Source organism: Phoca vitulina, unplaced genomic scaffold, assembly GCF_004348235.1.
Source record: "Phoca vitulina isolate PV1807 unplaced genomic scaffold, GSC_HSeal_1.0 scaffold17, whole genome shotgun sequence".
Taxonomy (NCBI): Eukaryota; Metazoa; Chordata; class Mammalia; order Carnivora; family Phocidae; genus Phoca; species Phoca vitulina.
Genome location: NW_022589720.1, coordinates 28919509 through 29063687, shown reverse-complemented (window position 1 = coordinate 29063687; position 144179 = coordinate 28919509). Strand labels below are relative to the sequence as shown.

The 144179-nt window shown below is 38.0% G+C and overlaps 2 protein-coding genes, 2 non-coding genes and 2 pseudogenes across 5 annotated transcripts in view; 4 read left to right on the top strand and 2 right to left on the bottom strand.

The window, feature by feature from the left end:
- Positions 1 to 57748, bottom strand: part of WDR70 (WD repeat domain 70) — a 353255-nt gene extending 295507 nt beyond the window's left edge. The window contains exons 1-6 of the mRNA XM_032415162.1: positions 57606 to 57748; positions 57443 to 57508; positions 54490 to 54573; positions 46139 to 46259; positions 36273 to 36468; positions 618 to 677 (exon numbers count right to left, since the gene is read on the bottom strand). Of these exons, the coding sequence (XP_032271053.1) occupies positions 618 to 677; positions 36273 to 36468; positions 46139 to 46259; positions 54490 to 54573; positions 57443 to 57508; positions 57606 to 57630 (552 nt within the window). The 5' untranslated portion in view covers positions 57631 to 57748. The remainder of the gene's footprint in view (positions 1 to 617; positions 678 to 36272; positions 36469 to 46138; positions 46260 to 54489; positions 54574 to 57442; positions 57509 to 57605) is intronic.
- Positions 22672 to 22813, top strand: LOC116639291. The gene has a single exon (XR_004300802.1). It is a non-coding gene; the product is annotated as a small nucleolar RNA SNORA67 (small nucleolar RNA).
- An 11225-nt stretch (positions 57749 to 68973) lies between the features above and the next one.
- Positions 68974 to 132756, top strand: NUP155 (nucleoporin 155). Of its 2 annotated transcripts, none has more exons than XM_032415290.1 (35): positions 68974 to 69257; positions 72080 to 72217; positions 74362 to 74458; positions 77121 to 77191; positions 81152 to 81244; positions 82017 to 82183; positions 84075 to 84180; positions 84913 to 84986; positions 85278 to 85369; positions 87156 to 87253; positions 87749 to 87901; positions 88639 to 88739; positions 91213 to 91383; positions 93946 to 94056; positions 95204 to 95298; positions 96039 to 96127; positions 96606 to 96668; positions 97195 to 97342; positions 98880 to 98946; positions 100350 to 100465; positions 106282 to 106379; positions 109980 to 110110; positions 111745 to 111936; positions 112602 to 112740; positions 113458 to 113593; positions 114466 to 114619; positions 114826 to 114930; positions 115996 to 116150; positions 117278 to 117407; positions 118560 to 118673; positions 119424 to 119544; positions 120001 to 120111; positions 123146 to 123282; positions 129538 to 129644; positions 130217 to 132756. In XM_032415290.1, exons 1-35 carry the CDS (start codon positions 69101 to 69103, stop codon positions 130353 to 130355), a joined length of 4176 nt encoding a protein of 1391 aa, XP_032271181.1. In that variant the 5' UTR covers positions 68974 to 69100; the 3' UTR covers positions 130356 to 132756. The 2 variants fall into 2 exon arrangements, with proteins under 2 accessions (XP_032271181.1, XP_032271182.1); XM_032415291.1 differs by having other exon boundaries at positions 68978 to 69257; positions 97237 to 97342; positions 130217 to 132684.
- Positions 101448 to 101575, top strand: LOC116639292. Its single transcript, XR_004300803.1, has one exon. It is a non-coding gene; the product is annotated as a small nucleolar RNA SNORA30/SNORA37 family (small nucleolar RNA).
- Positions 124878 to 125510, bottom strand: LOC116639144 (annotated as a pseudogene).
- A 9887-nt stretch (positions 132757 to 142643) lies between the features above and the next one.
- Positions 142644 to 144017, top strand: LOC116639102 (annotated as a pseudogene).
- The last annotated feature ends 162 nt before the right edge of the window (positions 144018 to 144179 follow it).

The window sequence follows — 144179 nt, the reverse complement described above, 5'->3', positions numbered from 1 at the left end:
AGACACCTAGAAAAAGGCAGTTTCATTGAAAAGAGAAAGCAAGATAATTTTATTCTTTCATTCATGAGGTTTCATTCATTCAACTACTACTTTTTTAATGGCTTTACAATAAAATGATTTCATGTTATAACTCAAAATTTTACATTATTAATCTTTAACATAAATATAGCAATACAAAAATAGAATCTGTAAGTCTAAGCAATAATAATCTTAGAGCAATACAGTAACTATTTTATATTCATTTCTTATCTCAATGTTCGTCTAAAAAACGAACTCAGGCCTTTTGATATAGAAATAAAGCTAAGGGTAATGAGAAATTTTCCCACACCATAAAAAGGAAAACTGTATTTTAGTTTCATTTCTTTTTTCACTTGTAATGTTCCTCTATCAAAGAACAAGGTTTTAAAGCCAACAATAACAATAAGTGTTGCTATTTTAAATGAAACGCAACGGTTATTTTGATTGAATAGAAATGTAATCTTTCTTTTTCTTTAATGCCTATAGCTTCTGTGTTATCAGTTGATTGTGCAATTAGCCTTAATACAAATGTATCATTGGTTTACTTTTCCATGAGAGCCTTGTTACTGAGAGGAAAGAATCAAATTTTTTAAACTTACTGTTTTAGTGCCATGCTTTAGAGTTATTTCATGCGAATCAGGGATCTTTTGGACAGGATTCTGAAAAAAGAAAATTCCATGACATCAATGAGTATCCAACATATGGGGCGGAGGGGGGGCAGGACTACATGCCACATTCACAGGAAATATAATTTTTAAAAATTGCATCACTAGCTTTTTACACAACGCTTAAAAAAAAAACAGGAAATAAAATTTCTGAGAGTATCTTATTTCTGCACTTCTAGATAGACTACAGTTGTTGAGCTGATAATAAATGTACCTCAAATCTCAAAAAAGATAAGACTAAGAAACTCTTTAGGTTGTATGGAACCGTAAGCCCTCTCAGCATCCAAATATTTAAAGTCCTCTTTTCACTGAAAATTGGGCATAACTTAAAGTGCTTAACTACACAAAATAAAATAAAATCTGCACAGGGTAGATATATACCTTTTAACTCTTGAAAGTTTAAAAATCAAAACACTGCTGCTCCAAAATAACACAAATAAGGAACTGAGTCATTCAATGATTCATTGGTTCAATAAGCATTTGTTAAAGTGAGATTATTCCAGATGCTGGGTAGCATCAGACATAGCCTCTACCATTCCCCCTTCCAAGAAGCATGTGGTCGAGGAGGGGGAGATCAATCACTCTAATGCAATATGAGAAATGCTATGATAGACAGGAGGTATGGCCAGGATAATCGAGGAAGAGAAAAGATGGATGCATATATCAGACATAAGGAATCACAGTGATCATCTGAATATGAAGTTTCATTGTTTAGTCAAGTTTCCATTATCCAAGAGCTGGGTAATCATACTAAAATTCTAGGGCCATTACAAATTTACGTGAGGATCATCCTGCAATCTACTTAATTAGATATGTGCAATCTAACAGACTTTGGTCCCTGTCTCCCCTCATTCTTTAACATCCTTGATGAATCAATCACTAGTTTTATTTCATCATAAACTCTTCCCCTGCTATGGCTCTTTCTCCTCTGCACATAAACAATTAAAGTACTTCCCATATTAGACACACACACACACACACACACACAATTTCCGCTATATTTACTGCTATATCATTATCTTTTCCTTTGCAATCAAGCTTCTTTACACAAGTTTTCGCTCAAGTGTCTCTGCTTCCTTTCACCGCTCTACCTCTACCACTCTGGCACGTCCTTTTATTCCTAATGCCCAGCACAGTTCTCGGCACTTAAGAGACTCTCAGTAAATACCTCTTGAATAAACAAACAAGTCACTATAAATGCCCCTGGACACTTTTCAGAACTTAACCTGCACAACTGACCTTTCAACAGCATGGCAACTACTTAACTACTTCCTTCTTCTTGAACCTGTTCTTTCCTGGGAGGAAGCAGGCTCGACAAGAAGCCAGAAAAGCTAGGGTTTTTATTTGTATTTTTTTTATAAGGTTGAACATTCTTTTTAACATTTTCTTTTATTTATTTTTTAAGTAAGCTCTACACCCAATGTTGGTCTTGAACTCACAACCCCAGGATCAAGAGTCGTGTGGTCTAACTGAGCCAGCCAGATGCCCCAAGAAAAACTAGGTTTTTCAATCTAGCCCTGCCACTCAATAACCCTGTCATAACTGCAGGAGAGTTACAACTCTATTTCCTCATTTGTATACAGAGGATAATAGCACCTGCCCTTTAGGTTACTATGAGGCAAGTGGTTTAAGCCTTATAATGCAGCATTCAGCACAAAGTAGGTGCTCAATAAATGACAGCCACCCTTTATTCTAAGGCTCACCTCCTATGTCGCCTATCATATCATCTCAGTCTATTTCCAGGCTTCCCTTCCTCCTTAACTGGCTAATTCCTACTCATCCTTTAAGATTCAATTGAGATATGACCTCTTCCTGGAAGCATTTCTCAACATTTCAAACTCTGGGTTAAATGACCCTTCCATGCATTCTCATGTCTCAGATAAGAGATAACCTCTCCTTATCTCGATCACAGAATTTATCAAAATCCATTGTAATTTTTGACCTGTCTCCCTCCCCACCACTCCATAACCAAATTGCAAGATGGACACTTCTCAAAGATTGTGTATATCTATTATTATCTCTGAATCCCCAATCCATAAAACAGATGGTGTATGGCAGACAAACACAAAAGTGTTTTGGAATTAATTAATGGCCCAATGTCTACCTTGTAGATCACATTAGATTGTACTTTTTAATTTACTTTCAAACATTAATGTTTATGTCCATAAAGGAGAGCAGGTGCTATCCATCAGATCAGCCTGGCAAGTGACAATAAAGGATAACGGAGGTTTTCAAAAAGTGAAAACTTTAACAACCAAATGATTATACCCCAGACCAAAAGTAAATTTAAAGTTGCAAGTACAGGGGTGCCTGGCTGGCTCAGTCGGTAAAGCATGTGACTCTTAATCTTGGGGTCATGAGTTCCAGCCCCATTCTGGGTGTAGAGATTACTTTAAAAAAAAAAAAAAAGTTGCAAGTATAAAGAATTAAAGGCAGTTTTGTTTTAGACTGTCTGCATCTCAGAGATTACTGTAGTCTACTACCACCACAATGCAATGAAGAAGATTAGGAAATGAGAAGACACTGAACAGGAACCCTAACCTCACAGTAACCTAAAAAACTGCTGGACAGTTTACAATTTACTTCAATACAAGACGTTACAGTATGGTTTACTATGCTTTGGAAAAGGGCTGCACATACCTTGATTTCAGAGATACCAATATTTCAACACAAATTCTAAAATAATTTAAAAGTCGAATAAATGAATTCTGGACTACCCCTATATTAAATTATGTAAGCCACTGCTCTCTTTGCAGTTGACAACATTTGTAAGCAATAAAAACTCATGTATAAGTGCTAAGTACTCTTACAAAAAAAACAGGAGAACAGTTCAAATGTTTCACTTAGAGAAGATTCTATTATAGTCAGTGTCTCATTTCATAACTAATTACTTTTTCATCACTCAAAACAGAAACACTGTCACTAAGAGGAAGGATGAAAATTATTTCATTGAATTCAATGCACAATGTGCCTATATGTAGACAATTTCTGGCACTTAAAACTTACAAGAACACAGAACAATTTAGTATTTACATTAGGAGTGAATTAAATGTTTAAATAAATGTTGTTTACATTTAAAATCAAAGTTTTACTGGAATTCATGTAGGGCATAACTCATAAAAAGACCACATAACTGGCACAACTAAATCATCTAAAATAGTAGCAATCCATCTTTTGGTAGCATATCACTTGATGGTGATTGTTCTTTTTCCAGAACTTTTCCTAATGACTTTTTGGGATATGGCTTAAGTGTTAAATTCGCTATAACAGTAAAATATTTTCATGATTTTCACGCCAGGGGACATCACAAGCTACAAGACTTCAATGAAATCATTTATTATAAGAATTCATAACAAAAGCTAGTCTTAATGGAAAAGGAGGAAAGATACCAGCTTTTGTTTTGGTTTGGTCTTAAATGCCAACCAAAGGATTATTTCCCAGGCTCTTTGGTTTGCCCTCATAACAAGGATAGCAAATATATCTGGAATAACATGAGCAGTTCCATCTGACATACACCCTTAAAGTATTTTCAAAAGACTTGCAAATCAGAAATAACCTTTCTGGGATAAAGCTGCCATAAGTTTAAAAAGTTATATATGTATGGTACTATAAGCCCTAATCAAAAGTCTACCCAGTAATAAAGATCTGACACAAAGTGGCTATGAATTGTGTGGAGAGAATGAGGACTACCAACCAGGAACTTGCAAAGGAGTGCTACATTCTCCCAGAAACCATTTTGGAAATAGTTGCCCATGTGGTATCACAGAAAACCAAAATTAGAGTCTATTCTAGTATAACTCTGGAGCTCCAATAGACTGACTTAATAATTATTCATCATCACACATTCTCTTAAAAAAACATTTATTATTTAATTATACACCATACACCAGGGACTACAGTTAAAGATAAAAAGACTAACAACACAGACACTGCTCACAAGCACTGTCAATCCAGTAAAGCAAAACTGACAGGTAAACAAATAGGCAACACTAAAATGTTTCAGATGCTATGACAGAAGAACACACAGGGTTCAGTGCTCAATTCCATTCTGCCTGGGGAAGTAGAGGGTGATCAGAAAAGGCTTTACAGAAGAGATGCTTGAGATGCCTTTGGAAAAATAGAGGTTCCCCAGGTGAATGTGGAAGGCATCTAGGAGAGAATAAAATAAATCCTGACACTGCAAATATTTTTGCCTGGATAGAGTTTAAATTGCTGGGCAGGAAAAGGGAAAGGCAGTGATGAGGCAACTTCTAGAATGGGAGAAAATGTCTGCAAATCATATATCTGATAAGAGGTTAATATCCAAAAATACAAAACTGCTACAATTCAACAACAACAACAAAAAATAACCTGATTCAAAAATTGGCACAGGACCTAAATAGGTATTTCTCCAAAGAAGAAATACAGATGACCAACAAGTACATGAAAAGATACTCAACATTACTAATCATCAGGGAAATGAAAATCAAAACCACACTGAGATACCAATAACAGGATGGCTATTATTAAAAAAAAAATAAGAAAAATGGTGACAAGGATATACAAAAAATGGAACCCTTACACATTGCTGGACAGAAATGGGGCAGCTGCTATGGAAAACAGTGTGGTAGTTCCTCAAAAAATTTAAAATATGATTCAGCAATTCCACTTTTGTGTATATACCCAAAAGAACTGAAAGCAGGCTCTCCAAGAGATGTTTGTACACCCATGTTCATAGCAGCAAGACAACAGCCAAAAGATAGGAGCAACCAAAGTGTGAATAAACAAAATGTGGTGTATATATGCATATATGTGTGCATATATATATATATATATATACGGAATATGTAATGGAATATTAGTCATTCTTTAAAAGGAAGGAAACTGGGCGCCTGGGTGGCTCAGTTGGTTAAGCGACTGCCTTCGGCTCAGGTGATGATCCTGGAGTCCCTGGATCGAGTCCCGCATCAGGCTCCCTGCTCGGCAGGGAGTCTGCTTCTCCCTCTGCCCCTCCCCCCTCTCATGTGCTCTCTCTCATTCTCTCTCTCTCAAATAAATAAATAAAATCTTTAAAAAAAAAAATAAATAAAAATAAAAGGAAGGAAATTCTTACAATAAAACATGGATAAACTTGGGGGGCATTATGCTAAGTGAAACAAGCCATAAAAAGAAAAATACTGTACAATTCCTATGAGGTATCTAGAGTAGTCAAATTCATAGAAAGTAGAATAGTGGTTGCCAGAGTTGGGAGAGAGGGGAAAATGGGGAATTACTGTTTCATGGGTATAGTTTCTGTACAAGATAAAAAAGTTCTGGAGACTGAATATACGACAATGTAACACTATTGACCTGTATTTAAAGATGGTTAAGACTGGGGGGGGAGGGATGGTTGAAACAGGTGATGGGGATTAAAGAGTATACTTATGATGAGCACTGAGTAATGTATAGAATTGTTGAGTCACTATATAGTACATACAATATAGCACTGTATATAATATATACACTAATATACTAATTAGTATATATAGCTAATATAGCACTGTATGTTAACTATACCGGAATTAAAATAAAAAACTTAATAAAATGTAATAATTTTTAAATAAATAAAAATAAAAATGGTTAAGATTATAAATTTTATGTGTATTTTATCAAAGCTAAAAAAGAATTTTCATAAAGTCCACATAAGCAAAAAAAAAAAAAAATTAAAAGATGCATAGTATTAAGCCTGAATACTTCTTAATGTTCTAATAAACTTTAGGTAAGCTTCAAAATAAATCATTTATCAAATGTTTAAAATCTTCCTCCAAAAATGGAAAGTTATAGGTCTAAAATATTGCAGGAAGGAAAGACAATTTCCTATCTAATTCTCACAGCTGGTTCCAATCTTTCAATTAGTAGTATTCCCAAACCACCTCTCAATTACCCTCGGTTTATGCCCTATTGCAAGCTGCAATCTTGGAGAACATTTCTCAGTAACATGACTTAAAAGTATGTTGTTAAATAACTTTTTATACTTGTGTTAAGGCTGAGAAACTCAAAAAGGATAGGTCATTCTTAAATTTTATCAGAAATTATATTATTTTTTAAAATCCGTTACATTATCAATAAACACAAAGATGACAATTTTCTTATCATACAACAATGCAGGTAATAAGCCAACAGGATTTATACCAAAAGATACATTTATTTTCAAAAGCTACCATGAACATACGCCTTATCATTCCCTGACACCCTAAAATTTTGAGTATTTCTGCTCTTATTTGCTACTTCTGAAGACCTGAAATCTAGACAGGACTCTGCAATTAACTCCACTGTAACCTCCATTAAGTCACTCAGTTGTCTAGAACCTTAGCTTTTTCACTTATAAAAATGAAAAAATCAGGGGTGCCTGGGTGGCTCAGTCATTAAGCGTCTGCCTTCAGCTCAGGTCATGATCCCAGGGTCCTGGGATCGAGCCCCGCATCAGGCTCCCCACTCAGCGGGAAGCCTGCTTCTCCCTCTCCCACTCCCCCTGCTTGTGTACCTTCTCTCACTGTATCTCTGTCAAATAAATAAATAAAATCTTAAAAAAAAAAATCAGATGAGGTAATTCATGACATTCTATGATGACATGGTTTACCTTAAACTTACTCACATCTGAAACTATGAACACTCCCCCTATCTCACTAAAAAGTCCTTCTCTGACTGCTATCTTCTTCACTTCTCTCTGCATTGCTCACTACCATGATGTTACCCTTCTTAGGTTGTTTTTCTTTGAAAACTTTCAATGGTTCTCCATTGCTTTTAGTAACAATCAATAACTTTTCACAGCATTCACACATTTTTGTTTTAGAAATTTTCTGCAACATTTGACTACTGTCCCAAGTTAAGTTTAGAAAATTAATGTTTTGAAGAAGTTTCTGGTCAAAGGGTACAAACTTCCAGTTACAAGGAGGTTCTGGGGATCTAATGTACAGCATGATGACTTGAAATCTCCTAAGAGAGTAGATCTTAAGTGTTCTTACCACACACACACAAAAAGAATTGTAGCTATATGAGGCGATGGATGTGTTAATTAACCTGACTGTAGTAATCATTTCACAATTTATACATATATCAAACCACCACATTATACCCTTTAAATATATATAATTTTTGTCAATTACACCTCAATAAAGTTGAAAAATAAATAGAATATTACTAAAAAATAAACAAACTAAAAAAGGACTGGGGTGCCTGGCTGGCTCAGTCAGTAGAGCATGTGACTCTTGATCTAAAGGTCCTGAGTTCCAGCCTCACATTGAGCAAAGAGATTACTTTAAAAAAAAACTTCCTATATAATTATGGGGTGCCTGAGTGGCTCGGGTGTTAAGCGTCTGCCTTCAGCTCAGGGCATGATCCCAGGGTCCTGGGATCAAGCCCCGTATCGGGCTCCCTGCTGGGCGGGAAGTCTGCTTCTCCCTCTCCCACTCCCCCTGCTTATGTTCCCTCTTTCTCTGTGTATCTCTCTGTCAAATAAATAAATAAAATCTTAAAAAAAAAAAAAAAAACTTCCTATATAATTAAAAAGCAGTTTCTTATAAGATACTAATATCTAGGGGCGCCTGGGTGGCTCAGTCGTTAAGCATCTGCCTTTGGCTCCAGTCATGATCCCGGGGTCCTGGGATCGAGCCCTGCATCGGGATCCCTGCTTGGCAGGAAGCCTGCCTCTCTCTCCCACTCCCTCTGCTTGTGTTCCCTGTCTCGCTGTGTCTCTGTCAAATAAATAAAATTCTTTAAAAATAAAAAAAAAAGATACTAATACCTAAAGAGCCTAACAATAGTCTTATTATTTACAATGGTACTTTTCTATATATTACTTATTAATATATATATAGTAAGAGCCCACCCTTACCCACAACATTAACCACTCCAGGCAGGAAAGGAATAAAAAAGGAGTTGGGCTTGCCAGTTGGGCGGTGGTTTGTGGGAGAGTGTTATAACAGAAATAAGAAGGAGCAACCTGGCTTTCTAGAACCCCTACAATGAAACTCCTCCCTCCCACTCCTTCACTCCCACCCTAAAAAGACTTTCTTTTACAACTATAAACAAAGGTCCTGGGTTTTACTATTTGCCCTACTCCTGAAAAAAAGGCCCACCTCCACCATGTCAGTGGCAACAATGTATACATCATTCCCAAATCTTCACAACTTGAATTAATTATCCACTGAAAGCCTCCAGTCCCTAGCCTCCTGTCTACAAAGAGTAAGTATTTATTAAAATGATTCATTTGGGAAACAAAGCACAGAGTTGCTGTGATGACCAAATTAGTTAATGTGACAAAGTACTTTATAATTATAACCCATTATGAGTAAGAAATTATTATGAGCCTATGGCTACAAAGGTTTTTTCTGAAAGTACATATTTTAGAAACTGTTGGGAGACCCGGTATAAAATGCCTTGAGATAAAAAGGTTTCACCAAGTTTCAGTATCTCAGATATGCAGTGCAGAATTACTTCAACATAGGTTATGTACTATACTATGTTGAGTTACGTTCAAGAGTTCCTATCTGTTTTTAAAAAAAATTGAGTTACTGCTTGTGCAATCTGTTTCTATTTAGTTAAAGATGCACGGACTAGGGGCGCCTGGGTGGCTCAGTCGTTAACCGTCTGCCTTCGGCTCGGGTCATGATCCCAAGGTCCTGGGATCGAGCCCCGCATCAGGCTCCCTGCTCCACGGGAAGCCTGCTTCTCCCTCTCCCACTCACCCTGCTTGTGTTCCCTCTCTCGCTCTCTCTGTCAAATAAATAAAAATTAAAAAAAAAAAAAAAAAGATGCATGGACTTTACTAACTTTAACTACAAAAGGTGCCACAGCATGAGTTAAATTAGGTAAAGGATTAATTTATTTGGGAAAACAAAAGAAGCCTGAGCCATAATAAATTTTTATTATATTGACCTGACACTGAGATATCTTTATCCTTTACCTAACAACACTGCGGAATGGATACCATATCTGATTTAATATAACTTTCCATACATGCAAAAGCATGTATATGCTTCACAATTGTCAAAGGGACAGTGAAAATTAGAAACATCTTAAAAACCAATCTATACAGGTTCTCTTGGACAATTCTACAATTCCAGCTCTAGCAATTATACATCCTACTCATCCCACCAAATATGGAACAAACACAGTATTAACACTTCATACTTGCCATAATGTCTAAAGCCACCACCACTATAACCAAGTATTTTAAATCACTCTTGAGCATTTCTTGCTAAAGAACAAACACAGATTGTGGAGAGGATGTGGAGAAAGGGGAGCCCTCGTGCACTGTTGGTAGAAATGAGAACTGGTACAGACATTCTGGGAAATAGTATGGAGGTTCCCCCAAAAAAGTTAAAAATGGAACTACCCTATGATCCAGGAATTGCACTACTAGGTATTTACCCAAAGGATACAAAAATACAGATTCAAAGGGACATATGCACCCCGATGTTTATAGCAGCTTTATCAACAATAACCAAACTATGGAAAGAGCCTAAATGTCCATCAGCTGATGAATGGATAAAGAAGATGTGGTGTACACATACAATGGAATATGACTCAGCCATCAAAAAGAATGAAATCTTGCATTTGCAACAACATGGAGAGAGCTAGAGTATATTATGCTAAGTGAAATAAGTCAGAGAAAGACAAATACCATACGATTTCACTCATGTGGAATTTAAGAAACAAAACAGATGAACCTATGGGAAGGGGGGGAAAAAAGAGAGAGAAAGAGGGAAACAAACCATAAGAGACTCTTAATGAAAGAGAACAAACTGAGGGTTGATGGAGGGAGGTGGGTAGGGGAGACTAAATGGGTGATGGGTATTAAGGAGGGCACTTGTTATGACAAGCACTGAGTGTTGTATGTAAGTGACAAATCACTAGATCTTATTCCTGAAACCAGTACTGCACTGTATGTTAACTAACTAGAATTTAAATAAAAATTTGAAAATAAAAAAAATAAAAAGAAACAACTTAAAAGCAGGAGAAAGAGGAAAAGCAAGTTTACAAAGAAGTGATATTTGGGGCATGTGGCTGGCTCAGTTGGTAGAGTACGCAACTCTTGATCTTGGGGTTGTGAGTTCAAGTCCCACGTGGTATAGAGAGTACTTAAAATCTTAAAAAAAAAAAAAAGGACAAAAGTAGATTGTTCACTTGCCATGTCCCCATTAGTCTGTAAGATCCTTGAGGACAAGTACAATGTCTTAGTTGATCTGTATCTGTAATACCTAATAGTATACTGTAGGTGCTCAAAATATATCTTCTTAACTGAAGATAATAAAGATTACCTACTAATGAAAGCTTGTTTTTAAAAGAAAATAAGTGAAATCTGTGAGGAAAAAATAATAGACAATCATATTTGTACTTACCATAATGTGTTTACATATCCCTCTAAAACATGGGGACATATCTATCAACTATTTATTTTCATATCTACTCTTCAAATTTTTCTGTGTACTTTCAAGATAAAATATTTGAAGCCACAGGCAGATTTAATAAAAGCCGTACCTAATAAACAGTAAGAATCGCAAAATAAGGAAGACACAGGTATTGTCTTCATGAGCTCAGAAGCTATGAAAGGTACACACTTGTAAACAAATGATTGTATCACAATTATGATCATTTTACCGTGGTTGTGAATGCCCTATGTAAATCATACGCAAAAATGATCCCAATATGTATCAAAGACCTAAATGTAAGAACAAAAACTATAAAACTCTTAGAAAAAAACAGGAGTAAATCTTCATGACCTTGAGTTAGGCTTCTTAGCTATGACACCAAAAGCACAAACAACAACAGAAAAAATAAATTGGGTTTCACCAAAATTTAAAGTTATTGTACTTCAAAGTACACCATCAAGAAGGTGACGGACAACTCTAAGAATGAGGGAAAATATTTGGAAATCATATGTCTGATAAGGGACTTATGTCCATAATATATGAAGAACCCTGATAACTCAACGATAGACAAGTAAGTCAATTGAAACAGGAAAAAGATCTAAAGAGACATCCCTCCAAAGAAGATATACAAATGGCCAATAAGTACATGAAACAATGCTCAAAGTCATCTCGTTCTTTAGAGAAATGCAAATCAAAACTACAACAAGATATTACTTCACACTCACTAGGACAGCTGTAATCATAAAGACGAACAATAACACATGTTGGTGAGGATGTGAAAGACTGAATCCTCATAGACTACTGGTGGGATTTTAAATGGTGTAGCCAGTTTGAAACAGTTCCTCAAAATATTGAACACAGTTATCATATAACCCAGTAATTCCACTCCTAGATATGAACTCCCAAAACCAAAAAAATACATCCATACAAAAACTTCTCCACAAATGTTCATAGCAGACATCCATCAACTAATGAATGCATTTTAAAAAAATGTGGCAATACTGGCAATAAAAAGGAATGAGGCACTCATACATGCTACAACATGGATGAACCTTGAAAACGTTACGCTATGTGAAAGAAATCAATGAAAAGAACACTTATTGTATTAGTGCAGTGATATGAAATCTCCAGAACAAGCAAATCCATAGAGACAGAAAGTAGATTAGTGATTGCCAGGAATTAGGGATAGGGTAGTGAGGAGAGAATAGGAAGTGAAAGTTAAAGAGTGCAAGGTTTCTTTGGGGGAGGAGGAAAATGTCATAAAATTAGGTGGTAGTGATAGTTGCACAACTCCATGACTATACTAACACTCACTGAATTGTATACCTGAAAATTGTGAAATTTAGTACATATGAATATCTCAATAAAGCTGTTATAAGATAAAATAATAGAGGAATATAACTAACACAGAAGTAGCATAAAGAAGGAGGTATTCAATTCTATTTTTGTGGCTCAGTGAGGGTTTTTACAAAAAGAAAACGTTCTCCTTTCACAAGGAGAAAAGCTAGATCCTTAAAACTGAAAAGGTTCTTCCCTGATGAAGGAGACAGGTCTGTCTCAATGCACCCCACAAGGGTCAATGCTTACATAGCCTGCCAAGTGAATGGAGTTGTACTAAGTGTTGGCCACCATCCAGAGACAAGGAAGAGCATACTGGAATGCACAAGAGTCAGGCATATTCCAAGACTGTTCCTAGTTTATATGGATGGGGCATGAGGTAAGTGCAGGAGAGAGGCAGGGTGGGTTACAACCAGAGGTAAAGGAGAGCGTAAAGTTAAGCACACAGATTCTGGAGCAGATTCGCTAGATTCAAAAGCTGGCTCCGACGTTTACTACTGGGTGGCCCTGGGAAAGTTACTTAGCATCTCTGAGTATCAGTTTCCTTATCTGTCAACAGAGGATAATAGTACCAGGAGGATTAAAGGAGTTATTTCACCTTCAGTGCTTAGGACATTACTGCACAAAGTATCCACTGTCAGTAATATTATTTGGTTCTAGATTTGAGCATCTGCTTATTTCTTTATCATAAATCAAAAGGAGACTGCAGAGACAGAAAACTGTGGCTTAACAGTGAATTCCTGGTTTGTTGGAGCATCCCTTCTTACGACAGTAAAAAAATCACGGCTGTGCCACTAACTTCCTCATTTATTCAAAAAAGCATTTAATTCCCATTTATACTCTGCAAGGCTCTTGGGATGCAAAAATGAATAAAGACTCCCTGATTCCGATCCAGACCAGTAGTGAAATGGCAACATTACCAACCAACAGCTGCCTGGTAGACTATGTGAATCAACTTGGTGGTCTTGGTCTTATTTCAAATTCACAATTAGCTGCACTTCTAGCACTGAGCACAAATAGTATGAACAAAATGTCTTTCCAAATAAGGATCAAGGTTTATAGAAGAATAAAAGTTAGCTCTGTTGGAGCTGCTTCAATATGTACTTATATGCCATTCTATCAATTTGGTACTTAAAAATAAAAATTTATTCCAATGCAAACTTTACAATCATGGAAACAAGAAAGTACCTAATTCCATGAAAAGACAAATTATATCAATTTTGGTAAATATTCCTGATTTTCTAGAAATTCTTTATAATGGCACTTTTTAAATTGTAAGATTAAAGCACTGAGAAATCTCAAAACTGACACAATTTTACTCATGTAAATAGAAAGAGTGAAAGATCAAGGGACCTGTTTTATTTTCAAATACTGTGTTTATACCTACTAAACTGACAAACTGATGTGCATTTTCTATAATTATCTTCTTTAACATTCAGAGGAGTGCAAAAACTAATTACATAACGCTCATTCTTAAGACTACTTATCATTGGGAAGGCAGAAGAAAAAATAAAATCTATAAATAAAGCAACTAAAAGAAAAATTTTTAAATAATAAACTGAGTGGGATGCCTGGCTGGTTCAGTGGACAGAGTGTGTGACTCTTGATCTCGGGGTTATAAGTTCGAGCCTCATGTTGGGTATAGAGATTACTCAAAAACAATATTGTTAAAAAATAAAATAATAACAAACTGAAATAAAAAATGGGGGGGAAATTACACTGAATTAAGTTTAAAAAAAAAAAAAGGTTTAAGGTGAAAGGAAACATGAGTGAAACAGAGCCAAGAGGTGAGGCATATGTAGGAAGATGTTAGGATCTAGAAAGAAAAACGAAATGAAAACGAAAGATAAAAAAGATAAAAAATTCCACATAGATAAATAACAAGCGAAGGGCTTTGGAAGGCCCAATTACAACAGTAGTTTTTTTTTACAGCCAATTATAACAGTATTAATAGAAATATGATGTGTGAATAATTTAACCCTCTGAACCCAGGATCAAAAATATAAAATGTAGGGGCGCCTGGGTGGCTCAGTTGGTTAGCGACTGCCTTCGGCTCAGGTCATGATCCTGGAGTCCCTGGATCGAGTCCCGCATCGGGCTCCCTGCTTGGCAGGGAGTCTGCTTCTCCCTCTGACCCTCCCCCCTCTCATGTGCTCTCTCTCATTCTCTCTCTCTCAAATAAATAAATAAAATCTTTAAAAAAAATATATATATATAAAATGTGAAGAAAAAAAAAACCCAGCAGTGTTATGAGCAGAGAGAGAATGGGGTGGGAGTGGGAGGGGTCATTTTTCCAACTAAAATTTTTGACATAACATGGCATAAAGACTCTAAAGGACTGACTTTGGCAAGGATTATTAAGAGGACTGTTTTTGCAAAAAATATTCAAGTTTTCTCAAAGGCTCTTAATCCTATGATAGTCAAATCATTTACCACCCTTGTCAATATTCCTTTTTTTACTTAAGAACTGGTGTAACTCAACTAAATCCTCATTTGACAATGGCTTTGGTAGAGCAAAGGACATCCTTAACATCATTCCATAGACTTAATGACAACTTACATCTGCAAGACTTGCAACTTAAGGTACAGTATATACATCATAATGACAGAAATTTACCAGAGTAAATAAACTTACATGTTAAAACAACTTGTAATTAAGGAGACTACAATCGGTCAGATAAAAAGTACCCTCCTGCCTTCCTCATTGCACTTAAATTATGCTTTGTATTATTTGCATAAACTAGTCCATCTTTGGGGGCACCTGGGTGGCTCAGTCAGCTACATGTCCAACTCTTGATTTTGACTTGCATCATGAGCTCAGGGTGGTGAGATCAAGCCCCAAATCGGGCTATGCGGGGAGTCTGCTTGAGATTCTCTCTCCCTCTCCCCTACCCCAACCCTGTGCATGCACACGTGCACTCACTCTCTCTCTAATAAATCTTAAAAAAAAACAGTCCATCTTCATCACTACACACTAACTATTGCAAAGAAAGAAAGAAAGAAAGAAAGAAAGACAGAAAAAGAAAATGGTTCATGCTAGCAGTGTCATTCACATTACAATTACACAAAATATTTGTTGGGGGGGAAAAAAAAGCCATTGCTCAAAGGCAGGACACACACTAGTGATTGCTCCTGGCAGCCACCTGAGAAGATACAAAAGCCTACCTGGCAATGGGAGCTTAAAAAGGACCGAAGCCGGGGTGCGTGGGTGACTCAGTCATTAAGCGTCTGCCTTTGGCTCAGGTCATGATCCCAGGGTCCTGGGATCGAGCCCCGCATCAGGCGCCCTGCTCAGCGGGAAGCCTGCTTCTCCCTCTCCCACTCCCCCTGCTTGTGTTCCCTCTCTCGCTGTCTCTCTCTGTCAAAAAAAATAAATAAAATCTTTAAAAAAAAAAAAAAAGGACCGCAGCCTTTTAACAAAAGAATTGTGGCAGGACTAGCCTGCAAATGTGAGGGTGAGTACTGACTCCTGAGCTTCTAAAGGATAATTGTGACTAAATCAGAAGCTAGCTTTGATTCAGTGAAATGTTTAGGGTCAAGACAGTTACTCCGACCACAGCCAAGGATGGCGATTCATTGAACAAATATTCCTTGAGCATCTACTATGTGCCAGGTACCAGTCAAGCCACTGGGGATACAATAATAAAAGAGACAATATAACTGCCCTCACGGAACTTGTATTACTGTGAGGAGAAAGACAACAAGCCAATAAACAAAAAATGTCAAACAATGATAACTACCATAAAGCAATGTCAGAAAAAGCAGTGCAGTAGAGAGAGTGGAGGTACTTATATAAGGTGGTCAAAGAGGTAACACTTCCACAAAGATCCAAATAAAAGAGGGAGTCATGTCTGAGAGCTATTTGCTGTAGAGGAAAGAGTAAATAGAGAAGCTCTTTGAGGGAAGAAACATAGTTGCTAAGAGAAAAGCAGAAAGGTCACGGTGGGTAGAGAAGAGTGAGCAAGACAGGGAGTGGAAGGGGATGAAGTCAGAAAGATGTGAAGAGGCCAAGTCATGCAGGCCTTAGAGGTCAAGGCAGGGAACTTGGATTTCTTAACATTGTGACAGGAAGAAATTGGAGGGTTTACTGACAGGAAAGTGACAAGGGAAGCAGGGAAGTGATAAGATCTGACATCTGTTTTTAAAAGTTTGGATTATTCTGGTGATCAGAGAAATATAAACTTTCTTATTTGACCTTATAAACTTAAATCTTAAATTATAAAGAGGCTATCCTCAACCTTCCTGCCATTGAGCCTTATCGTATACTTACTGACTTAAAAAGCTTAAAGATACAAAAAAATAAATAAAAACCCTGTAAATATGTTAAAATACTGTCAAATCACAAAAGAATATTTATAATTTTTCTGCATTATTCTTTTTTAAAAAATGATTATTCCAGCATTAATCTCAACCTAAACCTCACTTGTTCCAATTTATAGAAGACATTGTTTATAAGATTCTTTTTTTTTTCCTTCCACTGTAGACAGGAGACAGTTCGAGTAAAATGGATTTTTGCCAAAAGCCAAAATGTCTCTATTGCCCCCTAGTGTCCATCTAAAGAATGAAGGCCTTCACACATTTGCAGCTTGGAAATGGTAAGGAGCACATTCACTGGATTTTGGAATAGAGCTTCTAGCATCCTCTGCTGACAGAATCTTGCAGGTGTAATTAAATTGTTCTGTTTTAAGGAACATTAATTTCCTCTGAAGTTAAGATCATTAAGCTTCCTCACATTGTTTTTTTTTTAAGACTTTTCTTCCCACTCATCTGCAATTAAATTAAAATTGGTCATTAATCAAATATGGTAATGATAAAGCCCTGCAATTCTGAGTGCTTAGTATGTGTCAATCTCTATCTTAAGTGTTTACTTAAATCATTCATTCTCATATCAACTTCTGAGAACTAAAAGAGAACTTTGACCCACTGTTAATTCTTCAACCTTTCCCTATGCATGAAGGAAAGAGACGGACTGATACAGGTGGTTGGCAATGACCAAGGCCAAGGGGATGAGAAACCTCAGACCAAAAGTCAGAGAAGCACAGTGGTGGCCCAAACTTGGACTCTTCACCACAGAACGTGCCAACCAGAGAGTCAGAGAAAGTTCATGGAAAACAGGTGCTCACATCTAGCCTTTAGCTACAGTCATAAAAATTCAACTTTCAGTTTTCTGCAGTAACAGGAAAGAGGATAGCAAGGCTAATGAAAATCCTCAATAATCCCAAAGTCTCAAGAAAAAAAACGAAATCTTGCCATTTGCAACAACGTGGATGGAACTAGAGGGTATTATGCTAAGCGAAATAAGTCAATCAGAGAAAGACATGTATCATATGATCTCACTGATACGAGGAATTTTTAATCTCAGGAAACTGAGGGTTGCTGGAGTGGTGGGGGGTGGGAGGGATGGGGTGGCTGGGTGATAGACATTGGGGAGGGTATGTGCTATGGTGAGCGCTATGAATTGTGTAAGACTGTTGAATCACAGACCTGTACCTCTGAAACAAAGAATACATTATATGTTAAAAAAATAAAATAGTAGGAAGGGAAAAATGAAAGGGGGGAAATCGGAGGGGGAGATGAACCATGAGAGACTACGGACTCTGAGAAACAAACTGAGGGTTCTAGAGGGGAGGGAGGTGGGGGGATGGGTTAGCCTAGTGATGGGTATTAAGGAGGGCACATACTGAATGGAGCACTGGGTGTTATATGCAAACAATGAATCATGGAACACTACATCAAAAACTAATGATGTAATGTATGGTGATTAACATAATAAAATTAAATTAAAAAAAAATAATAATCCCAAAGTCTCCATTTAACTATTAGTTAAAACCTTTTTTACTTTTAAAAAAATCAGAATCAGGCACAATAGATACAATTTAAAAATTATTTTTTACCTCTTTTCTCTGACCCTACCAATTCGAATTTTTGTTCATTAAACTCAAAAATAATAATAAATCTTCAAATACTCAATACTTCTAATTAGTTAACAGTTGGTGTAGTTTGTCAAAGTTGAGTAATGGTTTGCATACTGTTTTCATTTGCATTCTATTTGAAAGAACAATTCCATTACCACTGTAGGTAAGTAAAATGGAATAAAGGAAGAATAAAAAAGCGAGCTTGTCATCAAAAGAATTATGATATACAACATTAACATTTCCATTCCAGTGACCTCAACAGTAGTAACACTAGACCAACTGCTAACCAGCAGCTGAAGTAAACTGAATATAAAAAACAACAAAAATTAATCATAACCAGGTGGTATAGTTTTTACTGTACCTCCTATTATGTTCTCTCATAATTTTCCTTCCAATTATACAGCTACCAAGAACTCATTCTTTAAAAGTTTTGTGACTAGAAGGGGGCACAAAGAACTATTTGGGTGATGGAAATGTCCTACATGTTGTTTTGGATGGTGCCTAAACACAAAATATACAATCATCAACACTCACCAAATGAACCCTTAAGATCTGTGAACATTATCAAATATAAATTATATCTCAATAAAAACAATCACAATTCCTTTTTGTCAGACTGTTTTAAGAAGAGAAAACTAACTTTTTTTGCCTCACTTGACAGGTAGGTTCATAAGTAGTTACAGTCTATACAATTAAATTAACTAATTAATATCATTTGACTCATAGAGCACCTCCTATAGTTATTAAACTATTATATAACTAAATTACAAATTCAGATAAAAAATAATAAAAAATAAATTGTAAACTTAGGAGAAGGCAAATATAATGGTTCTTCCAGAAATAGGTATCTTTATACATTTCTATATTCGTTATTTCCTCTGTTCATTCCTCGATCCCTACTTCCATTTTCCATGTAAAAACTAAGGATTGCTAAGTCACAAAGAGAGAACACTCTCAAATGTCATAAAATGAACTGTTCAATTATAAAAGCTAAATACACTCAATCCACTTGACAAATATTTACTCTGTATGTACTGTATAAAGACACAACACCATAGGTTTTAAGAGTTTTTAAAAATTACTGAACCATTTATATACAAGTCCCTATACTTGAGATCATTACAAATGATTGCAAAGTGGAGGCAGAGGAGTTAAGACAAGCACACATATAATGAATTAACAAGGCAAGTAGTTTGTGTTTGCTGTGGAAGGCAGAAACCAAGCCTGGGAAGTAAAACATGCAGTTGGCATCTGGAGAGGTTGCATGGAAGAAATCTCAGTTGAAATGGTCCCTAAAGCCTGGACAGAATTTTAACAAGCAGGAACTAGAGCACTGGGAAGGAAGCATTAAAGTTTTGACCAGTACCAACTCAACACTCTGTTAGGGAGAATTAATGGGCAAACAGGAACTGGTAGGGTCTGATACATTTAAAAATCAGACCTTCCAGGGGCGCCTGGGTGGCTCAGTCGTTAAGCGTCTGCCTTCGGCTCAGGTCATGATCCCAGGGTTCTGGGATCGAGCCCCGCATTGGGCTCCCTGCGCAGTGGGGAACCTGCTTCTCTCTCTCCCACTCCCCCTGCTTGTGTTCCCTCTCTTGCTGTCTCTCTCTGTGTCAAATAAATAAATAAAATCTTCAAAAAAAAAAAAAATCAGACCTTCCATATATTAGCCTATATGATGAAAAATTAGATATGTCCTTAAGAAATATATCCTGAATTACTGATACAACCAGTGCTAAATGGGAACTGAATTATATGCCAGTTGTAGAAAATAATAAAAGAGAGCGGGAAGGAGGTAAAACTCCTCTTAAAAAATGATAATCATAAGATAAACCATAAGAGACTCTTAATCTCAGGAAACAAACTGAGGGTTGCTGGAGAGGTGGGGGGGTGGGAGGGATGGGGGGGCTGAGTGATGGACATAGGGGAGGATATGTGCTATGGTGAGTGCTGTGAATTGTGTAAAACTGATGAATCACAGACCTGTACCTCTGAAACAAAGAATACATTATATGTTAAAAAAAAAAAAAAAAAAAAAGATAGTAGGAAGGGAAAAATGAAGGGGAGGAAATTGGAGGGGGAGACGAACCATGAGAGACTATGGACTCTCAGAAACAAACTGAGGGTTTTAGAGAGGAGGGGGGTGGAGGGATGGGTTAGCCTGGTGATGGGTATCAAGGAGGGCACGTATTGCATGGAGCACTGGATGTTATACGCAAACAATGAATCATGGAACACTACATCAAAAACTAATGATGTACGCTCGGCATCAGGGAAATCCAAATCAAAACCTCAATGAGATACCACCTCACACCAGTCAGAATGGCTAAAATTAACAAGTCAGGAAATGACAGATGTTGGTGGGGATGCAGAGAAAGGGGAACCCTCCTACACTGTTGGTGGGAATGCAAGCTGGTGCAACCACTCTGGAAAACAGTATGAGGTTCCTCAAAAAGTTGAAAATAGAGCTACCACAGGATCCAGCAATTGCACTACTGGGTATTTACCCCAAAGATACAAATGTAGGGATCCAAAGGGGTACATGCACCCCGATGTTTATAGCAGCAATGTCCACAATAGCCAAACTGTGGAAAGAGCCAAGATGTCCATCGACAGATGAATGGATAAAGAAGATGTGGTATATATATACAATGGAATATTATGCAGCCATCAAAAGGAATGAGATCTTGCCATTTGCAACGACGTGGATGGAACTGGAGGGTGTTATACTGAGCGAAATAAGTCAATCAGAGAAAGACATGTATCATATGACCTCACTGATATGAGGAATTCTTAATCTCAGGAAACAAACTGAGGGTTGCTGGAGCGTCGGGGGGGGGGGTGGGGGGGATGGGGTGGCTGGGTGATAGAGATTGGGGAGGGTATGTGCTATGGTGAGCGCTGTGAATTGTGCAAGACTGTTGAATCACAGACCTGTACTTCTGAAACTAATAATGCAATATATGTTAAGAAAAAAAAAAAAAGAAGATAGCAGGAGGGGAAGAATGAGGGTGGAAATCGGAGGGGGAGACGAACCATGAGAGACAATGGACTCTGAAAAACAAACTGAGGGTTCTAGAGGGGAGGGGGGTGGGAGGATGGGTTAGCCTGGTGATGGGTATTAAAGAGGGCACGTTCTGCATGGAGCACTGCGTGTTATACACAAACAATGAATCATGGAACACTACAACAAAAACTAATGATGTAATGTATGGTGATTAACATAACAATAAAAAATTTAAAAAAACTAATGGTGTAATGATGTATGGTGACTAACATAAAATAAAATTAAAAAACAAAAAACAATGAAAGAAATACCAGAAGGAAAGCAACAGAAGAGGGAAATATATTTAAATATAATCAGAGGGCGCCTGGGTGGCTCAGTTGGTTAAGCGACTGCCTTTGGCTCAGGTCATGATCCTGGAGTCCCGGGATCGAGTCCCGCATCGGGCTCCCTGCTCGGCAGGAAGTCTGCTTCTCCCTCTGACCCTCCCCCCTCTCATGCTCTCTCTCTCATTCTCTCTCTCTCAAATAAATAAATAAAATCTTTAAAAATAAATAAATAAATATAATCAGAAAAATTTATTTTAAAAAAATGATAATCATAAACACAACTGAGGAGGGGAGCCTGGGTGACTCAGTTGGTTAAGCATCTGCCTTCGACTCAGGTTGTGATGCCACGGTCCTGGGATCGAGTCCCGCATCCAGCTCCCTGCTCAGCAGAGTCGGCTTCTCCCTCTCCCTCTGCCCCTCCCCACTCCTTGTGCTTGTGCTCTCTCTCTCTGATAAATAAAACCTTTAAAAACACACATACACAATTGAGGAAAAATTGCTAATTTTGTTTACAGGTATAACTTGCTTCACTGAAGAAGCATATATCCCTAAATTGAAGCATTTCTTTTTTTTTTTTAAGATTTTATTTATTTATTTGAGAAAGAGAGTGTGTGTGAGGGTCAGAGGGAGAAGCAGACTCCCTGCTGAGCAGGGAGCCCACTCCAGGGCTGGATCCCTGGACTCCGGGATCATGACCTGAGCCGAAGGCAGAAGCACAACCGACTGAACAACCCAGGTGCCCTACATTGAAGCATTTAAAATACACTTTCTCGGACACCTGGGCGGCTCAGTCGTTAAGCATCTGCCTTCCGGTCAGGTCATGATCCCAGCGCCCTGGGATCGAGCGCCGCATCGGGCTTCCTGCTCAGCGGGGAGCCTGCTTCTCCCTCTCTCTCTGCCCGCTGCTCCCCTACTTGTGCACTTGCTCTTTCTGTCTGTCAAATAAATAAAATCTTTTTAAAAAATTAAAAAATAAAATGTACTTTCTCTGTTAAGGAAGCCTTCTATAAAATCCAAGATGATTCCCTCTCCAAAGGGCCTGCTCACGCCCCTCTTCAGGAAGTAGCAACTTGGAATAAAATCTGGCATGCCTTACGTTTTTGGAGAAGAGGGGGTGTTTGCTTTCTTTGTGTTCCTTTGGCTGCCTACACAGATACTTCAAATTCTTTTGGATAGACTGTGTCCTTTTCTCATTCACACACTGAAGTTGTCCTCTCTCTTGACCTAAGCCAGAGCACTGATGTGCAACAGGTTTCTTTAGTCATCAACTATGACCTTCCCACCAACAGGGAAAACTATATCCACAGAATCAGTCGTGGTGGCCAATTTGGCTGTAAGCGTGAGGCTATCATGGTGACAGAAGAAGACAAGAAGACTCTTCGAGACATCAAGACCTTCTACAACACCTCCAGTGAGGAGATGCCCCTCAGTGTTGCTGACCTTATCTGAGTGGCTGTCCTCCTACCTAGCCCTACTCAGGGTTTGGGGTGGGGGGGCTAAAGAGGAGCAGGAAGGGGGAGGGAAGGGAGCCAAGGGATGGACATCATGTCATTTTTCTTTTCTCCTTTGAATAAATATCACTTTTTGAAGCAAAAAATAAAAAATAAAAATATATATTTTAAATTATTTTTAAAAATAAAAAAAGGAATCCTGTAAAGTTTTTAAAAGTCCATTTCCTTTTTTTTTTATTTTAAAGATTTTACTTATTTATTTGACAGAGAGAGACACAGCGAGACAGGGAACACAAACAGGGGGAGTGGGAGAGGAGGGAGAAGCAGGCTTCCTGCTGAACAGGGAGCCCGATGTGGGGCTCGATGTGGGGCTCGATCCCAGGACCCTGGGATCATGACCTGAGCCGAAGGCAGACGCTTAATGACTGAGCCACCCAGGCGCCCCTTAAAAAGTCCATTTCTGTAACTCCATTTCCCTTATGAGTATTTCAATGATTCTCTGTATAAATGAACCTGACAAATATCTAGTTGAACTTGACTATATCTTAGGGCTAGCCTTGGGGCTAGTTTTAGGGATTCTTTCTTTAACAAAATGAACCAAAAAGACTGCAACTCATTTCTTAAGAAAAAATAGTACAATAACTAAACTAAAAAAAAAATCAAATGAAATTCATGCATGCTAATATAGTAACCAATCCCAAGAGTTTAAAGATTGCATTAGTACCCACAAATTTTACATCTTCTGTTCCTTTGGAGAACAGTAGCTATAATACATTTACAGTGAACAAAATAAAATCAAGTAAGTCTATATCATACAATAGTAAAGAACTATTCACAATGGCTGAAATTTTTTTCTAAAAAATAATTTGCCATTACTATAACCGAAAGCACCAAACACTGAATATAAATTTATGCTCACTAGAGTTGCTAAATGGCTCCCCCCACTCCATATCATCCATCCTTTCTAATGGAAGCACTGAATTTTAGCTACAATCTTAGCTTCCTAAAGTAAATATTATATTTCCCATGTAAAAGATTAAGTTCAAAATCAGTAGCCTTCTTTATCCCTTCTGCATTCCTGCTCACAAAAATGCAAAAATCATGGTTACAGTTTGAGCGTACATCTTGAAGCCCACATTATTGAGGATGGCAGAACAAAAGGATGGAAGCAAGCTAATCTGTGGTACCCTGGACCCACAAACTAGTTCTGGTCCATAGTTGATTGCATTTATGTGTTTTTTTTCTTTTTTTTAATTATGTTAATCACCATACATTACATCATTAGTTTTTGATGTAGTGATAGAAAGAAAAGACTTCTATCTTGTTTAAGCCATTGTTATTTTCCATTTTGTCAGCAGCAGCCAAAGTACATAATACAGTAGTCCTCCCTTAACACAGTTTTGCTTTCCAGTTTCATTACCCACTGTCAACCAAGTTCAGAAGGTCAATTGTAGCCTAACACACTGTAGCACCAATGCCTATGTCATTCACCTCACTTCACCTCGTCACATAGGCATTTTATCACCTCACATCATCACAAGGTAAGTATTTCGATAGAGACCATATTCACCTCTTATTACAGTATATCGTTATAACTGTTCTATTTTATCATCAGCTGTTGTTCATCTCTTACTGTGCCTAGTTTACAAACTAAACTTTATCACAGATATATACGTATAGGAAAAAACATAGTATACACAGGGTTTGGTATCATCTCTGGTTTCAGGAATCCACTGGGGATTTTGGAATGCATCCCCCACAGATAAGGGGGGACTGCTGTAAGGTACTAACTGATAGATAGGTCGGCCCCTTAAAACGGGCTCACAGCCCAACTCCACGGCTTCCAAGTTAAGAGAGGTAGCATAGTAATGTTAAAAGCATAGAGGGCCTGGGTTTAAATAGCAACTCTATCATTTAATAGCTAGGTAAGTGAGCAAATAAGCAAACTGGGCAAATAATTTAACCTCTGTGGGGGGAAAAAATGAGAAATATTTACTGATTTTTAATGGTTCTTATTTACTTAAATTCTTTTTTGTACTGAAAAGCTTTATACTGTTATTTATATTCAGACATATCTTCCACTAAGCTTACTCCTAATTCGCTGTTGTTGTTCCTGTTGTAAAACAGGTATCTTTTTTTCATTAATCCTTTAAATTGTATACAAAAAAATAAAATAAAATAAAAATAAACTGACTACTATAAATTAATCTGTTATAAATGTTTTGATTAGTTCTTTTTTATTTTAGGTAGAGTCACACTAAATACAATAATCTCACTTCTTCCTAATATGCAATTTTGATTACTTCAATTTGACTTGTTTAATTGGCAAAAATGTCTCGAATAATAATGCAACAGTTACCATCTTTTATGCCAGATTTTAAAGGGAATACCTCTAATGCTCCTTCATTATTTATAATCCTGACTGCTGGCAGGAAGCATGAATGAATTACTTAATAAGCTATTAAAGTTTCCTTTTAGTTTCATTTTTAGATGTTTTTATTAAAAATCACATTAAAAATTTTTTATTCACTTTTTGTTATATATATAAATAGATGACCATGATGACAAATAACAGGCACCATTCTAAGGGTTCCAAATACATTCATTCACTCATTGAATCGTCTACAAAATTCCAGTTGAGTATTTTATTAGCCCCATTTTACAGAGGAGGAAAGAAAGACACAAGAGAGGTTAAGTAACGTGCCCAAAGTCACACAGCTTGAAAGTGAAAGCTCCATGTGGCTCCAAAATCCACTCTCTTAAACACTACTCTATATTGTTTCCCTGTATCTATATGTTACTTCTTTTTACTGCCTGGATTACTATTATAATACTCCAGTTAACAGTGGAAGCTGGGAGACCATCTAAGTGGCTACTGCTGTTGGAGTGATAACTGGATTCACTAAGGTGGTAGTAAAGGAGATGGACAGAAAAGGAGCGATCTGGCTGGAGATAGAGCTAATGAGACTTGTAATGAATTGAGACTTGTAATGAATGGGGCAGGAGGGAAAGAGAGTAACCAATGATGGTGACTAGGTTTTGTGACCTACCCATTAGCAAATATTTAGAACTCTGCTTCCTATGTTTTATGTTAATTTTATTTATGTTCTTGCTTTTCTATTTTCCTTCATTGTTCCTAATTTATGCTTTTGTATAGCATTTCACTTCATTAAATTCTTTTTGGAACAAGGTAAGATAGGAATTTATTCACAGTACTTAAGATTTATTTTATATTTATGTTCAATATTCTGTTTGGAGTTTTTTCTGTATCTGTTCTAATTTTTTTCCTTTCTTCTCTCTTTTTTAGTTTTTTATTTAAATTCAATTTAGTTAAAATAGAGTGTATTATTAGTTTCAGGGGTAGAATTTAGTGATTCATCAGTTGTAGTAACACAAAGTGCCCTCCTTAATGCCCATCACCGTATCTATTCTAATTTTTAAGTTAAGATCTTAATTGACTTATAAGGAAGGAATGTTAACTGAATGTAACCCCATTATTTGTTTCTAATCACAAGCACAACTTATGACCAATATGGAAACTAGAAAAGAATAGAAAAGTATGAGGCAGAAAAAAAAAAACACATTATCTTCATTCCCACAATTCAGACACAAGCAATTAAATACTTTTTTCCATGCATATGTATCATTTAATTTTTGAAATCATACTGTCTAGACAGTTCTACATCGTTCCCTAGTGCTATTGAAAGCTCTTATTAAACACGTTCAATGACTATATATTTTATAACTAAACAACAATTTGTTTGTCCTTCCTCCTGTTACTAGACATGCATTCACATTATTTCTAATTATTCTAATATTTCACATGTCTATTATTTTCAAACATTTTTAGACATGAAAACTTTCTGACAAGAGGAAGCTCTCAGCAAGCCCAACAAAACATAAACCTAAAATTTATTTATATTTTGCCTTTAAAAGCCAGAACAAATTTCACTTTCTGCACAGTCAGCTTATTAGAAATACATGAAGTGCACTTAAGTCAAGAAGTCAGTTTCCTGGTACCACCAGTGATATGGACATGCTCTCAGTTCCCTCAAATGAAAATAGATAGGAGATCCAATGCCCCAACCCACCACTCCCATGGAACACATTCTGAAAATCATTATTATAAATAGTACTGTGATAAATATCTTTGGGCATAAAGCTTTTTCCAAATTTCCTCAGGTTAGAATCCCAGAAGTAATATTACTGAGATTAAAGGAAGTAAGATTTTTAAGGTTCTCAATACTTGGTAATATAGTTTCAGTAATAAAAACAACTGTCAGAGCTACTGGCTCAACTCCTAGACTATTTACCTGTTCATAGTCCTTCACAAACCATGATGGTTATGATTTAATAGGTATAATTCAAGATAAACATAAAAAGATCTAAAACTGGATATGATACAAAAGGCCAGGCGTTTACCATCTCTCTCATGTCAAAAGCAACTAACAGTAACACTTCTAAAGACAATCAACCACCACATATTATGGAAGAAATATTTTTTGCAAAATAATAATCAAAATAAATGTTACTTCTAAGTTATTTGGGAGAAAGAATATTCTTACAAGTCTTTTTTTTTTTTTTTTTTTTTAAGATTTTATTTATTTATTTGACAGAGAGAGAGACACAGCGAGAGAGGGAACACAAACAGGGGGAGTGAGAGAGGGAGAAGCAGGCTCCCAACAGCAGGGAGCCTGATGTGGGGCTCAATCCCAGGACCCCGGGACCATGACCTGAGCCAAAAGCGACACTTAATAACTGAGCCACCCAGGCGCCCCTCTTACAAGTCTTATATGAAAACAGCGGACTCGCTGTCACAGAGAAACAAGGCAGCAACACCATATCCTTCTTTTTGAGAAACATTACTCTGTAAGCAATATCCCATGTCCTTAAATATCCATGATACACGATACAGGTCAAAACTTATAGAGGTACCCTAATATAGTTAAATTATTTAAGTAAGCAGCCACAGCAGATTGGGAAGAGGCAGTGCAACAGGTGAACTGGGAAGAGGCTTACCTGTGGAGCCTTTTGTTACAACATACATTGCAGGTGTTGGGGCAGGATCCACCCCAGTCCTACTGAACCCATCTCCAGATTAACAAAGCGAAGCATACATATTTTTTAATTGTACCAAAGGTGATTCTTACATTCATACTAAGAACCACTGGGTTAAAAAAAAAAAAAAAAAGGTTATTTTAAAAATATTTTTCCATTGAAAGGGGAACGCTCCTACACTGTTGGTGGGAATGCAAGCTGGTGCAGCCACTCTGGAAAACAGTATGAAGGTTCCTCAAAAAGTTGAAAATAGAGGTACCCTACAACCCAGCAATTGCACTACTGGGTATTTACCCCAAAGATACAAATGTAGTGATCCAAAGGGGCACATGCACCCTAATGTTTATAGCAGCAATGTCCACAATAGCCAAACTATAGAAAGAGCCTAGATGTCCATCAACAGATGAATGGATAAAGAAGATGTGGTATGTATATACAATGGAATATTTTTTTTTAAAGATTTTATTTATTTTGACAGAGAGAGACACAGCGAGAGAGGGAACACAAGCAGGGGGAGTGGGAGAGGGAGAAGCAGGCTTCCCAGTGAGCAGAGAGCCCGACATGGGGCTCAATCCCAGGACCCTGGGATCATGACCTGAGCCAAAGGCAGACACTTAACGACTGAGCCACCCAGGCGCCCCTATACAATGGAATATTACGCAGCCATTAAAAAATGAAATCTTGCCATTTGCCACGATGTGGATGGAACTAGAGGGTAGTATGCTAAGCGAAATAAGTCAATCAGAGAAAGACAATTACCATATGATCTCACTGATATGAGGAATTTTTTTTTTAAAGATTTCATTTATTTATTTGACAGAGCGAGAGACAGCGAGAGAAGGAATACAAGCAGGGAGAGTGGGAGAGGGAGAAGCAGGCTTCCCACTGAGCAGGGAGCCCGATGTGGGGGTCGATCCCAGGGTCCTGGGATCACGAACTGAGCCTAAGGCAGATGCTTAACAACTGAACCACCCAGGTGCCCCTGATATGAGGAATTTGAGAAACAAGACAGAGGATCATAGGGGAAGGGATGGAAAAATGAAACAAGATGAAACCAGAGAGGGAGACAAACCATAAGAGACTCTTAATCTCAGGAAACAAACAGGGTTGCTGAGTGGAGGGGGTGGGTGGCTGGGTGATGGACACTGGGGAAGGTATGTGCTATGGTGAGTGCTGTGAATTGTATAAGACTGATGAATCACAGACTTGTACCCCTGAAACAAATAATACATTATATGTTAATGAAAAAAAAAGAAAAAATTTTTTCCATTAATTCAATAATACCTATTGAAATATTTAGCCAGTCAAATATGTGAGCTTGACTGCTTTCCTCCTAAATAGAATGTCTCTCTAAAAGGCCACAGTGCAGGGCGCCTGGGTGGCTCAGTGGGTTAAGCGTCTGCCTTCAGCTCAGGTCATGATCCCAGGGTCCCGGGATCGAGCCCCACATTGGGCTCCCTGCTCAGTGGGGAGTCTGCTTCTCCCTCTGCCTGCCACTCCCCCTGCTTGTGCTCTCTCTCTCTGTCAAATAAATAAATAAAATCTTAAAAATAAAAAAATAAAAGGCCACAGTGCTTACAAGTTTCTGAGCAACAAAATAAATTGTATTCAAGAATCCCCAGATGGAGTCCTGCCTGCTGTGGTAGTTTATTTTCCCTCATTTAGGGATTGAGTACTATTATTTGCAATGTGACTCGTGTTACAAATAGTTTAATCTTAAAGCAGTGAGGAAAAGGGATTGAACAGAAGATCCTAAAGGCAAAGAGACAAGCTAAGTGGCTTCAGCAAAAGTTTAAGTGGAAGAAAATAAAAGCCTGAGGTTGATCTTAGAAGTTGAATTTAGAATAATGTTGGAGCTTAAATGTGGACATGTTTCATGAGTCGTTAGAAAGCTGGGTCTAAAGTTCAAATGAGATGGGGCAATGCTTCCAGCTGCTCTCAGTGAAGAGGAGTCATGAGGACAAGAAGATGTAGGAGACTCCACCCAGACCAAACATGAAATAACATGGCAAGCAAGGATGGATCCTCAGGGATTGCTTATGGTTGGGGAAATGTGAGGAAATATGAAATAGTAAAAGAGACTCTAGCTGAAATGTAAGCACCATCGGAGCAGGGACTTGTTGGCTTTATTCACTGCTGTATCCCCAACACCTGGAAAGTACCTGACTCATAAAAAGTGCTGAATAGGGGCGCCTGGGTGGCTCAGTCGTTAAGCCTCTGCCTTCAGCTCAGGTCATGATCCCAGGGTCCTGGGATCGAGTCCCGCATCGGGTTCCTTGCTCTGCGGAGAGCCTGCTTCTCCTTCTGCCTGCCACTCCCCCTGCTTGTGCTTGCTCTCTGTCTCTCTCTCCCTCTCTCTCACTGACAAATAAAATCTTTAAAGAAAAAAAGTGCTAAATAAATATCTATTGAATAAACAAAGAGAGAGGCAGCAAACTAACAGTATATATAAATGGCAAAGAAAGAGTTTCAAGAAAGAAGAAATCAATGCTGTCCAATATTGCAGAGGTACAGAATGAGAACAGAAAAATGGCCTTTGGATTAGGATATTTTGATTTTGCCAGTGAGGATCTGTGGGAGGACAATTTCAGTAAAATTATAAGGGCAAAAACTGACAAAGATTTCAGGAGAAAATGTGACAAAGCAGAGGTGGCAATACAGATACTGCTTTTGAAACATATGGCGAGAAAGAGGAAATTGGACAGTAGCTTGGAGGGAAAACTGAATTAAAGGAAGATTTTAGTATGTTTGCAAGCTTAAAGCCAAGAGCCGGTAGAAAGGAAAGGGCTGAAAACACAAAAGGAAATAAAGGCACAAAACATCAGTGGTGATGAAACGAAGCATGGGAGAAAAAAGGAGAGGAAATCAAGGAGAGGAGGGACAATTCTGATATATCCCAAACTGTGAAAATATTAACTAGCATTCTGATACATAAAACAATCTCCTATAATTTTGTTTAGCATTACCCCAAACTGATTGCCTGAAAGAACTAAATTCAGTTTCTGAATCAATAAATTACCAGGTCCTAAGTCTAACCAACCATTAAAAACAAGATTCCTTCAAAACCCAGAAATACTTGAATTCAATGTTGACACAGGCCAAACACTGCTATGCAAATAACCTAAAATAAATCATGCTAATTTGTCTGTCTAGATCCCACAACATTCACATTCAAGATGGTAATAGCAGCTTTCCCTTGCCTATGATCCCTAACTCCAGAAGGCTGCCAATATCCCACATATCAAATACAAGCAGTAGAAAAGTTTTCACTCAGAACCTAAAAAAACACCCTAAGGTTGCCACCCATCTACTACTATTAAAGCACAGTCTGAAAACTGAACAACTCCATTCAAGGCCAATATAATTTATCCAAATCTAAGAAGGGCACTGCAAAGCCACATTCACAACATTTCCAAATTTCCAAACTGTCTGCTTCACCCACCATCTCTGCCCTAGCCCTGGAAATGCTGGTTATGATATACATCCAAAAGAGAAACAGAAGGAGGATTGTAATAGACATAAGTTATCTCCCACTCCTGTTTTGTCTCCCTTCCAAAGTTTTAGTTAATCCATTAACAATGCAAATAAACTTTAATTATCAATTAGTGCACACTTTAAAATTAAGGCTATTATTGGAACATTCATCAACAGCCTTGCTTCGCATATTATTTCATCAGCATTTTCTTTTACTATGTTTACAAAAAAAGGCACACCCATAAAAAGACAACAATTTTCTTTCAAAAGACTCAATGCATATAATCTTATTTAAAAAAACACACACACACACAGAAAACAGGGGCTCCTGGTTGGCTCAGTCAGTTAAGCGTCTGACTCTTGATTTTGGCTCAGGTCATGATCTTAGGGTCCTGGGATCGAGCTCCGAGCTCCACATCGGGCTCCCTGCTCAGAGGGGAGCCGGCTTCTCCTTCTCTCTCTGCCCTCCCCCACGCTTATGCTTGCTTGCTCTCTCTCACACACTCTCTCCCTTTCTCTCAAATAAGTAAATAAAATCTTAAAAAAAAAGAACAGGAAACAAAACAAACAAAAAAACCCACACACCCAGAAAACTGTTATTCAGTCTCCTAAAATGCTTGAATTACAGCCATGAAAGGCTAAAGCTTACAAACGAGCTTTGAAGTCCCATACCTAAGCATGCACTTCTCTGCATAGCTGTACTTTGGGTTTACTCACACATCAGTTCTATGTCAAAGGTCTGATCTTCTTTATCAACTTTCTATTCTAGGCAAGTTGATTTTTGCATCATCTGAAATCTAACCTTATAAATTATGCCTTTGTTCCTGCCATTTACTCTTCATACACAGGATGTGGCCTATCCCCACCATGCTCATCAAAATGTAACCCTCTACAAGGCTCATTCAAATTCCATGCCCTCCAGAAAGCCGCTCTTCTGTGTCCTGATCTCTGAATTTGATCTCATCAGCCTCATCTTTCCACTTAACCCTAAAAAGAAAACTCAGCCATGCACTAATCACATGACATTTCACCACCATAACATGTACTTGCATACATCGAGCCTTCACTATAGCAATTTTCTGCCTGCTCACAATACCCTTCTTTTTTTCCATTCTCTGTTCCCCAGCCTCTTGTCAGCCTTGCAAACCTGTATTAATCAGCTCAGGTTACCATAACAAAATACCACAAGCTAGATGGCTAATCATCAGAAATTTATTTTCTCACAGTTCTGGAGGCTAGAAGTCCAAGATCAAGGTAATTTAGTTTCTGTTGAGGGCTTTCTTCTTGCCTTGTACATGCCCACCTTCTTGCTTTGTTATATGCATACCTGGCTCTGTGGTGTTTCTCTTCTTATAAGCACACTAAACCTATAAGACCAGGGTCCACCCTTACAACCTAATGTAACCTTAATTACTTCCAAAGAGTCTCATGTCCAAATGCAGCCACATTGGGGGTTAGGGCTTCAACACATGAATTTAGAGAGTACACAAACATTCACTCACAATATTCTCACATTTCATGATCAACCTACATATAATCTACTCTGTGAACTACCCAAAATAATTAAGTACATCTTTCTCATGTCCATAGCATGTTGTGACCTAGATGTGAGCCTCTTCTTACTTCTGATTTATCCATATGTGCTTGAAAAGAAAATATTAGACAAGGGTTCTATATATGTTCAGTTGAAAAAACATGCATTTGTATTGTTCACTACTATACTCTTACTGTTGTCTTAACAATTTCTGAATCTCCCATTATGATTGTAGATTTATCTATTCCTCATTAATTCTGTCAATTTTTTTTTTTTTTAGATTTATTTATTTGAGAGAATGAGAGAGAGAGAGAGAGTACGTGAGAAGGGAGAGGGTCAGAGGGAGAAGCAGAGTCCCTGCTGAGCAGGGAGCCCGATGCAGGGCTCGATCCCAGGACTCCAGGATCATGACCTGAGCCAAAGGCAGTCGCTTAACCAACTGAGCCACCCAGGTGCCCTAATTCTGTCAATTTTTGCTTTAAATATATTGTGTTAAATTCACAGAGGCTAAGGAATGCCAAATTTTCCTGGAGGATAAATTGTTCCCTTTACCATTAAGTAATGACATTCATTTGGCTAATTAGACTAATGATGACTTAAAGACTATTTTGTCTTAAGTTAGTTTTATAAGATTAATCAGTTATCTCTTGGTTAGTATTTTCCTGCTTTTTTTTTTTTTTTTAAAGATTTTGTTTATTTATTTGAGAGAGAGAATGAGATAGAGAGAGAGAGCATGAGAAGGGGGAGGGTCAGAGGGAGAAGCAGACTCCCTGCTGAGCAGGGAGCCCGATGCGGGACTCGATCCCGGGACTCCAGGATCATGACCTGAGCCGAAGGCAGTGGCTTAACCAACTGAGCCACCCAGGTGCCCCATTTCCTGCTATTTTTTATTCCTCTTTCTCTCAACCTTTCCACGTCATTACATTTTAGGTGTATCACTCGTAAACAGAATATATCTGAATTTTTAAATTTAATCTGAGAATTTTAAGTGGCAAGTTGAGTCCACTTACATCTTTTGTGAACACTGATATATCTGTATTCATGCCTACCACCTTATTTCTTTTTTATCTCTATTTACCAAGATTTACCTCTACTTTCTTTTTCTTCTTTCCTGTCTTTTACTGGAATGATTGAGTCTTCTTCAATGGCACATTAAGAGTATTGCAGTGGAAGTGGCGCACACAGTAAAGGGGTGCATTTTCTGTAAAGAACCTTAAAACACATACATACACACACACATCTCATGTTTCATGTGAAAAAAATTTTTCAAAATTAAAATTAAAAGCTTTCTTTGATCAGGGGTGCCTGGGTAGTTCAGTTGGTTAAGCGTCCGACTCTTGGTTAACGCTCAGGTCATGATCTCAGGGTGATGAGTTCGAGCCCTGCGTTTGGCTCCGCCCTCAGCATGGAGTCCGCTTGAGATTCTTTCTCCCTCCCCCTCTGCACCTCCCCGTTCTCATGCTCTCTCTCTAAAATAACAAATAAAAAATCTTTAAAAAGCTTTCTTTGATTAACTATGAATTAACATAAATTGACAAATCTGACACATTGGTATTGAATAAGAATATGCAAAGAATGCCGATTTTGTGAAGTCACTGACAGATTTGCAAAAGCTGTTTCTTTTCTTTTCTTTTTTTTTAAAGATTTTATTTATTTATTTGAGAGAGAGAGAGAGAGAGAGCGAGAGAGGGAACACAAGCAGGGGGAGAGGGAGAGGGAGAAACAGGCTTTCCGCCGAGCAGGGAGCCCGATGCGGGGCTCGATCCCAGGACCCTGGGATCATGACCTGAGCCGAAGGCAGATGCCCAACGACTGAGCCACCCAGGCGACCCAAAAGCTGTTTCTTTTCTGATCATTATTTGTTTCATCTCATAATCATTACTGAAAATAATTTACCACAGAGGAGGGTAGTATTAAAAAATGATCCACTCGGGGTCTCAAATACACAAAGTATACCAATGGTTTTCTTCATGTTTTCTTTTACTCTTTTGAGGTTATACAATTTATTTCTATTCTTTGGCAATTACTCTTAAAATTACGATTTGCATACTTAAACTAGTTTGAAGTTAATTAATAGCTCTAGCCTCCTCCCAAATAATACAGGCCTTCAAACTGAATGAACTGATCCCACTGTCCTATCTTCCACGTCATTACTCACAATAATTTTAGATCCACTTTGTTTTTAAATCCCCCTAAATCGGGGCACCTGCGTGGCTCAGTTGGTTAAGCAGCTGACTTCAGCTCAAATCTTGATTTCATGGGTCCTGGGATGGAGCCCCGCATAGGGCTCCCTGCTCAGCGGGGAGTCTGCTTCTCCCTCTGCCCCTCCCCCCACTCATGCGAGTGAGTGGGCGAGCTCACGCGTGCTCTCTAATAGATAAAATCTTTAAAAACAAAAACAAAAAACCGGGGCGCCTGGGTGGCTCAGTCGTTAGGCGTCTGCCTTCGGCTCAGGTCATGATCCCAGGGTCCTGGGATCGAGCCCCGCATCGGGCTCCCTGCTCTGCGGGAAGCCTGCTTCTCCCTCTCCCACTCCCCCTGCTTGTGTTCCCTCTCTTGCTGTCTCTCTCTCTGTCAAATAAATAAAAAAATCTTTAAAAAAAAAAAAAATCCCCCTGGGGTGCCTGGGTGGCTCAGATGGTAAAGCAACTGCCTCTGGCTCGGGTTGCAATCTCAGGGTCCTGGGATCGAGCCCCACATTGGGATCCCTGCTCAGCGGGGAGTCTGCTTCTCCCTCTGCCTCTGCTGCTCCCCCTGCTCATGCTCTCTGTCTCTCCCTCTCAAATGAATAAATAAAATCTTAAAAAAAACCCTAAATTTATTCATTACTATTATTTATACTCATTGCTTATATAGATTTAACAAAATGTCTATTAATTAACTCCTTTTTTTAAGACATTGCTTCCTGCTGCCCATTTATTATTTCTGAGTTATATTTCCTTGTTCCTGAAGTACATCCTTTAGAGTTCTTTCAACAAGGGCTATCAGTAGTAAACTCAAAACTGTTCTTTATTTGCTCTCACTCATGAATAACAGCAGGGAATTGATCCCTACACTACTACAATGAATTGTTAAATTACTACTGAAATACTTACTTCCTCCTCCTCTGAATCACCGTCATCATCATCATCTTCTTCTACTTCTTCATAAAGAGGTGGAGGTAAAGGACCGAGGATATCTTCCTCAATATGATTACTTGGTTCTTCCATCATTTTAAGGGGTAAAGGAGGGCCAATTAATTCATCATCAGAAGAACCAGAACTCTCCTCACTCTCACTGCTGCTTGTATCCCTGAAAATACAGAAACAAACTCTTTGCCTCTGCTGCAACAAAGAACACACTCTAGAGGTAGTACTGATTTCCCAGGAAACCCTGCCTCTCCTTTTAACAACTGAGTTTTAATTTTAATTAATTAATGTGTAATTTGTTAAATTTGTAATTCAAGCATTCAGTGTGTAACTCATATTATTTTATCTTAAGAAAGTAGAAGTTTCTTTTATCTACTTATCTTAACCTAAACATAAATTAAAGTCACAGCAATTATATGTTAGAGGCCCATTAGGGCATCCTCACTCATAAAGAGCCAGCAGAACAACTGGAATGTGGAAGAAAAACTACAAAATACTACATCCATAAGAAAGAAAACCCCCAAGATAACCAATGTTTCTGTTCACTATATCTGAATCCAATCACTGTTTACCACAGGAGCAAATAAAGCCAGCCATGTAAGAAAGTTAATATTACTCCCAAAACGTTTCAATATATTTTCTGAAATACAAATTATTTCTGTTTTAATTCAAGTTTACTGAGTTGCTAAAATGTTCTTTGTAGCATCCTTGGATTCTAAAACTATCTTACACTAGAGAGTATTACACTGATTCTCAATGTTTTTCTACCCAGAACACCTGTGAACTGTTACACACTTTCATTAAGGTCTTTATCACACACCTCTAGGCATTCTGAAAGTCCACCATCCACCCTCTCTCTTACCCCATCCCAAAGGATTGAGAATTGCGTTCCTAATTACTTCAATTAATATATCAAATATTTTATAAAACTCAAAGTATTATTATCTTCTACTAAAATATTTCTAGTATATAAGCTCCATGAAAGCAGAAATTGCTCTCTGCTGCATTCATTGCTGTCTCTAGCACCTAAACGATGCCTGACATATAACAGGCACTCAATATCCACTGAAGAAAAAAATGGGATTTTTATTTTGATTTTCATCTAAGTTGAATACTGAAGGGAGTACATACTTACATACATGTCATCCGTATACAAAGGGTCCTATCTTTGCTTGGAGCAAGCAAACCTCCACAAAGAGAATTTCTCTTTGTTTTTGCCATGGTTTAGCTCACTGTGCTCCATCCCCACAGGCCTTCTTTCAAATTGAATAGGTTAAGCTTGGTCCAGCATGAGGGTCTTTGCACTTGCAGTCCCCTCTGCTGGAAGTGACTGTTAAATGGGCCTCTTTCTCTTCATTCAGGTCTCCTCAAGTATCACCTCCTCAAAGAGGCCTTATATGCCCCCTGTCTAAACTTTATCAAACACAGCCCTATCAGTCACCATTATCTTCATTATCTTACTAATCTTTATCACATACCTCACTAAACTATCTTATTTAATTGGTTACTTAGTTGTTTATAATCTGTTATCCAGTCTCCTCAGATACCCCACAACAATATGAGCTCAGAGAGCTCATCTGACTTGCTAATTGCTGTAGCCCCAATGCCTAAAGTAGTGCCTAACCCACAACAGACGCTCAATAAGTAACAGTTGAATGACTGACTGAAGAGATTTTTTTTTTTTTTAATTTTTTATTTATTTGCGAGAGAGAGAATGAGAGACAGAGAGCATGAGAGGGAGGAGGGTCAGAGGGAGAAGCAGACTCCCTGCTGAGCAGGGAGCCTGATGTGGGACTCGATCCCGGGACTCCAGGATCATGACCTGAGCCGAAGGCAGTCGCTTAACCAACTGAGCCACCCAGGCGCCCGAAGAGATTTTTATTAAAGTAGTCACACTCCAAAATTTTCTCCCTTGTCATTAAGTCACAAATTCCCAGCTATACTAATTTAGAAATCACAGACTTGCTTAATGCAAAATTATTCAGAGCATAGAGAGCTCTAAACTATTAATCTTTAGCACCGAGGCTTTAACTGAGTTTAACTAGCACTGAACTAAGAACTAAATGAATCCAAGTTGATTTCATGGCTGATTATACAGTCCTAATACTGACACGAAACTGAATGGAATGTATCAGCTTCTATGCAGCTTCTAGTTCCATTTCTGTCTTTTTGCTTCTAATGTACATAAGCCAAAAAAATAAACAATTTTTAACATATTTTCAATTTCTGAAAAACAGAGTCCATGAAATTATGTCCAAAAATGTCCGTGACAGAAAACAGAACACATTCCATGTTTAAAATACTCCTAAATTCAACGTGGTACCAAAATATGAACCAGAGCCTGAGAAACAATATGTATCTGATGAGAAAACAGAGGAGTCAAAACCTAGTTATTTTTCTCAGCTGACTTTTAATTTTTTTAAGATTTTATTTATTTGAGAGAGAGAGAAAAAAAGCACAAGCAGGGGGAGTGGCAGCAGGAGAGGGACAAGCAGACTCCCCGCTAAGCAGGGAGCCTGACGTGGGGTTCAATTCCAGGACCCCGGGATCATAACCTGAGCTGAAGGCAGATGCTGAACTGACTGAGCTGCCCAGGTGCCCCTCAGCTGACTTTTTAAAAGAGAGTTTAGCTAAGCACTAAATATGTAATTATACAATTTCAATATAGGAACTAAATTCATAACCAAAATTCATTGTTTCTGGTACTAATTTCTTTTTTTTCTTTTTTTAAAGACTTAATTATTTGACAGAGAGAGAGACAGAGAGAGAGTGAACACAAGCAAGGGGAGTGGGAGAGGGAGAAGCAGGCTTCCCGCTGAGCAGGGAGCCCGATGTGGGGCTCGATCCCAGGACCCTGGGATCATGATCTGAGCCAAAGGCAGATGCTTAACGACTGAGCCACCCAGGCGCCCCAATTTTTTTTTTTTAATTTTATTTATTTGACACAGAGAGAGAGCACAAGCAGGGGGAGTAGCAGGCAGAGGAAGAGGGACAAGCAGGCTCCCCACTGAGCAGGCAGCCCAACTCGGGGCTCGATCCCAGGACCCTGGGATCATGACCTGAGCCAAAGGCAGACACCCAACCAATTGAGCCACCCAGGCGCCCCTGGTACTAATTTCTTTAGAGGAAATGCAAATGTCTAAACGATTCCTACCTTACAGATTTGGAATATATCAATTATTTCTCTCCTATCCTACAGCTATATTTCATAGAATAAGTATTTCTTTCCAGTATTTGATATTTAAATGGAAACTTCCATCCATACACTATTTCTTTAAAGCCAAAAAAGTGGTAGTCTTAGATGACTTCCTCTAAACCAAATTTTAATAACACTGTAGGTTTTTGTTTTTTTTTTTAATTATTTGTATGTTTTGTGGGGGTGTCTGGCTGGCTCAGTTGGTGGAACATGCAACTCTCAATCTCAGGGTTGTGGGTTCAAGCCCTCTACACTGGGTGTAGAGATTACTTAAGAAAATAAAATCTCAAAAAAAAATTATTTGTATGTTTTGTGAAACAGACTCTTAATATACTACAAGGTAAAAAACTAGCCTGAAACTTGTTTGAAATATATAGGACTGAATGAAATACAGCCAAGAAAGCAGGAGGGGCACCTGGGTGGCTCAGTCAATTAAGCACCTGCCTTCGGCTTAAGTCATGATCCCAGGGTCCTGGGATTGAGCCCCACATCCAGCTCACTGCTCAGTGGGGAGCCTGCTTCTCCCTCTCCCCAACCCCCTGCTTGTGCTCTCTCTCCCTATCTCTCTCTCTCAAATAAAATTTTAAAAAAAGAGAGAGAGAGAGAGAAGAGGAATTCCAGAACCAAATTCAAATTATAAGAAATAATTTATATATAACAAGTATGCATTTAAAGATAGTGAAGATGATCACCATGCAATGATTGCTGAACATCCATAAAATAAAATAGAAAACACACTGCTACGTAAGAAGGCTAATATGATTTAAAAAAATCCTGACATGCTCAATTTCCCTAAAATTCCTTATACCACTATCCTTTTTTCAGTGTCAGAATAATTCTGTTGTTGGGGCACCTGGGTGACTCAGCCGGTTAAGCATCTACCTTCGGCTCAGGTCATGACCCCAGGGTGCTGGGATTGAGCCCCACATCAGGCTCCCTGCTCAGCAGGGAGTCTGCTTCTCCCTCTCCCTACCGCTCTGCCTGCTTGTGCTCCCTCTCTCTCTGTCAAATAAATAAAATCTTTAAAAAATAAAAAAATAAAAATAAATAAAACCATAAAACTCTTAAAAGAAAACAAGGGGGAAAAATATGTAAGTTGGACTTCATCAAAACTAAAAACTTTAATGCATCAAAGTACATTATTAAGAAAGTGAAAAGACAGGGGTTCTGGCTGGCTCCGTTGGGAGAGAATGTGACTCTTGATCTTGGGGATTGTGAGTTCAAGCCCCACATGTGGCATAGAGTTTATTTTAAAAATATATATATTTAAGAAAGTGAAAAGACAGTACGCCTGGGTGGCTCAGTCAGTTAAGCCTCTGCCTTCAGCTCAGGTCATGATCCCAGGATCCTGGGATCGAGTCCTGCATCAGGCTCCTGGCTCAATGGGGAGCCTTCTTCTCCCTCTGCCTGCCGCTCCCCCAGCTTGTGTTCTGACAAATAAAAAAATCTTTTAAAAAAAAAAAGTGAAAAGACAATCTATAGAAGGGGAGAAAATATCTGCAAATCATATACAGAATAACAGTTTAATAACCAGAATATATAAAGAACTCCTATAATTCAACAACAGAAAGACAAACCAATTTAAAAATGGTTACAGGACTTCGTTATTTCTCCAAAGAATATATGCAAATGGCCAATAAACACATCAAAAGATGCTCAACATCATTAGATATTAGGGAAATGAAAATAAAAAACAATGAGATACCACTTCATACCTACTAGATGACTACAATAAAAACATAAGAAAATGGAAAATAACTAATGGGAAGAATGTAAAAAAACTGGAATCCTCATACATTGCTGATAAGAATGTAAAATGGTGCAACCACTGTGTAACAGTTTGGCAATTCCTCAAAAAAGAAAGTTAAACATAAAATTACCATATGACCTATAAATTCCACTCCTAGGTATATACTCAAAAGAATTAAAAACAAAGACTCAAAAACATACTTGTACACTAATGTTCATTGCACTCACAGTACTCAAAAGGTGAAAACAATCTAGGAGCGCCTGAGTGGCTTAGTCGTTAAGCGTCTGCCTTCGGCTCAGGTCATGATCTTGGGGTCCTGGGATCGAGCCCCGCATCGGGCTCCCTGCTTCGCAGGAAGCCTGCTTCTCTCTCTCCCACTCCCCTTGTTTGTGTTCCCCCTCTCCCTGTGTCTCTCTCTGTCAAATAAATAAAATCTTTAAAAAAAAAAAAATGAAAACAATCCAAATGTTCATCAACAAATGGATAAACAAACTGTGGTATACACATACACTGGAATCCTATTCAGCCATTTAAAGGAATGAAGTTCTGATAAAACACGAACCTTGAAAACATCTTACAAAGTGAAAGAAGCCAGACACAAAAGTTACGATTTAGAAATACGAAGGTAAATAAAAGATGAAAAAAAATCTGAAATAATTTTCTCTGGGAAGCAAGAATTAACAGGGGAAAATGAAGCTTTATAATGTTTGATTTTGTAATGTGTATAAATTACTTCAATAAAAATTTAAAATATCAGTGGTTGCTAGGAGTTAGGAAGAGGCAGGAATGAATAGGTAGAGCCCAGAGGATGTTTAGGGCACTGAAACTACTCTGACTGATACTATGGCTACATGTCATTACTTATCTGTCCAAACCCACAGAATGTACAACATCAAAGAGTGAACCGTCACGTAAACTACGGATTCTAAGTGATGATGACATGTCAGCACAGGTTCATCAATTCTAACAAATGTACCACTCTGGTGGAGGATGTTGATGATGATAAGGGAGTCTATGAATGTAGGAGGGCAGGGGGTATATGGAAAAAAACCTCTGTACCTTCTGCTCAATTTTGCTATGAGCCTAAAACTGATCTAAAAAATAAAGTCTATTAAATAAAATTTTTCAAAAATCAAAAATAAAGGGGCTGGGAAAATTGATTATCCACATGAAGGAAAAATAGAACTGGATGACAACTTAAAAGCAATTCGACATTGATTAAAGACCTAAATATGAAACACGAAACTTGAAAACTTTAGGAAAAAAACATAGGAAGCTGGGGCGCCTGGGTGACTCAGTTGGTTAAGCATCTGCCATGGGCTCGGGTCAAGATCTGGGATCAAGCCCTAGGTTGAGCTCCCTGCTCAGCAGGGAGTCTGCTTCTCTCTCTGCCCCTCCCCCCTGCTCATGCGGGCACACACTCTCTCAAATAAATAAAATCATTTTTTAAAGATTTTGTATTTATTCATTTGAGAGAGAGCACCCACAAGCGAGAGCATGATTGGGCGGGGGAGAGGCAGAGGGAGAGGGAGAAGCAGACTCCCTGCTGATCAGGGTGCCCGATGCGGGGTTCGATCCCAGGACCCCAAGATCTTGACCTAAGCCAAAGGCAGATGCTTACCCGACTGAACCACCCAGGTGCCCCAATAAATAAAATCTTAAAAAAAAAAAAAAATAGGAAGTTATTTTATGATTTCAGTGTAAGGACTCATTTCTTAAAACACAAAAACACCACAGGGGTGCCTGGGTGGCTCAGTCCATTGGGCACTGGACTCTTGGTTTCCACTCGGGTGGTGATCTCAGGGTCATGGAATCAGCCCTGCACCAAGCTCCAAGTTCAGCGAGGGGTCTGCTTCTCTCCCTTCCCCTCTGCTCCTCCCCCAGTGCACGCTCTCTCTTTCTCAAATAAATAAATCTTAAAAAAAAAAAACACAGAAACACCACAAAAGAAGATTAGTAAACTATAACACATTAAAATTTGAAACTTCTATTTAAAAACCACCATTGAAAAATAAAAATTAATAATAATAAACATCAAGCAACTCAGTAGAAACTCTTGCAGACCATACAGTTCTTATTGTATCTTCAGAAGAAAAAATATATTAAAAAAAAAACTTTTAAAATGTTGCACAACTACACTGGTAACCAGCAAAATGCAAATCAACACCATAAAGGTATCACTTCACAACAATCAGACTGGCAAAAATACAAATGTGTAACAATAATGGGTGTGGGCAAGGATGTGGAGCAACAGGAACTTTTGCACTCTGCTGGTGGTACTGTAAATGGATATAAATGCTTTAGAAAATAACTGAGCCAAATCTGGTAAAGATAAATATGTATTTAACTCAAAGACCTACCAAGTCTACTATTAGATACATGCTCTAAAGAAACTTTTGTACAGCAGACAGTCTCTGCGTCACTGCCCTGACTACCGCTCCCTTGTGGTGTATTCAATAAGCTTCTATGAAAGGAAAGGAGGGAGGAAGAAAGAGGAACTTTTGTACATATAAAACAGAGGACGATGGGGCGCCTGGGTGGCTCAGTCCGTTAAGCATCCGACTCTTGATTTCGGCTCAGGTCATGATCTCGGGGTGGTGAGATGGAGACCCACATTGGGCTTCATGCTCAGCGCAGACTCTGCTTGAGATTCTCTCTCTCCCTCTGCTCCTCACCACTCCCCTCGCGCACCCCCACCAGCTCACACACACACAAACACACACACTCTCTCTCTCTCTCTCAATTAAATAAATAAGGTCTTTAAAAAAAAATAACAGAGGATGGCTACAAGGCAGTCACTAAAAACATATTTTATAATAATATAGAAAAACAGCAACCTAAATTGACTAGAAATTGGAAAAAATATTTCTAAAAGGAAAACCAAATGGCATCAAATATGAATGAACTATAGCCTCATTTGTCAACATGAATATCTCAAAAATATCTTGTTGTGGGGTGTCTGGGTGGCTTAGTTGGTTAAGTGTCCAACTCTTGATTTCAGCTCAGGTCATGATCTCAGGGTCATGAGATCGAGCCCTGTATCGGGCTCCATGCATGGAGGCTGCTTAGGATCCTCTCTCTCCCTCTTCCTCTGCCTCTCCTCTCTGCCCCCCTAAAAAAATCTTTTGAATAAAAAAAATTTTTTTTGAAAAAACACACTCATGACAGCATTAACAGCATCAATATAAAATAAGAAATCATATAAAACATCATATTGTGGGGCGCCTGGGTGGCTCAGTCGTTAAGCGTCTGCCTTCAGCTCAGGTCATGATCCCAGGGTCCTGGGATCGAGCCCCGCATTGGGCTCCCTGCTCAGCGGGAAACCTGCTTCTCCCTCTCCCACTCCTCCTGCTTGTGTTCCCTCTCTCGCTGTGTCTCTCTGTCAAATAAATAAATAAAATCTTTAAAAAAAAAAAAATCATATTGTTTAGGAATACTTATATCTAATAAAACTATTAAAAAGAGGAAGGAAGGATAAACAAAGTGGAGAAGAGAGAAATACGAGCAGAGAGAGAGGACTTCAAACACACTCGTAAAGCTCTACACTATGGGTATTGACTTCATTGTTCTCTTTAAGTGCAGGATATCTAAAGTTTCATATGTATGACATACTTCATAGCAAAAACTTTTTGTTTAATTAAGGGGAAAAACATCCCTGACCTTACGGTGTCAATAATCTTATACAAGAACACATAACAAAAACAGTACATGATAGTATATAATATGCTAAGTGCTATACTAGACATATAAGGGGAAAGATCTTAAAATATGCAAAAATATATTATATATGTCTTAGGGATATAGAAATGCGTTATAATGTTATAAAGAGAGACGTAAAAAATATTTTAAGTTTAGAAGATTGGTTACCTCTGCCAAGAAGGGAGGGAGATGCAATAGAAGGCAGTTCTAAGAAGTGTTCACTATAAAAGTTTACTTCTTAAGTTGTCTAGTGAGTACAGTTCTTTATTATCTTTTTGATAGTCTTAAATACTTCATAATAATCTCATTTAAAATTTTAAAGTAATTTTTATTAATCTAGAAAAAAGAAAGTAGCATAATAATCTATTTGAGGAAAAATAATTGCCTAAGAAATAGATCTTAAAAACATTAAAATATGATCAAACACATGAAAAAATGTTTGTACAATGAAAAACAAGTTTTTTAAAAAGCTAGAGAACGAGAAAATATATCAAATCTAACAAGTTTATCAATATACATAGAAAGTATGAGGTCCAAATTCAAGTGGAGAAAGAAATAATCACATTTTATTTTTTAAAAAGACATCAAAATCACAAGAAAAAAATGTATAGCCTTAAGGCAAAGAAGTAATCAGATTTTATTTTTTTAAAAGACATCCAAATCACATGAAAAAATGTATAGCCTTAAGGCAATTAAAATTATGCAAAAATTACAAAACTTCAAGATGCCTCAATGAAGGAAAAAGTTAACAGTTTTCTCCTGCCTATATTTTTTACTGTTATTTTTTTTCCTAATATAAGAAAGCCACTGGCAAAAGGGCCTTTAAAAGTCCTTAAATAGGGATGCCTGGGTGGCTCAGTCAGTTAAGCGTCTGCCTTCCGCTCAGGTCATAATCCCAGGGTCCTGAAATCGAGCCCCGCATCAGGCTCCCTGCTCAGCAGGAAGCCTGCTTCTCCCTCTGCTGCTCCCCCAGTTTGTGCATGCTCTCTCCCTGTCTCTCCCTCTGACAATAAATAAAAACCTTAAAAATAATAAAAGAAAAAAAGAAAAAGATACCAGTTTCTTAGAACAAAATCAGTCTTTATCCTCTTTTTTTTTCTTTGCAAAACTACCAGTTTCAATTACCTAAGATTAAACACCTACATGGGAATGACAGTTTAACAGAATCTTTTTGAGAAAGTCAAGCACCTGGAAGATGACTTGGAGCAATCTCTGACTACATGTGAGCCCGATGATGTTGGTTCAATATCTTCATTTTGCCTTCTTAATTCTTTCTCTCTGTTCATTTCTTCCTCTTTTTCTCTTGCTTCTGAAAAGGTTTTTAAAAATTTCCAATAGTTAAGACTTCAAAATTTGTCAGGATTAATAAAGGCTAAAAATTAATACAGTCAAAGAGATGTAATTTAGAGTGGTACTAAAAGCAAAAACTTATCAACCTAAATACCCAAATTGGGAAAATAACTGAACTACTGTATATCAACATAAAATACAGCCAATAGGGACACCTGGGTGGCTCAGTCAGTGAGCATCTACCTTGGGCTCCAGCATGATCCCGGAGTCCTGGGATCCAGTTCCCAGTTGGGCTCCCTGCTCAGCAGGGAGTCTGCTTCTCCCTCTTCTTGCCGCTCCCCCTACTTGTGCTCTGTATCTCTCTCTCTGACAAATAAATAAAATCTTTTAAAAATTAATTAATTTAATTAAATACAGCCAATAAAAATAGTGATGGAAACTATACAAATCTGGGAAACTAACAACAGATATGCTAAGCTAAATGAGCATGTGAATAGTATATGAATGACACTGCACTATCTAAGGGGGCACCTGACTGGCTCAATCGCTGGAGCATGTGACACTTGACCTCAGGGTTGTGGGTTTGAGCCCCGCACTGGGTATAGAGATTACTTAAAAATAAAATCTTAAAAAATAAAAATTTAAAAAAATAAGAAGAGGGGCGCCTGGGTGGCTCAGTTAAGCGTCTGCCTTTGGCTCAGGTCATGATCCCAGTATGCTGGGGTCTAGCCCTGAGTCGGGCTCCCTGCTCAGCAGGGAGTCTGCTTCTCCCTCTCCCTGCCCCCTGCTTGTGCTCTCTCTTACTATCTCTCTGAAATAAATAAATAAAATCTTTAAAAAATAAATAATTAATTAATTAAAATAAAAAGATGTGGAAGGTGATAAGCAAAAAATAAAGTATCCAAAGGTAAGAGTTTAGGTAATTTCACTTTTTATTCTTAGTATTTTAAACTATAAAATCAGAATTTTATTCATTTCTGAATTTCCCCCACTGGATTTGTGGTAAGGGACTTCCCACAAAAATCATGGGAAAATTTCAGATTTCTAGAGTTATTTACCTTGGAAACACACACAAAAAAAATGATCCAAAGAAATCTGATCTTTTTCCTCTGATAATGTCACTCTACAACTGGGGGGCACACAGGAAGGAAATGAATTATATGAATAGTCTGGTTCTCAACTACCACCACCCTCACTAACCTGAGATAATTTTTAACATTTTTTCTTAATAATGAAAAAATAATACACCTAAAGTTAAACAGTATCAAAAGGCACTTATTAATTGGAATGTTGTACTCTTTAGGGTCTTTTGTTGATAGGATATGGAGGATAAGAAACAAGAAGATAACAAATATATGTTTGTAACTAGATAGCCTTTTACTTCAAACAGGGAAGATAAAACTCTACAGGAAGAGGTAAGGCAAACACTATAGCGCTAGCTCATGTTGATATTTTTTGTGCTCACCACTGGGCTAAGGTGGGTGGGTTAGATAATTCTGCACTCTGATGCTGAGGTTGAAAAAAATAAAAATAAGGAAGATAATGTCTAAATATAAGAGTGGGCCTGCATGGCTCCTACCCTCATCCTGCTTCTCCAGTCAATCCCTCCATACTCTCCAGGGTGGGAGGGGAGAGGCTAGGGGTGAAACCACACTTGGACAGTTGATCCTGGGCTCTGGTCTTGGGGCACTTCTCACCTTAATCAGTAAACAATACCTAGGTGTACATTATTAGCCTCCTATCCGGCAGCCGTTCCTTCCTTTTTCCCTTGCTAAGAAAACCCACAATTTTCTCCAGATAAGAGGGAGGAGGTGCTTCAGCAGAGGCTGGGCCCCTCCCTGCCCAGAGGGGTAAAGCTTGATTCCAAATCAACTATATTGCTCTTACCAGTGGCCGTTTTTTAGAACTGATGTTCCACACTACTACCAGCCAATAAGATATGAGAAGTCAGCTGGAGGAACATTTGAGAAAGGTTTTCTTACTTCTAAAAATATATATATACAAAGCAGTATCCTTTCAGCCTGTGGATGTGGTCATCCGCATGTAACAAAATTTCATCTACAATTTCCAGTCATGAGGGCAGTCGGCTTAAAATAAGCCAATACCCTGAAACTGGCAAAGCAGAAAAAGGGGGGAAAAAACTTAACATTCTTCATGTCAGGACTCAGAAGGTGGAAGAGCCCCATTCCAGAGTTGTTTTCACGTGTAACACTAAATTTTTCTTATTTGAGCCATTTTCAATTAGATCTTCTAGGACTTCTTTGCAAGTAACCACCTTATAATAACAACCTTAATTTAACAAATATAATAGCAGCTAACACTTACATGGAGCTTACTATGTATCAGGTACTGTTTTAAGCACTGCCTATAAATTAGCTCCTTTAATCATCACAACAACCTCTGAAGTAGGTACTATTTTTTTTTAGCTTGTGGTATAATTGACAAAATTGTAAAATATTTAAAGTGCACAATGTGATGATTTAATATACATCTACATTACAAGAAGATTCTCCCCATGGAGTCAATGAACAGATCTATCACCCCACATATTCACCCTTTTTTAAGTGAAAACATTTAAGTTCTACTGTCTTAGCAAATTTCAATTATACAATACAGTTGATGTAGGCACTATTATTTTCACTCCACATTTGAGAAATCTATGCCATAGAAAAGTTAAGTAACAAAGCTATGAAGTCCCCAAGCAGTGAACTGAGGCTCTACAACTTGATCTTTCCAAGATGTGACCAGACTTTCTTAGAGACAAAATTACCCAGTGAGCACCACCTACCTTATATAATAGTTTGCCTGCCTTTCTCTCCAAAGCCCAGCCCTTTACTGCATGCTTGTAGCCAGACTATCTGGAAACTGAGCTGCTTACCTGTCCAACTAGAGTTCCTCACCAGAGGATAAATACTCCAAACTACTTGTACCTAGTAAAGCATCTAATTTTTTTTAAAGATTTTATTTATTTATTTGTCAGAGAGAGAGAGAAAGCATGCGAGCACAAGCAGGGGGAGTGGCAGGCAGAGGGAGAAGCAGGCTCCCTGCTGAGCAAGGAGCCCACTGCTAGACTCGATCCCAGGACCCTGGGATCATGACCTGAGCAGAAGGCAGAGGCTTAACAGACTGAGCCACCCAGGCATCCCCAAGCATCTGATTTTTTTAATTTAAAATTTAAAAAAAATTTTTTAAACACTAGCCAGGATTTTCTAATCAGAGAGTTTTCTGCCATCACCTGTTGCTTCATTAAAGCAAGGGATAAAGATAAAAAGTGGGATTAAGACATTTTAGAGGGGAAAAAAGTATCTTCCTCATTGCTAAGTGAGGACAAAAACCAAAACCAAACAGAATTCAGTAGTCTGTAACTCCCTGCAAAGGGTATCGTTTCATGCATTTTCATCAAATGTGGAACCAAGCACACTATAAGCACTGTAAAAATGCTCTGTTATCTTCCCTTAACCAAAGTGAATTAACCTACTATCCCACACCTAATTTTATTCTTCCAAGCACCTAATTTTATTGTTCTCTACTTTCAAACAGTTACCAATTTTTGGATAGCCATTTCTGCAAAAGCTCCTCCATATGTATGCAATTTTTGTCTAGGTAACAGCAAACTATCCAAAACTACCATCTCCCATCTGGGCTCATTCACACAAATTGCAGACTCAAAGGAATGTAATTTGGCACATGAAATCTCAGAGCCAATCATTATAGCAATCACTTAACTTAAAGGAAGAAATGAGACTCAAGATAAAATGTAAAGGAAATAAAATTACTGTAAATATAAGCTAGAATAAATGTTTTCTAATCATGATATTCTTTTTACCCATGGGACTTAAATCTTGCTAAATCTTTTTGTTACTCTAACTTAAAACAATTCACTAGCCTACCAATTTCATGTAAATCTACATTTAATTCTAAATATTTAATGCCAAAATACTAGGAAATTAAAAAATAAGAACATTTTAACTACATTAATTACATTTCTCCATTAAATATTTAGGGATGTAACTATTATGTACTAAGCTCTACTAGGCACTGTAAGTATAAGATGAAAACAAGGTTCTTATCCTCAATACGTGAACAATATTAGGATAAAATTTATAGTATTTTTTAAAGTGTTATGGAAACAAAGGCAGGGAACAATTATTATGTCCAGACAGGTTTTCAAAAAATTCCTAGAAAAAGTAAAATATGTGTGAGGGCTTAAAGGATGAGATAGGATTTAACCAGGTAGGAAGACCATTTCAGGTGTACACACACACACACACACACACACACACACACTTCTTTAAGCTTTTCTAATTTCTAAAATCTCTGGGACAGTTTTTCTTTTCAGGATCACTAAATCATCCATTGAAATCATATTCAAATCCTATCTTAACTGTTTTTTCAAAGATATTGTTTCCTGTCCTACCACAGAGAAGGTTCATAAAGCACAGGCATACCACCTGGGTGGCTCAGTCAGTTAAGCCTCTGTCTTTGGCTCAGGTCAGGATCTCGGGGTCCTGGGATTGAGCCCTCTGGTGCCACCATCCCCCCTCCACGGGCTCCCTGCTCACCATCCCCCCTCCACGGGCTCCCTGCTCTGCTTCTCCCACTCTCTCTGCTCCCCCCGTCCCCCATGAACGCACTCGCTGGTGCTCTAATAATTTTTAATAAATAAAACACATGCACACCCAAAATAAGCATTTGAATAAATTTTTCTTCCACATTTATCTCCTCATAGTATTATAGCTCTAAAAAAGGACCTAAGTCTTACATATGCCCTAGACATAATTATTAGACCTTTCGGAAAAATAAAACATATAGAGGTGCCTGGGTGGCTCTGTGGGTTAAGCGTCCGCCTTCAGCTCAGGTCATGATCCCGGGGTTCTAGAATCGAGTCCTGTTTCAGGCTCCCTGCTCAGCGGAGAGCCTGAGTCTCCCTCTGCCCCTCCCAACCCTCCTGCTCGCTGGTGCTCTCTCAAATAAATAAATAAATAAATAAATAAATAAATAAAATCTTTAAAAAAAAAGAAAAAGAAAACACTTAAAAAAAAACAAACCAATTGTACCATTATTATTTCCTGACATTTAACAGAATGCATACTTTATTGAGGTTTTATAGTAATTCATCCTTTCTATGAGAGCATTTACCAACCAAAACAGTTCATATACATATACACAGACAAACTTTCTATTAAAAGGGACTGGTGGGGGGTGGGGAGGAACCATAAGAATTATTTTCCTCAAGTCTAATGTCAATGCCAATCTCTAATCCAATCATGAGATAAATAATGCCCATATCGCAATTTTTGAACTTTCAAGAAAAATAAGTGAAACTTTGGATTCATGTATTTAGATCAGGGGTAAAAACAGCAGTCCAAGTCCGAGGATATAATACTAAATCAACAAAGTTCAACACAATTCATCCACAAACATCACAGGAGAACTTGGTCTTGAGATGATTTTTCAAATTTTAAAAATCTAGTAACTGTTCGCTGTAATTCCCCTTAGGTGCTAAATGCATACATGCTTTACTAAGAAAAACTGTAAGAGTTTAAAGTGATATTTTTAAAGTACTTTACTGTTTAAAAGGTACTATGCCCAACATCTTAATCCCTTTAAGAAACTTCTAAGGGATTCCTTATTATCACTTCCACCTAAGAGATGAGGAAATTAAGGATCTGATATTTGAAAATCCACCCAACGTTATCTCTAGTAGGATGTGCAGCTGACCCTCAAACCTAGGTCCTCCAACTCCAAATCCGAAGCTCTATACAATGGATGGGTCCATTTTAAAACATTCTCCAAAGAAGCAGAATTTATTTTTTAAAAGGCAGTATTAGAGTTCTAAATTCAATCTTCTCAAGTATATATCGAGGACTTATCTTTCAAGGCATGGTACAGGGAACTATAAAACTTACTTAGGTGAACAGAAAATCTCTGTTCCAAGTGTTTTGTTATCACAAGCTGAAAGACGTAAATACAAGAGAGCTATACTCTAATAGCATAAGCATTCACTAAAATGCTTAATTTAAAAATTAAGTGGTTAGGGGCGCCTGGGTGGCTCAGTCGTTAAGCGGCTGCCTTGAGCTCAGATCATGATCCCAGGGTCCTGGGATCGAGCCCCACATCGGGCTCCCTGGTCCGCGGGAAGCCTGCTTCTCTCTCTCCCACTCCCCCTGCTTGTGTTCCCTCTCTCACTGTGTCCCTGTCAAATAAATAAATTTAAAAAAAAATAAAAATTAAGTGGTTAAAGCATTTGTAAATATGCCTCAAGTAGTAGCGTGTCTTTGTATCTTGTCTGATGATATTAAATTATTTATTATTTTTAAGTGTGGTAGAAGTATTTCAGTTAAGTTTTTAAAAGGTTCAGTATCTCGGGGCGCCTGGGTGGCTCAGTCGTTAAGCGTCTGCCTTCGGCTCAGGTCATGATCCCAGGGTCCTGGGATCGAGTCCCACATCGGGCTCCCTGCTCGGCAGGAAGCCTGCTTCTCCCTCTCCCACTCCCCCTGCTTGTGTTCCTGCTCTCGCTATCTCTCTCTCTGTCAAATAAATAAATAAAATCTTTAAAAATAAATAAATAAATAAAAAATAAAAGGTTCAGTATCTCTTAAAGACATACTAAAATATTTATGGGTGAAATAATGTGTCTCAGATTTATATCAAAATAATCTGAGAGGGGAAGAAAATGGAAATAACACCAGCTGTGAACTGTTATAGTACTTAAATCTGTGTGACAGGAGTTCATTACTATACTTTTGTATGTTTGAAATGTGTTATTAATGACAGTTCTTTTTATTTTTTTTTTATTTTTTTTTAAAGATTCTATTTATTTATTTGAGAGAGAGAATGAGATGGAGAGAGCATGAGATGGGGGAGGGTCAGAGGGAGAAACAGACTCCCTGCCGAGCATGGAGCCCGATGCGGGACTCGATCCCGGCACTCCGGGATCATGACCTGAGCCGAAGGCAGTCGCTTAACCAACTGAGCCACCCAGGCGCCCGATGACAGTTCTTTTTAAAAAACAGTATGTGGGCTTCTCGCCACAAAAAACCTTATTCTTCCGAAGACCAAAAAATTTCACATCAAGCTCACTTTCCAAATTACTGCTATATAATTTATCATTTTAAAACCAAAAAGGACAATCGCCAGAACAACATTCACTTAAATTTTTCCAGAAGTCCAGTCTGATTTCTAGCCCCTTTTGCACTATCAAGATACATCTATCCTTTTGCTGTAAGAATGATCTGAGTCACATCCGAAGAAAGCAGTAGAGGGGCGCCTGGGTGGCTCAGTCATTAAGCATCTGCCTTCAGCTCAGGTCATGATCCCGGGGTCCTGGGATTGAGCCCCGCATCGGGCTCCCTGCTCAGCGGGAAGCCTGCTTCTCCCTCTCCCTGCTGCTCCCCCTGCTTGTGTGCTCTCTGTCAAATGATTAAATAAATCTTTAAAAAAGACAAAAAACAGAGCAGTAGAGGAGTCCGTCTACTTGGAAGACCCTAAGGTGGTACCCAGAATTGCCAACCACCTGGTATCACACCAGACAGTCTGGAAATTAAGGCCTTCATTAAATGTCTGATACAACTCATGAATGCAGGGGCTCAAGAGCAGCCACATTCACTGTCTGTCTCAACTGTCTATACTGTCTGAGTCAACAGTCAGCGGTGCACACAGCTCTGAGAGCCACCTCTCGCCCAGCCTTACAAATACTGGTTCCGCTGTAAGCAGGAAAAGAAAAAAATGAAATGAAAATCAGATAAAGGTGGAAGGAGAGGTAACAAAGAAACTGCTATTCTGATTCTTATAAATTAATTTAGAATCCCTCTTTGTTCATAGTACACACTTCAAAAAGATTTTAGCATTCAGACTTTCTTATCCTACTTAGATGCAACTTTTACCATGCTAAAAAAAAATAATAACCTCTGCTTGCAAAGGAACCAGCACATTTGGTCTTTTAACAACTTTGAGGGGCGCCTGGGTGGCTCAGTCGCTAAGCGTCTGCCTTCGGCTCGGGTCATGATCCCGGGGTCCTGGGATCGAGCCCCACATCGGGCGCCCTGCTCAGTGGGAAGCCTGCTTCTCCCTCTCCCACTCCCCCTGCTTGTGTTCCCTCTCTCTCTGTCGCTCTCTGTCAAATAAATAAATAAAATCTTAAAAAAAAAAAAAACAACTTTGCATTTTTTTTCAGTCTTATAACTGTCAATGTACTTGTGTAAGGTGTATACAGTATTTAAACCAATAAAAGAGCCATAACTGCTTACCCAGTGTTTTCCGACTTCTTTCCACAGCTGTTCTTCGTGTTTGTTCAAACATTGCTTCCAAATCAAATGTTCGAGCTTTTTTTCCTAAACAGAAATAAGTAGCAGACTGTGATCTTCTTGCACTAAGCTGGCCAAATTTTAGGTACTCAATAAACACTTATTAAATGTTTGATAACCATTTAGTCTGTTTAATTTATAGCCTGGCTACAAGAAAAATACCTAGGAAGAAAGAGTTTACTTCCCAGGGAATTTTTAATGACAGTCTCATCATTGACCAGCCAACTTTCCCATCCTCCTCTAATTCACCTGGACTCTACCCCTTAAATCTACAACACTGGTCATAGGCAGAATGGAGAATGTTCATACCCTAATCTCTGGAACCCGGGAATATGTTAAATTACAGGGCAAAAGGGGCTTTGTAGATCTAATTAAGGTTATGGACTTTAAAACAGATTATCCTGGTTGGCCCAATCTAATCACAGAAGCCCTTACAAGCAAAGATGAAGAACAGATACAGCTGAAGTCAGAGAGATGTGAAGTGTGAGAAGGACTGGAAACACTAGTTCATTTTCAGATGATGGCAGTAAGATGACAAGAATGCAAGGACCTTAAGAAGCTCCCACCTCCCACCTCCCACCCAGCAAATAAGGAAACAGAGGCCTCAGCCCTAAAACTACAAGAAACCAAATTCTGGCAACGTGAATGAGCTTGGAAGCAATATTATATTTGTTTTCATTGCTTTTTTTTTAAATAATAATGTCTACTCCATGTTAGTAAGAATATGGTAAAAATGTCATTCTTACATAATACTGACTTTGCTATAAAATGAAACAACCTTTCTTTTTTTTTTTTTTTTAAAGATTTTATTTATTTATTGGACAGAGAGAGACACAGCGAGAGAGGGAAGACAAGCAGAAGGAGTGGGAGAGGGAGAAGCAGGCTCCCCGCGGAGCAGGAAGCCCGATGTGGGACTTGATCCCAGGACCCTGGGATCATGACCTGAGCCGAAGGCAGTCGCTTAACCGACTGAGCCACCCAGGCGCTCTGAAACAACCTTTCTGAAGGGCATTATGACAAAATGTATCAATTAGTTTTAAAAGATATATACCCAGGAGCACCTGGGTGGCTCAGTCCATTAAGTGTAAGACTTTTTTGGGGGGGGGGGGTAAAGATTGTTTGTTTGTATGTATGTATGTATGTATGTATTTATTTATTTATTTATTTATTTATTTATTTGACAGAATGAGATAGAGAGCGAGCATGAGACGGGGAGGGTCAGAGGAGAAGCAGACTCCCTGCTGAGCAGGGAGCCAGATGCCGGACTTGATCCTGGACTCCAGGATCATGACCTGAGCCGGAGGCAGTCACCCAACCAACTGAGCCACCCAGGTGCCCCTAAGCGTAAGACTCTTGATCTCAGCATCATGAGTTCAAGCCCTGGGTTGGGCTCCACGCTGGTTGTGGAGCCTACTTAAAAAATAAATTTAAAAAAAATTAAAAAATAAAAAAAGATATATACCCAATGTTTTGGTTACTTTTTAATATTTATATTTTTATTATAGTCCCTTCTTTAGAAATTTCCCCTATGGAAATACACATAAAATTCCTTTTACCAAAAAAAAATAAGAGTTATTTATAAAGATATTCTTTTTAGTATTACTAATAAAAGTTAGAATTAGAAACTATGTAGGCCAAAATTATGACACTTCTATTAAATGTACTATTCAGCCATTAAAAATGTTTTGGAAGAGCACGTTGTAACAGGGAAAATCCTCAAAGTATTAAGAATTAAAGTATATAATTAAGAATATAAAATTGTACATACATATGATGTTAACTTTCTTGATAAATATACAACAGAAAAGAATAGAAAACAAACTTCTAAGTCTTGATTTCTAGGTCATGCAATTACTAAGGATTTTACTTTCTTCCTTCTCATTTTTTGTGTTCTTCAGATCTTCTGCTATTAATATGTGTTACTTTTGAAATTAGGGAGGAAACTATTTTAAAGAACTGAAACAAAAGTAAATACTATAGGGACGCCTGGGTGGCTCAGTCGGTTAAGCGTCTGCCTTCACCGCAGGTCATAATCCCACGGTCCTGGAATGGAGCCCTTCATCGGGCTCCTTGCTCAGCAGGGAGCCTGCTTCTTCCTCTGCCTGCCGCTCCGCCTGCTTGGGCGCGCTCTCTCTCTGACAATAAATAAAATCTTAAAAAAAAAAAAAACCCACAAAAGTAAATACTATAGTAATACATAATTATATAGTATTTTTGTAAACATGACCACCTAGGAGTAAAAATGTGGCAGAAGACATTACCATAATAAATGGATATATGAACACCAACAAGAGACCTGGACACATTAGCCTGATATTTGTTCTATCCAAGACCAGGGAAATGGGAAGACAATTTACACTTGTTTCTTACAAGCAGTAATGTTTTCAACAGATGACTACATCTCTGTTTGAAATGTCCTTCTTTATCTCATAACAAGACTCTACAGAGAGACTGAAGTGACAATTCCGGGGAAGAAAGGCTTGAATCAAAAAGGATTTAATAACCGTTATAATATCACTTAATGGCCCACTTGATGCCAGAAAAGCCATCTCATTACAGACCACAGTCAATGGTTAGCTCTCAGTCTCAGGACACAAAAAGACAACTCCCTCCACTAACCAACACCGTCCACAGCATAGGTCACAAAGCTATCTTTCCCACAAGGCTTCCCATACGTGTCACCTGAACTGGTCCCAACAGACAAGCAAGAATTCGAAAACGGATGGGAAAGAGGCTACCGAGAAAGTTGCAAGGCATACACTAGAGCCAAAATAACTAGGGCTTGGCACAGCGGAGGGTGCGGAACAGAGGTGACAGCTGGGCCTCCTCTCTCAACCTGCGGTTCTTAAAACCTCTGCAAAAAGAGATGAGGCTAGGCGTTAAGACAGTCACTCACCGAACCCCGTGAAGCCCATGGTAGCCGCCAGCTGCGGATCCGGTCCCGATGCGTCTGAGCCTGTCACTGGGGCAAGAGGAGGAGGAGAAGGTCTCGTTAGTGCGGCGACCTCGGCGTCCCCCGGCCCTTCCCGCCCTGCCTGGCATCGCCCCACGGAACCCACCTTCACTGGGCCCCGGGCGCTCCATGGCCAGCCGCCCGCCGCAAAACCAGCCACAGCCACAGCACAAACAGCGGCTAAGGACTCGCGGCAAAACCAGCAGGGAGTATCACCTTGGAGGGACTGCGCCGCCGCCAAGGCCAAGAGCGTCGCCTTCCGCGAGGGGATGGCGGTCCGCCGAGCTGCGCCGCCCTAGCGGGCTGGCGGGGCATAAGCGCCGCAGAGATCACCTGCTAACTCAACCCACCGGCTGGGAACCTTATATAATTTGTGTCAACACCCTTTCTTTCTTTTTTTCTTTCTTTCTTCCTTCCTTCCTTCCTTTTTTTTCTTTCTTTCCTTTCCTTCCTTCTTTTTTTAAGATTTTATTTATTTATTTGACAGAGACAGGAACACAAGCAGGGGGAGTGGGAGAGGGTGAAGCAGGCCTCCCGCTAAGCAGGGAGCCCTATGTGGGGCTGGATCCCAGGACCCTGGGATCACGTTCTGAGCTGAAGGCAGAGGCTTAACCAATGAGCCACCCAGGCATCCCTCCTTCCCTTCTCTTCCTTTCCCTTCCTTCCCTTCCTTCCTTCTTTATTTTCTAGATTTTATTCAATGACTATACATGATTGGTATAATAAGCATTTAGAAAAAAAAAGAAAGAATAAGTACACAGGTCCTACAAGGAACAAGTAAACCCGTGGAAGCCCTCAGGCAATGTTTCTCAATCTCAGTTGCATATTAGTTATCACCTGGGGAGGTATTTTGTTTTGTTTTGAAGTACAGTTGACACAATGCTACATTAGTTTCAGACATTCAACATAGTGATTCAACAAGTCTATATATTTTGCCCACAAGTGTAGCTACTATCTATCACCATACAACACTATTACAGTACCCTTGACTGGATTCCCTATCCTGTACCTTTTATCCCCATGACCTATTCATTCCATAACTGGAAGCCTGTGTCTCCCTCTCCCTTTCCCCCATTTTGCCCATCCTCCTCCCTCTGGCAACCGTCAGTTTGTTCTCCGTATTTATGGGTCTGTTTCTTCCTTTTGATTGTGTCTGTTTCTTAGATTCTACATATCAGTAAAATCATATGATGTTTGTCTTTCCTTGTCTGACTTATTTCACTTAGCATAAGGCTCTCTAGGTCCATCCATGTTGTCGCAAATGTCAAGATCTCATACTTTTTTTGTTAACACCCTTTATTTTTAAGGCGCATTTACTGCCAAGGTGACACGATCCTCACAGAATTCTGAAGAAAAGCCAACAAACCTCCTTTCTTTGCATTTTGTCCTTTTCTATGAGGAAACCCTCACAGTTCTCCACCCTTTGAGTATATTTTAAGGAAAAAAAAATAGTATTTACTACATGACTGAAAAGTACACAGAAGCCAAAAAGACCTGAGTAGCTAAGAGTTGGCAAAAAAAAAAAAAAAAAAAAATTCTCTATGGGCACCTGGGTGGCTCATTTGGTTAAATCTCAGCTCAGGTCTTGATCTCAGGGTCATGAGTTCAAGCCCTGTGTTGGGCTCCATGCTGGGTGTGGAGCCTACTTTTTAAAAAATGCTGTAGGGGCACCTGGGTGTCTCAGTTGGTTAAGTGTCTGCCTTCAGCTCAGGTCATGATCTCAGGTCCTGGGCCCAACCCCACGTTGGGCTCCCTGCCCAGCAGGCAGTCTGCTTCTCCCTCTCCCTTTGCCACTGCCCCTCCCCCTGCTTGTGTGCTCTCTCTCTCTCTCTCTTTCTCTCTCTCTCTCAAATAAATAAAATCTTTTAAAAAATAAAAATAAAAATAAATACTCTAAAGCTATTCTTAGCCCAAGCCTCCCTCTGGCTATGAGTCATGATTGCTTATAGAGTTTCCCAGCTGACAGCAAGGGTTCCCAAAGCACTTTATTAATATATTTATTATATTTTTACTTCATATTTGGCTCTAATTTCTTTACAATACAACTCCTTACCTGTGCTACAAACTAATGGTGTATTATTTATCTTTATATTTCTGAATTCTAGCAAAACCGTATATAGTCCTAATAAATGTTGCATAATAAAATTTATTTTCATAGAGTTACTCGTTAGCCTGACTACTACACCTTAGTCTACTATCTCAAATTATGCTTTAGCTATACAACCTAAATGATAATTATCAAGTCTAATATCACTTCCATTGTTCTTAAAATAAAATGCAAAATTATTCACATGGCCCCAAAGCCTTTCCAACCTCATCATTTTCTATTTTCTACTACACCAGTCTTCTTTCAGCTCAATAAGCAGCCTCAGAGAACATCATGTCCTGAAAACTAACTCTTCACCAATCCCCATGCCCTTCATTGAATCCTACTCATTCTTCAGAACTCACTTTATTTTTTTTAAGATTTTATTTGACAGAGAGAGAGACAGGGAGAGAGGGAACACAAGCAGGGGGAGTGGGAGAGGGAGAAGCAGGCTTCCCACTGAGCAGGAGCCCAATGCGGGGCTCAATCCCAGCACCCTGGGATCATGACCTGAGCCAAAAGCAGACACTTAACGACTGAGCCACCCAGGCACCCCTCAGAACTCACTTTAAACTTCAGTGCTCTGGGGCGCCTGGGTGGCTCAGTTGGTTAAGCGACTGCCTTCGGCTCAGGTCATGATCCTGGAGTCCCGGGATCGAGTCCCGCATCGGGCTCTCTGCTTGGCAGGGAGTCTGCTTCTCCCTCTGACCCTCCTCCTCTCATGCTCTCTCTCTCTCTCATTCTCTCTCTCAAATAAATAAATAAAATCTTAAAAAAAATAAAATAAAATAAAATAAACTTCAGTGCTCTTCTAAGCATTTACAGGCCTTTATACACCTCCAACTGTATTAGGCCCCTCTAACTATCACATAAGCTAGTACTCTTCCTTCATAGCACAATGCCTAGGTGGACACATAGTATTTATTAAATGAATGAAAAAAATGAACGAATAAGAAAAAGAAAGTAGCTATGAAGACAAAAACAACTACTCTTATATGCAGAATGTTCTATAGCTTGGGACAACAAAGTTTGTGGTTTTATCCTAAGAGATAACTCAACCTCAAAAGTCAAAAGCCAATGTGAACTCCAATCAATAACGCCAGTTCTTTGTGCCTTCCACAAAATAAGTTGTTATTAATGCCGCTGTCTCTTTTCTGAATACAAATAAGCAGGCCTTAGGTAGTAAAGTAGAACTTTATGTATACAGCTCATTAGGAAAACCATCGCCCGAACTTATACCTAGCTATTTCAGCTCCTTGGTAGTCAAGGATTTATAGGTGAGAACTTGAGATAATATATACATTTTTTTCCTTTTATTAAGACCTTAATTTTTTAGAGCAGTTTAAGGTTCACACAAAAAAAATCAAAGGGACGTTACAGAGATTTCCCATGTATCACCTTGCCCTTACACTGCACTTACCTGATGCATATCTTCCCCCATTATCAATATCCCCCACCAGAATGGTACACTTTTTACAACTGATGAACCTACATTAACACATCATGATCACCCACAGTCCATAGTTTACATAGGGTTCATTCATGGTGTTATACATTGTATGGCTTATGACAAATGTATAATGACATGTATCCATCATTATGGTATCATCATTATGGTATGCTTATCCTCTCACTCCCCTCAACCCTTACCAACCACTGGTGTTTTTACTGTCTCCATAATTTTGCCTTTTCTGGAATGACATATAGTTGGAATCGTACAGAATGTAGCCTTTTTCAGATTGCCTTCTCTCACTTGGTAATATATATTTAAGTTTCCTCCATGTCTTTTCATGACTTAATAGCTCATTTCTTTTTGCACTGTTTAATATTCCATCGTTTAGATGTACTACAGTTTACTTACCCTGCTTCACTTACTGAAGGATGTCTTGGTTGCCTCTAAGTTTTGGCAATTATGAATAAAGCTGCTATGAAAATCATGTGCAGCTTTTGTGGGGACATAGTTTTCAATTCCTTTGGGTAAATATCAAGGAGCATGAGTTCTGGATAATATAGTAAGAATATGTTTGGTTTTGTAAGAAACTGCCAAATGGGCTTTTTTTTTCTTTCTTTCTTTTAAAGATTTTATTTATTTATTTGACAGAGAGACACAGCGAGAGAGGGAACACAAGCAGGGGGGAGTGGGAGAGGGAGAAGCAGGACACTGGGATCATGACCTGAGCCGAAGGCAGATGCTGAAAGACTGAGTCACCCGGGCGCCCCTGCCAAACGGTCTTTTAAAGGGACTGTACCGTTTTACATTTTCACTTGCAATGAATGAGAGTTCCTTTTCTTCCACATCCTCACCGGCATTTGGTACTGTCAGTGTTCCAGATTTTGGCCCTTCGGATAGGTATGTAGTGGTATCTTATTGCTTTAATTTGCATTTCCCTGATGACATATGATGTGGAGTGTCTTTTTACATGCTTAATTGCTATCTGTGTATCTTCTTTGGTGAGGTGTCTGTGAAGGTCTTTAACCCATTTTTTAATCAGATTGTTTCTTATTTTGAATTCTTAAGAATTCTTTGTATATTTTGGATTATACAAAGTCCTTTATCAGATGTCTTTTGCAAATATTTTCTCCCAGTCCGTGGTTTGTCTTCTCATTCTCTTGACATTATCTTTTGCAGAGCAGTTTTTAATTTTAATGGACAGTTTACCATTATTTCTGTCATAGATCATGCTTCTGGTGTTGTATCTAAGAAGTCATTGCTTTATCTAAAGTCATCTAAATTTTCTCCTATGTTTTCTTCTAGGAGTTTTATAGTTTTGTGTTTTACATTTAGGTCAGTTGTCGAGTTAATTTTTGTGACAGTTCTGTGTCTAGATTCATTTTTTTGCATGTGGATGTCTAGTAGTTCTGGCACCATTTGTTGAGAAGGTTCCATTGTATATATATAAAATGTTAAACTACAAAGTGCTGGAGAAAATAAACAAAGAAAAATGAAGATATATATCATCAACCAATAGGAGTAGATAATAATGATGATTACAGAAAAATCACAAGACGTATTTGCTTTTGATAAAAAAGAGAGACGATGTAATTGCAATAGTGGAGACCTACATTAAACTATTTTTTTCTGCTTTTTGTCTGTATGAAACGTCTTTTTTTTTAATTATTTTTTTCTTTTTTAAAGTAGGCTCCGCATCCAATGTGGGGCTTGAACTCATGACCCTGAGATCAAGAGTTGCATGTTCTACCAACTGAGCCAGGCAGGGGCCCTATGTGAAACATCTTCATAATAAAATGTTAAGTATGCCAGAAAAACTTTGATTTTCTTGGAGCAAACAAAGTAAAATTATTTGTGAATTAAATATTTGAGAGGCAGGATAGCATAGCATTAAACAAATGAGTTCCAGAACTAGAATGTCTGGGTTCAAATCATGATTCTGATAATGTGCTTAGTCTCTATGTGCTTCAAATTCTTCATCTGTTAAGTGGATAAAATAACAATAGCACCTATCACCTCATAGATTTTTCTGGTGATTGAATGAGTTAATTCTCATAAAGCAATTAGAATAGTGCCCAGCATGTATTACACACCCAATAAATATTGGCCATTATTAAGTGCCAGATGCTATTGAGAGTAGTAAAGACATAGGGCATAGTCTCTGCTCTCATGGAATTTCTGTTCTAATGAGGATATTTTTAAAAACCCTAAATACTTAATAGAGCTAGATAGTCTACTTAAATAGGGAGCTACTTGAGCAGTAGTTCTCAAAGTATATTCTGTGGATTCCTGTAAAGCTGTTCATGAGATCAAAATTATTTTCATAATAATACTAAGACATTTGCTTTTTCACTCTATTGGTGTTTGCACTGATGATGCAGAAGCAATAGTGGGTAAAAGTGCTGGTGCCTCAGCATAAATCAAGGCAGCTACAAGCAAATTGTCGTAGTAGTCCTCGTATTCCTCAAGGTTACATACTCACTTTAAACAAAAATGAATGAAATGTGTTTGTCACTTCAAGGAAAACAACTCACTGTACTTGTTACCAATGAAAATTTGAGCTTTTAAGATAAAATTAGAATCCTGAAAAACTTACCAAGATTGTATCAAGATTGTATCAACAACCATAAGCTTGACAACTTCCTAATACTTAAAAGATTTTTCTGTTAAGATAGGTAGTAATATTAACACGATCATTTTTTTCTTTTTTTTTTTTAAGATTTTATTTATTTATTTGACAGAGAGAGACACAGCGAGAGAGGGAACACAAGCAGGGGGAGTGGGAGAGGGAGAAGCAGGCTTCCAGCAGAGCAGGGAGCCCGATGTGTGGCTTGATCCCAGGACCCTGGGATCATGACCTGAGCCAAAGGCAGCCGCTTAACGACTGAGCCACCCAGGCGCCCCAACACGATCATTTTTTTTTTCTATTGGTTAATGAAATATGTCAACATTTGGAAGTTCTGTATAACTTAGACAGCCAATATTTCCCAAATGACCGACACATAATGTTACAGAATCATGCATAGATAGAAGGTCCAAAATATAAGATAGACGAGTGGTTTTTAATTTAACAAAGTTCAAAAAAAATTCACTGATGGTTTCAAATTCCACATCATAACTAACTTTTAAGAAACTATACCACTTAGGGTGGGGCACCTGGGTGGCTCAGTGGGTTAAGCGGCTGCCTTCTGCTCAGGTCATGATCCCCGGTTCCTGCTCAGCGGGGGGCCTGCTTCCCCCTCTTCCTCTGCCCTCTCCCAATCGTGTGCTCTCATTCTCTCTCTCTCAAATAAATAATAAGTTTTAAAATTTTTTAAAAAGAAAAGAAACTATACCACTTGGGATGCCTGGATGGCTCAGTTGGTTGAATGGCCAACTCTTGGTTTCAACTCAGGTCTTGATCTCAGGGTCATGAGTTCAAGCATTGTGTCGGGCTCCACTCTGGGTGTGGAGCCCACTTAAAAAAAAAAAAAAAAACTATACCACTTGTCAAGTTTTGGTAATCTATCAGAGAATGACATTCACAACTATCTGAAAAGGTTATTAAAATACTTCTCCCTTTCCCATTACATAACTGTGTGAGGCCCGCTTTTCTTTATATACTTCAAGTAAACAACAGATCACAACATAATGACGACAAATGCAGATATGAAAATCTAGCTATCTTATCTGTCTTATTAAGCCAGACATTTAAGAGACTTAGAAAAAATGTAAAATAATGCATTCTTCTAATATTTAATTTTAGAAACTGTGGTTTTTCATAAAATACGTATCATTTAAATTAAAATGGATTAGGCTTATTCTTTTATTTTTTTAAGGTTTTATTTATTTATTCGTCAGAGAGAGAGAACACAAGCAGGCGGAGCAGCAGAGGGAGAGGCAGAAACAGGCTCCCAGATGAGTGGGGAGCCCGATGCGGGGCTCAATCCCAGGACCCTGGGATCATGACATGAGCTGAAGGCAGTCGCTTAAGGACCAAGCCACCCAGGCACCCCAAGACTTATTCTTTTAAATGACTTTTTAAATTTCTTGTTTTTAAGAGATATTAGCAATTATTAATCAATACACCCCACACAAAACAAAAACTCTTTGTAATCCTTAATAATTGTTAAGAGTCTCAAGAGGTCCTGAGATCAAAAAGTTTTAGAATCAGGCGCCTGGGTGGCTCAGTTGGTTAAGCAACTGCCTTCGGCTCAGGTCATGATCCTCGAGTCCCAAGATCGAGTCCCGCATCGGGCTCCCTGCTCAGCGGGGAGTCTGCTTCTCCCTCTGACCCTTCCCCCTCTCATGTGCTCTCTCTCTCTCTCTCTCTCAAATAAATAAATAAAATCTTTAAAAAAAAAAAGTTTTAGAATCACTGTTTAGGGAAGACTTCAGCACACTTTTCCTGTAAGGGGCTAGATGGTAAATATTTTAGGCTTTGAGGCCCTGTCATCTGTGTAGCAAATACTCAACTGAGCAGTTGTAGCTGGAAAGCAACCATAGGCAATATACAACTGAACAGAAGTCCTTGGACTTAGGCCCCTGGGAATATTGTTGCAGTGCAGGAATATTAGACCGGTATTGCCAGATGATCCAATTTGTTGAATTGAAAACTCTCAATCATATGTTTTATCTTAAAGTAAAAACAAACACTGTGCCAAACCATCAGTTTTCAATCTGTGGTCTACCAAGTAAAAGAAAGTTGATGGCTGGAGAACCATCTGCCTGTTTATCCACCAACAATACAAATCTAATTTTTCCTGATATATTTACCACAAAGTCTTAAATTATACTGATAGATCTGTTAACATCCCAGAAATTTTAATATTCAGAAATTTAGTCAACCCCTTATTTGAGGGAGTAAAAAATAATTCAAGTAGCAAAAGACCATAGTTTAGCAAAGACCGTAGTTCTGTATCCTGGGCACAGGGGCACAAGAGCACCTGGCTCAAGGGGTCCCAAACAAACAAGGTTCAGCCACTCGCCACTAAAAAATCCAAAGGCAGAGAAACAAGTGGTGATGAAACAAAAGGAATTTACTTGAGGCCAACACTGGGAAGACAGCAGACTAGTATCTCAAAGGCTGTCTCCAAACTGCTAAAAATACTCCTAGGTTTATATAAGGAAAATGTGGGACAAAGGTCAGTAGATACAGGCAAGTGGGCAGTAAAGGTCAGGTCCATCATTATCTTGGGGGTCAACTACAGGCAGGGTTTGCTGGCTCAGGGCAGTCCTAATTGTTTGAGGGGGTACTTTCTGTTCCCATCACAGGATGCTTTGCCAGCAGGATCTTTGGCCTGAGTTAAGAGATAAGCTGGCACCCCGATGTTTACAGCAGCAATGTCCGCAATAGTCAAATATGGAAACAGCCAAGATGTCCATCGACAGATGAATGGATAAAGAAGATGAAGATGTGGGGGCGCCTGGGTGGCTCAGTTGGTTGAGCGACTGCCTTCGGCTCAGGTCATGATCCTGGAGTCCCGGGATCGAGTCCCACATCGGGCTCCCTGCTCAACAGCGAGTCTGCTTCTCCCTCTGACCCTCCCCCCTCTCATGAGCTCTCTCTCTCTCAAATAAATAAATAAAATCTTAAAAAAAAAAAAAAAAGAAGATGAAGATGTGGTACACACACACACACACACACACACACACATATATATACATGATGGAATATTATGCAGCCATCAAAAGGAATGAAATCTTGCCATTTGCAACGACGTGGATGGAACTGGAGGGTATTATGCTAAGCGAAATAAGTCAATCAGAGAGGGGCGCCTGGGTGGCTCAGTCGTTAAGCGTCTGCCTTCGGCTCAGGTCATGATCCCAGGGTCCTGGGATCGAGCCCTGCATCGGGCTCCCTGCCCCGCGGGAAGCCTGCTTCTCCCTCTCCCACTCCCTCTGCTTGTGTTTCCTCTCTTGCTGTGTCTCTGTCAAATAAATAAATCTTTAAAAAAAAAAAAAAAAAGTCAATCAGAGAAAGACATGTATCATATGATCTCACTGATATGAGGAATTCTTAATCTCAGGAAACAAACTGAGGGTTGCTGGAGTGGTAGGGGGTGGGAGGGATGGGGTGGCTGGGTGATAGACACTGGGGAGGGTATGTGCTATGGTGAGCGCTGTGAATTGTGTAAGACTGATGAATCACAGATCTGTACCTCTGAAACAAATAATACATTATATGTTAAAAAAAGGAAGAAGATAGTAGGAAGGGAAAAATGAAGTGGGAGAATTGGAGGGAGAGACAAACCATGAGAGACTATGGACTCTGAGAAACAAATTGAGGGTTCTAGAGGGGAGGGAGTGGGGGGATGGGTTAGCCTGGTGATGGGTATTAAAGATGGTATGTATTGAATGGAGCACTGGGTGTTATATGCAAACAATGAATCATGGAACATTACATCAAAAACTAATGATGTAATGTATGGTGATTAACATAATAAAATTAAAAAATGCAAAAAAAAATTATAAAAAAAAGAGATAAGCTGGAAAGAAGAACTTAATCAATTGGAAAGTTTGAGATCAAATGGAGGTAGTTGATGGGGCGCCTAGGTGGCTCAGTCGTTAAGCATCTGCCTTTGGTTCAGGTCATGATCCCAGAGTCCTGGGATCGAGCCCCGCATTGGGCTCCCTGCTCCGCAGGAAGCCTGCTTCTCTCCCTTTCCCACTCCCCCTTCTTGTGTTCCCTCTCTCGCTGTGTCTCTGTCAAATAAATAAATAAAATCTTAAAAAAAAAAAAAAGGAGATAGCTGAAGTCCTCTTTCAAAGGAGTAATTCAGTTACTGACTAGCTAAACTATTAAGAATATAAGGGGATGAAGTTTACTTAAGTGTGGTTCTAAATGAGCACTAAATAAGGACAAATTCTAGTATTTCTAAATAAGGAATGCTCTTTGAAAGAGTGCTTTGATTTGACCACTCCAGTTGCCTTGTGTGTGAAATGAACCTATCTTACCTCTTCTTGCTCATCTTATCCTCCTATTGCAATTAACACATACCCCATAAAAAATTATGGTGATGCACTTTATTGCTTTACTTTGTGTGTCCCTGCATGAAGCACCTTGAGGACAGGAATGTGTCAGTTTGATATTCCCAGCACCAGGCACAGTGCCTGACACAAATTATAAATTCAATTTCTGTAGGACTTGGTGATGTATTGGGTGACCTACTTTATACCAGCCCCTCTACTTTGTGCTGGGGATCAACCAATGAATTAGAACACTCTTTTTCCTCTCTGTAATGAGAAATAAAGGAAGGCAACAGCCCCCTGCATGCAACGAATGACTCAGTAAACACACAGTTCTTTATAGTAACAGTAGCCATACACAAACAGAAAAGCGTGATGAATTTTTTTAAGTAGGTTCCACCCCAAGGTGGAGCTTGAACTCACCACCCAGACACCCAGAATCACATGCTCTACTGACTGACCCGGCCAGAAAAGTCTGATGAATTTACAGTGAAGCCCCTAAGAAATGTGAAATTTTCGTTCACACGTAAACTTTCTGACAAGCTACCACTATCCACTCTCGCAAGAGCAGTTGTTTGGAGTGCCAAAGAAATTGACGCGCAAACTCTTAAGTAGTTGCAGTTGAGACATTCTAACCTGCAAAGCTCGCGACACCAAGATCCAGCGCTCGCGAAACCCACCAGAACCGGGGCGGCCTGCGCTGCCGGGCACTACCCAGCTCCCACTTACCCGACCCCTGCTCCCTTCCACCTCCCCACCCCTCCCGGCCCTCTCCTTCCCCGGTCCTTTCCCCTTCTTTCCTCCATTCCCTAGATAACCTCCACGGATTTTCCCCTCCCCCACCCTCAAGCATCCAGCCTACGCCCGGGAAAGTGCCTCGGCTCACTCGCTCCGCCCCCTAACGTCCAGCCCCCTCCACAGCTTCCTCTCTTCAGCTTCAAAACGCAGCCTTCAAATTCCCCTCCAGATGAACCGGAAGTGCGTCATGTACAGGCGCCGAGGCGCTCGTTTGGCGCGCGCGCTGTAAGCTGTGGGTCTGAGCTAGGGTGTTGGGTTTTTCTCTCTTTTCTCCTTGGTTTTTTACTTTTTCCAGACGCTGGTGTCTCCGAGTCTCGACATGCCGTCTTCTTTACTGGGCACGGCGATGCCGGCCTCCACGTCGGCCTCAGCTTTGCAGGAAGCTCTGGAAAATGCAGGGCGGCTCATCGACCGTCAGTTGCAAGAAGACCGCATGTACCCGGACCTTTCCGAGCTTCTCATGGTGTCTGCCCCAAGTGAGTGATCAGTGCCCATTTGGTGACTGCTTTCTCAGCCGAAAGGACTCTCGCCTGACTTCCTAACTAGGTCCTTATCCCCAGGGTGGGCCCAGCGAAGACATTTGAGATTTAGCTGTGCTACATTTTAAAGAGCGAAAAAGAGCCTATTTTCCGTTTATTTTCCTGTCCTCACTTCACTGCCGATATTTGAGAGGGTAGGAGTGACGAGCAATCCCCCATTTGAAGCAAAGACCCCAAACTTAATGAGCTGCTCACTGCCTCCGAGTGTTCATCGCTAAGGCCAGTTGAGTAGGATCACCTGATCCAGGTCTCATTCTTCTTCATTCCTCATTAACATTAGACTAAAACAGACGGGCAAACGAAGTTAATTTGGAAATTTAACCATCTTCTCTCAAAGATAGTCTTTATTATGTGTAGAGTTAGTGTAATACAAAGCCCTGTAATACATAGGTAGTTGAGAAGAACTACCAGTGGAATAAAGGAAGAGAGCAGGGATATTAGCTGTGATGATGAACAGGGAGGGTAAGGCAGTGTATGGGCCCACAAAAGAGAGGTGATGGGAAAAAACTTTGTTTAATGGTTTTAAATTATGACCAGGTTCCTCAAGGCATGTAATTACATAAGTAATTCCCTTTGTGAGACCTATATTGGAGAAAAAAAGTGTAAGAGACAAGGTTTTTGGTAAACAGTAACCAAGATAAAGTAACAAGGATAATCTGTGCAATGTGAACCTAAACGACACTTGGTGGCGATTTATAAAAGTCATTGAGTAGACTTGTAGTCAGAGAAAAGATGGAAATAAAACACATGTAGTATTTGTTCCTGACAGCTACTTAACCAGTGCTTATAAGAACTGAGTGGCCGGGGCGCCTGGGTGGCTCAGTCGTTAAGCGTCTGCCTTCGGCTCAGGTCATGATCCCAGGGTCCTGGGATCGAGCCCCGCATCGGGCTCCCTGCTCGGTGGGAGGCCTGCTTCTCTCTCTCCCACTTACCCTGCTTGTGTTCTCTCTCTGGCTGTCTCTCCCTGTCAAAAAAAAAAAAAAAAGAACTGAGTGGCCTATTAGTAACTCTTATCTCGAACAGCATTACTCCCTTTGACCTCCTTAGGTTTGAAAAGCAAGACATAAAAAGAGTCCATACATTCTTGTCCTCTCTTAATCTGATTCAAATCGATTCTATCCACCTTTACACCAACCTCTTCAACCTAATCTCCTCCCCTTCTTCCAGCCTATTCTCAAACTCTTTGTTCCAGTCACACTGAATTTAACATGTTTTCCATAAGAAGCTCTTTCTTTGGGATTCTATTTTACATCATCATTTACTTCATCACTTCTGGACTGTTCTTTCTTCTTTGCCTGACATTCTTCCAGACTCGTTTGAATATCACTTCCTTTGTGAGGGCTTTCTTAACTAGTCACGTTCTTTTTTTTTTTTTTTTAATTACGTTATGTTAGTCATCATACATTACATCATTAGTTTTTGATGTAGTGTTTCATGATTCATTGTTTGCATATAACACCCAGTGCTCCATTCAATATGTGCCCTCCTTAATACCCATCACCGGGATAACCCCCCCCACCCCCCCTCCCCTCTAAAACCCTAACCATTCACATTCTTACTGGAATTATTAATTCCATCCTTTGTGTTCCCACTGTCATTTAACATGTGCAATATCCTTTTTAAAAAAAAAAAAGATTTTATTTATTTATTGACAGAGAGAGACACAGTGAGAGAGGGAACAAAAGCAAAGGGAGTGGGAGAGGGAGAAGCAGGCTTCCCGCGGAGCAAGGAGCCCGATGCGGGGCTCGATCCCAGGACCCTCGGATCATGACCTGAGCCGAAGGCAGATGCTCAACGACTGAGCCACCCAGGCGCCCCGTGCAATATCCCATTAAAATTATGTTTTAAGATTAAATGGGATGTCTGGGATTTGCTTCAAAAAATCCATTAGGGAAGAAATAGCTAGGGATATAAATGAAACATGATCAGGCATGTTATTAGTAATTGTTGAAACTGGGTAATCAATCAGTACATAGGAATTGATTGCATTTTTCTCTCTAGTTGTATATTTTAAATTTCCCTAATACATTTAGAATTTCTTTTATATGTCAGTTTTCCCCAACATCTTTGTACTTAAAGAGAGCCTGGAAAGGTGCCTGGGATAAACAGGTCATCAGTCAGATCTAAAGAACACCTCCCTGTTCAAGACATAGAAAGGAGAGGCTGAATAGAGCAGCGCACTCCTGTCCTTAGGTGACTGTGTCTTAGGGCAAGAGAAGGGTTGCCAAATGAGAACACTTTATAGAGCAGTCTGTGGTTTCCCCCAGTAAAATGTTGCTTATGTGGTATTATTTGTATTTATCTTATTGGTCTTGGGGGTGGTCTAACAGAAAAATGCATAGATTGTTTTAATCTATTAATATTTAAGTGGGAAAAGAAATCTGTTTTTTCCCCAATCAGTATTTTGTTCATAATTGTTTTATCTGACAATCACAAAGTGGTTTTATAAATATTTGCCCATTTCAGATTAGTAAAATAATAGGAAAAAAACCTAAATTATTGAACTAAGTATTTCCTTTCTAATGGAATCTTTGTGAAAGATAACCTTGTGTTTAGTGCTGAAACCTGTAATTGCCCCCACCTTAACACTGGATTTTCTCAGGCCTCCTTTGTATTGGGTCAGAACTATTTTATTCTTTCTCTGTACCTTTTACAACCACCAGATGCACAATTTTTTTTTAGCTTGCAGTGCTTCAATATGCCTAATTGATGCCCAAAACATTATTATTTTAATAAATGCTTTGTTTTATTACTTGCAGATAATCCCACTGTTTCTGGCATGTCAGATATGGATTATCCTCTACAAGGACCTGGTTTGCTGTCAGTACCCAACCTTCCAGAGATGAGTTCCATCCGAAGAGTTCCTCTCCCACCTGAACTTGTTGAACAGTTTGGACGTATCCTGTTACCTTGTTTTTTAACTCCTTAAAATTTTTTAAAATTGCTATTCTTATTATAACTCTTGCTTTGTGTTTAATTGGTGTGTGTATATCAGTTCATTTAAGAGTTTTATTTAAAAAATATTTTAAGTATGTGGGTGGTTTGCCATGTGCCTAGAAAATTTCATATAACATTGAATGTTGAAGATTGAATCACATTTTAATTAATCTGGGACACTGAAGAGAGTGAATTGTTTACAAGGAATTCTGCATTTTTGAATGATATTCTTGCAAAGTAGTACTTTCCAGTTAAATGCTATACAAGGAAGCTTTTACTACCATATTTTAGCTGGAAGACCCGTGATTTTCATTTTTATTTTTTCTCATATTTTAACATTTTTAAAACTGGGGTGTTGTTCTAAAACTGTTTAAAAACAAACTGCCAGGTACTTCTTTTTTCCCCCCTCCCCAAAAGTTTTTGGTATGGTTTTGCACTTATTGCTATCTTAGAATTAAAGTCTGTAAGTGATGGCATTTCTAAGGATCACAGTAAGAATGGAACACTAATGGCATCTTCATAGACTGAGTTACTAGAGGAGTTTTCTTACCCTCTAAAAAGAAAGATTTTGTCTTAATTTTTTTAAAGTGTGGCATATCCTATAAAGGCATTAGATTTATAGTTAAATTTGCTAGGAAGCTTTTTTATCAATCTATAGCCCTCATAATTTAGACATTAAGATGCTGTATTAATATTTAATGAGATTTTTAAAAGTATATTAATCTATTTAAAGTAAAAGCTTTTCAAATTTCATTACAGTCTGACAGAAAAATAAAGGAAATGGAAAATTGAGGAATACTTGTATGTAGAAAAACTAGTAGAATTTAATATTTTCTCTAAAATTTTCACTGTTTCTCTGAGACTTTGTGAAATAGTGTTATTAAATATAAAACGTACCTTATCCCATATTCTACTCTTGCTTAGTTTCTTTTTTCTTTTTCTTTTCTTTTTTTTTTTTAAAGATTTTATTTATTTGAGAGAGCACATGCGCACGAGTGCACAAGCAGGGGGAGCTGCAGACAGAGGGAGAAGCTGGCTCCCCACTGAGCAAGGAGCCTGACGTGGGACTCGATCCCTGGACTCTGGGATCATGACCTGAGCTGAAAACAGGTGCTCAACCAACTGAGCCACCCAGGCGTCCCCCTTGCTTAGTTTCTTAATATTCTTCTTTTATCTTTGCAAAGGAAATTATTTGATAATTGTTTCCTTGTCTTATAATTACATAATTATTTGTTTTTCAACCAGACTATTATTATTTTTTTAAAGATTTTATTTGTTTGACAGAGAGACACAGCAAGAGAGGGAACACAAGCAGGGGGAGTGGGAGAGGGAGAAGCAGGCTTCCTGCCGAGCAGAGAGCCCGATGTGGGGCTCGATCCCAGGACCCTGGGATCGTGACCTGAGCCAAAGGCAGACACTTAACGACTGAGCCACCCAGGCGCCCCTCAATCATACTATTTATAAGAAGCTTGCAAATAGTCAAGCTATGACTTTAGCATACCGTGTGTTTGTTTTTTTTAAATCAGTCTTGCTCTTATACAGTTGGAGAAACTGGTCCAGTAAGTTTTTTCATGTCAAAATTTAATGGTGTTACTCATAATCCGTATTTTTTTTTAAGTTAGTAATGGTAAAAACATTACATTTGTCCTTTAGAATGCATTTCAAGTAGTCAGCATTATTTAGAAATTATAAATTACAGGTTTATTTCTGTCATAGCTATATCTTTCATTAAATTTATTAGAAATCAAGATATTTTATTTGCTCTTTCTATTAAAGAGTGGTTAGGTCATGATTTTTTAATCATAAATTTTAAAGTTTTTTTTTTTTTTAAGATTTTATTTATTTTTTAACAGAGAGAGAGAGAGCGAGAGAGGGAACCCAAGCAGGGGGAGTGGGAGAGGGAGAAGCAGGCTCCCCGCTGAGCAGGGGGCCTGCCTCTGGGCTCGATCCTGGGACCCTGGGATCACAACCCGAGCCAAAGCAGATGCTTAATGACTGAGCCACCCAGGCACCCCTTAATCATAAATTTTAAACCAAAATCTTTCAAAACAAATTTAGGAAAGATAAGATTGAAATCTTTTTGCCTTAATCCACACTACTTCAGATATGCAGTGTAACTGCATGATGGGTGTGTTCCCTCCTATCAGCAGAGCTTGGCTCACAATTGACAGTGACATATTCATGTGGAACTATGAAGACGGGTATGTATTTAATGCTGGTTTGCTGTAGCATGGTTAGAATTTAGATTATCTTAACTGCAGCTGATGTTCTACTCATCAGAAGCTGCATGGTTTGTCTTTCATTCATCTAACATCTGAATCATTGCTTCTCAGTATGCATACCAATCACCTGGGTTGGGGGTTAAAATGTGGATTCTGTTATAGTAGTTCTGAGTGAGCCTCAAGAGTCCGCATTTGTACAAACTCCCAGTGATGCTGCCAGTCTGAGTACCACTCTGAGTAGCAGGGGTCTAGTTGCCAAGCTCTTACCTCCCAATAAGATAGCCTATCAGTTTTTTGAGAGATCGTTTGACATTTTTAAGGATCTCTGTTTTTGATGCATTTCTATGCGTTGGGAGTCTCTTAACTTACTGAAGTGACTAAACAGTTTTGTTGGTCTGTGAGCTTGATCTATGTGTAATTTGAATGTATGTAACAGTCTGAGTGAAGGTCCAAGATATTCTTGCTAAAATAAAGTTTATTGATCTGGTAATCTCACCTGGCTTTCTGGAGATAAATTTTGGCATATTACCAGTTCTCTGTCATAATATCTTTAGGTGGTTAAGTGGGTTAATGAGAAGAAGGCCCATGTAGTTGTTACTCTTTCCTTGGGTAATTAAGACACCTGTTAGGAACACACACACACACATACACTGTATCATTGAGTTGAAGTGACACTAAATGACAACTTGAACTTGTAGCTTAAATGAAACCATTTTTGTTCACTGATTTTTTTCGATTAGAACTTTTTATAGCTAGTTATGATTGAACTGTTATATAGTCCTAATAGCAGTGATGTGTGCTTGTGATTGTTCTTCATATATCTTGAACTTTAGTTTGTTGTATTATTGTAACATGGTCATTTTGATACTAAGGAATAAAACCTCTTCATTTAGGCATGAATGTATTTAAGAAAACCAAATGCCAAAAAACTGCATAATAGATAAATGTAAGGATAATTTCCTTAAGGGTTTTCCCTTTAATGAAAATTTCTATATTTCCATTAACATCTAATATATCCATCATAATAAAATATTGAGTTTATCATGTATCAGACATTGTTTTGTGCTAGGAACAGCATTGAATGTGGTAAATATAGTCTCTGTCTACATGGAACATACAGTCCAACCTTACTGTGTTAAAACTAGAACTCATTTAAAGAAAAATCATCTGAACAATGTGCTTATTGAAAAAAAAATCAAGGCACAAGTCCTGGGTATAAATCTTTATTTCGTTCACAAGTTCAATACTGCAAAAGCCTTGGGCTTCCTTTCAATTATTCCATTAGCTTTCTATTATAAATCCTAATTCCACCTGGATAATAGGCGCATAATCTTGTCCCATTTATTGTTCTGTAACCCCTAACTTCCCCAGTATTGGTCTTAGTTTCTGGAGGCTGTGCCAGTTATCACAATATGGAAAAAAGCGGGAAACCTGGCTTACCTAAGTGGCCATTGAGGTGTTTTCTTCCTGTTTGCTTGGTCCTTTTCAGGACAACCAGAAGTTTTCTTCAAAGTCCGGATCATATATTTTTTTCTTGGTATTTATTCTGCCTGGCATTTTCTGATTTTCTTGATCTTTCATTATTTTTGGAAGTTTTTCAGTGATTACCTTCAAATATTTGTCCTGTCCCATTCTTTCCCTCTTCTGAGATTTTTATACTTTTGTTAGATTGTTTGATGTTCTTCAACAGGTTTTGGATGCTCTGTTCTATTTTTGTTTCTCCATTCTTTTCTTTTTTTTTCTTTTTGTTTCAATTTGGACAGTTTCTATTGACCCAACTTCAGGATCACCAATTCCTTCGTTAGCTATGTCAAGTCTACTTAAAAAGTTCTTAGAAGATGTTCTTTCTCTATGCTGTGCTTTTTATTTCTAATATTTTCACTTGCTTATTTCTTGTAATTTTCACCTCTCTGCTGAAGTTCCTTATCTGTTTATTTATGTCATCCACCTTTTCCATTAGCACCCATACTATATTAATCATATTTATTTAAAACTTTCTGTCTGTAGTTAAGACATCGAGCTCATAGCTGAGTCCATTTCTGTTGATTGCTTTGTTTCTTGACAGGCTTTTTTTTCCTGTGTTTTTTTTGTCTCATGTGTTTTCTGAAAGCTAGATATCATGTGTAGGACAGTGGATACTGCAGTAAATAGTATTTATCCTTAGAAATGGGCCTAGCAGGTAGGCGTTTATAATGGGGAAAGTTGACTTTTTTCAAGTCAGGAGTTGAGCTGAGTTTGGTTTTGTCATTGCTGTGGTTATCCTCAGTGGACCACAGGTTTCATCCTGTAGAATTACTTTATACTTAGGATACAGGTTGGGATGCCGGAGATTTTTTCTCAATGTTTCCCTTCCACTCTCAGCCTTATACTTTCCCTGTTTTTCTGAGGGGGTCTTGCCCCAGCAGTAGAATTGCTGTTACCTTGCAACCTGGTTGGGGGGAAGTTTGGGATGGGGAGCAGCATTCCCTGTTTTCCTGGTTTATGCTTATTAGCCTTAGACAGGCCTGTGTGCCTGGATCTTGGAATTGAAACACTTTTCTTTGCTGGTTTATTTTTCATTACGTTCTGTAGTCTTAAAGAACATTTTAGATAAAACTATTTTCTTCATATGTATAACATGTTTTTCTTTAACTATTGGCAGAGGAGACCTTGCCTATTTTGATGGACTTAGTGAGACTATTCTTGCTGTGGGACTTGTGAAACCAAAAGCTGGTAAGAAATAAAAATGTAATGATTAATTTACATATGTATATGCATAGGACTGAATAACAGCACATTTTAACATAGTTGAAATTTTTATTGAAGTTTGGTCTGAATTCTAATTAGAAATATGTAAAGTGATTAGGAATATTTAATAGTTTATTCACTTTATGGTAGAAGTGAATCTGTCTTTAAATTGTTACACTGGTGCACCTGGCTGGCTCAGTTGGTAGAGCATGTGACTCTTGATCTCAGGATCATGAGTTCAAGCCCCACGTTAGGTATAGAGCTTACTTAAAAAAAATACTTTTTAATAAATAAAATTGTTAAACTATAATTTTTGAATTTTGTTTTGCTTATTTTTTGTTACTCATTGTTGATTTATTTACCTGAAGTTTTTTGCATTATACATCTTTTTTTTTTTGCATTATACATTTTCATCAGTTACTGAATTTAATGTAAAAACCATTTTTGTCTCTGCGTTTTTTTAGTCTTGATAGCCCATAGAAATGAAAAGAGTTCAGAATAACTCTTAAAGAAGTGGCAAGTATTGTTTAACAGTTTCAACTTCATTGTGCCAGATTTTTTTATAAAAGCTAATGACAAAATAATAGATTGATTTAAATTTAACATACATTTTTTGGATGTATGAGAAATCTTCCTACAATGGGAAATAGTAGACAAAATTGTTTGTAAGGCCTAAATAAAATTTTTTGAGTTCGCAGCTGTTTGAAATGATAATTCACATGGTACAAACATGCAGTCTTATACACTGTTTATGTGATTACATTGGAAACTTATTTCCTTAAAATAGAACCTCAAGGTATTCTTCACCCTGAGGTATGTATCTCTTTTATCTACATTTAAAAGTTTATTCATAGGTGCGCCTGGGTGGCACAGTCCGTTAGGCATCCAACTCTTGGTTTCAGCTCCGGTCGTGACCTCAGGGTTGTGAGATTGAGCCCTGCGTGGGGCTCCACACTCAGTGCAGAGTGTGCTTAAGACTCTCCCTCTCCCTCTGCCTCTGCCCCTGCCCTCTGCTTGCTCATGTGCGCTCACGCACATGCTCTCTCTCTCTTTCTCTCAAAATGAATAAATAAATCTTTTTTTTAAAAAAGTTACTATCTAAAAGCTTATTCATAATAACAGTGGAGGGCTCTCCCTGCTCTGTATTTTAATAAATATAAATTGTCCATCTAAAATAAATAGTAAAATTTTGTTCTACTCAAATATAAACTTCAGTGCAAAATTAAAATTATGGCAAGTCTTTCATATGACAACAAAGGTGTGATCTTTGATAGTGAAACAATTGTTTTTGTTTTTTGTTTTTTGTTTTTTTGAGAGAGAGTGTGCAAGTGGGGGGCGGAGGGGCTAAGGGGGAGAAAATCCTAAGCAGGCTCCATGCCTGGTAAAGAGCTGGACTCTGGGGCTGGATCTCACCGTGAGGTCGTGACTTGAGTCAATATCAAGAGTCAGACACTTAACCGAATGAGCCACCCTGATTATGAAACAACTCTGACTTTGCTATCCATAAGCACTGAAAATTCTGACTCTCGAACATAAAGCGTTATAACAAAGTTCGTATCTCACTTTGCCTATTGTAAGAAAATATTCTTAAAGTCATTGTTTTCTAACTCAAGCTTTTTGGCAAGAGTTTGCTTTATTGGCAAGAAGAGTATGAATACATGTTTCAATTTTATGGTTGCTTGAATAAAACATAAGAGTTCTTCATTGTTTTCTAGCATTTGCAGGTTTTTGTCCACAGAGAAATTGACAAGACTTAATCACACTTTTCTGAGTTCAGGGAAGCATTTTCCATGTATTAAAAGATTCACGTGCTTGTCTAGCTTCATTTGCATCTTCCAGGGTGGTAATGTAGCTGAAAGAGCTTATGGCTTTGGGACATTATTCATTATAGTGATTATGAGTAATTAGTGATTATGAGTCATTTTACCTCATCTGTATGACCAAGTAGGGCTGCCATCAAAGTCAAATCATGTGTAAACTCCTTCCTGGAAGTTATTCTTGGAATGGTCTTTCCTTGTCTAATACAGTAAACCTCCTACCTCAAGTTCAGTCAGTCAGTTCTGGAAAGTCAGTGGACTTTTCAGTAGAAGAGAAGAACTTAGTATTTTCCTATTTCTGAACCAGCATCTCTTGAAAAGGCATCATGAAGTTGCCTTAGAAGTTGAAAGTAGCATTGGCCAAGTTTTTGGTGCCAAAGCATGCCTTTCTAAAATGCAATGGGTTATGGTTCTGCTGAGTTTTTTTTATCAAAACAGCAAAAACAGGGGCGCCTGGGTGGCTCAGTCAGTTAAATGTCTGCCTTAGGCTCAGGTCATGATCCCAGGGTCCTGGGATGGAGTCCCGCATCAGCCTCCCTGCTCAGCAGGGAGTCTGCTTCTCCCTCTGCCTGTGCCCCTACTTGTGTTCTCTCTCTCTTTCTTGTTCTCTCTCTCAAATAAAATCTTTTTAAAAAAATAAGCAAAAACAGATGTTAGCAAAGGATCCTAAGTGTTCATATTTGTGCACAAGTATTAAACTATTTCTTTCAAAACTTGTTCAAAACTTTAAAACTTTTTCATTCAAAAGCAGTGAAACTTTGAACTGTTCCAAAGACCTAAACAACTTACGTTAATTTCTAAAAAGTGCTAATAAGATGTGTTTTATGATAAGATGTGAGAGCTGACAAAAGTGAGAAATGTCAGTCATTTAACCTTGTTGCATTCTGAAGGGAGATGGGTTCCATTTCTACCATCTCCTGTTGCGAAATACTTGAATAAATGATGAAGATATGTCCATAATTGTGACATAAGATATATTTTCTTTTATTACTGTCAGTAAGACACTATTTTTGGATATTGTAACATGACAATGATAATTATACATAGAATCTCATGTCACTGCACACCTTTTAATGTTAAACAAATAAATAAACAGTACCTTAGCATGAATTAACAAAAAAAAAAATGTGTACTTGGTAATGTCCCCTCTGAAACTATAAATTATCTGGTTTTGATATATAAATTCATCTGGGAATCTCATTTAGCATAAACTCATTTCTGTTTCTATGAATTTGACTTCTCCAGGTACCTGATACAAATGGAATTATATTTACCTCTTTGTGACTGGTTTGTTTCAGTTATGATTTTTTTTTAAGATTTTATTTGCTTATTTTCAGAGAGAGAGTGCAAGAGCACGAATCGGGGGGAAGAGGGAGAGAGAGCATCTCAAGTAGACTCCAGACTGAGTGCTGAGCTCAGTGTGGGACTTGACCTTACCACCCTGAGATCATGACCTGAACCGAAATCAAGAGTCGGATGCTCGACCGACTGAGCCACCCAGGCGCCCCTCACTTAATAATGTTCTTAAGATTCATTCTTGTTGTAGTATTGTCAGAATTTTCTTCTTTTTTAAGGCTGGATAATATTTCTATGTATGTATACATATATGTGTATGTATACACACACACACACACCACATTTTGTTTATTCATGCATCCGTTGGTGGACAGTTGGGTTGCTTCCACCTTTTGGGTACTGTGAATTATGCTGCTGTGGGCGTTAAGTATACAAATAGAAGGCTTTATATTTTAATAAACTATTTTATAATGTAATGCTGATTTTAATTGGTATTAAATACTGAAGGTGTTTCTTTTCTAAGATGGTTCTTTTTTATTACTATCTACTTACTTAAATATTCATAGGTAGTAAAATTAAATTGAGTTCAGACTTTTCATATACTATTTAATTTTTTTTTTTAAGTAGACTCCACGCCCAACGTGGGGCTTGAACTCATGACCCCAAGATTGAGAGTCGCATGCTCTACCAGCTGAACCAGCCAGACACGTCCTTCATATACTGTTTTATCACTAGTTCATTTTAATGGTAAAACCATTAGTCTATCAATGCTTAAATAGTGGAAGTGGATGTTTTTTGGAATAATCCCTAACCCACGTCTGCTTTATCTTAGGCATCTTTCAACCTCATGTACGACACCTCCTGGTTTTGGCAACCCCTGTGGATATAGTGATTCTTGGACTTAGCTATGCTAATTTACAAACAGGTATGGCAAACCACATGTGGTATTTTTAAAATAAAAATATGTTAGCCAATTTATATAATTAAAAGCTTTTTTTTTTTTTCCCCACTAAGTTAACTTTCCAGACTATTTGTTCATAGGAAAATAATATTTCCCTATAGGTATGATAACTTTCAGGTTAGTAGCTCCATCAAGCAAGTATTTTGAATATGCTTATCATATTAATGTGCATTCCTTAAGTGTACAATATAAAAGGGTAGTAGAAGAGAAATAATTGACACTAGTGAGTTTTTCTATAATGCTTTCAATTTCTTTGTTTCTGGTTTTTTGAATGGCTGTTTTAACATATGGAACACTGAAATATACATTATTCTTTCCTTTAACATAAGAAGACCTGAATTTATTACTAGTACATTCAATGGTTTCTTTTGCATTCTGGCAGTCTGTTTTGGGTGAAATAGTGTTGAATTTCAGTGACTGAAATTAATGATTATTACTATCAAATCCTTGGGTTCTTTCCCCAAATCTAGTAATTTGGGATAGTTTGTTGATTGATGTTTTACAGTGTTATGTATATAAAACATATATTGTGTATATATACATATTGTAGGTTCTATTTAACTTGAATAAACTGTATCAGATTTTTTATAGTAATTTAAAAGTATATGTTATAGAAGCTTTTAGGTGTGTCAATAAGAATTCAGTAAAAATACCAATTCTGAAGATAACGTAGTGATTATTTCAAACTTCAAAAACACTAATAAGCTGATTCATATTCTTTCTTTAAAAAAAATAGGTTCTGGGGTTCTTAATGACAGTATGTGTGGTGGAATGCAGTTGCTTCCAGATCCTTTATATTCTCTTCCCACTGATAATACTTACCTTTTAACAATAACTTCCACTGATAATGGGAGAATTTTCTTGGCTGGAAAAGATGGCTGTTTATATGAAGTAGCATACCAAGTAAGTCTGGCATTTATAAACATTTTTTTCCTCCCCCTGGATAAAGTAGGGATAGATTTTACTTTTGTTTTCTAATTATATAAGCACATTAATATATTCTTATGAAAAGTATTCAGACATACAGTTAAAACCGTATATAGTCTTGCATGACTACACCATGCCTACAAAACCCAGTCCTCTCTCCAGAAGTAAAATCCAGTTCTGAGTATGTCTTTTTAGGACATGATACATTGATAAGTATCTATAAATTTCTATATGTGTGTATTTATATGTATACACGTATACAAATACGTGATGTACTTTTGTATGTTTTTCCTTAGATTATTGCTTATGTTTTGTTACATAATTGGCTTTTCACTTAACTGTGTTATGTTTTGTGATTGCTGTACAGTTGTCTATAAAATGGATGTACATTATTCACTTAATAATTCCTTTCTTGATGGACTTCTATGTTTTCAGTTTTCCTATTCATAAATAATGGTATAATAAGTGTTCTTTTGCAGGTCTCCTTGTGTACATGTGTAGATATTTTTTTGTGTAGAGACTTAGAATTCCTATGGTTGGGTTATGGAGCATATGCATTTAAAATTGTAATATTTTCATATTGCCCCCTGAGAGTTTTTTAGACTCTTAGCAGCCTTCCTTTTTAAGAATTTTTTATTCATTTATTTGACAGGGAGAGAGCACAAGCAGGTAGAGTAGCAGGGAGAGGGAGAGGGAGAAGCAGGCTCCCCACTGAGCAAGAAGCCAGATGTGGGGCTTGATCCCAGGATCCTGGGATCATGACCTGAGCTGAAGGCAGTCGCTTAACCAACTGAGCCACCCAGGCACCCCACTTAGCAGGCTTCTATGAATATATCCCACCACCCCTCACTGATGGTAGTATTATCACACTTACTAATTTTGACCAATCTGATAGAAGGAAATTTTTTTTATTACTCGCTGAGGGAGGATCTTTTCATGTATTTATTGGTCATGTATGTTTACTGTGAAATGTCTTTTTATGTCTTTTCCTACTGTATTATTGGCTTTTTTTCATAAGGTAAATGTTAGGAAACTGATAAAGTAATATTCTCAGAGTCACATGACTAATTAGTGGCAGAGCTAGGATTACAACCCTGGTCAGCTGTGTTTTTTATATTACATTGTACCTCTTTCTTACCTAGTTTCTCTTGGCTTTGTTCATTATCCGCGCTCCCGCCCCACCCCACCCCAAAGGTTTTGTATGGCAAAAGTCAGACATTGAGAGGTAAACTGTAGATTATGGTGGCGACGGCTGCTATTAAGATTTCTTTTTAGGGGCGCCTGGGTGGCTCAGTCGTTAAGCATCTGCCTTCGGCTCAGGTCATGATCCCTGGGTCCTGGGACTGAGCCCTGCATCAGGCTCCCTGCTCAGCGGGAAGCCTGCTTCTCCCTCTCCCACTCCCCCTGCTTGTGTTCCCTCTCTCGCTGTGTCTCTCTCTGTCAAATAAATAAATAAAATCTTAAAAAAAAGAAAAAGATTTCTTTTTAGCCAAAATGGGAAGAGATGATACAAGTACCCCTATCCTATGTACTTTGGACTCTTACAGACTGCACTTATTATTTGCTTTACTACTTTCAAATAAAAGAGTTTTTAAGATAATTAAAATATGAGTTTATTAACATAGCACTATGAGGTTTTGAAATAGCTGATTTCATTGAGAGCTATGATTTGATTATGGCTAACTACCTTTTCTATTATTAAAGGATTAAACTCAGTACTTATTCCAAATAGTATGTCTCACATTATTTACAATTATTAGTACTTCACTAAGATTTGAGGATTTTTGTACATGTGGTTATATGGTTAGTTGCTATGACAAATGTGTCTACATTTACAAGTCTTGCTTCTTTCAATTTTTCTTTTAAGGCAGAAGCAGGTTGGTTTAGCCAAAGATGTAGGAAAATAAACCACTCAAAGAGCGCACTTTCTTTCCTTGTTCCTTCATTGCTACAATTCACATTCTCAGAAGATGGTAAGTAGAAAACAATAAATTTGGCAAACAAAATTTTTTAAGATTGTTGACTTAACATTTTCTTCAGAAATTCTCATTCTTAACTGAAAGTTTGTCTTACTAAATAAATAACAGTTGTTATATAGTCATAAGGTTTCTTTTTTTTTTTTTTTTTTTTTTCATTTTATTTATTTGAGAGGGAGAGCATGAACAGTGGGAGGAACAGGGAGGAGCAAAGGGAGAGGGATAAGCAGACTCCGTGTTGAGCATGGAGCCCAACACTGGGCTCAATCCCATGACCCCGAGATCGTGGCCTGAGCCGAAATCAAGAGTCAGATGCTCAACCGACTCAGCCACCCAGGCACCCGCACACAATTTTCTTGAAGGAATGCACTGAGTATAATTATTTCCTGTGTTTCTAGCATATAGTAGACATTCATTAAATGTTTGTTGAATGAAGAAATAATCTAGAACTTGGTTTTGATTTGGCTTAAAATTCATTAAGAAGACAGAGTAATTTATTTGTGAGGCTCTTCATCTAGTCACAGTATTTGATGTCTGCTTTTTTCATACATTGTCTGATTTAAATGCTTCTTGCCTTTGTCCTCATGCAAATATCATGGGACTTACCTGCAAAGCAAGAGAAAGCCCCTGAATGCAAAGTTCTAATTCAGCAATTTAAATTTGTTATAAATGGCTACTCTGTTTAATTCGTTAATCTTTAGAGGTTTTTTTCCTTTGTCTTCTTTTTAGATCCTATTGTTCAAATTGCAGTTGATAATTCTAGAAACATTTTATATACACGGTCTGAGAAAGGAGTAATACAGGCAAGTATTAATACACTACTATTTAAGGGGAGTAAGAACATCCCTGTTTTTAAGGAAGAGATTCAGTTACTCTTAGCCTTTTCCTGTGAGCTGTGTGCTTTTTAAAAATACATCCCAAACTACTTCTTAGGGCTTCTTTTTTATGAAATTTCAAATCTCTGATGTTTCCATATCTGTGTGAAGTGTCTAAATTAAAGGATCCCTAAAAAGGAAGAGTCTTCTAAAAGTTTATTTTGTAAAATGCGTATGGGCTATAGTTATGTTTAAGTGGGTACAATTTTTTATTCACAGGTATATGATTTGGGCCAAGATGGACAAGGAATGAGCAGAGTTGCCTCAGTTTCACAGAATTCTATTGTTTCTGCTGCTGGAAACATTGCTAGGTAATTGTCAGGCATTTCATTTGTACAAGGCATATCATTATGCTATATATGTGCGGCATACTAAAATTATTTCCTCTTCAAAATATCTCTAAAAGGTAAGGAATGTTGAAGATGACACTGGAGGTTATGTTTGAAACAGCTCCTAGAGAAAGACTCTTCCTTTAATTCTAATGTTGGATGGTTTGAAACATAAGGCAGACTGGTTTTTTTTACAATGTAAAGTACAGCTTGATTTTTCCTTGGAATGTGTTAAGCTTTAGGTGGTCTATGTAGGCAATTACAGGAGTTGTCATTAGGAAGCTACAGGTCTCAAAGTTCCCCACTAGTACCCACTCCAACCTTTTATTTATGTTATGTTATTTATTTATTTATTTGAGAGAAAGAACAAGTGAGAGTGAGTGAGAGAAGCAGACTCTATGCAGGGCTCGATCCCAGGACCCTGGGATCACCGCTCCAACCTTTTAACAGGCCTGTGTAGTATAAGTTTAGTTGGTGTGATAATTGACACAGGGCAGTTTGGGAATACAGAACTTCACAGTTTTATTGTTCACATTGTATTCTTGACGAAACTGAAACTAAAGGATGTTAAGATTTGTCTGAAGTCTGAGTCCTAGAGAAGTACTAGTACCCAAGTTACAAGCCAACTTTTCAGACACTGTACACTGTGATTTATGTATATCACAACTAATTTAGCTCAGCTGCAGAAATTCTTTTCACATAACAAAGGCCTCAAATTTTCAGCTTCGGTTTTCTATGTGCTTGGGTCATTGCTGCATTCACCTATCCTAGCAAAAATTCAGTGCTTTCTTTGCTTTTCAGTGACAAAAAAATTATCAAGGCAGACAATCTTAAACAAAGGGTTTCCTTTTTCTTCTCCACCTTTACTTTTTTTTTGGAAACGTTTTCAAATCTACAGAAAAACTAGAAGAGCAGCATGGTAAAAACTGGTAATACCCTATCAAATTATCCAAATTCAACAGTTGTTACTGTTTTCCCTTATTTGCTCACTTTCGTTCTTATGAGCTATTTGAAAGTAAGTTGCAGACATCATGACTTTCACCCTTAAATCCTTCAACTTTCATGTCCTAAGTCTCTTACATAAGCACAATACCAATTCGACACCTAAAAAAATTAATAATTTTGTAGTATTATCTTCTAATTATATAGTTCATATTAACATTACTTAACAGTCCCAAAAATCTTTCATAGCTGTTTTTCTTTCCATTTTTCCCCAGATTCAGTCAGAGCCCATGAATTAAATTGGTCATTTGTCTCATTAATATAGAATAGATGTCTCACTGTCTTTCTTTTTCCCCTAAATATTCACATTTGGTGGGGAGGGGCAAGAGTCTTATTTGTGGAATATCCCAATTTCTGAATTTGTCCTTTTTCCATTATCATTAGATTGAGGTTTTGGTTTGGTTTTACCAGAATTACTCCTTGCAGCGTTACATCAGTAGGCACATAACCACCAGGTTTTCCACTATTGAATACTTGGTTAAGGTGCTATTTACCAGATTTCTCCATTATAAAGTTTCATTTTTCCTTCTTTTTAATTAGCGGTAATCTTTACAATGATAATTTGATGCTCTGAGAACACCTTCTTCCTCATTAACCATTTACCCAATGGAGTTAGCCTTCTTTTATGATCTTTGAAAACAGGGTAATGTCTAACAATGTAAACTCATATTCAGGGGGTTTGCCTGCTCTTGCTGCTGCTGTGTTAATTTCCCAAGAAGTTAGTCTTATTTTAGCATATTAGACTAGTTTTTTTCCTTTCTTGTAGGACCATAGATCGTTCTGTTTTTAAGCCAATTGTTCAAATAGCAGTGATTGAAAATTCTGAATCCCTGGACTGTCAGTTATTGGCGGTTACACATGCAGGTATGTTGTTTAATTTCTGTGTCTGCTCTTGGTTTTAGAATTTAATAATCCTCAGACTTGGAAATTTGTGATTAGAAATGCGTTTTTACTTCTGTATCAGTTATCAAGCCATATTAATAATTCGTAAAATTAAGGATTTTGAAAATTGGAAGATTCTTCTGGTTTTGTCTCCTCATGTTATAGATGTCAAACTAGGTCTGACGGGTGAAATGGCTAATATTCAGTGACAGAGCCTGAATAGGAAAAAGGACTCTCTTGGCTTATAGTTGCAGATTCTTTCTGCTAAAATGTGTTGATTCACCTGTCAATTCCAAGTGACACTTTCTTAGAACTCTACTTCAGGTGGTATTACACATGGTGATTTAAGATTAGTCAGGAAAGTGATTCTAGGACTTTAACAAGTGTCTGTGTTTCTCTGTGGAATTGCTTCAATCACACGAGGACCTCAAGTCTTTCATTTTCTGTTACTGATGTATAATTTTATCCCATCATCAGGTGTAAGGTTATATTTCAGCACTTGTCCGTTCAGACAACCATTAGCACGACCTAATACATTGACACTGGTTCATGTCCGCTTACCTCCTGGATTCTCAGCGTCTTCAACAGTGGAAAAGCCTTCAAAAGTACATAAAGCTCTTTATAGTAAAGGTAAGTTCTGATATCCTATCAGATTTAAGATTGGATTTTTTAAATTGTTAAAATTAGAATGTCTTTTGAGCCATTTGAAAATAATAAATTTCCCAATAAAATTTAGAATATTTTAATTTCTTACATTAATAATGTCCTTACACCTATAATCATCCAGTGGACTTAAGGCTGCTATCTCAAGTCAGTATAAAGGAAACAAGTTAGCGGGAGGAGCTGGAATTGAGCACAAGAGAGTATATTTCAAAATCAACTAATATTGCTGAGATGATGCTTTTATAGTTTACTCTGCCATTCCACTAGTAACTTCGTCATTTTTATTCATGGTATGTTTGAGATAATCAGTACATGAAATTCTGTTTCATTGAATATTAGATACCATTGATTGAAAGTCACAACATTTTTTATGTATTAAATATACTTTTTTAAAGTTAATAATTAAATTCATAAGCCCATTGCAAAATATGTCATAACGTCAGAAATTTTAAGATGTGAAGAAAGCGTTTACTCAAAAGAAACGAAGTGTAAGATCTGGAACACTTAATGATTCTACCCTATCAATAATTATATGTCCTTTTAAGGGATTAATTTTTTTTAATTTTGTGACTTGTTTACTTACAACAATGCATGCTATGTATATATGTTATATATATTAATGTTAGTAGTTAATATTTTTAAGAACATTGGGGATGCATATTATTTGGCATCATATAATAAGATTTTGTGTATTAAACTTCTAGGCATTCTATTGATGGCAGCTTCAGAAAATGAAGATAATGACATTTTGTGGTGTGTCAACCATGATACATTTCCCTTCCAAAAGCCAATGATGGAAACCCAGGTAAGTTATCCTGAGAATCTTAATTTTTTATATAATTTATAATTTTAAGTAAAGAGTAAAATTATAAGAATCTTTTTTTTTTTTTTTTTTTTTTTAAAGATTTTATTTATTTATCTGATAGAGAGAACGAGAGACAGAGAGCATGAGAGGGAGGAGGGTCAGAGGGAGAAGCAGACTCCCCGCTGAGCAGGGAGCCCGATGCGGGACTCGATCCCGGGACTCCAGGATCATGACCTGAGCCGAAGGCAGTTGCCCAACCAACTGAGCCACCCAGGCGCCCCTAAAATTATAAGAATCTTTATGTTGTAATAGCATTTATTTTGAGCAATCATATATGATTGGAAATCATATTGAAAAGAAGTGTATCCTGTTAATTCTTTGTTTTTCCTTTGTGAGGTTAGAAGTCATTATGGTAATCATTAAAAATATCTTTAAACAGGGCGCCTGGGTGGCTCAGTTGGTTAAGCTCCTGGGATCGAGTTCCGTATTGGGCTCCCTGCTCAGCAGGGAGTCTGCTTCTCCCTCTGACCCTCCCCCCTCTCATGCTCTCTCTATCTCATTCTCTCTCTCAAATAAATAAATAATATCTTTAAAAAAAAAAAATATCTTTAAACATTGGAATCATTTTAGAATGTTTCTCATACTGTATCCGAAAAATGCATACATATTTTCTGAAATGACTTTTGTGCTATTTAAATATATTATGTTTTTAGTTATTTAATTATGAGGTCATCCATTATAGTTATGACTTAGAATTGTATCTTTTTTGGGATGCCTAGGTGGCTCATTCGGTTGGACATCTGACTTTGGCTCAGGTCATGATCCTGGGGTCCTGGGATTGAGTCCCGTGTTGGGCCCCTTGCTCACCAGGGAGCCTGCTTCTCCTGTCTGCTGCTCCCCCTGCTTGTGCACTCGCTCGTGCGTGCTCTCTCTCGCTCTCGCTCTCTGGCAGATGGATAAGTAAAGTCTTAAAAAAAAAATAAAATAATTGTATCTTTTTTAAAAAAATATTTTATTTATTTTAGAGAGTGTGTGCATACATGGGGTGGGGGAGGGGCAGAGGGAGAGAGAATCTCAAGCAGACTCCTCGCTGAGTGCCATGCCTGATGCAGGGCTCGATCTCACCACCCTGAGATCATTACCTGAGCTGAAATAAGAATAGGACACTTAACTGAGTCACCCAGGCGCCCCTTAGAATTTTATCTTAATGATGTCTTTAATTTGTAGTTCTGCCTAAATTTACTTATTTATTTTAAAGATTTTATTTATTTAGGAGTGCCCCTTAATTATAGAAATTTTTGAACATACAGAAGAATAGAGGAATGATAAATTGAACGCCACATTTAACAATTACCAACATTTTCCCCATCTTGTTTTCTTTTTATTTATTTATTTATTTATTTATTTGACAGAGACTGAGAGAGAGAGACACAGCCAGAGAGGGAACACAAGCAGGGGGAGTGGGACAGGGAGAAGCAGGCTTCCCACTGAGCAGGGAGCCCGATGCAGGGCTCGATCCCAGGACTCCGGGATCCGGACCTGAGCCAAAGGCAGACGCTCAACGACTGAGCCACCCAGGCCCCCCCCATCTTGTTTTGATCTCTCTTCCCTGCATATACAAATGTCCACACATAAACACATAATTGTGGGTTTTTTTTTTTTAAGATTTTATTTATTTATTTGACAGAGAGACACAGCGAGAGAGGGAACACAAGCAGGGGGAGTGGGAGAGGGAGAAGCAGGCTTCCCGCCGAGCAGGGGAGCCTGATGTGGGGCTCGATCCCAGGACCCCGGGATCATGACCCGAGCCGAAGGCAGACGCTCAATGACTGAGCCACCCAGGCGCCCCCATAATTGTGTTTTAAAAGCAAATACCACTGCGTATTCCATGAAATTGATGTAGGTCCTGGATGAGAGTTGCAGCCCCAGCCTGTCCTAGCCCAGTCTCACACCTTGGCTGCTCGTCTCAGCTCTCAGCACAAAATGAGCTAAGAAGAGGCCAGCACCTCCAAGGGTATGGCCAAGGAAGGCTATCTCTGCTCCCCACTGTTGGTATCCCCTATTCTACCCCATTTACTTCTCCTAAATGCCCTTGCATAGCCCATGCTGCCTACCCCCTGAGGATGCTGATCAAACCGGATAAACCAACCTCTGCTACTACTAAAGATGGTAGAATATAGTTTTTGGGTATCGAAAGAATTACAATTCTAGTAAACACTATTTACAGTTTATCCTAAGAAGATTTTGTCTTTCCCTTCTTTCATGAAAGATAATTGTCATAGAAGCTGGCCTGATTAAAGGAATAGACAGTAGAGCATTAAATAGAAACTTAGGAATGCTCACATACATGTGTTATTAATTTGTAAAATTCTGCATTTCCTTAGAAATTAGGTCTATATGTTTTTTCCTTTTTGGAAGGTTTGCTTTATGTAACTTTAATAGCATGTATAAAAAGTTTATTTCTTTTGTATAGATGACAACCCGTGTTGATGGTCATTCCTGGGCTCTTTCTGCAATAGATGAATTGAAAGTAGATAAAATAATTACACCCTTAAATAAGGATCATATTCCAATAACTGACTCACCGGTTGTGGTACAGCAGCACATGTTGCCTCCAAAGAAATTTGTTCTCCTCTCAGCACAGGTATGTACATACTCTGTTAAGGTGGAGACAATAAAGAAGCCATATTTAATGTTATGTATTTTGCAATATTTGCTTAATGGAGTCATTAAGGACTTTAGGAGAGTTTACTCTTAAAGATATTCTTAAGGAATAATTTTAAATACCAAAAATGCAACAAAAAGAGCTTGCTGTTTATAAAGTGTTCTATTTTTTTTTAAAGTAGCATTTCTAGTACCAGTGTTTAGCAGCATAAAACAAAATAACCTAAATTTATTATTATAATTCTCACTTAACTTATAAAAAAACATTTTTTAATATTTGATTTTGGAATAGTGATGCATTTAAAATTCAAATGGTATAATGAGTATACAGAATAAAATCTCCCTTCCAGTTGAGGTCCCTTCCCTACAGACGCCCATGTCATCAGCATCTGTGTATCCTTCAGAGGTGTGGACATACAAACAAAATATTTCTTTTTTTTTTTTTTTTTTTTTTTTTTTTTTTTAAGATTTTATTTATTTGCGAGAGAGACAATGAGAGACAGAGAGCATGAGAGGGAGGAGGGTCAGAGGGAGAAGCAGACTCCCTGCTGAGCAGGGAGCCTGATGTGGGACTCGATCCTGGGACTCCAGGATCATGTCCTGAGCCGAAGGCAGTCGCTTAACCAACTGAGCCACCCAGGCGCCCCACAAACAAAATATTTCTAAATAAATGGTAGTGTATCATATACACCATTTTATACCTTGTTTTTTATATCTCAAATACATATTTTAGAGATCTTTCCATATCATTATATAAAGAACTTTCTCATTCTATTTTGTATTTGAAAGGTTTTCTTTTATATGAATGTACCCTATTTAACTAGGTCCCTATTGATGGATTATTTTTTGCTGTTCATAATGCTACAACCTTATGTGTATATCATTTTCTTTGTGTGTGAATAAAGCTGTAGAATTATATCTGCTGGGTGAAAGAATATGTGCGTTTCTAATTTTGATAGATGTTGCCAGATTCCCCTGTATTCATATATACGTGCATACATTCACTATCGATGAATATTGATACCTGTTTTCCTTACATCCTGTCCAAGTATAATATGCCATTTTATTAAGATAAGATGGACAGTCTTTTTTTTTGTTGTTCTTTTTTGTTTTTTGTTTTTGTTTTCTTTGGACAGTCTTTTCAAGTGTTTATTTTTCTATGGACTATCCCTATTTTATTGAGTTCTCTTTTTTGTTTTGATTTATAGAAGCTCTTTATCAAGGAAACTTACTGTAATTTTAGTATCATATTTTTCCTGGTGTGTCATTTTATTTTGTTTAGTGAGACTTTTTCCCATACAGGTAAGCATATTAGTCGAAATTTTCTGTTATCTTTTCGGATTTATAAAAGTAGTAAAAAAAAAAAAACTTCCTCATTCTGAGGTTTATAAAAAAAAATTTACCCACAGTTGCTTTTAGTACTATTATAGTTTTATTTTTGTCCTTTAAATCTCTGATCTGTTTGGAATTTATCCTGATATCCTGATTAAGGATCCAGCTTTATTTTTTTTCTAAATGGACATATGCCAACATAATTAATGGATAATCTAACTTTAATCCTCTGGTTTGAGGGACAGCTTTTATCGTATTCTAAATTCAAATATTTACTTGAACCTGTATGACAACTTTCTAAATTTAATAAGAAAACACTCACCGCCACCAAAAAAATAAGGTTCTGGCTCTGTAGATATAACATTTTATAAACCTATGTTTTATGCTATTTTATGTGCTATTACCACATGCCCTCTGAATATATTTTGTGTGTTACAGAGCAGTGTTTTTTGTTTGTTTGTTTGTTTTTTTGAGGTGATATCTTTTTTTTTATGTTCAATTAGCCAACATAATAGTACATCATTAGTTTTTGATAAAGTGTTCAATGATTCATTAGTTGCGTATAATACCCAGTGTTCCTCACCACATATGCCCTCCTTAATACCCATAACCTGGTGACCCCACCCCACATCCCCCTCCCTTCTGTAACCCTCAGTTTGGTTCCCAGAGTCCAGAGTCTCTCATGGTTTGTTTCCCTCTCTGATTTCTTTCCATTCAGTTTTCTCTCCCTTCTCCTGTGGTCCTCCACGCTATTCCTTATGTTCTACGTATGAGTGAAACCATATGATAATTGTCTTTCTCTGCTTGACTTATTTCACTTAGCATAGTCCCCTCCATTGAGTCTATGTCGATGCAAATGGTGGGTATTCATCCTTTCTGATGGCTGAGTAATATTCCATTGTATATTTGACCCACATCTTCTTTATCCATTTATCTGTTGAAGGGTATCTCGGCTCCTTCCACAGTTTGGCATTGTGGACATTCAGAGCATTGTTTTCTTACTATATTTTCTTTGGGCATATATAGATCTAGTATAGGTTGGGAGTTGAAATGTAGATGTTCTTTTTGGCCAGTTTACTTTGTATTCCTGAAGGGGTTTTTTTTGTTTTATTGATTTTATTAAATAAAATAGCAAGGTCAGTTGATGCCAGCCATGCCAAATAAATCTATTATTTATGGTTGTGGTTTTTTTTTTTTTTAAACTTTTTAGGGAAGTCTTATGTTTCATAAACTTAGACCTGTAGATCAACTGAGACATCTACTTGTGAGTAATGTGGGTGGAGATGGAGAAGAGATTGAAAGATTCTTTAAATTACATCAGGTAATTAATTATTTGTACTTTTTAAAAAAATATTATGATATTTTAAACAATAAAACAGTGAGAATAATACCTGAATTTTATGTAAGCTAGGATCAAAATACTGTGATTAATAGATACTCTTAGTCTTTCTTTCTTTACATTGGTCATTATCTGTGTACTAATATTTGGGAGCTGTATTAATAAGTAAAGCTTATACAGTAAACTCAGATTTTTATTTGTTATTGATAAGTTCTTATTTTAAAGTATACTAGTAAGAAACTCATGTTCAATTTATATGATAAATACATTTTTATTAAAACAGGATATTTGTGGACAAATCTTTTTTTTTTTTAAGATTTTATTTATTTATTTGACAGATAGAGAGAGCACAGATAGGCAGAGTGGCAGGCAGAGGGAGAAGCAGGCTTCCCGCCAAGCAGAGAGCCCGATGTGGGGCTCGATCCCAGGACCCTGGGATCATGACCTGAGCCGAAGGCAGACGTTTAACCAACTGAGCCACTCAGGCGCCCCCTTTTTTTTTAATTCTTAATTTTTTTTTTTTATTTTTTTGCCAATGACCTGATGAAAAAATTGGGGGCAGTAATGATAATGCCATTAGTATTTCAAAGCCATTGCTAGAATTGAGAAGGTAAAACTCAGAAAGCTTAAGATCAAGAATATCAGATCAAAGTTAAGTACAGAGAGACTGGATTCAAATCACCAGCTCTGCCACCAGGTTAGATTACTTTAGTTCTGTGAACTTCAGTTTCTTCATGTGTAAAACAGGCATTATAATAGTGTATGATGTGGGAGTTAATATATGCTAACCTTTTAAAATAGTACCTGGCACATGACAGGTACTTAATAAATAGCTATATTGTTGTTGTTATTTTCTAAAAGGTAAAAAGACCATGAGAAAGAAAATTAGGGGAATAAACTATAGACTAAAATAGAGTCTAGATAAAAAGAAAAAGCACCCTTTAATGATAGTGCCTCTGATAAACGTTCTCCTTTTTCATACCAACTGATTTCATTCACTTAGCAGATATATATTGAGCACCTGCTCTGTGCTAGGCACAAATTGAAACACTGGATACAAGAATAACCAAAACTTCTTTTTAAATGTTTATGTTTACTATAAGGGAAGAAACTTTTTTTTTTTAAATAGGAAGACCAGGCTTGTGCAACCTGCCTTATCCTTGCTTGTTCCACTGCTGCCTGTGATAGAGAAGTATCTGCATGGGCCACTCGGGCTTTCTTCAGGTATATGTCAGTTTTCTTTTGTTCTTGGCCACTTTTTTTAATGATAGCATTGGTCAATGTGGTAGTTTAAGGGCTTACCAAACACTTGAAGACCTATATAGGCAAGATAGTAAAATCTTTTTGCAAAAGGATGAAATCTGGAAAGATTATAATGCTAATAGACGTAGCTAGATTAATACAATGTATGAATTGTTACCCTTGCTCTGGGTTCTGTTCTTCAACTTCTTCTGTCTAGTCTTTTTTCTACACTTCTTTCTACTACAGTTACCATATCTTTTTTACTTCCTAAAACACTAGTTTCTCCTTTACTTGTATCATTGGCATTGAGGGATTCTAAATCACTTTAAGGAAACTTGGTATCAAAACGATATTTTTATTTGGAAAATATTTAGCTATAGGTAAGAATTTGAAATGTGATTTGTTTAAAACAATTTTTCAAGTGCTAGCTAACTGTAATCTGGTATGAAAATTACAGTGCCATATACTCTTAAGTAAATTCTCTGCATTGCTAACCCTTAGAAATTGCTAGAGTCCCTTATAATTCTTTCTGGTAGAGGTTCAAGTCAACAGTTTCTAAATAAGTATTATATCTATACTTATAGATATAAGCACTGTAAAATACATTAAAGTCTATAATGTTTAAGGCATTTATTTGGGAGCTAGCAGGACTTGGAACAATTCCATCTTTTAAGGTGGATAATTTCACTGAATAAGCTCAGCCTCTGTTGTCATAAAAACAGGTACGGTGGTGAAGCACAGATGAGATTTCCACCCACTCTCCCTGCTCCAAGTAATGTTGGTCCCATCTTGGGGTCTCCTGTCTACTCTAGTGAGTACAAAATACTGAAATGAGACTATTTCTAATAGTTTGAGTTTTAGAAACTGCTTAGCATATTTTAATGAACAAAGCTTTTCATTATATTTTATTTACTTGCTACTGTTTTATTGGTGAATACAGTTCTATAGATGTCTGACTCTTAAAAGCAAGGATATATTAATATTGAGTTCTTTATGCATGTTAGAGAACAAAATAACATGTAACCAGTAGTATTTATAGAACTCATTTGTTATTTATCCAAAAGGAAGGAGGTGAATGATTTCATAACAAGTAAACTCCCACCTCAATGTTTTCCTCAGTGGGAGTTATTAGAAAATGCTTGGGAAATGAGCGGAGTCCCTAAATCTTAAATATTTCATGGATAGTGCCACTCCGCACTCATGCTGAGAAACAGCTTCTCCTAATTTAATCAGATTTAAAAGATTGGGAGGTTATTTTATAAATCTTTATAGTCTTCTTTCCTTTTTAGGTTCTCCTATTCCTAGTGGTAGTCCATATCCAAATCCATCATTTTTGGGAACACCATCTCAAGGTACCTCTTTTCTTTGTTTTGTATTGCTACTACTATTCTTTTTGAAGAGCTAACACTGTTATCCTTAATGCTTAGTGAAAGAAATATTAACTTCCCCTAGTCTTTTGAAAATAATGTAGTTGAATAGAAGTTACATCCAAGCAAGTATTGACATTTGGCCATGAATGCCTTTGCGTAGGAACACCTTTAGTAGTATACCTGAAAGCTCCTTATCTGGGTACCAGGATTTAATATGCAGCCATGAAATCTGTATAATTAGCTCTGTTTGACTCCCAACATTAAGGAGGAGTGATTGCAAGCTTTCTTGCCTTTTATCCTGCATGCCGACACTTAGAAAGCCTACCTGGGAGCATCTATCCAATCTGAGTCTCTTCTTACCAGGGAAAACCAAATTCAATACCTATTTATTCCAGTATTTTTGTAAATATTCTTACCTTTGGGCCTACATACACAGGCTGTGGTTATTGAGGATGCTGAATGTTTAAGGTTAAATTTAAAGATTTGTCTTTCTTACGTTGTGTACAAGGTGTACATCCTCCTGCCATGTCAACTCCAGTGTGTGTTTCAGGAAACCCAGCAACTCAGGCCGCAAGTATGAGTTGTATGGCTGCACCAGAGATTGTGTACTCTGGAAAACACAATGGTATTTGCATTTACTTTTCTCGAATCATGGGGTAAGTTTTGCATGGAATAACCAACTATTGCTCACCTTGTCCTATTTTGTGTAGTTGAATATTTTTTTTTTTTTTTTTTTAGAGAAAGCATGAGCAGGGAGAGAGGCAGAGGGAGAGGGAGAAGCAGGCTCCTCGCTGAGCCAGGAGCCTGATGTGGGGCTCGATCCCAGGACCCTGGGATCATGACCCGAGCTGAAGGCAGACGCTTAACCATCTGAGCCACCCAGGTGCCCCTGTGTAGTTGAATATTTTTAACTTTAAATTTGGGACATCATTTATTCCTGTTAAATTTAACTTACAGTTTTATTTAGCTCACTTGTTCATTAATAAAATTGTTTTCTATTTAGCTTTTTTTTTAATCATCTAACCATCTATATTTGTTGTGTTTTATATATATGTATACACATACATATTAACATATGGTGTTACAAACCACCCCATTAACTCAGTGACCTGTATCTGCAAGTCAGCTAGGCGGTTCTGGTCTTAGCTAGACTAACTCATTTATACTCATTCAGCTGTGGGATTGAAGAGAGCCCTGTCAATCTTGGCTGGAGTCTCACATGTTTAGGGTCATGTTTGTATGCAGGTCTAGAATGGTCTCTGCTGGGACGATTGGGTTTTTGTTTTTCACATGGTCTCTCATCCTCCAGCAGGTTAGCCAGAGGTTATTCCCTTGGTGATGGCAAAGTCCCATGAGACAGGGTAGAAATTTGCAAAGCTTCTTGATGCCTAGGTTTAGAGTTGGCTTACCATTATTTTAACCTCATTCACTGGGCCAGGGAAACATCTCCAGGCCAACCCAGATTAAAAAATAGAATCCATTCAAATAAAATCTTTTTAAAAAGCCGGGGGGTGGGCACCTGGGTGGCTCAGTCGTTAAGCGTCTGCCTTCGCCTCAGGTCATGATCCCAGGGTGCTGGGATCGAGCCCCGCGTCGGGCTCCCTGCTCAGAGGGAAGCCTGCTTCTCCCTCTCCCACTCCCCCTGCTTGTGTTCCCTCTCTCGCTATGTCTCTCTCTGTCAAATAAATAAAATCTTTAAAAAAAAAATTGAATCCATTCAAACATGGGAAATAAACTCATTATGAGAGACACATCAAAGTCATATTGTAAAGGATAACTATAAGGAGGGACAAAGAATTACAGCCATTTTTGCAATTAGTCTACCATATCATCCAGTTAATTATCCTGTCTGCTATATATTTGTCTTAGATTTGAGATGGATGCTTTCATTTGAATCATTTGCTTAAAATGTGAAGCAGTGCAATACTCTTTTAGAAATTTGTTTTTGCATTATAAACTTTGTTTACAATTCATTGCCCAGAGTCTTTTGATTTTTTCTTAGCAGTATTTCATTATGTGAAATAACTTAGGTATATCAGGTTTAGAAATTTTCTTGTTTTCCGTTCTTTTGGATAACTTTGTGAAGTATTAAATCATTGCTGTACTTTGATAAACACACAGAAAGGAATTTACTACATATTGTAATTGTTTTTGTTTATACAGCATAATTATTAAAACATTTTTTTATTTCAGAAATATCTGGGATGCGAGTTTAGTTGTGGAGAGAGTATTCAAGAGTGGCAACAGAGAAATCACTGCAGTAAGTGTGTTGTATAATGTATTCCATTGCTGTGTGTAACCATTTTATGGTATTAACTGTATAAATAGATTGTTTCACATTTCTTGGTGTTAGAAACAAGATGCTGATTATTCTTTTATGGACATGTTTGTGTACGTGTCCAATAAACTCCTTGCCCTGGGTGAAGTCCCAGCTCCGTCACTTATATAAATGATGAGTCATTTTCTTAATATTTCAGTCTGATACCTCACTATAAGGTGAGAATAATAACCTGTTGTGAGGGTTAAACAGAGTAAGTCCTAATCCTTAATATTTACTCAAAGCTACTATTTAATATTTTGCTTATATGCTCCCGAATTCCATGAACCCAGTACTAATTTCCATGCATAAGTATACTTTCTAGAGTACTTTAAGAATAGATCCTGTAGGGGTGCCTGGGTGGCTCAGTCGGTTAAGGTCTGCCTTTCGCTCAGGTCATCCCAGGGCCCTAGGATCGAGCCCCGCATCGAGCCCCGCATCGGGCTCCCTGCTGAGCAGGGAGCCTGCTTCTCCCTCTCCCCCCTGCTTGTCTCTCTCTCTCAAATAAATAAATTAAATATAGGTTTTTTTTAAGATTTTATTTATTTGACAGAGAGTGAGCACAAGTAGGCAGAGTGGCAGGCAGAGGGGGAGGGAGAAGCAGGCTCCCCTATGAGCAGGGAGCCCGACGTGGAGCTCGATCCCAGGACCCTGGGATCAGGACCTGAACAGAAGGCAGACACTTAACCAACTGAGCCACCCAGGTGCCCCAATAAATAAAATCTTAAAAAAAATAAATAAAGACTAAATCCTGTAAAACTTTGTATTATCATAAATTCATGAATTCAGGTAGTAAAATTTTTTTAACATGAAATATGAATGCAATTTATTTTAAGCTTTTTTCTTTTTAAATCTGAAAGATACCAAATATTTTTTCGATTCTGATACTCTTTTAAAGTTCACATTTCTAAGAAGAAGAATATATTTATTTAACATAGTATATGATTCCATTTATATGAAGTTCAAGAACAGGCAAAGCTAACCTATGGTGACAAATAAGAAAAGTGGTTTGCTGGGAGATGGAATGACTAGTGACTAGAAAGGAGCATTAGGGAACTTCTTGGATGTTGGAAATACTCTGTATTGTGGTCTGGGTGGTGACTGAATTAAAATATAAAAAGCTATCAAGATATTCACTAAGATGTATTTATTTTACTCTCTGTAAATTATACCTAAAACAAACCAGAGCAGGACAGGAGGGATGTGGCTATCTAGTCCTTTATTCTGCACCAAGCATAAATAATTACTGTTTATTAAAACTTGACATTCAGTTATAAAGAGTATGTTTTTTACATATACACTTTTTCAGTGTTTTAAAGCTTTTGAAAATACTTTTTTTCTTACAGATTGAAAGTAGTGTTCCCTCCCAACTGTTGGAGTCAGTGCTACAAGAACTAAAAGGTTTGCAAGAATTTCTAGACAGAAACTCCCAATTTGCAGGGGGACCATTAGGAAATCCAAAGTAAGAATAAACAAGATTTATTTGCCTATTTTTTCCTTTTTCTCTCTGAGATATAATTCACATTATAAAATTCATCCTTTTAAATATTTAGTTCGGTGGTTTTTAGCATATTTATGAGGTTATGCTATTACCACCACTATCTAATTCCAGAACATTTTCATCATGCCAAAAAGAAACCCTTTACCTATTAGCAGTCACTCCCTGTTCACACCACAGTAACAATAATACCATAGAATGGCTTAAACAACAAACATTTATTTCTCACAGTTCTGGAGGCCGGAAGTCTGAGATCAGGGTGCCAGTATGGTTGAGTTCTGGTGAGGACCCTCTTTGTCGTTTACAGGCAGCTACTTTCTTTCTGTGTCCTAACATGGCAGAGAGAAAACTAGGTGACAATCTCTCTGGTCTCTTCTTGTAAGGCTGTTAATCGCATTGTGTGGGCTTCACTCTCATCACCCCATCTAAACCTAATTACCTCCCAAAGGCCCAATCTCCTAATACCATCACTCTGGGAATTGGGACTTCAACATTGGAACATGGTGGGACACAAATAGTCCATAGCACTCCCCATTTCCTTTCCAGTCCCTAACAACCACTAATCTGTCTGTGTCTGTGGATCTGCCATATTCTGGATCTTTTATGTAAATGGAAATGTGGCCTTTTGTTTCTGGCTTCTTTTAGCATATTTTCAAGGTTCACGTGTTTTAACGTGTATCGGTATTTTGTTTCATTTTTCAGTTCATCAGGTGATGCTCATTTGGGTTACGTTAGCTTTTTGGTTGCTATGAAAAATGCTGATGTGAACATACTTATAAAGGTTTTTGTGTGGGCGTATGTTTAGGATAAAAATTTTTTTTATTATAGAAATAATATGGGCTTTTTGTAAAGATTTCACTTTACTGCCCAGAAAATTTATGATCTATAGTATAACAGTATAAACTATATGAAATATATAAATATGTGTTTCTTTAAAACTGTAAATATAGCACTTTCACAGGTCCTCCCCTGACATTGGGGCCAGGATTTGGTAGCTGGTGCTGAAAGAAAACCCTTGATTGCATCCTGGCCCTGGAACCGTGCCAGGGGCAGCTGTCACTCAGTGGGACAGAGAGACTGTTCTGTGCCATCATGTTCAACATTGTATCTTTCTCCTGCTGCTCTTACCTTAGGTCTTCTCCTTTAAAAAAAAAAAAAAAAAAAAAAAGGAAAATTAAAAAATAAACTGCAAATAGAATCTAAATAGGCACACTTTTATGAAACATTGTATATACTCACTATATCTTCTACAACATTCCAAATCAGTGGAATAAATAATTTTTTTTTTAAGATTTTATTATTTATTTGACAGAGAGACACAGCGAGAGCAGGATCACAAGCAGGGGGAGCGGAAGAGGGAGAAGCAGGCTTCCCGCTGAGCAGGGAGCCCGATGTGGGGCTCGATCCCAGGACCCTGGGATCATGACCTGAGCTGGAGGCAGACGCTTAACGACTGAGCCACCCGGGCGCCCAAGAATAAATAATTTTTATATTGGCTGCATATTTTTCCATTATTTATATGCAGACATTTAATGGTGTAACTCTATTAATAATTGCAGTGTTTCTGTTTTTTCATGTTATAAAGAAGGTACAGTGATTACTCCTCTTTATACATGTTGGTGTACTTGTTCAGTAATCTTCAGATGAATTTCTTGAGAAGTAGAATTATTGGGTGTAAGAACTTTTTAAAAAGTTGATATGTAGTATTTAGTTGTCTCCTGAGAAAGTTAAACCAATTTTCTTTATTTTGAGCCTTTGGAACACTCTTAACGTATATCTTAATGTATAAATTGATTTCTCCCTTCTTTTGTTAACCCAGTTTAAGAGTCTATCTTTTAATAACACAGTATAATCTCTTCCCATGTTTGGGATTAGTTTAATGTTTGATCTTATTTTCACCATCCTGAATTTGTGCTTTTTATTGTGTGTTTTGTTTTTCTTTCCTTCCCCATCCCCTTATTTTACTGGATTGATCAGACCTCTCCCTACCCCAAACACAGATTTAGAAGTTTTATACATGATTTTCTTTCTCTAGTAGTTAGTTTTAAATTCTGAAAAATACACATCTCTGTCAGCATTAGTAATTGGACAGAAGCTATTACCGTTCCTTTTTCCCCTGCCCTCCACCAGTATCCTCCTTGGAAATTAGCTGGAATTTTAGTTGTAAGGTATTTTTTTTCTTTTTTCTTTTTAACACTATATTCTTCTGTTAATAGTTTCTTAGCAGTTTATTGAATTTTACAGTTATAACTGCAGTTGTCTGTTAATTTTATACCCTGCTACTTTACTAATTTCTCTTTAGTTAGTTTTTTCATTGAGTGTTTTGGATTTTTCAAATATGTAGTCCTGTCATCTGCAAATAGAGATAATTTTACCTTTTCTTTCTAGCTCTAGTTGCTTTCTCCTGTCTGTATAGGCTAATATCTCCAACACAGTGTTAAATAGTAGTGGAGGTATACTGGGCATCTGGGTCTTATTCCTGACTGTAGTGGGAAAGCTTGGAGTGTTTCTCTATTAAAGATCATGCCAGGGCGCCTGGGCGGCTCACTCGCTAAGCGTCTGCCTTCGGCTCAGGTCATGATCCCAGGGTCCTGGGATCGAGCCCCGCATCAGGCTCCCTGCTCTGCGGGAAGCCTGCTTCTCCCTCTCCCACTCCCCCTGCTTGTGTTCCCTCTCTCGCTGTGTCTCTCTCTGTCAAATAAATAAGTAAAATCTTTAAAAAATAAATAAAGATCATGCCCACATAGATACAGTTTATCATGCTAAGAAAGTATTTATCCATTTCTGTTTTAAGAATTTTCATATAAAGTGAGTATTGGAATTTGTCAAATATCTGCATTTTGCAGAGATATTTTTTCCTTTATTAACAGATTTTCTAATTTCAACCAACCCTTCATGCCTGCAACAGTCTCACTGAGTATTTGTTAATAGCTTTTTAAGATGTAATTTATATGCCACAAGATTCACTTATTTTAAATGTTCGGTTCTGCAAATTTTAGTAAATATATAGAATTGTGCAACCATTATCACAGTCTATTTTGGGAGCATTTTCTTCAACCCAAAGACAGTTCTTTTGTCCATTTGCAGTCATTTCCACCCCTTAGCCTCAAACACTTATTAATCTATCCTATCTATAGATTTGCCTATTCTTGACATTTCATGCTAATGGAATCATATAATTTATGGTCTTTAGAATCTAGCTTTTTTTTGCTTAGCGTTATTTTGAGGTTCGTGTTCGAGGTCCATGTTGCAGCATAAATAACTACTTCACCCCTTTTTATTGCCTAACGAGTATGGGATTGTAAGGTCATAGCCATTTTCTCTCAGGTTTTCATTTATAGTTTTGTTCCATTTTCTTCCTAAACTTTAATATTGCAGAGGAAAAGTACATTGCCTTTCTGATTCTCTTTTCTCTGTAAATGGCTTGTGTTAACTTTGAAGTTTTTTTATGCTTTTTGTCTTTATTACTGAAAATTTAGCAATTTCACCATGTCTTCAATATGTCTTTTTTCAATGAATGTTGAGAACTAAACTTTCTCAATGAGCATTTAGAACTAGACTTAAACCTTGGTGAATTTTCTTCTGTTATTTTTTATTTATTGTACTATCTGATCATTTCCCTTTTCTTGGGAAAATCCTATTAACTCTCCTGGATCTAGCCTCAGTTTCTTCTCTTTTCTTCCATAATTTCCTTTCTTCCTTCCTTTTGTTGTTGTGGTGGTTCGGTAGATTACAGAATTCCTAGAGTTGTTGTTACCAATTATTGTGTGTGTGTGTATATATAATTATTTATTTTTTTAAAGATTTATTTATTTACTTTGGGGGAGGCAGAAGGAGAGGGAGAGTCTTAAGCAGATTCCGCAGTGAGCACGGAGACTGATGCTGGGCTCAGTCTCACAGCTCTGAAATCATGGCCTGAGCTGAAACCAAGAGTCTGGCACTTAACCAACTGTGCCACCCAGGTGTCCCAATTATATTTTAAACAGCATCCGTTCAGGGGCACCTGGGTGGCTCAGTCTGGTTGAGCGGCTGCCTTTGGCTCAGGTCATGATCCCGGTATACTGGGATCGAGGCCTGCATTGGGCCCCCTGCTCAGCAGGGAGTCTGCTTCTCCTTTTCCCTGCTTTTGTGCTCTCGCGTGCTCTCTCTCTCCCTCTCAAATAAATAAATAAAATCTTTTAAAAAAAAATAGCATCTGGGGCACCTGGGTGGCTCAGTCGTTAAGCATCTGCCTTCGGCTCAGGTCATGATCCCAGGGTACTGGGATCAAGCCCTGCATCAGGCTTCCTGCTCAGCAGGAAGCCTGCTTCTCCCTCTCCCACTCCCCCTGCTTGTGTTCCCTCTCTCGCTGTGTCTCTCTCTGTCAAATAAAATCTTAAAAAAAAAAAAATAGCATCTGTTCAGTTTCTCTGATACATTTTTTTCTGGCCATTATATTTTTAATTCTGAGAGCTCTTTTTATTTTCCCTTTTTCGTGACAATTAGCATTTATAATGTGAATACCAGATTTCACTAGATAGATTACTTGCTAAAACAAACAAGACTGACATTCTCCAGAGGGCTGATATGTGCAACAACGTGGATGACTCTCAAATGTATTATGCTATAGAAAGGAAGCCAGAATTGATTTGTATGACATATTGGAAAAGGCAAAACTATAGGGGTAGGAGTGCCTGGGTGGCTCAGTCGGTTAAGTGTCTGCCTTGGGCTCGGGTCGTGTTCTCGGGGTCCTGGGATCGAGCTCTGCATCAGGCTCTCTGCTCAGTGGGGAGCCTGCTTCTTCCTCTCCATCTGCCACTCCCCCTGCTTGTGCTCTCTCTCTCTCTGTCAAGTAAATAAATAAAATCTTAAACAAAAGGGGCGCCTGGATGGCTCAGTCGTTAAGCATCTGCCTTCAGCTCAGGTCATGATCCCAGGGTCCTGGGATCGAGCCCCGCATCGGGCTCCCTGCTCGGTGGGAAGCCTGCTTCTCCCTCTCCCACTCCCCCTGCTTGTGTTCCCTCTCTCACTGTCTCTCTCTCTCTCAAAAAATAAATAAAATCTTAAAAAACAAAACAAAACTAGAGAGGTAAAGGAGATCAGTGGTGGACAGGCTTAGCGGGTGGGAAGAGGATTTGGATAGAAGAGACAGCACAAGAGAATTTTGGGGCGTAATGGAACTGTTCTGTATCTTGGTTGTGGTGGTAGTTACATGACACCATGCATCTGTCAAAACTCATAAAACTGCACACGGAAAAGGTGGATGTTATGTAACCTGAAACCAAAATACTGCTCATCATTGAAGGATTCTAGAAACCAATTCATTACTTTTAAATTTGGCAGATAAAGAGAAAGAAGCAACCATTTATTCAGCCTTTCTGAATAAAATGGACATCACAATAACCAAATAATTGAAACTTTAAGCATCCACAAGATTAAAATGCTTCAGTTTTAAATCATCATTGATTCGCCAATGATTATTTCACTATTCTGCAGAGGAAAAGAATATTAACAATGTATCCCAGCTCATTTATATGAGATATTCAGAATAGGCAAACTTAAAGAGACAGAAAGTAGACCAGCAGTTACTTAGGGTAGGGGTGGGAGAGTTGGGGATTGACTGCTAATAGAGAGTGGGTGAAAATGTTCTAAAATTAGATTGTGGTGATAGTTGCACAACCCTATGAATATATTTTGAGAAACTAAATTATGTACTCTAAATGGTTGAATTGTATGGTATATGAATTCTATCTCAGTAAAGCTGTTGAAAACACAAATACACATTTTGGAATTTATTTCAGTACAACAGCCAAAGTGCAGCAGAGGCTGATAGGATTCATGCGTCCTGAAAATGGAAATACCCAGCAGATGCAACAGGAACTGCAGAGGAAGTTTCATGGTAAGTTATTCCTTCTGATCAGTTGACTGTACATGACCCCAATAAAGAGTTTTATTCATCGAGTAGAAAACATTGGATTGAATAGAAAACAGTGGACATCTCTCAGTAAGATCTAGTTTTTTGATAACACAAGTATTTTTTATTAAAATAACATCAGTGTGGTTGAGAAAAGTGGGACTGTATGGATCTCATGTATTTCCATAACTTTCAGCCCTTTTTTTTTTTTTTTTTTTAAAGATTTTATTTATTTATTTGACAGAGAAAGACAGCGAGAGAGGGAACAGAGGCAGGGGGAGTAGGAGAGGGAGAAACAGGCTTCCCACTGAGCAGGAGCCGAATGTGGGCCTCGATCCCAGGACCCTGGGATCATGACCTGAGCCGAAGGCAGATGCCTAACAACTGAGCCACTCAGGTGCCCCATAACTTTCAGCCCATTAAGTTTTTTCCTTTCCTTTACAAGAAAACATGATACCTTTTTTTAAAGTAAGTTTTTAAATTGTAAAATAAGCATAATATAAAATTTACCATTTTAACCACATTCACTTTGTTGTGCAAACATCACCACTATCCATCTCCAGAACTTTTTTCATCTTACGAAACTCTGTACCCATGAAACAAAGCTCCCCATTTCCCATACCATCCCAGCCCCTAACAACTGTCAGTAGTTTTCTGTTTGTTTTTTTGTCTCTGAATTTGACTACCTTATATACTTCATATAAGTGGAATTATACAATGACCAGCTTTGCAACTGGCTTATTTCAGCTAGTATGTCTTCAGAGTTGATCCGTGTTGTAGCATATGTCCAAATTTCCTTTCTTTTTAAGACAATATTATTCCATTGTATGTCTACACAGGTTTCCCCTGCTATTTGAAAGTAGTGTTCCTGTGAAACCTTTCATAAGCCAAATGGCATAAAGTGAGAAAGTAATTACCATTAATTTATATGGACAAATTTTTGAGCATTCCCAGACCCCAAAAAATAACCTTTCTTAGGCTTTTCTGTTCCTTAGGACACTTTTTTTTTTTTTTAAGTTTATTTAATTTTTTGTTAGTAATCACTATGCCCATTGTGGGGCTTGAACTCACGACCCTGAGATCAAGAGTCACATGCTCTTCCAACTGAGCCAGCCAGGCGCCCCACCTTAGGACACATTTAGAGATAAAGCACAGAAGCCCATAGACACATTTCAAAGTTGTGGCGGCTTGACGCCGAGATGATGTGTATCGTTTCTGGGAAAGGAGTTTGGCAGGGTGCATGCTGCCTGTATAATGGCTCGCTACAACACAAAGGCTGAATGCTGATTTTAGGGTGTATTTTCGTGAAAGCAAAAAAAAAACACTTGGGTTTTTGAACACTTGGGTTGCTTCCACCTTTGAGGTATTAGAAATAATTCTGCTATGAATGTATTGTACAAATATAAATTTGAGTCCCTGCTTTCAGTTCCTTTGTTATATACCCAGAAATGGAATTGCTGGATCATATGGTATTCTGTTTTTAATTTTTGAGGGACTGCCATACCGTTCTCTATGCACCATTTTACATATCTGCTAGTAGTGCATAAAGTATTTCAATTTCTTCACATCTTCACTAGTTATTTTTCTCTTTTTGTAATATCCATCCTAGTAGATACAAAGTGGTATCTCACTGGGTTTTTTTTTTTTAATTTTTTATTGTTATGTTAATCACCATATCACTGTGGTTTTTGATGTATTTTCCTTCCTAATGATTAGTGACACACCTTTTTATAGAGTTAAAAATGTGAATCAAATTTTTGGTTGTTTTTGTTTTTGTTTGTCTATTATAAATGGTAACAGTCGTGGAAAGAGCAAGGTAATGGAAAACTTATAATCATCTATTATTCCAAAGTAATCTGGAATAATAAATCATTGCTTAAATTTTGCCTGCCGTTTTTTTAAAGAATTTTTGTGTTCTAGGGGCGCCTGGGTGGCTCAGATGGTTAAGAACCCTCCCCCCCAAAAAAGAATCGGCCTTCGGCTCAGGTCATGATCCCAGCATCCTGGGATCGAGCCCCACATTGGGCTCCTGGCTCAGCGGGGACTCTGCTTCTCCCTCTCCCTCTCCCTCTGCCTCTCCCCCTGCTAATGCTCTCTCTCTCTCTCTATCTCTCAGTCTCAAATAAATAAATAAAATCCTTTGAAAAAAAATTGTTAAAAAAAAAAGAATTTTTGTGTTCTGTTTGAGCCATTTCTGGCTGATAGATCTTTGCTAATTAAGACCCAGCCATTTTACTCTTGTCCCTTCCTGCTAGATCTAGTTTTCTGTTTTATAAACATTTCTATTTTATAAACATTTTTTCATTACTGCTATTGGTACTTCAGTAAGTCTTAAGCCTGACCATACCAAGCACTGGTAAGGATTAAAACAAAAGGGAGGGTTCAAATTGCTGGCACATGTACACTGAAAACAACTACTTTGGAGAGCAGTTTGATACTATCCTGTAAAAGCTGAGAATGCATATATATTGAAAGCCAGCAGCTTTACTTCTATGGATACATCGTATAGCAGTCTTTTTTTTTTTTTTTTTTTGGTAAAGATTTTATTTATTTGACAGACATAGCGAGAAAGGGAACACAAGCAGTGGGGGAGTGGGAGAGGGAGAAGCAGACTCCCCACTGAGCAGGGAGCCCGATGCGGGGCTCGATCCCAGGACCCTGAGATCATGACCTGAGCTGAAGGCAGACGCTCAACAACTGAGCCACCCAGGCGCCTCCATTGTATAGCACTCTTTATCGGACTTTTTTCCTTATAGTAAGGAATACATTTTACGTTATGACTCTGATGTTTGAAAGCATACATACACAACTGAAACAAAATTGTAGGAAATAGCTACCTGTTTTATACTCTAATATTTCCTTTCTTTTTTTTTTTTTTAAGTAGGCTCCACGCCCAGTGTGGGGCTTGAACTTAAAACCCTGTGATCGAGAGTTGCATGGTCTACTGACTGAGCCAGCCAGGCACCCCAATTCTGTTTCCTTTTTAAGAAAAAAAAAAAAAAGCTGTCATGACTGACTGTATTGATTTCATGACTCACCTGTTTTTGTTTTTTTTTTCACCAGTTTATCCTAATCCAGGGTTTGAGGAACATAGTCCTAGCGAAAACTAACGGTGCTTTTCAGGAGTCCTTTCTTAAGGATGTTTATTGCATTATTGTTTTAGTAGCAAAGCATAGGAGACAATATAAATGTCCTTAAGGTGGAAAATGGATCTAATTGTGGTATACTTATGTGATGGAACATCCAGTAATTTAAATACATTAGATTTATACTTATTAATATAGATAGCCTGTGAAAATACAGCTGGGTAGAAAAAGTGGTGTAAATTGTTTAAAAATAGCAGTGTTTTTGTTGTTTGTGTGTACACACACAGACGCATAGAAGCACATACACATAATGACAGGATAAAAAGCATGAATTCAACAAATCATGATCATGGTTGGCTGTGATGAGGGGAAGGAGGAGACCAGTAAGGATTTCAGCTTTAACTATAGTTGTTCTTATTGAAAGTAAAGTGTTGTTTTATTTAAAACAAAACAACCTATGTCATTGTATAAAACTTCATTAGTTGTGTTTTGTAATTAGAGGCTCAACTGAGTGAAAAGGTTTCACTTCAGGCAATCCAGCAGTTGGTTCGAAAATCATACCAGGCTTTGGCTTTATGGAAGCTTCTTTGTGAACATCAATTCACTGTCATTGTAGGAGAACTTCAGAAGGTAGGATTTCTTTTCCCTTAAGATCATACTGTTAATGCTGTGCTTAGTTTGTTTTCTTTTGAGTAAGCTTTAATCTTATATTTGGGTTTGGGAGGGGACTTTTGGGGAGAAGCATTTAGGTTATGAGTAAGTTAATATCTGCTTAATGGAAATCTTCTTAATGGAAGATTGCACTAAAGCATGAAAGCTTGAGGGATCTGCTTTGTCAAAACCACAAGTTTTTACAATATGTGAGAATTTTATCATGTTCTCGTGGTATATGAATGAAATCTTTACCAAAAATATTTTTTTAAAACAGATTGTAACCACTATTTGGGTTTCAGATCCCTTTGGGAATTTGATCAAAACTCTTTCTTCCCACCCTCAAAGAATGCATACAGATACATCCACAAAATTTTTGCATGTAATTTCAAAGAGTCCAGTGACTTAAATTAAACATTCTTCTTTTAAAGAAAGATGTTTACCATTGTGAGAAATGAATGGGTCATATTTCTCTTGCTGTCCTCATTTGAATCCTTTTTAAGTATAATGGCAATTTGCATTCATTTAAATGTTAGGACACTGAGGGGAATGTATTCCTACCTATTATTGTGAACATTTCTAAACGTATACAAAAATAGAGTAAATACTATATTATAATCCCCATATACGCTTGTATTCAGCATTTTCTTTTTCTTTTTTTAAGATTTTATTTATTTATTTGACAGAGACACAGCGAGAGAGGGAACACAAGCAGGGGGGAGTGGGAGAGGGAGAAGCAGGCTCCCCGCTGAGCAGGGAGCCCGATGTGGGGCTCGATCCCAGAACCCTGGGATCATGACCTGAGTCGAAGGCAGATGCTTAACGACTGAGCCACCCAGGCGCCCCTTGTATTCAGCATTTTCAAGATTTTATCATCTTTTATTAATCTATTCTCTTTCTCTTTACCAAATTTAAAGATGATCCCAGATACCGTGTCATTTCACTCCTGTATAGTTTACTATGTATTTCTAAGGAAAGGTGTGATGTGAATCTGTCACGCCCATTGATCACCAGGGTTGACTCGGCTGATCTGACTGGCTAGGCAGTTGTCCCCTTCTCCCTCACCACTCCATGTGCATCCCTTCCAAAGCTTTGTGCTCAAAGAGGATGACCTTCCCTGATAGAGGCGGACCATTCTTTGGTCAAGGGTATACGAGTAGCTGTGTGTCTCTGCTAGAACCTCCAAACGAGCTCTCAAGGTCCATTTGTAGGACCTGAGCTGAAATCAAGAGTCGGATGCTTAACCAACTGAGCCACCCAGGTGCCCTGTAAGCCCCAGATTTTTTAATGTAGCTAAGTGATTATTCTTTCTGGTTGTGACTAAAATCAGGAGACCTGGCTCTAATTTTGGATGTGCCTACATTTTACTTTTCTCATTTGTAAATTGAGAGATTTAGACTGGTCATACCGTGGGTTCTTTAACAATTTTCTATGATTCTATGAAAGTTTGCAAAAATGTACTAGTCTGTATAGTTTAGCATATTTTCTCTTTTGAATTATAGAGTCTGTTAATTTTTTGGTTATTTTAAATTGTTAAAGGAATTTTGTTCCAGGTAGAAATAGGATATTCCTATATTTTTGGTAGAAAAAAGGACTTTTTCTTACACTTCTAGGAATTTCAAGAGCAGCTGAAAATCACCACCTTTAAAGATCTGGTAATCAGGGACAAGGAACTGACTGGGGCATTAATTGCTTCTCTTATCAACTGCTACATCAGAGATAATGCTGCTGTTGATGGCATTAGTTCACACTTACAGGACATCTGCCCACTTCTGTATAGCACTGATGATGCAGTTTGTTCTAAGGTATGATGCTTTATCAGCTATTTCAGTGTTCTAAAGGGGGTTTCATGGTATAAAAAGCACAATAGAACTGGACTCAGAAACCATCTTTTACTTAACATATGACGTCTCTTGGGTAGGTCTCCTAACCTCTCATGGCCTCGAGAGTCCTCATCTGTATGATGAGAGGAGTTGGAATACATCATTTCTTAAAATCCTTGTGTGTTTAAGTTTTTCATAATCTTGATAGTATTTTTAGACCATGTTTTTTTAAATGGTTAAATATGTTTCTCCTTAGAAAGTAAAAATTACTAAAACTTTAAGTCTATAATAAGTTAGAGTTAATTGGGTAATTTTTATTGATCCTTTCTTACAGGTTGAAAATAATTTAAAAAATCAGTATCACATGGACTGCCTGCTGACCAATAATGTATTGACTAGGCAAGAGGTTTACCAGTCAAAGCTATCTTGCTTAAAATATTTAGGAAAAGAATTAAAAATAGCTAGGATTTTTTTGGTCAAAAATTTTTCTGCCTAAAATTAAGAAGAAGTAAGTTTGTAGAGTTGTTTTTATTTTTTATGATAATAAACCAGATGTAAATTGAGACATAGACCAAGACTTATATTGATAACATCATCTGTGTGCTGGATTTTACATCTTTTTAAGTTCCTGTCATCTCTGATTCTAGGCAAATGAACTCCTCCAGCGTTCCCGACAAGTTCAAAATAAGATTGAAAAGGAAAGAATGTTAAGAGAATCCTTAAAGGAATATCAGAAAATCAGCAATCAAGTGGACCTTTCCAGTGTTTGTGCTCAGTATAGACAAGGTGAGAAACAAAATGTTTTTCATATCTTTTTCTTAACTCAGGAGAAAAACGACTGAATAAAACAAGCTACTGATAAAGAGCCTCTTACCAGAAGCAAACCCCTCTTCAACTTCACTTTCCCAAGTGATATGACATGGGAAACTCATGCCTTGTGTTTTAGTATTTGATGACTACACTAGCCTCTGCAAAAACTATAATGCTCTTTTTATATCTTGAAACGTGTAACTTTTTAACACAGGAGTTTCAGTCCTTGTCCAGTTAAACTACTATCTGTATTAGATAGATTCTGGGTTACATTTATTTTTTGGATGCTTTAAATTCTTTTGACTAATTTTTAAAATAGTACCTGTCTGCTTGCTTTTAAATTACTTTAAATCAAATCTAGCGTAATGTAAAAGTAATAACTGTTAGCACAGATACTGTTTTGAATTCTAAGATTTTTTTTTCCATCAAGGAACTGAATCCATCCCTTTTATTATTCTAACTTTGAAAATTTTTTTCCATTGAAGAAAATACACTTAATAGCTGCCTTTTAGGCATGTTGGTACCTTATTCTTTGGTAGATTCCCCAAACATATTTTATATGATAGTGTCATCAAGGTGACTAGCATACAGTAGAGATGTAAAAACCTTGATCAGTATTTTTATAAACCAGCTAAGGAAGAATGCATCCAGCTTAATAAGCCTTATCTCTTTGTCCTTTTCCTTTCCCATTAGTCCGTTTTTATGAGGGTGTAGTGGAGCTCTCTCTTACTGCTGCAGAAAAAAAAGATCCTCAGGGTCTTGGACTTCATTTCTATAAACATGGAGAACCAGAAGAAGACATCGTGGGACTGCAGGCTTTCCAAGAAAGGCAAGTTTTATCACCTTAGCTGCTTGTCAGCTTTTCTTGGTGTACAGTTTGATTGATTGTATTAGGAAAATAATATCTTAAGTACAACACTTATAAAATTGAATTATGCTTTCACTTAAAAATGTCTTTTTATCATGGGCCTAAATTAGGATTATAATTCTTAGTTTAGGGTTCAAGTTTTAGTCTGGTGGAAATTTTTTTTTTAAAGATTTTATTTATTCATTTGAGAGAGAGAGACAGAGCACAAGCAGGGGGGAGAGGCAGAGGGAGAGGGAGAAGCAGATTTCCTGCTGAGCTGGGAGCCTGATGTGGGGCTCGATCCCAGGACCTGGAGATCATGACCCGAGCTGAAGGCAGACACTCAGCCATCTGAGCCACCCAGGTGCCCCATAATCTGGTGGAAATTCTTAAGGACTTATAAATGTTTTTGAACTTGCCTCTGTGGTTTTTATGACACTTTACTAATGTCAATTTCAAATGAGATAACTTATTTGGAACCATTTCCCCCCGCCCACCTAATTTCTAGTTCTGGGTGAAGATTAGGATTTTATTTTATTTTATGCTACAATTTTTAAATGTTCACAAATTAGTAGTGACTGTTAAAGAAAAAAATGTGTGTCCATAAAGGAAATATATAACCTATCTAAAACATGTTTTTTATTAATACGTTAATTTTTATGACTTCACCCTTTTATGGTTAACCACATGTTTCTCAAACCTAGAAAAAGTATACAATTTATATTTTAATACCAAATATATGTGTGTGTGTACATATATCTCTTCCCCAAAAGAGTCTTCAAATTATTCTATGTATTTAAATTAGTCAGTTGCTGTCTAAATAATGCAGTTGCTTCTTTTCCATTCTTTTTCAGATTAAACAGTTACAAGTGTATTACAGATACACTTCAAGAATTGGTAAATCAAAGTAAGGCTGCTCCTCAGTCTCCCAGTGTACCCAAAAAACCTGGGCCTCCAGTATTGTCATCTGATCCCAATATGCTGAGTAATGAAGAAGCAGGACATCATGTAAGGGACAAAGCATATTTTTATCCTGAAAATACATTGTTTAGAAGTTCTGTGTGGTAGTGGTAGCAGCTCCTCTTGGGAAAGGTAGTAGATCTTAGAAATAAACATTTAAAGATTCTTGATTTCAGGATTTTATAAGGCTGATGATTATGATGTCCAGCAAGAGGGCCTTTAACTGCTAATTCTTATTATTTTTTTTATTTTAGTTTGAACAAATGCTTAAACTGTCTCAACGATCCAAAGATGAGCTCTTTAGTATTGCCCTTTATAATTGGCTAATACAAGCTGATCTTGCAGATAAGTTATTACAGGTAAAAAAAAGTTTTTTTATTCCAGTATTGTTAATTTGTATTTTCAAGTAGCACATACATAGTTGAAGGAGGGGCACCTGGGTGGCTCAGTTGGTTAAGCATCTGCTTTTGGCTCAGGTCATGATCTCAGGGTCCTGAGATCAAGCCCTGGGCATGGGGCTCCCTGCTCAGCGGGGAGCCTGCTTCTCCCTCTCCCTTGTCTGCCACTCCCCCTGTTTGTGCTCACTCACTCTCTTGCTCTCTCTCTCTCTGTCAAATAAATAAAATCTTTAAAAATAAATAAAAATAAAAAATACATAGATACAGGAAATTCATTTTCTTATCCTGAACCTACCATTAGGTGTTAGCGTCAAGCCAAGTAATGTAATATCTTTTCCTGGTGGGCAAAGTAAACTATTGCTCTAATTTTCTTGTTATTTTGAAGCTGATTTGGGTTGTTTATATTGTGGGATGGAAATCACTGGATTATGAATTAGGAGTCTTAAACTTGGCATTACCTCTGCCATTAATTCAGTATGTGACTTCATACATGTCTTTTTACTATCCTAAGTTTCAGTATTCTTTAGTCTGTAAAATAAATGTGTGGCATTTGATAATGGCAAGGATGTCTTTGAGTTCCGAGTCTAGGAATCAGTAGCTGTGTTTTCAAAGTTTATTAAAAGATTTGTAATTGGGGATGCCTGGGTGGCTCGGTCAGTTAAGCATTCAACTCTTGATTTCGTCTCAGGTTATGATCCTGGGGTTGTGAGATGAAGCCTGCTTGGGGTTCTCTCCCCGCCCCCCATGCTCACTCTGTCTCAAAAAAATAAAGATTTAAAAAAAAATTGTAACTGGATTATGATTAGTTTAATCAGCCTAATTCAACTTTTCATAGCAACTCTTTGGTTAACTCTGGTAAAAATCATTTATAATGAAAAAAATTGCCCTCTGTTGTTGGATTATAATTTTGCTTGTGTATTCATGAAGTAAGACATACCTGTAGTTGACTTAAAAATGTTATAGTTACTACATAAAGAGCAAGTGCCTAGTCCAGAAAATGTTTCTGAGTGACTGTATAATTTGCAGATTGCTTCTCCATTTCTGGAGCCACATCTAGTCCGAATGGCCAAAGTTGATCAAAACAAAGTTCGTTATATGGATTTACTCTGGAGGTATTATGAAAAGAACAGAAGCTTTAGTAATGCTGCTCGTGTCCTGTCCAAATTGGCTGACATGCATAGGTATGGTATAATACCCTTACTACTATGAATAATGATTGATAACTGAGCTATAACTAGATACATCCAGATTTCAGAAATTAAATAAAACCTTATTCAGGTTGCAGTATGTAGAGTTTTTATGCTTTTACTTGGATTTACCTAAAGTTTACAGTTTTTTTTTTCTTTTTTTTAATAGTGTATGGGAGATACTAAATACCCAAGACCCTCTCTAGTCAAACTATCTTCTAAATCTCTTCTTTAAAGTATGTCTTTAGAGTCTTTCCTACTAAGCAGTTAATTAGTATTCTTAATTAAAAGGACAAAAACTTCTCAAAGGCTTTATAATTTTAAATGCTTTACTAATTCTAGACTAATTTCCTCTGCTCTATTATTGGTTTAACTTACCAAAAAAATTTTGAGTGTATATGTTGAAGACTGTTAAGAATCTTATTAAAGAAAGCATTGAGGAGCGCCTGGGTGGGTCAGTTGTTAAGCGTCTGCCTTCGGCTCAGGTCACGATCCCAGGGTTCTGAGATCGAGCCCCGCATCGGGCTCCCTGCTCCGTGGGAAGCCTGCTTCTCCCTCTCCCACTCTCCCTGCTGTGTTCCCTCTATCACTGTGTTTTTCTCTGTCAAATAAATAAATAAAATCTTAAAAAAAAACAAAACAAAACATTTTCCTTAGTGTTTAGAAGAATCCAAGTTTTTAATACACTGAATTAAAGTTTTAAAATAGGAAGTTACTTTTTTGGATGTAAACTTAAGTATTTTTTTATTTGTTGCCTTAAACTGTAGATCTCTTTTATTAGAAGTCCTCTAATATAGTTTTTTCTTTTTCTTTTTTTTTTTAATCAAAGAGCAGGAACACAAGCCACAAGCAGGGGGAGTGGGAAAGGGAGAAGCAGGCTTCCCGCGGAGCAGGGAGCCCGATGCGGGACTCGATCCCAGGACCTGGGATCATGACCTGAGCTGAAGGCAGACGCTTAACGACTGAGCCACCCAGGCACCCCCCTCTAATAGTTTTTTCAAGTTTCTAATGGCCTTTTATGTTCATTTGGTATATACAAAATAGTGCATCATAATTAATATATTTGTATATTGGATCCTTAAGAATTCATATAAATAAAAATAAGGTTCTTCCCCCCCCAGCACAGAAATTTCACTTCAGCAGCGACTAGAGTACATTGCTCGAGCCATTCTTAGTGCCAAAAGTTCCACTGCCATTTCATCGATAGCTGCAGATGGTGAATTCCTTCATGAATTAGAAGAAAAAATGGAAGTAAGCACTAAAGATACTTAAACTTTGCCTGCATTTATTCCATTTTCCCTTCTTCCCTCTAGTAAGTCATAAGTCAGTAGCAGTCAGTATTAGTAATTCTCGTCTCTTCTGCCTATATGTATTTATTTTCATATTTAAACATAAATCTTTTATTGGGTCACAGGACATTGCTGTAATTAAATTTTTTCTCTGTGGCATTTCGAAAGTTTTTTTCCAACTATTCCAACACAAAGGAGATTATATCACATTTACCATTTATTCTGGAAGCTAATGAGTAGATATGTGAAGTAGAGTAGGCTAACCTGCCCTAATTAAGAGACCCAAAAGTATATAATGGTCCAAATACAAAGGCTTATTTCTCATTCACAAATATCCAGAGTGGGTGTCCCTGATTAGCCAGTGGCTTTCTTCCACTTGATTGATTTTAATAACCCAAGTTCTATTTTCTGGCTCTACCATTCCCTATGGCCTTACCTTTTTCTTCTGTCAGAGGGAGTAAGAGAAAAAAATCACATGTAATAAACACATTCACTCTCTTAAAGACCTTCAGCCCTGAAGTGACATACTTTACTTCCACTTACATTCCTTTGAAGAGAACTTAGTCTTAATGGCCCTATCTCCCTACAGAGGAGGTTGGAAAATAGGGTCTAGCCATTGTTTGGCTGCAGTAGTGGGAGAGATGGGTGTTAGTGTGGTAGCAAGGGCGCTCTGCCATAGTAAACTTCCTGTGAGATCTTTTATGTTGTGATGAAGAGCTGCCAGTTTGTTATGATAGAAATCTTTATTCGTTCATTTCTTTTTAATTGAAGTATAATTGACACATAGCATTATATTAGTTCAGGTATACAATGTAATGATTCAGTATTTTTAGATATTGCAAAATGATCACCATAATAAGTCTCATTAACATTTATCACCATATACGTAATTACAAAAATCTTTTCTTGTGATAAGAACTTTTACAGTCTATTTTCTTCAACAGCTTTCAAATATGCAATACAGTGTTATTAACTCTAGTCACTATGCTGTTATTTATACATTATTTTTACTTTAACCAACTTGAAGTCAGATACTAGGAATCATTCCTTCAAGTACTTGTTGATTTATCATCAAGAACTTGAGACTTGCTTTTTTTTTTTTAATCCAAACTAGGTTGCTAGGATCCAACTTCAGATACAAGAGACACTACAAAGACAGTATTCCCATCATTCTTCTGTACAGGATGCAATTTCTCAGCTGGATTCTGAGCTAATGGACATAACTAAGGTAATAAAAAAGCAAGGTGAATTCCTGTAGCAGTCACCTAATATCTACAAATTCCTTGGTTTTGTTTTTTTTTTTTGCATTCTGCAGTAGAATGCAAAAAATGTGGAGATAATCTGTCTCCACAAAATTAAGATAAGCCGTCCTGGGGAGCATGTTGCTGGGCTGACAGATCACTGCTGTGGTATCTGACTCTTAGGAAGAGCTAACTTGCTCTTTATAGGCTGTTTTCTCTCAAGAATCTCTCAGCCTCACATCAAGCTTCCTTAAACCTCCTGCCATCTATTTTATGGCCTTGCTTATTGTCTTGGAAAAGTAACTTATCTTTGCTTACCTCTCCAAGCCGCTCCCACTCTGTACTTCAGAGCAGTTCCTTTTTCAATAACTCTTGGACATTTCTCCACGTACCATGAAGCACCGAGACTTGTGTTTCCATGTTTCTAGGATTCTTTAAACCCTGATTTAGACAATGCTAATTATAAAAGACATGTTATTGCAGTATCTCCCTGCCAGCCGAGGGGCGGGGGGGCTGTGGAGGCACACATGTTGGAATCTCTTTAAATGCATTTACCAAGCCTTCACCATTCTTAATCTGGAGTTATGACCAGCTGCATGTCATCACATCTTTATATCGTATTTTAAGAACTTTGGATAAAATCTTTGATCATTTTTAATTTTCAAGGAGTGCATCACTATTAATTTCTGACTCTTGACCTCTGGTTGTATGTATAATGTTGGCATTTTCTCCGACAGCTTTATGGGGAATTTGCTGACCCATTTAAACTTGCAGAGTGTAAACTTGCAATAATTCATTGTGCTGGTTATTCAGACCCTATATTGGTGCAGACACTTTGGCAAGATATCATAGAGAAAGGTAAGTGCTCACTTACAGGTATGTTAGCATACGTTATTTGGTAGAGGAATGCAAACTGGTAGAGGAATGCAAACTGCTAGTGGCTTTCATACATCTAGAGCTCATGAAAATTGTATATACCTAAGTAGAGGCTAAGTGGAGGGTACCTGGATGTGGTGGAGGGTGGTCCTCTAGAGAATGTCCTCAGTTTATATTGGAGAGGACTGAGAAAAGGATGTGTCATTTTTGGTTGTACTTCTTAATAAGGGATTCTGAGACACTTTCCTCAGAATCCCATAACCAGTGTCTGGTAAGAGGAAAGTATTTCAGACACTAACAGAAACACAGTATCTGCTCATTATGTTAGAATATCATTTGTAGGCTATTTTGTACCTTGAAATAGAATAAAATAGGCAATTTAAACAATTGCACATTAAAAACAGTTTGGGTTTCTAATGGCATGTCTTTTTCTTGCAGAACTGAATGAAAGTGTAGCGTTGAGCTCCTCAGATAGAATGCATGCTCTCAGTCTCAAGGTTGTGCTCCTTGGCAAAATTTACGCTGGCACACCTCGCTTCTTTCCTTTAGGTAAGCAGTGACCTTAAGTGCTGTCATGGGTGTTGTGCTGTGTTTTCTTTTGATGGTTTTCTTCATTGACATGGAAAGATAATGTTCTTCAGGGTGGAATTGTTCCTTTGTTGCTGTTTAGCTCAGCTGTTTAATTCTACCTCTCCAGAAAGACCTCCAAAGATAACAGAATTTGTTGACAAATAGTTAGGTATGAAACTTTCTTTGACCTTGTAAGTTTATATATCTGTCTGGGGAATAGTGCTAACAGACGGTAATGATTATATTGTTGGTAACCCTCTACAAGTTTAAAGAGGAAAGAAAAATGGCTAGTGATTTTCTGCATGGGCAATCTGTGATTGCTTCAACTGCTCTTATTATATATATATATATATATATATATTTTTTTTTTTTCATTTTTTACTTTTTTTAAGAGTTTATTTATTTGATAGAGACACAGCGAGAGAGGGAACACAAGCAGGGGGAGTGGGAGAGGGAGAAGCAGGCTTTCCGCGGAGCAGGGAGCCCGATGCGGGGCTCAGTCCCGGAACCCCAGGATCATGACCTTAGCCAAAGGCAGACGCTTAACGACTGAGCCACCCAGGCGCCCCTCTGCTCTAATTATATTGAGGACATATTTTTCTTTAAAATAACAAATAGTTGGGGCACCTGGGTGGCTCAGTTGGTTGTGTGGCTGACTCTTGATTTTGGCGTCATGATCTATGGGTCCTGGGATCAAGTCCCGATTTGCATTGGGCTACCCGCTGACCAAGTACTCAGCTCTAGAATTCTCCCTCTCCCTGTGATGACCCTCCCCCTGCTCACACTCTCTCTCTCTCTCTCAAATCTTTAAAAAAAAATAGCAAATAATTGTGTTAAAAATGCAATTTTTTGAACCCTTTAATCAGCTATATTACTATAATTGTTATGTATATGACTCTAATTATTAGAGATTTGCCGATGTATAATGTTTTTTTCAGTTGTAAAACGATAGAATCAGGGTGCCTGAGTGGCTCAGTTGGTTAAGCATCCAACTCTTGATCTCAGCTCAGGCCTTGATCTCAGGGTCATGAGTTTAAGTCCCACATTGGGCTCCATGCTGGGCTTATAGCCTACTTAAAAAAATAAAAAATAAAAGAATAGAATCAACATAAATATATCCGTAAATTGGATGTTAAGCACCCGGGGTCTTTGAAAAATGTTGAGAACCAGGAAAATGCTCACAACATAACATTAAATTGTTTATTTAATGAGGATAGAGACTTTTTTATAGACCATCTCTGATTTATGACTTATTTTCTAGAAATGGCAAGAAATAAAGTCATTATAATCTTGTAAGTGTAGTATTTAAAACTGCCACTCTGGGGCGCCTGGGTGGATCAGTTGGTTAAGCGTCTGCCTTCCGCTCAGGTCATGATCCTGGAGTCCCGGGATCAAGTTCCACATCGGGGCTCCCTGCTCGTAGGGGAGTCTGCTTCTCCCTCTGACCCTCCCCCCCTCACATTCTCTCTCTCTCTCATTCTCTCTCTCAAGTAAATAAATCTTTAAAAAAAAAAACTGCCATGCTATTTCATTAATGAGAAAAAGAAAAAATTAAAGCTTAATAGTTTTAATAATAAAAAGGCCACATTATACATAATTTTTTTTTAGGGTATTTCTGCTTCGACTTAGATTTTTAATTTTTGAGCCTAGTAAAGTTTAGGGTAGAAGAGGCCTTTCTTCTTCTTCTTTGGTCCATCTTTCAATGGCAAACAAGCCCCAGGGGGCTTCAAACCAGAACAAATTTAGAGTTTTTAGAAATTTGATCACCTGCGCAAAAGTTTTGTATGGTAGATTCTGGGATAGTTGCAGGTTCAGTCATTGGCAGTCTTTTCAGTGATTCTTCTTGCCTGTGGATATGCACATTGGTCAGTCGCAGATTTCAAGGATCATAAATATGAATGTGATCGTTACTATTACGATCTTACTTACGATATGACAGGTAGTAAAAAGTGAGAATGGGGCTAAAATTAGAACCATCAAAATAAATAACACATCTGAGGGGGTGAGGCACTTAAAAACACATTTAATATTGGGGCTCCTGGGTGGCTCAGTTGTTAAGTGTCTGCCTTTGGCTCAGGTCATGATCCCAGAGTCCTGGGATCGAGCCCCGCATAGGGCTCCCTGCTTGGCAGGTGGCCTGCTTCCCCCTCTCCCCCTGCTTGTGTTCCTGCTCTCACTATCTCTCTCTCTGTCAAATAAATAAATAAAATCTTAAAAAAAAAAACTACACATTTAATATTTCTAAAATCAGGATGCAGTAACCCTTCTTTTCTGAAAAGCTGTTAAATTGAGGATTCAGTGGGTCCTCTCCAATAGTGGGATTATGCATGGTCTCTATTTCATGTACCTTTCTGTATTTTCCAAACTCACCAAAATGTAGTTTTTTTCCTAATAGCTTTAAATTATATAGCACATTCACAGTTGTGCAACAGTCACCACAATTAAATTTAGACCATTTTCATCACCACAGAAAGAAACCATGTACCTATTAGCAATCATTCCCTATTCCTTCCCACTTTCCAGCACTAATCTACTTTATATCTCTATATATTTGCCTATTCTGATATATCACTTATTTTTATAGAAATTTTTTTTTTGAAAATTGGTTTTCTTTTTTTAAAGATTTTATTTATTTGAGAGAGAGAGTGCATAAGCGGGGCAGGAGGGGCAGAGGGAGAAGCAGACTCCCCTCTGAGTGGGGAGCCCCATGCAGGACTTAATTCCAGGACCCTGAGATCATGACCTGAACTGAAGGTAGTGGCTTAACCAGCTGAGCCACCCAGGCTCCCCGGGACTTAACAATTCTGTACCAACAATAGAGTAATGAAGTGAGGTGAAGGACCTGTTAACTAACCTTACCGGAGTAAACATTTCACAATGTATATATGTATCACATCATCATGTTCTATATCTTAAAGTTACACAATGTATGGCTATTTTATCTCAGTAAGTTGGGGGGGAGGGGGGCGGGAAGAGTTAACAATTCTAATTTCTGATCTTTTTCCCTCTCCAGATTTTATTGTGCAGTTTTTAGAGCAGCAAGTTTGTACTTTGAACTGGGATGTAGGTTTTGTAATACAGACAATGAATGAGATTGGAGTGCCATTACCTAGACTACTGGAAGTATATGATCACTTGTTCAAATCACGGGTAAGGAAAATATTAAATAGAATGAAATAATTTAGTTAAAGTTAACAAACCTTTTTTAGATAAAAGAATATTTTGATTGTATGTTTATAAGTGTCTCGTCATCTGATAAAATTACATCAGGAATATGCTTCATTGTTTGAATATAAGAAATTATCATACTTTAGATTTTTAAAATTGATAATGAGTTGCTTTGCTGTATATCATGATAAAAATCAAGTATTTCTTAGTAAACATATTTGCTTTACTCTTTGTGTAATAGGCTAAGCCCGTTACATTAAGAATCACCATTTGCTTTACAAGAACAAAATAATAGTGTATTTATTCCCTATAACTTCATCTGAAATATCAGTGCTCAAAGATCTTCCTCACTACAAGAAAAAAAACTTTGCAATTGTGATGGTGATGCGTGGTAACTAGACTTACTATGGTGATCATGTCCCATACTGATTTGTTATTGTATATTTACAAATAACAAATCATATGTTGTATACCTGAAAATGATATGATGTTATGTCTCAGTTATACCTCAGTTAAAAAAAAATCTTTCTCATCTTATTGAACCTTATCAGACTATATGTTTTATAATTTTTATTCTGAGATAAAAGATCCAAATAAAACCTTGTTGACCTATATCATGTCTTTTATGGTAACACCATCAAAACATTTATGCAGTGCTTTACAAGGCACTTGTATATCTCATTTAAGCCTCAAAATGAACCTGTGATAGGAAATGAGCATCTGACAAGGGCAGAGATTTTAAATGAATAACCTACTCAAGTCACATGGCTAGTTATTGGTATAGCCAGAATGAGAATTAAGATTCTTTGCTGGTTTAGTCAGACTAAGTCTATATAGGTTTAAAGTAAAAGGGGTATCACAGCTGACAAGAAGAAAATAAAAAAAATAAGTGAAGTAAAATAAGCATTTAATATTATGTGGTTACTAAACTATCTGGTCATGGTTAATATTTGAAAATCATTAAAAACTGCATTGTGATGTTATTTAGGAAAAATAACCCACTTTGTAGAGCTTGCAAATTTCCTGTTTAGGAACCTGTGTTTCCTCTTGACAGGTGTGAGGAGGTACCTCATTGTGGTTTTGATTTGTATTTCCCTGATGATGAGTGATGTTGAGCTTTTTTCATGTGTCTGTTAGCCATTTGTATGTCTTCTGCCCATTTCTTAACTGGATTATTTGTTTTGGGGTGTTGACTTTGATAAGTTCTTTATACATTTTGGATACTAACTCTATATCAGATATGTCCTTTGCAAATATCTTCTCCCACTCCATTGGTTGCCTTTTAGTTTTGTTGACTGTTTCCTTTGCTGTGCAGAAACTTTTTATCTTAATGAAATCCCTATAGTTCATTTTTGCTTTTCTTTCCCTTGCTTCTGGAGACATGTCTAGTAAGAAGTTGCTGTGGCCAAGGTCAAAGAGATTACTGCCTGTGTTCTCCTCTGGGATTTTGATGGATTCCTCTCTCACATTTCGGTCTTTCGTCCATTTTGATTTTTTTTTAAATTATTTATTTATTTAACTGTATAAAACATTTAATTTATTGGTCTTTTGGGGGTATTTGATGTATCTCCAGTGTATTACAACTGAGCCATTAATCTTGTCGCTTCATCAACATTAATTGGTTCATTTTCATGACACTGCTGAGGAATCAGCTGTTTCTGCAAGGGTTCGAAGGAAAGGCCTTTTGAGAAATGGGCAAGTTCCTTTTGTATATCTACAAAAGCTTTATTCACTCTTAATTTTTTCATCATTCACAATGTTTATCTTCAGTGCTTGCTTCGGCAGCACATATACAATGTTTATCTTCTTAAAATTAGTGGTAGGGCGCCTGGGTGGCTCAGTTGGTTAGGCGACTGCCTTCAGCTCAGGTCATGATCCTGGAGTCCCGGGATTGAGTCCCGCATCGGGCTCCCTGCTCAGCGGGGAGTCTGCTTCTCCCTCTGACCCTCCCCCCTCTCATGTGCGCTCTCTCTCTCTCTCATTCTCACTCTCTCAAATAAATAAATAAAATCTTTTAAAGAAAAGATTAGTGGTAACTGGTTTTGCTTTGTTTTTAGACTTAAAGTTTTTTTGGCTGGCTGTACGAAATACATTCCTGGATTTCTGCCCTCTTAGTTTGTTCTTGGCCATTGTCTTCAGTACCCTCGTGAAGCAGCTCATGCTCCGGGTGACACCATCTGCACGCAGAAGATCTTCAGGAAGTTCCTTGAATTTATTTTTTTGTATGGTGTAAAAAAGTGGTCCAGTTTCATTCTTCTGCATGTAGCTGTCCAATTTTCCCAACACTATTTGTTGAAGAGACTTTTTTTCCATTGGATATTTTTTCCTGTTTTGTTGAAGATTAGTTGACCATATAGTTGTGGGTCCATTTCTGAGCATTCTGTTCTGTTCCATTGATCTGTGTGTCTGTTTTTGTGCCAGTACCATATTGTCTTTTTTTTTAATGAATAGGGTTTTTATTTATTTATTTATTTATTTATTTATTTATTTTTTAATTTTTTTTTTAAAGATTTTATTTATTTATTTGACAGAGCGAGAGAGCACAAGCAGGGAGAACAGTAGAGGGAGAGGGAGAAGCAGGCTCCCCGCCAAGCAGGGAGCCCAATGTGGGGCTCGATCCCAGGACCCTGAGATCATGACCTGAGCCGAAGGCAGACGCTTAACCATCTGAGTCACCCAGGCGCCCCAGTACCATATTGTCTTGATTACAGCTTTGTAATACAGCTTGAAGTTCAGAATTGTGATGCCTCCAGCTTTGGTTTTCTTTTTTTCAACATTACTTTGGCTATCTGGGGTCTTTTCTAGTTCCATACAAATTTTAGGATTGTTTGTTCTAGCTCTGTGAAAATTGCTGGTGTTATTTTGATAGGGATTGCATAAATATGTAGATCGCTTGGGTAATACAGACATTTTAACAATATTTGTTCTTCCATTCCGTGAGCATGGAACGTTTTTCCATTTCTTTGTTTCATCTTCAATTTCTTTCATAAGTGTTCTATAGTCTTAGTACAGATCTTTTACCTCTTTGGTTAGGTTTGTTCCTAGATAGCTTATGGTTTTTGGTGCAGTTGTAAATGGGATCGATTCCTTGATTTCTCTTTCCGCTGTTTCATTATTGCTGTATAGAAATGCAACAGACTTCTGTGCATTGATTTTATATCCTGCAATTTTGCTGAATTCCTGTATCAGTTCTAGCAATTTTTGGGGGGAGTCTTTTGGGTTTTCTACATAGAGTATCATGTCGTCTGTGAATAGTGAAAGTTTGACTTCTTGCCAATTTGGATGCCTTTTATTTATTTTTGTTGTCTGATTACTGAGGCTAGGACTTCCAGTTCTATGTTGAACAACATTGGTGAGAGTGGACATCCCTGTCTTGTTCCTGACCATAGCGGAAAAGCTGTTTTTTTCCCCATTAAGGATGATATTACCTGTCGGTCTTTTGTATATGGTCTTTATGATGTTGAGGTATGTTCCTTCTATCCCTACTTTCTTGAAGGTTTTTATCAAGAAAGGATGCTGTATTTTGTCAGATGCTATTTCTGCGCATATTGAGAGCATCATATGGTTCTTATCCTTTCTTTTACTAATGTGGTCTATCACATTGCTTGATATGTGGGTATTGAACCACCCCTGCAGCCCAGGAATAAATCCCACTTGGTTGTGGTGAATAATCCTTTTAATGTAATGTTGGATCCGATTAGCTAGTATCTTGCTGAGAATTGTTTTTTTTAAGATTTATTTATTTATTTATTTGAGAGAAGGAGAGCATGCACAGGGGAAGGGGCTAAGGGAGAGAGAGAATCCTCAATCTGACTCCCTGCTGAGCACTGAGCCCAGTGCAGGGCTTGATCCCAGGACCGTAAGATCATGACCTGAATCAAAATCAAGAGTTGGCTGCTTAATTGAGCCACCCAGGAGCCCCTTGTTGAGAATTTTTGCATCCATGTTTATCAGGGATATTGGTCTATAATTCTCCCTTTTTAAAAATTTTATTTATTATTTTAGAGAGAGTGCGCGAGCAGGGTGAGGGGCAGAGGGGGAGGGAGAGGGACAAGCAGACTCTGCACTGAGCATGGAGCCCACTGCGGGGCTCAGTCTCACGACCCTGAGATCATGACCTGAGCAGAAATCAAGAGTCCAATGCTCCACTGACTGAGCCATCCAAGAGCCCCCTGTAATTCTCCTTTTTAGTGGGGTCTTTGTCTGATTTTGGAATCAAGGTAATGCTGGCCTCATAGAATGAGTTTGGAAGTTTTCCTTTCATTTCTATTTTTTGGAACAGTTTCAGTGGAATAGGTATTCTTTTTTAAATGTTTGGTAGAATTCCCCTGGGAAGCCATCCATCCCTGGACTCTTGTTTGTTGAGAGATTTTTGATTACTGATTCAATTTCTTTACTGATTATGGGTCTATTCAGATTTTCTATTTCTTCCTGTTTCAGTTTTGGTAGTTTATATGTTTCTAGGAATGCATCCATTTCTTCCAGATTGCCTAATTTATTGGCATATAATTGCTCCTAATATTCTCTTATAATTGTATTTCTGCAGTGTTGGTTGTGATCTCTTTCATTCGTAATTTTATTTATTTGGGTCCTTTCTGTTTTCTTTTTGGTAAGTCTCGCTAGGGGTTTATCAATTTTCTTAATTCTTTCAAAGAACTAGCTCCTAGTTTCATTGATCTGGTCTAGTTGTTTTGTTTTCTATATCATTTATTTCTGCTCCTAGCTTTATTATTACCCTTCTTCTGCTGGCTTAGGCTTCATTTGCTGTTCCTTTTCTAGCTCCTTTAGGTGTAAGGTTAGGTTATGTATTTGAGACTTTTCTTGCTTCTTGAGGTAGGCCTGTACTGCTATGTATTTCCCTCTTATGACTGCTTTTGCTGCATCCCAAAGGTTTTGGACCATCGTGTTTTCATTTTCAATTGCCTTCATGTATTTTTTTATTTCTTCAATTTCCTGGTTTATCGGTTCATTCTTTAGTAGGATATTCTTTTTTTTTTTTTTTAAGATTTTATTTCTTTATTTGAGAGAGAGGAGAGAGAGCGTGCACGCAAGGTGGGGAGAGGGGCAGAGGGAGATGGAGAAGCAGGCTCCCCATAGCAGGGAGCCTCCCTGATGCAGGGCTCTATCCCAGGACTCCAGGATCATGACCTAAGCCAAAGGCAAACACTTAACTGAATGAGCACCCAGGCGCCCCTAGTAGGATGTTCTTTAACCTCCATGTATTTGTGGTCTTTCCAAATTCAAGTTACATAACATTGTGATCTGAAAATAATGCATGGTATGATCCCAGTCTTTTTGTACTTTTTGAGACCTGATTTGTGACCCAGTATGTGATCTATTCTGGAGAATCTTCCATGTGCACTTGAAAAGAATCTGTATTCTGCTGTTTTAGGTTAAAATGCTCTGAATATATCTGTGAAGTCCATTTGGTCCAGGGTGTCATTCAAAGCCTTTTTTCCTTGTTGATTTTCTGTAGATGATCTATCCATTGCTGTGAGTGGGGTGTTACAGTCCCCTACTATTACTGTATTATTATCAATGAGTTTCTTTAAGTTTGTTATTAATTGGTTTATATATTTGGCTGTTCCCAAGTTAGGGACATAAATATGTACAATTGTTAGATCTTGTTGGATAGACCCCTTTATTATGGTAAAATGCCCTTCATCATGTCTTATTACAGTCTTTGGTTTAAAATCTTTGTCTGGGGGCGCCTGGGTGGTTCAGTCAATGAAGCACCCGCCTTTGGCTCAGGTCATGATCCCAGGGTTCTAGGATTGAATCCCCCGTCGGGCTCCCTACCTGCTTCTCCCTCTGTCTGCAGCTCTTCCTGCTTGTGCTCTGACAAATAAATACATAGTAACAAAAATCTTATAAATAAAATCTAGTTTGTCTGATGTAAGTATGGCTACTCCAGCTTTCGTTTCTTTCCGTCTTTCTTTCTTTCTTTCTTTTTTTTCTCTCTCTCTCTCTCTTTCTTTTTTTTTTTTTTTTTTTTTTGATGTCCATTTGCATGATTATGGTTCTCTGTCCCCTCACTTTCAATCTGCAGGTGTCCTCACAGAATAGTGAGAACCATCAGCACACCCAGTGTCGCAGTGCTCCTGCGTTAAATGCTTATTTTAATATTGGGAAATTTTGCCTGGGACTCTGATAACTGGTTTAACTAATAATATAAATGGTTGAAAAATCAGTTGACACAGTTTGCTTTACAACTCGTGACTTATATTTTCTTTATAGGATCCATTCTGGAACAGAATGAAGAAGCCACTGCACCTTTTGGATTGTATACATGTACTGTTGGCAAGATATGTTGAGAATCCTAGCCAGGTTTTAAATTGTGAGAGGTAACTATGAATTAGGTATTGTGTTATGGCAAAAGCTTAAATGTTTTCTAATAAGTATCTGAGCAATAAAGTTAGAATGGGGGAAGATATGGAGATTAACTATTTGAATGATATCAGCATGTATGAAAGGTTAACGTTCTTTCCATTTTTCACCCCCCATCCTGAATCCTTTCTATAGGTAAATGATGTAATTTTTGAATTACTTCTAAACTCTTTCTGCATTGAATTAGTGATCTAGGGCAATTCAGTTATGTCTTTGTGAGATTATTGGCCATTAGAAGGTATATTTGTTTGAAAAGACCAAAAGAATGTAAATAATTTAATATTAATTTAAGGAATCATCCTTATTGCCTCCTTCCCATTATAATCTTCCAAAGGCATATGGTGGTCATGTGGTAATTCACCTACCCCCTGCATTTCTTGTCTGTTTTCATTTATTTACCATTTACTTAATCATATGCTCCTTGCTCTTTCTGGGACTATAGAAGTTTAGCAGAAGTTGGAGAGAAGTCTTACAGGAGGAAATGTTTCTAAATGTATCAATAGTTGATCAGGTATCTTTTCCTTTACAGGAGAAGATTTACGAATCTGTGCCTGGATGCCATTTGTGGTTATCTGGTTGAGCTTCAGTCTATGAGCTCTTCAGTGGCAGTACAAGCCATCACGGGAAATTTTAAATCTCTCCAGGCTAAACTAGAACGGCTTCATTAATTATTGTAATGTATTGTCGTCCGTGCATTTTAATCTGTAAAATAAAAGCTCAGTTGGGTCCAGATATCAGGTGCTTTAAATCTAAGAATTTAAGAACAATTTTAATAGAAATGTGTTTTTAACAAGTGGCTAATATCTACAAACAGTACATTTGCCAGATGAATTATTTTTTATTACTATTTTGTTTTTTAATAATCAGGTTTAAAAAACAAGTGAAATAACATTACTTATCATCTTAACACAAAGATAAAAACATTTAGAAATTCTTATTTTTAATTTAATGAAGGCAGAAATTTTGAATTTATACTATTCATTTTCAAGTTAGTCCAAGGATATTGATATCAAAACTTAAATAGGCTAGCTGAGCAAGTCCCATAACACTGGATTCTACAGTAATCCTAATATAGGCAAATAAACACTGTCTCTTAAAAAATCATTTAGGTTTGGGTTCATCTTTGGAAAGAAATTTCTTCTACCTAGTAATTTTGTCAATTGTAATTCTTGAAGATATTCTTGGCTGTTTTTTGAGCAGGTGGCAAACGTGTAACTAATATTCTATGTCCTAAAAACCTACACAAGGAGATAACTGTTTTCCATTTAGTGTCTACCTACCAGTCCTTGTGACTGATTACCGACTGCATTAAAGCAGTGGTTCTCAAAGTGTGTGCACCAAACCCGCATAGAAGCCTCATCTGGGAATTTGCTCCCTGTTTGATTCTTTTTCCTCCCAATCAGGAACCACAACAAATGAGTTTTACCCAAGACACAATATATAAAGTAAAATTGTTAGTAATGTAGTTTTTAGTCTTCAACAAATTGGAATAACGAAACCAAGTCATGGCAACAACAAGGAAGGAGAATAGAGTGGGAATGACCAGGACTAACAAAAAAGCAAGGACATGGACTTCTTTCCTCTCACCTGTTATGCCATCAAGAGTAATTACCTTCTGCTTATTGTCATTAAAGCAGGTCTAACAATTTTTATAGTACATTTTGAAAATAATTTTCCTTCCCTTCTTTTTTCCCCAAGATCATAGGTTGACCTTTTTTGTATTTATTCTCTTAGAATTTAGCTCCCTTTTTCCTGTAATCTAATACATAATATTTAATCGACTGTCAAAATGTCACTCATTAGGTACCACTACCTCTCATATTTTTCAGCTTTCAGTTCCTTAAGTTCAGTTTTTTTGAATATGTAAAATGAATGTAAGTTATACATTGTTAATTCTGTAAACTTAAAATTCTGTTACGTCTTCTTAAAATGAAAGTCTTGCTTAAATGTTATTTAGCTGTGACTCCAATTCTGCTATAAATATATGTATTTTTAAGTCCATTTACACACAAGCATATTAATATATATGTTAATATGTTAAATATACTCAACTCACGATATTGAAGCTACATCTTTTAAAAGGACTGTAAGCTAGCATGGCTAAATGGTCCTTAGGAGTCAGACATCTGAACCCTGTTCCTTTTATCACAGAGCACTTTTGAGAGGGTTTAACAGTTCCAGCTGCATAGCAGATGTTTTCCATACCCTTGGGAGGGTGAGATCCCTAAGAGAACTTAGGTCCCCTCCTTTTTAGCTCTCTAGAACAGTGTTTCTAAAACTTGTAATTCGTAAGAATCACCTGGATAACCTGCTAAAACAGATGTTCCACCTCTAATGTGATGCTGATACTGGTGGTCAGTGGATCAAGCTTGGAGTAGCATTGTTCTAGCACATTTATCCACTGTATTAATATATCTCGTACTTGTTTATTCAACACGTTATTTCTTTATAGTGACTATTAAACATACAGGCAACGAATAATAAGTTGAACATTATTTATGAAACAGTGCATTCATTGTAGGCAATGACGAGTCACTGAAGATCTTGATTGTGACAAATTTTTTTAGGTAGGTCATTTTCATTTGGCAAAATGGTCAGGAAAGAAGAGAAAAATCTATTTTGAGTAACTGTGCAAGGTATGGGATATTGACCCTGAAATGCATGTGATGTATGTTCAACATTTCTTTAGTTATAACATATGTGACTTACTAGTGACTTTTTCATTGAACACTTCTCTGCTAATCACTTGCATTTCCTCCACGTTTATGTTACATAGTTAATTTCAATCTCAGGATTCACAGATTGCTCATTCTCTTCCTCAGGATACTTCCCACCTCTTTTTTCCTCTTACTCATGAGAGGAAAAATTATGATAGTGATACAGTTGTATCAAGAAAATGAAGAACTGGAATATTGAATGTAAAGGTCTTGAAAGGGCACATAATTTTCTTTCATTTTCTATCAGTTTCTTCATTTAAATTCTCTTAATAAAGCTTTTTTTTCCAGAATATTTTTTAGTCTTCTAGTAAATCATTTAAACTCTTCAAACTTTCATTTTCCTAAGAAACAAATTTCTTAGGACACCTAGGTGGCTCAGTCAATGAAGCATCTGCCTTCGGCTCAGGTCATGATCCCAGAGTCCTGGGATTGAGCCCCTCATCGGGCTCCTTGCTCAGCGAGGAGCCTGCTTCTCCCTCTCCCTCTGCCACTCCCCCTACTTGTGTTCTCTCACTCTCTCTCAAATAAATAAATAAATAAAATCTTAAAAAAAAAATTTCTTGGGGCGCCTGGGTGGCTCAGTCATTAAGCATCCGCCTTCGGCTCAGGTCGTGGTCCCAAGGTCCTGGGATCGAGCCCCGCATCAGGCTCCCTGCTCAGGGAGTCTGCTTCTCCCTCTCCCACTCCCCCTGCTTGTGTTCCCTCTCTGGCTTTCTCTCTGTCAAATAAATAAAATCTTTAAAAAAGAAAAATTTCCTCATAAGAAGACTAAAGCTAAATGATAAGACTTTTTCTTTTAAAGATTTTATTTATTTGAGAGAGGGCACGAGAGGGGGGAGGGTCAGAGGAAGAAGCAGACTCCTCACTGAGCAGAGAGCCCAACTCGGGACTTGATCCAGCAGGCATTCATCTTACTGAGCCACTCAGGTGCCCCTAAATGATAAGACTCTTAAATCCAAAAACTTATAAGAACACTTCTCTGCTATAATAATAATATAATAATATTATTTAAAATAATCTATTTTTATTCAATTTTGTTCTACACTTCAAATATTTAACAATACTATTATTTTTACTTTTTTTCATTGCAAATAAACATTTCTAAACTGCATCATGACGTTTTAAATTAAAATTTTGTTTTAAAACTCTCGGTTATGCTTTTTGCATTTAGGAAGCTCCTGTCAGGAAGACCAACTCTTTTTAAGATTAATCAATTTAGGGTGCCTGGGTGGCTCAGTTGGTCGGGCAACTGCGTTCGGCTCAGGTCATGATCCTGGAGTTCTGGGATCGAGTCCCGCATTGGGCTCCCTGCTCAGCGGGGAGTCTGCTTCTCCCTCTGACCCTCCCCCCTCTCATACTCTCTCTCTCTCTCATTCTCTCTCTCAAAAAAAAAAAGATTAATCAATTTACCATGCAGGAGTTAGGAGTATTATATCTCCAGCCCACACCTGAGTTTCTGCCTGTGTAATGAACATTTTCACTTAGATGACCTCCAAAGCTCCTCAGTCAAAATGTGACTAGATCTGCGTTCATTCCTATCTCCCTGAAATCTACCCACTCCTCCTCCTCCTCTATTTTCTTTTCTTTCCTTCTTTTTTTTTTTTAAGTAAGCTTTACACATAACATGGGGCTTGAACTCATGACCCTGAGATCAAGAGTTGCATACTCTACCAACTGAACCAGCCAGGTGCCCCCCTCCTCCTCTACTTTCTACTTAAGTCTTTATTATCTGACTTCATGAAGCGTTCCATATTTTGAAATGGATTTGTTAAAAAAAAAAAAAATGAAATCTCAACTCCAAAATACAGGTATTTTTAAATTCTTCCCTCTCTTTCCAAATACAATCAGTCACCAATTTCTAAGCAAGACTGTTTTCTTAATATCCACCATTATCTGTTCAATTATCTTACTATTTTGGGTTTTTAGAGTTTAATGAGATTACTTCACTTAGATGCCTGCAGTAATGTCATAGTGGTCTTCCTGCCTCTCATTTGACCCTTTCTTTGTTCCTTTTCCACACTAAGATCAAAGTGGTCTTTTTAAAATGTACACCTAAATATATTACACCCCCACCTTTTCCCTCAATAGAAATTCCAAATTCCTGGTTGGCATTAGGACTTTATTGCAGTTGACAAAAATAAAAATTTAAGACTAAGTTAGTTTAAGCAAAAGAATTTATCATTAGCCTTCAAAACTAAGAAGTCTAATATGGAGCTACTTCCACATGGCTAGTCCCAGAGCTGGATATCTTCAGGGCTTTCTTAGGTCATTTTGGCTCTTCTTTTCATGTTTATTCTCTGTGTCTGCAGACAGTTTGCTCCATACCTCCTGAGAGAATGCAATGTCAAGGTAGTGTCACGTTACTTTATCTGTTCACTCTAACCCAAAGGTGTAGTCAACAAGAGAAGTCCTAAGAAGGGTTCTGATTAACTCAGCTTGAATCATGGACTCAGTCTTGGGGTATGGTGGTATAGGATCATCACCCAAACCGTACAGAACTGGAAAGAAGTGCTTAGAGAATTGACTGCTAGGCACACTGCATTTCACATCAGTCCACTATATCTGTCACCCTTCCTTGCTTACCACTCACTTCCTTGTGCTGTAATGAAAACTATAAACCCGTAGATCCAAGAAACAATGAGCCCAGAGCAGGACAGATACAAAGTCACACCAAAGCACATCATAATCAAATTCTCAGCAAATAAAAAGTAGAAGGGAACTTCCTCAGCCTGATAAAAGACATTTATGAAAAATGTACAGCCAAAATCACATCTAATGGTAGAAGACTAAACACTTTCTCCTTAAAGTTGGAAACAAAATACGGATGTTTCTTTTCAAAATTGTATTGGAGGTTCTGATCATTGTGATTTGGCAAACAAAAGAAATTTAAGACATACAAATTAGAAAAGCAGAAGTAAATGTGAGCTCATCCATGGGCAATTACCTATGCAGAAAATCCTATAGAATATACAGAAAATAGCACTACTAAGTAGGAAAAATTGCTAGAACTAACGTTAGTTTAGCAAGATCACAGGATGCAAGGTCAACCTACAAAATCAATTGCATTTCTATATTTTTTAGCAACAATCAAAAATGTTAAAATACTCCTTTAAAATAATATTTAAAAAGCCATAAAATAAGAGGGGTGCCTGGCTAGCTCAGTTGAAAGACTGTGCGATTCTTGATCTCAGGGTTGTGAGTTTGAGTCCCACATTGGGTGTAGAGATCACTAAAAAAAAAAGTTAAAGTTTATCAAAACTTAGGGACATACTTACATATCGTACATGACACCATTTGTAGTCCAGATATAAACATAAAAATGCAGTATTAAATTGCCTAAAATTAACCGCAGTACATGCTATACTTCTGTAATAATTTAGTAGCTCACCTGTTTCTATTGCAGCTCAAATATTGGGAGTATCTGCTTAAAATGCCAAGTAATGCTAATCATGCAAGCAATTGTCTCTCCAGTAAATTGCATAATGCAGTAAAAAGAGCTCTCTCATGGTTCTTGTGCATTTCTCATCATATTTAGTGCTATCCCATAAACTTTGAATAACACTAGGGGACCAATACAAAGTGCCACTAGTGATGCTGAAAGAATGCTCAAGAAGCAAATTCATATTACAAGAAAAAGTTGAATTGCTTGGTATGTATCATAGCGTGAGGTCTGCAACTGTGGTTACCCACCATTTCAAGATAATCCAGTGTAAAGACCATTGTAAAAAAAAAAAGTCACGAAGCAAACACTGCAGCTACACCAGCAGGCACGATAACCTTGCATTTTTTGCAAAATACATTTTTATCTTGTATTGAAGATGCAGCTTTTATGTGCATGCAGGATTGCCATAAGAAAAGCATACCTAGGGGCGCCTGGGTGGCTCAGTTGGTTACACATCTGCCTTCGGCTCTGGTTGTAATCTCGGGGTTCTGGGATGAAGTCCTGCGTTGGGCTCCCTGCTCAGGGGAGAGTCTGCTTCTCCCTCTCCCTTTGCCCCTCCCCCTGCTCGTTGGCTTGCTCACTCTCGAATGAAAATCTTAAAAAAAAAAAAAAAAGACATACCTGTAGACTAAAATGATTCAAGAAAAAGTGAAGTCATTAAATGATAACTTAGAGCAAAAGGAAGGCGAAGGATCTAACGCTGGAGAATTTAATGCTGGCAAAAGATGGTTTGATAATTTTAGAAAGTGATTTGGCTTTAAAAATACCAAGGTAAGGGTGCCTAGCTGGCTCAGTTGGAAGAGCATGAGATCATGAGTTCAAGCCCCACGGGTGTAGAGATCGCTAAAGTAAAAATAAAACTTAAAAGATAATAGAAGCAGCTTCTGCCAACCAAGAGGAAGCTGAAAAGTTCCCAGATAATATTAAAATCATCGAGGAGAAAGGATATCTGCCTAAACAGGCATTTAATGCAGACAAAAGTTCTTTATTCTGGAAAAAAATGCCACAAAGGACATTTATTAGTAAGGAGGAGGAGAGAGCACCAGGATTAAGATAGGAAAGGATAGGTTAAATTCACTGTTTTGTGCAAATGCAATCAGGTTTATGATCAGACTGCCCTTATCTATAAAATTGCTAGTCCCTGAGCCTGGAAGGGAAAAGATAAACACTAACTGCCAGTATTTTATTGTACAACAAGAAAGTTTGGAAAACAAGAACGCTTTTCCTAGATTGGTTCCATTGATGCTTCGTCCCTGATGTCAGGAAGTACTTTGCTAGTAAGGGACTGCCCTTTTTTTTTTTTTTAAGATTTTATTTATTTATTTGACAGAGAGATAGCGAGAGCAGGAACACAAGCAGGGGGAGTGGGAGAGGGAGAAGCAGGCTTCCTGCCGAGCTGGGAGCCCAATGTGGGACTCGATCCCAGGACCCTGGGATCACGACCTGAGCCGAAAGCAGACGCTTAATGACTGAGCCACCCAGGCATCCCTGGGACTGCCTTTTAAAGTTCTTTTGAGGGGCACCTGGGTGGCTCAGATGGTTAAGTGTCTGCCTTCAGCTCAGATCATGATCTCCAGGTCCTGGGATCGGGCCCCATGTCGGGCTCCTGGCTCAGCGGGGAATCTGCTTCTCCCTCTGCCTCTCCCCTTGCTTGTGCTCTGTCTCTCTCTCTCTCAAATGAATAAATAAAATCTTTTAAATAAATAAATAAATAAAGTTCTTTTGATACTGTACAATGTCCCTGGCAACCCAGAACTTTGTGAGTTCGACGCAGAAGGCATTGAAGTGGTCTAAACCACCTAAACACAACATCTCTAATTCAGTCTCTAGGTCAGGGGGTCATAAAGACCCCTAAGGCTTATTACACATGGTAGTCTATGGAAAGAACTGTCAATGCTATGGAAGAGAACCCTGATAGAACATCATGAAAGTCTGGGAGGATCACACAATTGAAGATGTTATTGCTGTTATAGAAAAAGCGTTGAAAGCCATCAAGCCTGAAACAATAAATTCCTGCTGGAGAAAACTGTCCAGATGTTGTGCCTGACTTCACAGGATTTAAGACAAAATCAAGAAAATATGAAAGAGATTGGATATGGCAAAAAAGGTGGGGATGGGGGTTGAAAGGTTTCAAGATACGAATCCTGGAGAAATTCAAGAGCTAGTAGCTATCCCACCAAAGGAATTAACAGAAAACACCTTGATAGAGATGATTACTTCCAAACAAATGGCAGATGATGAAGAAGACATAGAAGAAGCAGTGCCAGAAAAAATGTCTAACTGACATTAGACAATCAGGCAGAAGGGTTCTGGTTATACGAGACTGCTTTTGATTTCTTTATGACATGGACCTTCTATGATATGGGCACTGAAACTAAAGCAAATTGTAGAAGAAAAATTGGTACCACATAGAATATTTTTAGAAAAATGAAAGAGCAAGAAGACAGAAATTATGATGTATTTCCATAAAGTTACACAGAATGTGCCTGCCTCCCCTCCACCTCCTCCACCTCTTTGCTTCTGCCATCCCTGTGTCTCTGTGCAAGACTGGCCTCTCCTCTTCCTCCTCCTCAGCCTACTCAACATGAAGACAATGAGGATGAAGACCTTTATGATGCTCCACTTCCACTTAGTGAATAGCATATAATCATCATGCTGTACAGTTAAGAAACTTATCTGTTGTGTATGTGTGTGTCTTCTTGTGAAAATCTAATAACTGTACAGTGAGAACTATGTTAAATGTTTTGTGTCATCCTCACCTAAGTATTCACCGTGTAGAATATCGTGTACAAGATGTATATGGAAGTGGATAGCCTTTCCTTACATAGGCATTAGGTGAGTGATATTTAATATAAAATTAATAATGTATTAATTTTCTTACTGTTTTACAGCTTTATTTTCAAAGAATTACATTACCATACAGTATGCCTCTGTCTCTCATAATTGGAGAAATGTGTATCTGCCAATCATAAAGAAAACAGCTCAATAATTTGGTGAAGGTATTCCTAAAATGATTTTATATTGACAGATCAACTCTTCTGAATTATTTTTGGACTCAGATAATGCTATCTGTGTTTTTCAATACAATTTTATGGGATAGGCAATCCGTCATGACCCTGCCTGTCCATGCCCTTGCAGGTCATGCCAAGAATGCATAGCCCTGACTGCTCTTTATCCAGGCCATTTCTGAGGGTTGTGTTTGCTGAGATAATGAGTTGGCCTGCTTGCCACTGACTATAAAAGTGAGAAATCTCCCAGCTCAACATTCCTCTCCTGTAACACAACCCACTTCATCCTTCTAGCCACCTCTATTGCCCGTGGGAGTTGGGAAGTATGGCGAACCTTGTGGACATTATACTGACACTCCGGTTACTGCTTTTGCCTTGAGAAATAGTCTCTAACCCCAGGAGTCTCATGGTTTTTGGCAGTCTTCATGAAATAGTAACAAGAGTTTGTTAGTTTGCACAACGAGTAAAATCCCAAACTCTTCACAGACCCTGACAAATAACAACTTCTGACCACCAAGAATGTTGGTGATGAGGCATTTCTTTTCTTAAAGATTTATCTATTTTATTTTATTTTTTTAAGATTTTATTTGTTTATTTGACAGAGAGAGACACAGCGAGAGAGGGAACACAAGCAGGGGGAGTGGGAGAGGGAGAAGCAGGCCTGCGGAGCAGGGAGTCCGACATGGGACTCGATCCCAGGACCCTGGGATCATGACCTGAGCTGAAGGCAGATGCTTAACTGACTGAGCCACCCAAGCGTCCCTCTCTCTCTTTCAAATAAATAAATAAAATATTTTTTAAAAAAGAAATAAACAGTAGCTTTCAAAAAAAAAATAAATGGTAGCTTTCAATATATGATATTTATTTTTTTAATTAATTATCTATTTATTTAGGTAATCTCTGCACCCAATGTGGGGCCCAAACTCATCACTCCAAAATCAAGAGTCACATGGCCTACTGACTGAGCCAGCCAGGCACCCCGATATATGATTTTTTAAGAACTGATTTTGAGGCACCTGGGTGTCTCAGTCAGTTGAGCATCCAATTCTCGATTTCAGCTCAGGTCATGATCTCTGGTTTGTGATTTCAGGCCCTGTGTCAGGCTCTGTGCTAGATGTGAAGCCTGCTTGGGATTCTCTCACTACCTCTCCCTCTGCATGCCCCCTCCAAACAAAACAACAAAACGAAACAAAACCCTGATTTTAATTGAAATAACATACAGAATAGCATACAAATCATAGGATAAGTTTTCTCAAAGTGAACACACTTTGTTACCACCCAGTCGAGATATAGAACCTAAAAGCATATATTCTTTCCTATGTCCTATCTTGATAGCGAAGGAATTTGGGCCAGTCTCACTTTTTAACCTACTTTTTTTTCCTCTACATGGGTTGTCTTTTTCCTTTGGATGGCTTTTCCGAAAGTAAAAATACCAACTCCAATTTCTCTTTAAACAGGAGGAGAATTTAGGACTTGAAATAAAGATTTATTTATTTATTTATTTGACAGAGAGAGAGATCACAAGTAGGCAGACAGGCGGAGGGAGAGGGAGAAGCAGGCTCCCTGCTGAGCACGGAGCCCGATTGGGGGGGGGCACGGGGGACACCTATCCCAGGACACTGGGATCATGACCTGAGCCAAAGGCAGACACTTAACCGACTGAGCCACCCAGGCACCCCAGGACTTGAAATTAAAAGGATGCATGTTACAACAGTACTGTTACACTCATCTAAAGATAAAGAACGAACAGCAGATTGGTAAACTATCAAAGCATCCCAGCACAGTTCATCTGTCAGGTTACACAGTTGTTGTGGGTCTCTTTCTGAAGTGTAGCCTCAGGGACGCCTGGGTGGCCCAGTCGTTAAGCGTCTGCCTTCAGCTCAGGTCATGATCCCAGGGTCCTGGGATCGAGCTCCGCATCGGGCTCCTTGCTCAGTGAGGAGCCTGCTTCTCCCTCTCTCACTCCCCCTGCTTGTGTTCCCTCTCTGGCTGTCTCTCCCTCTCTGTCAAATTAATAAATAAAAAACTTAAAAAAAAAAAATGAAGTATAGCCTCAGAAGAGAAATCAGAGGATGAGTCCCTATTACTGAGATGACATATGGATCCATAGTGCTTGCCATGAGAAATAGTCTTTTGTCTCTGACAACTCTGGCAACTCTAACGGATTGCATAATTCAGTTTAATAGTTCCTGTTGAACTGGAAGATGGTCAAAATGACTTCTGGATACTTCTTCATTTTCTGCCCAAGTACTTGATAAATTGACCCTCCAAATGACAAGCAATGGGAAGCATACTTAAAATATAAAATGGCCACATTTCAGGTGACAGGGAAAATCCATGATTAGCTATTGCTACTGCAATCTTGTAACTCACCTTGTCACAGTGATTAGTCTATGACACTTAACTAAAGCCTAAACCAATCAATGCTTTTTTTTTCTTTTTTAGGACAAGGGATTGACTCAAAGTGGTTATGTGACTTAAATTGTTCCAGTCAGAGTGAAGCACAGGTTGAAGAAATAAATCTTTTTTTTCATGTTGGTGCGGTGTCACAGTGTAGGATCTGAGACATCTGTAGCCTTTTGCTACCATAGCAGAAATGATACTTTTAAATAATATTTTGGGAAGGGACGCCTGGGTGGCTCAGTCGTTAAGCATCTGCCTTAGGCTCAGGTCATGATCCCAGGGTTCTGAGATTGAGCCCCGCATCGGGCTCCCTGCTCCACGGGAAGCCTGCTTCTCCCTCTGCCACTCCCCCTGCTTGTGTTCCCTCTCTCTCTGTGTCTCGCTGTCAAATAAATAAAATCTTTTTTAAAAAATAACATTTTGGGAAGTAATTTTATATTCATTAAAATTTGTTGCCTTACATATTATATCAGTCAGGTTCTGAAAAAGGAGCACTAGAAAATGTGTGTTTGTGGTGTGTATTTTTACCGGAATTTGACATTATGCAATCAAGAGAGCTGGTTTAAGTCTCTGTAAGGCTGTTTCTTTGCATCAGATGTTGGAGTTTGAAGTTCATAGAGCAGTCAAGCAGCAAGGGAAGATGGCTGCAAAAGGGAAGAGGGTAAGGACAGGTTGGACCCTATAAGCATGAATTGGAGCTCATGAGGATGGACCAAAACCCATGTCAGTTCTTGTTGCTTCTGACCTTGGTGGTATTGATGTTCTGCAGAAGCTGAGTCCTTCTTCGTGGAGCTAAATACTTACACCTGGCCCAGGAGTTGGAGGCTTTGAAAGAGGACCCAAGGGAAGTTAGAGCAGCTGCAAAGCCAGCAGATAAGTGACCACATATGTGAGCTACAAGACAGCTGCTTCACTTCTGCCCTTGAAATCTCCCATAAGAATCTCCCTTGTGGGGGAAAAAAAAAAAAAAAAAAAGAATCTTCCTTGTGGTCTACTCTGGCTAGAACATACCAGGAGGGGATTCAGCATAGCCAAGTTGACACAGTGCAAAGCTATCATTACTACCCATTTATTGAATCAGTGACATTCACTTCTTTATATGGAAGATAGATATCGGGGTGCCTGGGTGGCTCAGTCAGTTAAGCATCTGCCTTTGGTTCAGGTCATGATCCCAGGGTGCTGTGATGGAGCCCCACGTCAGGCTCTCTGCTCAGTGTGGAGCCTGCTTCTCCTTCTCCCTCTGCCTGCCCCTCCCCTTGTTTGTGCTCTCTCTCTCTGTGTGTCAAATAAATAAATAAAATCCTAAAAAAAAAAAAGATAGATACCACCTAGTTTTTTCACAACAGGTTTGTTGCCAGAACACAGGTGTCATACACCTAAACCAAAATGGGAAAGGAAAAGACTCACATCAACATCATCGCCATTGGACATGTAGAGTCGGGCAAGTCTACCACTACCAGTCATCTGATCTACCAATGTGGTGGGATCGACAAAAGAACTATCGAAAAATCTGAGATGGAGGCTGCTGAGATGGGAAAGGCCTCCTTCACGTATGCCTGGGTCTTGGCTAAACTGAAAGCTGACCGTGAACGTGGTATCACCCTTGATATCTCCCTGTGGAAATTTGAGGCCAGCAAGTACTATGTCCTGATGCCCCAGAACACAGAGACTTTCTCAAAAACATGATTACAGGCATATCTCAAGCTGACTGTGCTGTCCTGATTGTGGCTGCTTGTGTTGATGCATTTGAAGCAGGTATCTCTAAGAACGGGCATGCCCTTCTGGCTTACACACTGGGTGTAAAAAACTAATTGTTGGTGTTAACAAAATGGATTCCACTGAGCCACCCTACAGCCAAAAGAGATACGAGGAAATCATTAAGGAGGTCAGCACCTATATTAAGAAACTTGGCTTCAACCCCAACACAACAGCATTTGTGCCAATTTCTGGTTGGAATGGTGACAACATGCTGGAACCAGGTGCTAACATGCCTTGGTTCAAGGGACAGAAAATCACCCGTAAAGATGGGAATGCCAGTGGAACCACACTGCTTGAAGCTCTGGATTGCAATTGCATTTTGTCACCTACTCGTCCAACTGAGAAACCCTTGCATCTGCCTCTCCAGGACGTCTACAAAATTGGTGGTATTGGTACTGTCCCTGTGGGCCGAGTGGAGACTGGTATTCTTAAACCTGGCATGGCAGTCGTCTTTGCTCCAGTCAATGTTACAACTGAAGTAAAGTCTGTTGAAATGCACCATGAAGATTTAAGTGAGGCTCTTCCTGGGGACAATTGGGCTTCAATGTCAAGAATGTATCTGTAAAACATGTTCATCGTGGCAATGTGGCTGGTGACAGCAAAAATGACCCACCCATGGAAGCAACTGGCTTCATGGCTCAGAGGATTATCCTGAACCAGCCAGGTCAAATCAGTGCTGGATATGCACCTGTGCTGGATTGTGACCCAGCTCACATTGCTTGCAAGTTTGCTGAGGTGAAGGAGAAGATAGATTGTCATTCTGGAAAAAAGCTGGAAGATGGTCCCAAGTTCTTGAAATCTGGTGATGCTGCCATTGTTGATATGTTTCCGGGCAAGCCTATGTATGTTGACAGCTTCTCTGACTATCCTTCTCTGGGTCATTTTGCTGTTCATGACATGAGACAGACAGTTGCTGTGGGTGTCATCAAAGCAGTGGACAAGAAGGCAGCTGGAGCTGGTAAGGTCACCAAGTCTGCCGAGAAAGCTCAGAAAGCTAAATGAATATTATCCTCAATACCTGCCACCCCAGTCTTAATGAGTGGTGGAAGAATGGTCTCAGAACGGTTTGTGTCAATTGGCCATTTAGGTTTAATAGTAAAAGACTGGTTAATGATAACAGTGCATTTGTAAAACCCTCAGAAGGAAAGTAGAATGTTTTCTGGA

What these genes read in the sequence shown, in the direction of transcription:
- NUP155 (XM_032415290.1), top strand. Translation starts at nt 69,101, where the DNA reads ATGCCGTCTTCTTTACTGGGCACGGCGATGCCGGCCTCCACGTCGGCC. An exon ending in GGACCATTAGGAAATCCAAA is followed by an intron (nt 100,466 to 106,281) that starts GTAAGAATAAAC and finishes AATTTATTTCAG; the next exon opens with TACAACAGCCAAAGTGCAGC. An exon ending in GCAAGATATCATAGAGAAAG is followed by an intron (nt 119,545 to 120,000) that starts GTAAGTGCTCAC and finishes TTTTTCTTGCAG; the next exon opens with AACTGAATGAAAGTGTAGCG.